The 141,680-nt window shown below is 46.6% G+C and overlaps 9 protein-coding genes across 9 annotated transcripts; 1 reads left to right on the plus strand and 8 right to left on the minus strand.

Annotated features, from left to right (window-relative positions):
* Window positions 1-10,501: 10,501 nt before the first annotated feature.
* LOC109745948 (probable 2-oxoglutarate-dependent dioxygenase SLC1) lies at window positions 10,502-14,770 on the minus strand. Its single transcript, XM_020305060.4, has 3 exons — window positions 14,085-14,770; window positions 12,102-12,426; window positions 10,502-11,020 (listed from the first exon to the last, which is right to left on the minus strand). Exons 1-3 carry the CDS (start codon window positions 14,684-14,686, stop codon window positions 10,772-10,774), a joined length of 1,176 nt encoding a protein of 391 aa, XP_020160649.1. The 5' UTR covers window positions 14,687-14,770; the 3' UTR covers window positions 10,502-10,771.
* Window positions 14,771-29,998: 15,228 nt separating this feature from the next.
* Window positions 29,999-32,112, minus strand: LOC123493522 (uncharacterized). The gene is made up of 4 exons (XM_073497294.1): window positions 31,858-32,112; window positions 30,822-31,790; window positions 30,543-30,644; window positions 29,999-30,058 (listed from the first exon to the last, which is right to left on the minus strand). Exons 1-4 carry the CDS (start codon window positions 32,110-32,112, stop codon window positions 29,999-30,001), a joined length of 1,386 nt encoding a protein of 461 aa, XP_073353395.1.
* LOC123493523 (uncharacterized) lies at window positions 31,681-33,808 on the minus strand. Its single transcript, XM_045227232.2, has one exon. The coding sequence runs from the start codon at window positions 33,230-33,232 to the stop codon at window positions 32,156-32,158; it is 1,077 nt and encodes a 358-aa protein (XP_045083167.2). The 5' UTR covers window positions 33,233-33,808; the 3' UTR covers window positions 31,681-32,155.
* A 6,061-nt stretch (window positions 33,809-39,869) lies between these two features.
* LOC109745949 (protein HESO1) lies at window positions 39,870-43,590 on the minus strand. Its single transcript, XM_020305061.4, has 10 exons — window positions 43,414-43,590; window positions 43,235-43,284; window positions 42,852-43,040; window positions 42,213-42,392; window positions 41,658-41,842; window positions 41,443-41,538; window positions 41,155-41,200; window positions 40,968-41,074; window positions 40,785-40,886; window positions 39,870-40,677 (listed from the first exon to the last, which is right to left on the minus strand). Exons 1-10 carry the CDS (start codon window positions 43,518-43,520, stop codon window positions 40,045-40,047), a joined length of 1,695 nt encoding a protein of 564 aa, XP_020160650.1. The 5' UTR covers window positions 43,521-43,590; the 3' UTR covers window positions 39,870-40,044.
* Window positions 43,591-44,919: 1,329 nt separating this feature from the next.
* LOC109745943 (uncharacterized) lies at window positions 44,920-49,398 on the minus strand. Its single transcript, XM_020305056.4, has 7 exons — window positions 48,765-49,398; window positions 48,563-48,684; window positions 47,120-47,926; window positions 46,657-46,990; window positions 45,820-45,985; window positions 45,530-45,632; window positions 44,920-45,430 (listed from the first exon to the last, which is right to left on the minus strand). The coding sequence occupies exons 1-7, from the start codon at window positions 49,251-49,253 to the stop codon at window positions 45,313-45,315; spliced, it is 2,139 nt and encodes a 712-aa protein (XP_020160645.1). The 5' UTR covers window positions 49,254-49,398; the 3' UTR covers window positions 44,920-45,312.
* A 2,024-nt stretch (window positions 49,399-51,422) lies between these two features.
* LOC109745942 (probable anion transporter 4, chloroplastic) lies at window positions 51,423-55,989 on the minus strand. The gene is made up of 11 exons (XM_020305055.3): window positions 55,668-55,989; window positions 54,482-55,047; window positions 54,283-54,390; window positions 53,947-54,102; window positions 53,518-53,733; window positions 53,086-53,295; window positions 52,848-52,985; window positions 52,627-52,728; window positions 52,488-52,553; window positions 52,269-52,353; window positions 51,423-52,186 (listed from the first exon to the last, which is right to left on the minus strand). Exons 1-11 carry the CDS (start codon window positions 55,750-55,752, stop codon window positions 52,089-52,091), a joined length of 1,830 nt encoding a protein of 609 aa, XP_020160644.1. The 5' UTR covers window positions 55,753-55,989; the 3' UTR covers window positions 51,423-52,088.
* A 1,294-nt stretch (window positions 55,990-57,283) lies between these two features.
* Window positions 57,284-61,610, minus strand: LOC109745952 (short-chain dehydrogenase TIC 32, chloroplastic). The gene is made up of 8 exons (XM_020305066.3): window positions 61,301-61,610; window positions 60,972-61,203; window positions 60,112-60,191; window positions 59,789-59,942; window positions 59,620-59,698; window positions 58,459-58,543; window positions 58,313-58,359; window positions 57,284-57,700 (listed from the first exon to the last, which is right to left on the minus strand). The coding sequence occupies exons 1-8, from the start codon at window positions 61,410-61,412 to the stop codon at window positions 57,539-57,541; spliced, it is 951 nt and encodes a 316-aa protein (XP_020160655.1). The 5' UTR covers window positions 61,413-61,610; the 3' UTR covers window positions 57,284-57,538.
* Window positions 61,611-70,490: 8,880 nt separating this feature from the next.
* LOC109745950 (uncharacterized) lies at window positions 70,491-77,190 on the minus strand. Its single transcript, XM_020305062.4, has 17 exons — window positions 76,922-77,190; window positions 76,660-76,796; window positions 76,395-76,439; window positions 76,161-76,214; window positions 75,947-76,051; window positions 75,636-75,848; window positions 75,449-75,534; window positions 74,408-75,282; window positions 74,176-74,222; window positions 72,434-72,605; window positions 72,124-72,355; window positions 71,936-72,015; window positions 71,681-71,834; window positions 71,469-71,547; window positions 71,246-71,330; window positions 71,129-71,175; window positions 70,491-70,921 (listed from the first exon to the last, which is right to left on the minus strand). The coding sequence occupies exons 1-17, from the start codon at window positions 77,058-77,060 to the stop codon at window positions 70,763-70,765; spliced, it is 2,709 nt and encodes a 902-aa protein (XP_020160651.2). The 5' UTR covers window positions 77,061-77,190; the 3' UTR covers window positions 70,491-70,762.
* Window positions 77,191-78,920: 1,730 nt separating this feature from the next.
* LOC109745945 (psbP-like protein 1, chloroplastic) lies at window positions 78,921-81,447 on the plus strand. The gene is made up of 7 exons (XM_020305058.4): window positions 78,921-79,207; window positions 79,326-79,433; window positions 79,555-79,634; window positions 79,746-79,868; window positions 79,996-80,067; window positions 80,776-80,872; window positions 81,060-81,447. Exons 1-7 carry the CDS (start codon window positions 78,991-78,993, stop codon window positions 81,164-81,166), a joined length of 804 nt encoding a protein of 267 aa, XP_020160647.1. The 5' UTR covers window positions 78,921-78,990; the 3' UTR covers window positions 81,167-81,447.
* Window positions 81,448-141,680: the final 60,233 nt, after the last annotated feature.

Raw genomic sequence — 141,680 nt, forward strand, 5'->3', positions numbered from 1 at the left:
AAACCACAATTGATCCCTACTCTCCCACGACTATCCAGTAGACACAGTTACCCTTGAGTCCCGGAACACCTTTGGCGTCCATCGGCACCGTATTGTTTCCTCCCAATAAACACCAAGTTTGCCCCCCTCCCCCCCTCCCCCCAATTTGGCCATGACGTGCCAGCATGGACGGTGCCGAGGATCGTAGCTCAGAGAAAATAATTCATCATTTGTTGCATGGCGGTGACCGCCTCCTGGCAGCTGCAAAGTAACAGTGCAACTGCCATTCCTCCAAATTTGGTAGAGGTTTCCATTACACAACATCAGGTTGTCGACACTCGTGAAACTCCAGACCGTGTCCGGCATATTTAGGTCTGGTACGGTCCCGTGCATTTGAACGGCGAAGTGCATGTTATACAATGTGTTGATGTTCGATCATCTATGATGATAGGTTCTGGGTGGCAACAGCAGTGTCCGGCCAAGAGAAGCATGTGGACATCTTTGAAACAAGTGAGCGAGTAGATGGTACCATTTCCATGCCAGAGGAGGTCGGCGAGTTGGTCTCTAGGTCACCTCCTGTCCCCATGCGGTGCGGTAGGTGAGCCTATGGGTGTTGCAGATGGCCCAACTTCATATGCGTGAAATGAGGAATAAAAGGTGTGCCTTTTCTATTTCCACTCACCTGAAAAGGGTTTTGTTTCAGTCAATCTTTTTTCTCTCGGAGCAACTAGTTAGATAGTGCCCCGGGATGGTTTTCCAGGCATGAGGGGAGGCGCGTTGATGCTCTGAGCGAAGTGGCGATAGCCAGGGAAGAAGGAACCTATGGTGGTTTTCTTTTCTAGTTTTCTGGAACAGTGAGAGTACTGCTTAGCTTGCAAAAACGTCTTATGTTGTTGGACGAAGGGAGTAGTTTCTTAATTAGGTATAGATTACCAAAACAAACTACATCAAATAGAGAATGTGCTTGGCAAAACCAAATAAAAATCAATGTGGATATATATGTAGTTATATCTCTACCTAATAATAAAGGGAGGAGTGCTTCTGCCCGTCCATTGCTACTTCTGCACCCCCCCCCCCCCCCCCCCGAGCACTTCCCTGAAATCAACTCGTGGCCTCATTTTAAAGTGAGAGCAGAAGAAAAAACGTTTCACATATTGCAGAAAACCCCCTAAGATTTTTGGTAATCAACGTACGGTCCTATTTTAAGCGAGAATAGAAAATGCTTTGCTTTTTGTACAAAAACCCCTGAGGTTTCGGTTAATAAACCCGCCGTCTGTCTAGAAGATAACTTTTTTTCATTTTCAAATGTTGTAAAAAAATATTCATATCATTTAAACAGTAACTTCAATTTTAAACATGTTATATATAAAAACTGATTAGAAAAATATGTAGAATCTGAATATGATGTTATTTTTACCTGTTAATAATTTTTAGACGCTGTTTAGGGAAAAATTCAAATACTTTTAGATAATATTCATATCTTTTAACCCCTAACTTCAATTTTAACATGTTATATATAAAAAAATTAGAAAAATGTGTAGAATATGAATATGAATATGATTTTAACATCCAGATTGAAAATAAACACCTCAGCAAAACCAAATTAGAGACGAAAGAAATCATCTATAACCACGCATGTCCATCGACAAGGGTGGGAAGAAGGGTAAACGATAACACTGATAAGATGCCATGTTGATATAAAGGACGTTGATCTATTGGGGTCTTGAGTCATGGTTACTGTGTTAGAGGCGTGTTGTATTTTTTTTTCTCCCGTTGCAACTTCAACGCACAGGCTCTTTTGCTAGTATATACTCATACAAATTAACACATTTCAGGCCAAGAAAAAGCACTAGCTGACCTGAGTTCCTGTGACGGGACGGTACTCAAGTTCTCTAGAGAGATGGATCGAGCTGGGGAGGAAATATATTCGCTAAAATAATACAGTATACTATAGTTTGTACAGTTGATTTATCGCTTCCTCTTCTTCTTGCAGCTGCCGTCGCTGGTGGTTGACGTTTCGCTTTCAGCACTGCAAGAAGAGGAAGGAGGAGGAGGAGGAGCAGCAGCAGGAGCTACTGCTGCTGTTGGTCCCGTCCTCTCCATGAACACTGCGTCCAGCTCCTCCGTGGAGACGGAGATGGCTTCCGGCGGCATCTCAAGCAGCTGTCTCCTCCTCCTCTTGCGCGGCTTCATCTTCCTCGGCGCCGGCGGGCAGATCATCTTGGCTTGAGACGGCGGCGAGGTGGGCGTGTGGTAGCCGTCGTCGGTCTTGTGCTGCGTGGGCGTGGCCGCGGGATTCTCGAGAAGGGTGGCGAGGAGTGGCAGTGGTAAGGCCGCCATGGCTTTGATAGCTAGCTAGCTCTGTGGAGTCCTACCTACTGTTAGTCCAGCTGAATTTAAGCTGCGTGTACATGCACGCACGCTCGCTCGCAGGTGTCGGTGCACGTACGAATGCATGGGAAAGAAACGTTTCATTGGATACCCATGTAGGCAGGCATGCATGCATGCAGCTAGCCGTTTGCTGAGAGAGAGCTACCTGACCATGCATGCATGCGTTCATGATTGACCTTGGATGCTTCGACCTACGCTTTGTGTACGTTTGCATGTTGATTGGAGTGTTGTGCGCGTGCATGCATGACCGAGTCATTGGGACGGACGGAAGCATCGAACCGGACGGACCTACGTATACGTCCAACGGTAGTCGATCGGTCGAACCATGCACGTGACCCATTTCGATTCTACCGGTCGGTTCCCGTAGCCATAGGATTCCGGCCGGCCGACAACTCCGGAGGCAAAGCTCCCACGCAGATATCCCTTGCAATAAAAAAAAGCAGTAGGTGACCTACGGATATGCATGTTATTTTTTATTTTTTTGTACTGTCATGACTTGATAACCGGAACTTTTTTGGCAGAAAAAAGGGACGGAGCCAGGAAGTTCATAAGAGGGGGCCAATCGGACATGTAGAGCACTGAAGGGGTTATACATACAAATTTAAGCTGAATTAGTATATAGCTAGTTCTTGGTATTGTCATGCCATGATGAATAGACCGGAAGTTTCTCGCAAAAAAGCGATGAAGCAGGAAGTTGATAAAAGAGGCCAATTGAACATGTAGAGCATTGAAGGGGTTAGACATACAAATTTAGAGATTAACTCCACAAGTTCTTTTTAGGGGAAACTCCACAAGTTAACAAATTAGTATATAGGGATGATTTGAAATTAAATTTTTTCCAGGATGGGGGCCATGGCCCTAGCTCACTCCCTGCTGGCTTTAGGCCCTGTTTGTTTGGGCTGCGGCTGGGGCTGGTAGAAGCTGAGAAACAAGCTGGAGCTGGTAGAAGCTGAGAAGCTAAAAAACCTGTTTGGTAACTGCTCATGAGTTATGCTCATAGCTTTGCTCGCTTGGTGTTGAGTTATGCTTGTATATATTTAGAATTGTGAGAAGCTTTTGCTCACTTGGTGTTGAGTTATGCTTGTAGCCTCTTAGGGAAGCCAATGAGGCAGCTTGAGTTGGCAAGCAGGTTCCGCATGGTCATTCTTTGAGCAATGTGTTTGTACTCTTTTTACTAGGTCATTTTGTTTGGTGGCAAGTTTTTACAATTTTTGCCATGTGTCCATCATGATCCGCTACTTTTTTTAGCATGAATAGCACAACAGGTTTTGCATATTTTTTTGGATATGGGTAATTTGAGGGGGTGTATGAGGTTGGCATCTAAAGATGGGTGTCAAGAAAATGGCCACCTTTTGCATATGAACTCGCAGTTTACTTAGTTTCTGTTATGGATTTAAGGGACGAAGGTGGCAACTTCGGTCTTGGTCTGATGGATGGAATAAGATATGGCGGGTCCTTTTGAATTGGTTAATCCTTCTAGCGGAGCTCTAGGCATCATGGGCGGGTCGACCCATTGCACATATTGTCGCGAGCGGGAGAACCGAGCATTGTAACAACCGGAGCTTTTGTTACTACTTTTCATGGTCTTCTATCTCCCGCCATCGTGACACAAGGGAAAGTGATGCGATCTGTAGTGATGATCAAAGAAGATACATGGGAGCTTTTGGTACTTTTGATGGCCTTGTTGATCCTGAGATTCTTGAAGCTCATGCTTTGCTGTGAGGCCTTCTCTTTGGCTTCTGATTTATACCTCCAAAGGATTAAAGTGTCTACATATTGTATGGCAAGAGTCAGCCACCTGAACAAGAATTGTCTTTGTCCCTCGAGCATGATTATCAGGGATATCAAGGAGAGACAGGGGTCTTCTGGGTTACTGATATTGTGCACGAAGGGGGAGAAGATAATTTTAAAGCGCATGATCTTGGGAAGGTGAAATCGCCCCTAGCAGTTGGGAGGCTAGCTAATATACATTATCGACATTTGGATAAAGTGGTGACCTCTCAAAAAAAATGTAACAACCGCAGCTATAGCTAACCCACGTACAATAGCAAACAGGCTGATGTAGCAACCGAGCGATGTACCAACATTTTTTGAAAACGCGATTTTTCTGGCAATTTATGAACCTTTTTTAAAAACACAAACAAAATTTGAATTAGTACAATTTTTGAGACACGGGTATTTTTGACATTCCAAGCATTTTTAAAAAAAAAATCTGAACACTTTTAAAACATATGTGAGCAATTTTTGAACATTTTTCAAAAATTCCAAACAAAAAATGAAACTAAGAAAAGCAATGAAAACCAGTGGAGAAAAAGAACAGAGAACGAAACACCAACATGAAACTTTCCAGAATGTTCCTAAACAAGAGTAACACGGAGCAATTAATGTGCCGGCCCAAATCCTAGTTTCCTGTGCGATTGGGCGATTATTGACGCTGAATGCGTCAAATAGGAACATTGTCCTTTCGCACGAATACTATATCTCGCCTACTGCAAGACAGCACACCGTCTCAAAGTAGACGATCACGAGATGTGTTGGCCCAGTATACGTCTCTGGTAGGCAGTGTAGGAAGGTTCCATGACCGGTTCTTGAAACGTCTACACGATTTTTTGTTCTTTTCCATTCCTATATGTTTCTCCACCGATTATCTTCATATTTTTTCTTTCTTTCCAAGACATGTACTTTCCTAATTGCACACTGTATAATTAGTTTACACATGGAACATTTTATATATACACGTAGAACATTTTTCAAATAGTCAATGTACATTTATTCAAATACATATTTTGAACTTTATAGGAATACTTTTTTTTCTAATACAGATTGAACATAATTTTAGTACCATGAAATTATTATGTTTGAACAACGTGAACAATATTTATATTGTATAAATGGCTTTCAAAAATATGACAAACTCTTTTTTAAAGCGATGAAAAAAATTGAAACACATAAATCATTTTTAAAATGTCATGGACAATGTTTTATTAACGATATTAACATTTTAACAAATTGTTGATTCCATGTTCAAGAAATATTCATGTAGTGTAAAAAAAATTCCTGCAACTTTGTGAACATTCATGTAGTTGCAATATTTTTTTTTACACTACATGAATATTTCTTGAACATGCAATGAACACTTTTTCAAATATTGGAGTAACCTAACGTTTTATATACATATATTGCAAACATCTCAACATACTATAAAGAAAAGAAACAAAAAAAGAAAAATGAACAATACAAATTAACAAATAGAAATCAGCCGAGGACAGTAGTAACAAACACACACTACAGGCATGGCCCACTGGCCTATCGCCTAAGAAGGCGAGGCTACCTAGACGCCCACGAGACTTTTGGTGGAGCTATATCTCGCTTATAGCGCAAAATCACTAGTTAAGGATTACCCCTGTAAATGTCACTTTCCAATTTTTCTGTTGCTTCACTGTATGTGCGTCACTTATTGTAACCTAAAGTTTCCCTTTTATTCAAAGATTTCTTTTTTTAACGGTTTTTCCCTCTTTGGAAAACACAATTGTGCTTTTCATGGAAGCAAGGCTATGTTTCTCACGATTATGCTTTTCCTTTTTGGAAAGCAAAATTGCACTTCTCCCAGAAGCATATGTTGTGATTCTTCCAAAAAAACGAAGCTTCTTAATTTTTTTTTCACCAAATCCAAGGAAAAACCCAAGAAACAAAATAAAACCAAAAAACACGTACATAAATAAAAAAGAAAATCACGAGGATGCGCCAAGACCTCCACACGTGTCGGTTGCTAGGCGTACCAGTTGGTGCGCTCTTAGGCAAAAAAAAAGACCTTTGCGGGAGACCTCCAAAGGATACGCCTTGATTAGGTGCTCTCCTTCTTGCGTAATGGTAGTCCTCCTTCCTTCATTTCCCCGTAGTGCCACATGAATAGGTCGGCATAGTGACGTGTTTTATGAGTCGTGTGTTCTTTTTTTTTCCGAGAAAACTTTCGATCTATTCATTTTCAATCATGGCAGTACAACGAACATCAGAAATAATAAAAATTACATTCAGATCCATAGAGTTGTGTTTTCGTTCTAACGCTGCTAGTTTCGGATTTTTCTTCCTCTTTTTTTCTTTGGTCTTTTCAATTTCTTCATCGCTTAGTTCATTTTTAGTCGTTGTACTTTGATTTTTTGTATCTTGTTGGATTTCTCTGATTTTTTGTTTTATTTTTCTTTTGTTCCTTGCTTAGTCTTCTTCGGCAGTTTTCAACACAAGTTAACATTTTTCGCATACATCATGTACGTTTTTTAATACATGTTTAATATTTTTCAAACATGTGCTTAATATTTTCCCAAATTTATGCTTTGATGATTATTTTAGTTTAGCCACATATTGTACATTCTTTGTTTACACCAGAATCATTTTTATACACATAATTAACATTTTATCAAAATGTTTTTTATGTCTCATTTGGACCTACATCTTCTATATTTTTTATACATCAGGACATTGTTGTATACATGTTTAAAATTTTCTAAATACATGATTAACTTTTTTATATTTATGTTTTGATGTCTACTTTTTCCGTACACATTGTACGTGTTTCGTGGACATTAGAATATTTTTTTAGAGATGTTTAACACTTTATAAATACATCAAATAAAAAATTTAGTTCATGTTTTGATGTCTACTTTTTTTTGTACACATTATAATTTTTTAAATTCACCTTATACATTTTTGTATACATTAGGAACATTTTTTGATACATGTTAAACATTTTATCAAATGACCAATTATCTATTTTTTACATTTATGTTTTCATGTCTGCTTTTTTCATACATGTTGCAGATTATTCGTATATATTAGAAATATTTTGGTACATACTTAGAAAAATTCAAATACATGATTTATATTGTCAAAAATTAATCTCAATAGTATATGTATATATACATATATGTAATTTTCCTAATATAAACAAAAATTTACAAATAAAATGATAGAAAACGAGCGCTTAAGGCCCCACCCTTTGAGCCGGTCCATTGGCGTAGGCGCTTCAGATGAGCGCTCAAAGCTAGGCATAGTCGATGGTCGTCAAACAGCAAAGGCTACACCTGAAATAAATGCAAACGGCAGGCGCACTCTGGCGTGAATGTTTTTTTCCTATTTGTTTCTCTCCACAAAAAAGGTTGTTTTCTTATGCAGTACAATATTTAAAACCTTATTAATCATTAAAAAATGTATTTCAAAAAATTGTTCAGTATGAGTTTTAAAAAACTACAGTGTATATTAAAAACATGTGCACCGTATATTTTAATAAACTATCAGGTATTAGGAAAATATTGAGTGTTCATAAAAATATATTCAATGTATAATAAAGATATGTATATTTAAAAATTTTACCATGTATTATGAAAACGTTAGTGTGTACTAAAAGAATGTCAACATATGTTAGAAAATGTTCGGTGTGTATTCAGAAAGGGTTCATCATATATTAAAGATTTGATTACCATGTACTAAAAATATTGTTCACCATGTATTAAGGAAGAAAAAAGTAACGAGAAAAGGAGAAAAACGAGAAAATCAAACAAATAAAAGACAGAAAATGGCCAGAAAGAACCAGAAAGAAAAAAGTAAAAAGAAAACAAACAACGAACGTGAGAATGAAGGAAATGTAATCAAGGAACAAAACACACCGCTCGCAACAACCTGGGCCAGCCCACCTCACTGCGCATGCAGAGTTTTCTTCCACTTATTGGCTGGTTGTGCCGGGGAAGAGTATCCACCGATTCGTCGGTCCTTTTTTGAGGATCAAGGATGTATAGTGGGCTGGTTTATGTGCTAGTCTTCTCAATTCTTGACCGAACTCGCACGCCGGATGCACTTATTACTTCCCAACCTTAAGCCTGGACTCTCAAGCCTAAGCATATGTGGGTCTTGGATTTCATGACCTGGAGATCTTCAACATGATGCTTCGTGCCAGGCAAGCTTGGCAAGTCATGCATGATCCCTTAGTGCTAAGATCCTCAAGGCTGCTTATTTTCTGGAGAATTCTTTGTTGGAGGACGATCTGTGCCCTCACCCTTCCCAAATATGGCGGACAATATTGGATGGCAGAGATGTCATGGCCCAAGGGATCAACAAGAGAATCTACACTGGAGAATCTACAAATATTTGGATGACCAACACGATCCCCGACAGGGTATGATGAAACCCATTACTTCATGGATCCCACACACGCAACCACCATTGCTAGTCTTGGAGCTCATTGATGCTACTTCTGTTGTGTGGAGTGAAGATCTGGTGTGCTCGATATTTTTACCTATTGATGTTGAGGCGATATAAAAAAATCCTTATGTACTAGAAGATAAGAGGACTTTTGGGCTTGGATTGAGGACCGCAAGGGCTTCTTCACTGTGAGTTCGCCGTACAAAATGGTGGTGAGAACGAACATCAGTACACAAAGTTGGTTGGATGAGATCGAAAGACAATATGATACTACACCTGATTGTAATGGATGGATGTCTTACTGGAAAATTAAGGTGACATTGAAGTTGAAGGTTTTCCTCTAGAGACTCTCGCAACATTCTCTGCCAATGGCCACACTCCTTCATCAGTGCCACATGCCGACAACATGTGTGTGCACGTTGTGTGGATCTGAGGACACATGGCGGCATGCACTCTTAAATTGTTCAATGGCAAGAAGTGTATGGGCTCTCTCTTCAGAGGAGATGGTTGAGCACATGTGTGCTAATTAAGATATGAATGCTAAGATTTGGATTTTTGCAATGCATGACTCGCTATCACACGACGAATTTACCCAGATGATGGGGACACTTTGGGCGAATTGGAGCGCCATGAGGAGAGCAATGCACCAGAGCCCGATGCTACGCATTGCTTTATAGCATCCTTCATAGCGAACCTTCAGATACTATCTAATCCCTCAAGTGCACTAAACAACAGCCAACATGTACAACATGCTTGCTAGCTATCTCCACCTAAAGATCGAGTGAAAATTAATGTGGACATAGCTGTAGCAAGGAATGGTGTGTTTGGTGCAATACGAGTAGTTTTTCGCGATCAAGTTCAAGGGAATGAATGACCCTGGAAATTAGGAAATCACTGGCACTTGCAGATGATCACTATGAATAGAAGATTTATGTTGCTTCTGACTATAAAGTGGTCATAGATGTTATCAAGCAAGACTGGCAACAAGCTATGGGTCCATCATTAAAGAGATCAGAGAACGATCAAAGTATTTTTTTTTCACATCTAGCATAGCGCATGAGTTTAGAAGTTTGAATTTCAAAGCTTACAAGCTCGCAAAGCATGCTTTATCTGTAGCGGTTGGCTGCCATGCATGGTTAGGTTAACCAAGTGATATTTTTTTGTCCCTGTTAACATTGTGACGATTTGAATAAAGCTTTGCGATTTTACCTAGAAAAACTACTTCCAACGTCCTAGAGTTAAAAAAAGATTTCCAAAAAAGGCTAAAAACAAGGGTTTTGCTATTTCTCCAGTTGATGATAAATAAGTAGCCCCCCCCCCATCCGAATTAATTGACGCAGCCTTTATACAATGTTCAATCTAAAATTTTGATTCGTGTAATGGTGTAAGTATAGATGGAGAAGAGGACTGCCACCAAGTCTAACTGTGAAATACCCACTTCGTTCAAAAACAAAAACTACCAAGCCTCTTATCATAAGTTGCCAATCAATAGGAAATGCTCCAATGGTAGAAGTTATCTTTTTTGTATAGGACTATATATTATTGTATTATTAATCCTGAAACACGTGTGAGAAAACAGAAGACACAATGGCTTTCGAGGGCAGAGAACCAATGATATATACACCGATGTCGTTAGAAGAGTTATCTCTATCTAAACATTTCACATGTCGACATTAATTTCTCAATTCCTCAAGGCAAGAAACTGCACAAGATTGAATCTGCCACACATGTCAAGACGTATTAAAGTGATGCTGACATTTTAGACCACTGAATTCATATATTCATGGGTGCTACTTTAAACCTCTTCAGTCCTGGCGCAAGAGCATGGACCTTAGAAAACCAATTGTGTCGTTCAACCATGATAGTTAATTTGCCGCAACAAACTCATGATCAAAGTGGAATGGACTCATTATATTCGCACAAACATAGATACGACCTCTTTCGAACAAAAAAGATACATAGATACCAAAATCAATACATACATCTTGAATGTGTCACAACACTAGCTAACTGCGTAGGGAGTACCATACATACATATATAACAACGTTCATCAATCGATGGACGCTCTTAATAATAATTAAGTAGCTAAAAGTCAAGAATGAACCAACCTAATTCATTAAGGGCACCTCGGCAATCACAATCCTTCATAACCCTCCTCGACGGTCGATTTAAACGATATCAATTAGTTAGCTCAGTCGATGAGGATGATTACGTAGGGATCCTCCTAGACTGGAGGAAGGTCTTATGTTTCCCCTCGGCGGAGGCGAGGTAGTCGAGGAAGGTGGTCAGGTCGGTGTCCATATACCGCCGTTGGGTACCATCAGCGAGAAGCTCTGGCGCAGGACGGATTACCCGCTCTGGTGGAAGGCTGTGCAACGATGCCACCGAGATCCGCAATTGCGTTGAGTTCACTCGCACCCGATGCAACACGCTCTTGTACCGCCCATTGCTGAATATCTGCACACCCATATATTTATGAAAAATACAGTCAGGTAAGGAAGTTCAGGGCTTGTTTACTTCAAAGGTACTTCTATAAACTTTAGAGGATTTTTTTTTTGTTTCTGGGAAAACTTTAGAGGATTTGAATCCTCTTGATTCACTCTCATTGTTTTTCTGTAGTATCACACACTGACTGCTAGTAATTCATGTAGTTTTTTGATTCCATAGGATTTAAGAGCACATGACATACCAATTCTTTCATTCTTTTATTTTTTTTATGAAGAATCATACAAGCTAGTATATGCCTGTCGAGCGACGAGTGGTGTGAGCCGTAAGATGTGAGTGACATGGTGCAAATATAAAAATATGTTGGATTCATTGTTTCGAATAAGAATGCATTCTCTGGTGTATAGGCTAGGCTAGATCGTGTAAAAATATTTCATCTTAATTAATAACTTAATTACGAGGAGATGCACCCTTTGCTTAATGCACAAAAGAAGAAGCATCGTCATGCTGGTTTGCTTACAGAAAGCAAAAGTTGAGCATATATGCATATGTATATTGTGGAGTGCACACATTTATGGAGTGATATGATGGAGCAAAAGTCAAAAGACTTGCTATACATATATTGCTTATCTTAAATTATCTTATCTTTCCATGTGAGTTGAACTACTAGAGTGTGATCAAAGACTATAGTCTATGCATTGCTTCTTGGAACTGAAACTTTTGTCAACTAGACGCGTCGGCCACCTGATTGACTTTTCGAGCTAGTTTCTTCCATACTCCTACCATATATTTGTCTGCCATCATGAATCGTCGGGCTATCTAGCAAGCAATCTAGGCTACACATTTGTTAATTAGCACAAACATAGGCCGGTCTGATTTCCCTTGATTTGATTGCCCAACTAAGTATCTTTATTTATAATCGGCGAAAACAGACGCCATTTCGGCAGTTCTACTCTATTTTGCTAGAGCTACTAGTTATGTGCATTCCAAATATGCAGAAGTCGGGGCTAAACTATTTTTTTTACAGTTGCATCGAGATCTCCATGATGGTGGGAAGATGTGTATGCCTCGAGAGATGTGTATATGTACAAACCTCGAGGTGATCGCCGACGTTGACGATGAGGGCTCCGGGGAGGGGGTCGACGAGGAGCCAGTCGTCGTCGCCCTGACAGACCTCGAGGCCATTGACCTGGTCCTGGAGGAGGAGGGTGAGGAAGCCGTAGTCGGAGTGCGGCGGCATCCCCAGCGTCAGGTCCGGCTCCGGGCACACCGGGAAGCAGTTGACCATCATCATCTGAGTCCCGCCGTCGAGCTCCTCCAGCACGCCCTCGCCGGTGATCCCCATTGCCTCAAGCGCCGCCTCAATCAGCTCCCGGAACAAACCCTGGTTGGCGCGGGCGTACGCCGACATCACCTCCCTGCAACAACAGAGGGGTCCCACACGTCAGCGCTGAGGGTGCCGGTAGAAAGTGAATGAAGAGAAAATAACAGTGCCATCCATCCATGATTGGACTGGCAGGCGACAAAGTGAATATATGTAGTGGTGGATCTTCCTGGGGATTTGATTCGTTTTTATCTATCTATCTATCCCATTCCTATGCCGCCGCCGGCCGTCCAGCCGGAAAGTAGTTTGTTTTGTGTTGTGGCGTGGCTCGTCTCCTGCCGGAAAGTAGTTTGTTTTGTGGCGTGGCTCCTGCTGACTGAGACTGACACCTACGATGTAAAAGGCTGCTCTCTCTCTCTCTCTCTCTCTCTCTCTCTCTCTCTCTCTCTCTCTCTCTCTCTCTTGTTTCTCTCTCAATTATTTGCTGCTAGACTAGATACCCTCTGTGTTTGGATTTGGATTTGGTTGCATCAGCAGACAGCACATGTATATGTGTGTGTGGGAGTCCACTTCACCTCTATCTTTCACTGCCATGGTGAGATTGCTCAAGATTGAGAGTGGCTTGTTTTTTAATTCCTAAAAGAGGAATAAAAGCAGTGTGATGCTTCCACTGCTCTAGTTTACTGCCTTGTTAGCTTTTGTTGTTATCAGGAGAATCCCCTCCTATGTGCATGCACCAACCGGTACTAATGGGCATCGCATCCTTTAGTCCCGGTTCGTGGCACCAACCGGGACTAAAGGGCCCAGGTGAACCGGGACTAATGCCTTAGCCGCATGAACCGGGACCAATGCTCACATTAGTCCCGGTTCGTGACTGAACCGGGACTAATGTGAATATTGCCCTGTGACGAAAGCCCTGTTTTGTACTAGTGGCACCACCTACCCACACTTCAAAAATAATACTCCTACTATACAAGAAGAATACTATTACTACTATACCAAAGCAAGTGACTTCCACAACCACACAATTAATTACTACCACAAAATATAATAACTAAAGCAAGTGAGTTCCACAACCACACAAATTAGCTATACCAGCAGAATAAAAGGAGATTCGAGAATGACAGCAGAATAATATTACCAGCTAGTAATGCTATTCATCACCAGGAGTCAGAACAAGCTACTTTTAACCTGAGATATTTTTACGATCGTTTCATTAATTAATTACTTTTAATATACAAATAGTTATCTTCATATTGATTCACTATATATGAGAAATTTGGCACGAACAAATTAAAATACAAGTAATTCATAAGATCACAAAAAATGCATTTTTATGTATATTGTATACCATTCCCTCCATCCCATAATTTAAGGCGTGTATATTAGATGTAATAATGTCTTATATTATGGGACAGAGGAAGTATTGTCTTCACGTAACATAAAATATTTTTTACAGCTAATGTTTTCTTACGTTCTCGTTTGACTTGTAACGTAAGATAAAAATGTATATAGGATATAAAAATATGATGCAGTGATTGATGTTAAAATAGAGGAGTCCATGAGCGCGACCCTATTACCAGCTACCGTAGATAGTAATATTATCATTATCAGCTAGCTTAGTGAGAGGGAATACCAAATTGCTAAATATAGACTCCAGGACACCATACATACATAGAGCGACAAATCAAATCATATGTTGATACACATCACATCACATCATCATGCATAGTTTTGGACTGTACTACGTACCTGAGGTCGGACGGGTTGTGGGGCCATGAGGGCAGGACGTCGTCGAGCCTGGCCGGGTTGCAGAGCAGCTTGAGGAAGTCGCGCCAGCAGAGCACGCCGTCGTTGAGCTGGTTGAAGCTGGTGCCGTACCGCACCGGCGCCCGGATGTCGGGGGACATGTGCCGCGCCCGCTCCTCGAACGGCAGCGCGAAGAAGCGCGCCGCCACGTCCAGCATGGCCTTTGCCTTGTCGCCGGCGCCGTGGTTCACCGCCTGGAAGAAGCCCAGGTCGCGGCACGCCGCGTCGAGCCGCGCCAGCTCCGCGGCGCGCTCGGAGGGGACCGTGGAGCGGAGGCGGGCCATGTCGATGACCGGGATGCCGCGCGGTGCAGCCGGGGCCGGGCGGTCGGAGGGCGGCAGCACGTAGCGCGGCGGGAGGGACGTCACGCCGCGCTCGCACAGGTGCCGCACGCCCTTGTTCGGCTCCTCCTCTTGCGGTGCCTGCTTGGACTCCGACGAGGAGGAAGACGCCGGTGCGTTGCAGGTGGTTGGCTCGAGTTGCTGCTGCTGTGAATGGCCAGCATGGCTGCTGCTGCTCTCGGCGGCAGCGGGGAGGATCGCCATTGATCGAAGCGAGAGGTAGGTCTCGTGGTCTGTGGGTCGGATCTTTGGGGAAGAGTAGAGCCTGCGGATGAGTTGGAGGGAGAGCAGAGGAGGGTATCTATTTATAGGCCGGAGGAAGAAGAAGCAGCAGCAGCAGAGGAGGAGGAGGAGGTGCTCTGCTTTCCATTGCTGCCTGCGTTGACCCCCCCACATCGGAGGGGCGACACGTGTAGCTGATCTGTCCGTCCACGTCGGAGGACGAGACGCCCCAGGAGCTGCCACGTGCACCTCCTAGCTCCTACCTACACTACACTGCTACTACCTGACCTGACCTGACCTGAAAACACATGGAGGCTCATCCAATCACTTTCTTGCAAATAAAAGGTCTATTTTCCTTCCTGTAGAAAACCACCATCTCTCATCTCTGACCGCTTTGTCTGCCGCTTGTTTTCAAAATCACGCCCACAGTTTTTGAAAAAACTCTTCAAGAGTTCCATATGTCTACTATCTTTTTCCCAAAGGAGAGGCAAAAGATTTGCGTCATCGATTAATTAAGCACAAATACATTACAATAACACAATATAGGAGAAATGCATGTCAGGGTATTGTGGACGAGAAAACAACAACACAATCTACAAGTCACTATTTACGGTTTTAGTCTTTGGAAGTTCTATTTTTAAATTCTGCACACAAGTCAACGGGTGTTTTTGTTTGGTCAAAACGTTTTTATATGGGTACAAAATAAGATCAAGTTTGTTCCCAAAAGGTTTGAACTTTTGTTGACTTTTTTGTATTTACAATCTTTTTTTCCTACATCGTGTGCATATACACCCGAGTGAGCCAAGAGGTGTTATATACAGAGTGATGAATATATCAAAGTGACATGTCAAGCTTACATATACGACGAATAGGAAACGACCACTGAGACTAGTGTAGCTAGCATGATATATAGATAGTGATGGTGCGATATGTACCCACCCATGATCTCACCTCCACCACAAATATATCTTGAGTTGAGTTGAGTTGAGCTGAGCTGAGTTGAGTAGACGTAGAGCCTAGCATGAGTTGTGTCAATCTGTGACTTGTGTTTTCCAAAGGTAGCATATATCAATAGCTCTATACATGCATGCAATGCATCTGCCGCTGCATGCGCGGGAAAAAATGCATCAGATGCGGCAATGATTGATGCCCTAGCAAAGGAAAGGAAAGGAGATTGGTCCCGGTCGACCGTCAGATTATTTTCCAGATTCTGGCTGCTGCGTGTGCCCGCGCAGCGCCACACACGTACGCCCCGATCACTTTGAGTGTTCCATCGACAGGATCCATGCAAGATCTTTCTTGGCATTTTTTTTTCTTTTTTTACAGCTAGCTAGCTGCTTTTGTTTGTTCCATCACTTTGTTATGTATATCTTCCTAGGGAGGTATATTTATATATGTGCCACACTTTTGTGTCGACATTTCCAAGCAATAAGTGATTCTCCGGTTAATATTTGTTTTCCTCTCCAATCGCAAATAGATAAGATAGATGACGTCCTCCAAAATGTGCGGTAATTATCATTGTTTTAAAAAAAAATTACTAATCAATAGTTACAAATGTAGTGGCATGTGCATCGGCAAAGTGAGAATTGCACCATTACATTCGCCCTGGAAATAAGTATTCTCATGATGCGGAATCTCATAATTAATCTTCTTGCTGGCACGCAACTATATATATATGAAAAATCCAAAGATGCATATTGGAGAATGCAGATCATTTCTTAGACTAGCCACAGTGGGAGTAACTTCAGCAGTAACTTCAAGTCCAACTCAGCAAATTTGTCTATGTGGCAATGAGTTAATGAAGAGAAAGGTAGTTCTAGTAACTTAGCTAGTTACTGTAACATCACACATATCAAAGCAAGATGAGTCTATAGCATAATAAATGAAGTATTGCATGTTACCACGCATATGTTACTTCCCACTATAGAGGTAGTAACATAGAGTAGTAACATGCCCATGTTACTACTCTATGTTACTACCCATTGTGGCTAGTCTTAGGACAAGGGTGGTGTCAGCGTTTTGTTTGAAATGGAATTTGTTTATCACTTAATTGTTCACGTCTTCTTTTAAAAAAGTAAATAAAAATGTGTATGAAAGGAAAACTAGTATATGCCACTATAGTACCTAGATTTTCCACACAAAAATTTCTACTTAAATGCTGGTCTTGGCCTTTTTCGGAGTCGTAGGCATGGGCGAGAGACATGGCTCTCATCCATGTCAATGAAATCCTACATGACATGACGAAGAGATCGGCGACCTATAACGTGCTCTGAATGATTGATAGCCGCTAATATGTGATCACATGATATACGCTGCTTATGCTTAGCTATGATCTAGCTCTAGCTAGGGCATTGATCCAATATGCATGCACATATTGAAAAGGAAATAGAGATGCCAACTGAATTCAGCTGGCACGCATGACAAGAAAGAATTAAAGGGCAAAAGGCGCCGGCCGGCAAAACTAATCGCATTCTTCTTCTTGCTTTTCTGTTTTTGTTCATGCATAAGTATATGTGTCCCAACGCATGCATGAAAGGCTCTCTCCATCGAACCTTTCTAGCTGAGATTTGACTAAACTGAAAAGCTAACTTAACTAAAAGACTACTAGTTAGTTAACAAAGCTCCGATCGAGCGTATGCAAATGCATAGAACGGTATCTGAAACCCTATCTAGTGGTAATTAACTCAGTTATACTAATTCGGTTTCCCCCGCAAAAATAATAATACTAATTCGGTTTGACTAAGGTGAACATATTAACTAAGACTAGTTAAAAGGCTCTGCCGTTGATCGTGCCCATGCAATGAACGGTATCCGAAACCCTAGCTGTCTATCTAGCTTAACCAGCAAGCAGGATGCCTAAAGATTTTAGTACTATTTTCAGTGACGCTCGGTCGATTGCTCTGAATGGCCATTGAATTGTTATTTTGTGTGCGCAAGGCATCTGTTACCCATAGTTTTCGAATGTCGGGTAGAGCTAATGACGTAGATTCACACTGTCACGCACTCACTCGCACTACCCTGGGTTTGAGGTTGATGAGGTCATCACATCACAGGCCTCTCGCTGTTGACCCGAAATATAGATCGTCTCTTGCTAAGTTCATCACTCGACTTAATGAGACACACGGTGTGCTTTTTTTTGGATTTTTTTGTCTAACAACCTAAAGAATCATAGCTCAGTTTCAAATATGACGTTGCTTACCGCACATACCACATACCGTGTCGTACACACGGTGTGCTTGACGATCTCTAGTCATCTAGTGGGCAATTTTGTGTGCTAAACAACATGATGTCATCTACTACCAAAACGTCTTATATTTAGGAACGGCGGGAGTATAAATCAAATCATACATAGTATTAAGTCAGTTACTAACTTGTCATGGTATGATATTGCATAGCTCTTGTCTTGCAAACAATGAATCTTCTTTTGAGAGAGGAGAATTTTCAAAGGTGAAATGCGCATGCATATTCTTCTGCTCAAAAATCAAAATTATACGGAATACACCAGCTAGTATGCATACTCTTCTTCATTCGAGAATACAGACAGGAGGTACCACTGGTCGGTCAGGAATGTTCCAGCAACAGTTAGTCAGTGCATACAGATGGGCTCTGGCATCCATATGCATGGTCGATCGAGTTGGTCATTTGCAGTCCATCCATTATATTCTTCGTGCATGCATGTCAAGTCAACATTTCTTGTGGTCAAGTCAACATTCTAGAGGAATATATATGATGACCAATGAACATGCAGTTCCTGTAGAGTCAAAGTCGCGAGTAGCATGAGCACGAGGCAGCTACTTATGACCATGTATACATGCGTTCAGATCCATAGATGTAGACCATACCATGGAACTAAACAACATACATACGCAGGCACGCATGCATGCCTACGTACGTACCGGGTACGGCTGACATGGCATTATCAGTTAGTCACGATGCAATTTATGGAGGAGTAACATTTATGGATGCATTCGGTCAAGTCAACATTTCTTCACGTGGTTAGAAGTCACTATTCTAGAGGAATTGACCAATTGATTAAGTACTACTAGTAGTAGACTAGTAGGAGCATGCATGCATGCAGTTCCAAGTCAAGGCCGCGAGTACGTACGTACGTACGTGGTTGTATGCACGACGTAAGCAGCTACTTACGTCCATACATGCATGCGTTCAGATCGATAGATCTAAACCATGGACCTAAACTACGACTACGCGCGTACATACAGCTGACGTGGCATTACATACGTCAGTTCGCGAGCAAATGAGGAGGATTAGGCCTCCTTTGGTTCATAGGGTAGGGAAATCATAGGAATAGGAAAGTTATAGAAAATGAGATGACATGCATCTCAAATCCTATAAGTAGGAATAGGAAAAGAGATATCCTTTGATTCACATCATAGGATTTTTTCCATTGAGTCTAGGCTAATGTTTATTTTCCTATGAAATGTGGAGGATAGGAAGAATTCCTTCATAGGCATAGGATTTCATTCCTACAAACCAAAGGGCTCTAAATGAATTTTTCCTATAAAAACCCTATCCTATGAAATTCCTACAAAATTTCTCCAAACCAAAGGAGGCCTTATACTGAGGAAACATGGGATGTTGGTTAGCCAAAATGGAGGAAGAGCAGAGGAAAGCTTGAGCGACATGTGAGTCGCAACCCAAGCTTGTCATGGTTCAACACAAGAGGGGTTTCCGTGCGCCGCAGACCAAGATTTGCTCTCGTAGAGAACGCAAAACGGTCATTCCCAGGCAAGCAAATATGTAATCCCTGCAAGGTGGTCTGGTCTTGCGTGCGTATGAGAAATGGTAATAGAAATCGTTGTGTAATTAACAATGTAGACTGAGCACGGTACAATTGCATCAATCAGATTTCAGTGGTTTGTTCTTCCTCAATCGCCTTATCTCTCTTCTACACTAGTATGAAGTTCCCTAAAAGGGTCGTTAAGGTTGTTCAATTCCCAAATGACACACGTGCGTACTGCCCCTAGGATGATTAATTATCATGGCCATAGAAAATACCACCATTTTGCAAACTGGGATTTAATTTGGTGAGTATTATGAAGAAAGGGTTTGCGGGGTTTGCGTATCCCGGCTTTTTTGAGAGACTTGACGTGTCACGTGTTTTTGCACTATGTCGTTGCTTGCTCATGGATGGATTCATAGATGGCCATAAAATTTGTAAGGAATTCATTGATTTGTATGACACACAGAATTCCAGCATTCTTTTCTTTGCTGTACTTGTATCTATGAGGACAACATTTCTCCCTTATAGCAGAATCCCAACACAGCTTTCTTTCATATTTTTGCAGATGTGCTCGACCACGTTTTGAGGGATATTCACAGAATCTTGGCTGCCCACGTCCCTGGTCATCCCTAAACCAAACATCTAGCAACCATCTACAAACTGGCTATCCCTAACCATCTAATCACCTGAGGGATAGCCTATCCAACCAAACAACCCCTTATAGTGCGGCTGTAATACTTCTTTTAGTTAAGTATAGTGTTTTGGCCAAGTGTTGTTATATAACTGTGAGTTATGAACAACTCTAGCAGAGTCGTCATATCCACCAAAACTAAATAATAGCCGTCATATAATGCATGGACCACAAAATGTAGCTAAAGTTTGGCCCCTCTGTCTTATACCTGCAACCAGTGTGTCCTTGTGATTCCGATGAATTTGCTTTCCAGATACTCCATCCGTTTTTAAATATAACCTGTTGAGAGATTTCAATATGGACTACATACACAGGCTTAGGTCTAGAAACGAAGAGAGTACTTAGTATGGTGTGCATGCATCTAGTCTGTGCAGAAGATAGAGATAGCCATGTCTTTGTCTTCCCTCCCAGTAACACTGGTTATATGTTTAACTGGAATTGGCCGCTGGCTGCGCCCCCCGGCTCCAGCGAAGGGGAATGATAGAAATTCGGCAGCCTCATCAATATGGTCTCACACAGCTCTTTGTAGGCCAGGCAAACGTCTGATATGATCGGTATAGTTAGCACCCTCATCAATCTGGTCTCACCATGTGCAAACCAATTGTGTAGCTCGCACTTTAGCTAGAGAGCGTGGTCCTCAAGGAGATGTTTAGGTAGAGGACCCGTCAAGTTTTATTGTATTTTTGTTAAGTGAGGATGTAAATGTTATTTGATTAATAATGCAAGCCATGATAGCATTCTCTCAAGAAAATGGATGTGACTCTTCATTGAGAGTAGGATGATATCACATAGGGTTACTACAATAAAGAACAGTGCATATATCTAAGCATATAACGTATTAATATTTTCCAAGGGGGCAAACCCCCCCCCCCCCCCCCCCCTCCCCCCTCTGTATTTTGTATTGCAATAGCTCTCTCCTTGTATTGTAATTTGTGGCTGGACTGATTCTCAACGCCCCCCCCCCCAAAAAGAACAAATCATCACATATTTTCCAAGTGTGATGTGTTGGATGGACGTTGTGTCGCCCTCCTGACGTACTTGCCGATGTGCATTATTGTGGTGATACGTCTCCATCGTATCTATATTTTTTTTATTGTTCCATGCTATTATATTGTCTGTTTTCGATGTTTTATATGCATTAATATGCAATTTTATATGATTATTGGAACTAACCTATTAACCTAGAGCCTAGCGCCAGTTCCTGTTTTTCCTTGTTTTAGAGTTTCGCAGAAAAGGAATACTAAACGGAGTCCAAACGGAATGAAACTTTCGCGATGATTTTTCTTGGACCAGAAGACATCCAGAGGGCTTGGAGTGCACGTCAGGGAAGCCACGAGGCGGCCACAAGGTTGGAGGGCGTGCCCAGGGGCATAGGGCGCTCCCACCTTTGTGGGCCCCTCGTGACTCCACCGACCTATTTCTTCCGCCTATATATTCTCAAATATCCCAAAACCTACCAAGGGAGCCACGAAACCACTTTTCCGCCGCCGCAACCTTCTGTACCTGTGAGATCCCATCTAGGGGCCTTTTCCGGCGTCCTGCTGAAGGGGGATTCGATCACGAGGGCTTCCACATCAACACCATTGCCCCTCCGATGAAGCGTGAGTAGTTTACCACAGACCTACGGGTCCATAGCTAGTAGCTAGATGGCTTCTTCTCTCTCTTTGATTCTCAATACAAAGTTCTCCTCGATGTTCTTGGAGATCTATTCGATGTAATACTCTTTTACGGTGTGTTTGCCGAGATCCGATGAATTGTAGATTTATGATCAGCTTATCTATGAATATTATTTGAATTTTCTCTGAATTCTTATATGCATGATTTGATATCTTTGCAAGTCTCTTCGAACTATCGATTTGATTTGGCCAACTAGATTGGTTTTTCTTGCAATGGGAGAAGTGATTAGCTTTGGGTTCAATCTTGCGGTGTCCTTTCCCAGTGACAGCAGGGGCAGCAAGGCACGTATTGTATTGTTGCCATCAAGGATAAAAAGATGGGGTTTTCATCATATTGCTTGAGTTAATTCCTCTACATCATGTCATCTTACCTAATGCGTTACTCTGTTCTTCATGGACTTAATACTCTAGATGCAGGCAGGAGTCGGTCCATGTGTGGAGTAATAGTAGTAGATGCAGAATCGTTTCGGTCTACTTCACACGGACATGATGCCTATATTCATGATCATTGCCTTAGATATCGTCATAATTTTGCGTTTTTCTATCAATTGCTCGGCAGTAATTTGTTCACCTGCCGTAATATTTTCTATCTTGAGAGAAGCCTCTAGTGAAACCTATGGCCACCGAGTCTACTTTCCATCATATAAGTTTACGATCTATAATTTTAGTTTCCTATTTACTTTCTTTGCAACCTTTTACTTTCCGTTCCATAATCCAAAAACACCAAAAATATTACTTTACCGTTTATCCATCTCTATCAGACCTCACTTTGCAAATAACCGTGAAGGGATTGACAACCCCTTTATCACGTTGGGTGCAAATTGGTGTTTGTTTGTGCAGGTATTCGATGGCTTGTGCATTGTCTCCTACTGGATTGATACCTTGGTTCTCAAAACTGAGGGAAATACTTACTCTACTTTGCTGCGTCACCCTTTCTCTTCAAGGGAAAAACCAACGTGAGCTCAAGAGGTAGCACGTGGCAACTGAGATGCACAAAGATATCGACCGAAATGGTGCAGATGACCGCGACGGCTGGAACGAACAGTTCGTCGTGGCCCTGATTGGTAGCCATCTTCACTTCACGCTTCCCTGCTGACGGAGTAAATTGCACAGAAGTACCACAATTGGGGCATTGGAAGCAGATTGGTACCAAGATTGGTAATTTTTACGTGTCAGTACCAAGATTGGGGCTAGCCGTTGCAAAAAAAGACTAAAAGCTCGTTTTGTACGTATTGACACTAAAGCTGACCGATTGGGCCCGCCCGTCAGGCGCCACACTGGCCAGTGCGCGCGTTGCCTGCGCTGGCTGCGCGCTGACTCGGACGAGGCCGGCTCGGACCGTTTATGTGCGACCGAGCCAGACCCCGACCCCGACCCCGCTCGCCTTCTTCTTTCTTTCTTCCTGCTCTCTGCCTCGCCGTCGCCTGCGCCCGCCACCGCCGGCCACCACAGCACGCCGCTGCAGCCATGGTTCTGGAGGACGAGAGCAGCGACGACAACTCAAGCCTCCCGTACATGCACTCCGAAACCTCCACCGATGGGCTGAACCAGGTAAGTTACTCCATTGGAGCTAGGGTTAGGGTTAGGTTTAGGAAATTTGGGGATTTTTGTGTGTAGGTGGTCTTTGTTGTTAGGATTTCGTTTGATTTGATTTGTCCTCGTCCTCTACACATGATGGTAACTTGGATTTTGCTTGGGCAGGTGCCTTTCTCTCTTGAGGACCCGGATTACAAGGGTCTTGAGCTAGATCTGATAGTGTTGTGCGAGAAGCATGGGAAGCCATCAGAGAGGCTTGTTGCGTTTGAAGGAACAATGACTGGGAGAAGGTTCTTAGCATGTGCAGGGCCGGTAATTTTCTTGCCTTGGTGATTAAGCACTGGATGTGTTCATTGAAAGTGGCAGAGTCTTGTTTGCCACCTGTGATTCAGTTATGTGCATGCTAAATTTGTTAGGAATGATCATTATTAAGTTCAGTGGAATGCATTTCTGCTAAAATATATGCTCCTGTTGTGTGCACATGCTATTTATTTACACTTCTTTCCAAATGCAGTGTTGCTCAATATTAAGTTCAGTGGAGCCAGTTAGTAACAATTGCTTACTGCTGACAGTAGGTAGTCTCATTAGCTAGTTTGTTGCTACAGGCTAGTGTAGTGTATTTAGGTGGGCAAAGTAGTTCACATTGTGTTGCTTATTACTGTTAGGATTCCATTATATTAATGGTCAATTCTTAGCAACTGCTGTTGCTTAGCAACTTCTAAGTTGAATGGAGTGTTACTCTGGTGCCTAGTAAATATATGAGTTGATCATCCATTGTAGGATTACATTAATTTATTTTACAATGTGGTCCTGTTGCTTAGCAAATGGCTGTGCAAATCCAGTTAATGTCAGTGCCAACATTAGGTACTGCCATGAACTAACTGTTGCTTAGTACTCTTAGTAGTTGTATTGTACTAAATTTTGCCCTTCTAATTTTTCCAGGAAGGTCAGAATTGTGGGTTTGTTCAGTGGGTTGATGAGCAGTGGCCCCCAACAATGGAGAATGCATTGCTGAAGCTTTGGTCAATGGTTGAAGAGAGCAAGTCTGCTAGGGTGAATGATAATCTTCAAAGTGCTCTAACTATTCATGAGTTGACAGAAGAAAAGAACAAGCTGGATGCAGACTATGACAAGTTAGTGAAAGATGTGCATCAACTTGTGGACTTTCAGCAGGATAGGGTTGTGGATTTCAGTTATCTGCAGTCTGCTGTCACATATCAGCACCAATGCAGAGATGAATTGGTGGCTGGTATGAATGTAGAAATGGCAAAGAAAGATGCAGCTACACAGAAGCTTCAACAAAAGTATGAACTCCTGTGCAACCTGACAAGTGCTCAAGCAACTGTCATCCAAAACTTGAAGTTGAAGAATATGAAAGAGAAGGAATTGTTGAGTGAGGCTAGGATGAATTTGGAGTTGAAGAATGCAGAGTTCATAAAGTTTGAGGAGAAGCTCACCCAAGAGAAGCTAGAGTTGAAGCTCCAGGTTGCTGATCTGCTGAAGCTCAAGGAAAACCATAATGAAGAGAAGCAGATGCAAGAGTTTAAGATTACTGAGCTCATCAAGGCAGAGGAGAAGCTGAAGGAGAAGATCAAGGGGATCCAGGCCATCTTGCAGAACTGAACAAGATGACTTGAGATTAGTGGGCATTGCAGACCTTTTGGGAATGATGGTTGTGCAATGACCTAGTAACTTAGAATTATGGTTGTGTAATGTATGGTTCTAGTACTAATTGTGAACTCTGGTTGTTTATGTACCTAGTAGTTATGCTATTCATCCTTTTGTGAGAAAAGGATGGATTGTGCATTTGAACTCCACTATGTAATGTGAACAATGGATGTGTATTCTATAATGTGTTGAACTCCAGTGTTACTTATGTTATAGTGATGCTTAAATGCTTAAATGCATTTGCAAAAGTAATGCTTATGTTAGAGTGATGCTTATGTTAGAGTGATGCTTATGTTATATTGATGGTTTAAATGCATTTGCAAAAGGAATAGTTACATATGTTATGTTACAGTGATGCTTTAGGTGGTTCCGTCGACCCCGAGCCACCCTAGACCCTAATTGAATGCTTTAGGTGGTTCCGTCGACCCCGAGCCACCAAAACCCTAGTTGATGCCTTTAGGTGGTTCCGTCGACCCCGAGCCACCCTAGACCCTAGTTGATGCCTTTAGGTGTTTCCGTCGTCCCCGAGCCACCCTAGACCCTAGTTGATGCCTTTAGGTGTTTTCGTCGACCCCGAGCCACCAAAACCCTAATTGATAGGTTTAGGTGTTTTCGTTGACCCCGAGCCACCCTAGAGCCTAGATGATAGGTTTAGGTGGTTCCGTCGACCCCGAGCCACCCTAGACCCTAGTTGATGCCTTGTGACGCCCCCGATTTGACCGTACACTAATCATGCACGCAAATGTGTACGATCACGATCAGGGACTCACGGGAAGATATCACAACACAACTCTACAACATAAATAAGTCATACAAGCATCATAATACAAGCCAGGGGCCTCGAGGGCTCGAATACAAGTGCTCGATCATAGACGAGTCAGCGGAAGCAACAATATCTGAGTACAGACATAAGTTAAACAAGTTTGCCTTAAGAAGGCTAGCACAAAAGTAGCAACGATCGAAAAGGCAAGGCCTCCTGCCTGGGACCTCCTAACTACTCCTGGTCGTCGTCAGCGGCCTGCACGTAGTAGTAGGCACCTCCAGTGTCGTAGGTGTCGTCGTCGACGGTGGCGTCTGGCTCCTGGACTCCAGCATCTGGTTGTGACAACCAGATAGAAAAGAAAAAGGGGGAAAAGAGGGAGAGAAGCAACCGTGAGTACTCATCCAAAGTACTCGCAAGCAAGGAGCTATACTACATATGCATGGGTATATGTGTAAAGGGGCATATCAGTGGACTGAACTGCAGAATGCCAGAATAAGAGGGGGATAGCTAGTCCTGTCGAAGACTACGCTTCTGGACATCTCCATCTTGCAGCATGTAGAAGAGAGTAGATTGAAGTCCTCCAAGTAGCATCGCATAGCATAATCCTACCCGGCAATCCCCTCCTCGTCGCCCTGTTAGAGAGCGATCACCGGGTTGTATCTGGCACTTGGAAGGGTGTATTTTATTCAGTATCCAGTTCTAGTTGTCATAAGCTCAAGGTACAACTCCGGGTCGTCCTTTTACCGAGGGACACGGCTATTCGAATAGATAAACTTCCCTGCAGGGGTGCACCACATAACCCAACACGCTCGATCACATTTGGCCGGACACACTTTTCTGGGTCATGCCCGGCCTCGTAAGATCAACATGTCGCAGCCCCACCTAGGCTCAACAGAGAGGTCAGCACGCCGGTCTAAACCTATGCGCGCAGGGGTCTGGGCCCATCGCCCTATGCACACCTGCACGTTGCGTACGCGGCCGGAAGCAGACCTAGCCTAGTGGCGTTCCAGTCCAATCCGGCGCGCGCCACTCAGTTGCTGACGTCAAAAGAGCTTCGGCTGATACCACGACGTCGGGATACCCATAACTACTCCCACGTAGATGGTTAGTGCGTATAGACCAAATGGCCAGACTCAGATCAAATACCCAGAACTCGTTAAGCGTGTTGTGTATCCGCGAATGCCGACTAGGGCCAGGCCCACCTCTCACCTAGGCGGTCTCAACCTGCCCTGTCGCTCCGCCATAAAGTAACAGTCGGGGGCCGTCAGGAACCCAGGCCCACCTCTACCGGGGTGGAGCCACCTGTCCTTTCAGCCCCCTCACCAGAATCACTTGCGGGTACTCCTCGAGCCGACCCGACTTTAGTCACCACATGTGTCATGTATATAGCATATACCCGTGATCACCTCCCGAAGTGATCACGGCCCAGTAGTATAGCATGGCAGACGGACAAGAGTGTAGGGCCACTGATGGAACACTAGCATCCTATACTAAGCAGTAGGATAGCAGGTAAGGGAAACAAACAATGACAGGCTATGCAACAGAATAGGATTAATCGAAAGCAGTAACAAGCTACACTACTCTAATGCAAGTAGTAGAGAGTAGAGTAGGCGATATCTGGTGATCAAGGGGGGGGGGCTTGCCTGGTTGCTCTGGCAAGTAGGAGGGGTCGTCAACTCCGTAGTCGAACTGGGCAGCAGCAGTGTCGGTCTCGTAGTCTACCGGAGAGGAGAGGGGGAAGAAACAGTAAATACAATGCAAACATAAGCATGACGATGCGTGACATGACAATGAGCGGTTCTAGGGGTGTCCTAACGCGACAGTAGGTGATACCGGTGAAGGGGGGGAACATCCGGGAGGTATTCCCGATGTTTCACGTTTTCGGACAGACGGACCGGAGGGGGAAAGTTGCTAGCTCGATAGGTTAGGGAGGTGTGGTGGATGAACGGATTGCGTATTCGGATTCGTCTCGTCGTTCTGAGCAACTTTCATATAGAAAACATTTTCATCCGAGTTACGGTTTAAAAGATATGAATTTTCAAAGTTTATTTGAATTTCTGGAATTATTTATATTAAAAAAATGAATTATGACGTCAGCATGAGGCAATGCTGACGTCAGCAGGTCAATAGGTCGGCTGACCAGTCAAACCAGACAGGTGGGTCCAGTGGGACCCACATGTCAGCCTCTGTTAGTCTAACATTTAGTTAAACTAAACTAACAGTATAATTAGAGGGGTGGGCCCCATATGTCAGTGAGAAATTAACTAAATTAATTATTTTTATTTATAAAACATTTTCTTTTTCTTTTCCTTTTTTAATTTTTGCGGCGGGGCCCGCATGTCAGTGACTGGGCCTGCCCAGTCAGCAGTTGACTGGGTCAACCCAGTCAACTGGGGCCCGTGGGGGCCACTGGCAGGGGCACTGGGGTGGGGCCCGGAGGGCCACGTCGGCGGGCGGCGCCGGAGACACGCCGGCGACCATCTCCGCGGCGGAGCATCGCCGGACTTCGTCGGAAAAACGCTACGGGGCACGGGGAGAGGTGCGGCTAGGCGCGTTCGATCGAGCGTCCGACGCCGCATCGATCTACGTCGGTCCCATGGGCTAACTCGACCGGAGTGGCGCGTTACATCGACGGCGGTGTCGACCGTGGCGGACGCCGGTGATCTGGCGTCATCGCGAACAACGACAGAGGCTGCGACATGCCCAAAAGAGGGGTCCGACGGGGTCCTAGAGGTGCCCGGAGCACGTCTACGAGCTCGGTTGAGCACTTTATCGTCGGTAGCGACGGCGACGAGCACCGCGGCGGAGAAAAGCTCGGGTGAAATGGAAGTGGCGGCTACGGGCATCTACGGGCAGCGCTGAGAGAGGGGGAAGGAGAGACTGCTCACCGGGGAGGCACACGGAGGCCACGGTGGTGGCTTAGGAGCAGCAGGGCGTCGGCAATCGGCGGAGGAGCGCCGGCGACCGTAGGCGCGGAAGAACTCGATTCCGGGGCTGTGGTGGCGCCGAGCTCGAACCCTTGGTCAGAGATGGAGTAGAGGAAGCAGGCGGAGCTGTTGGACTCCTCGGCGAGGCGCGGGGAGCATGGTGGCCGCGTTAATGGCGAACGGCGGCGATGATGGTGTTCGGGCGAGATGGAAAAGCAAGGGAGAGGAGCAGGCGGGGGAGAAAGATCTCGAGGGTTGTCGACGAGGCCTAGGGGACTCGTCCTTATCCCCTCGGCGATGTGGCGGCGTGGGGCGGCGAGCAGGTCCGGCGGGGACGGCGAGGGCGTGCGCCCTCGGTCGGGTGAACAGACGAGGAGGGGGAAAGACGACAAGGGGAGGGGGGCTTGCTGGGCCGCTGGACCGATTCGGCCGGCTGGGCCAGTGGGCCAAGGCCCTTGGGGAGCCGGGGGGGGGGGGGGGTTTCTTTCCTTTTGCCCTTTTTTTATTTTTCTTTTCTGTTTTATTTCTAGTTTCTCTTTTATTTTGTTTTAGCAAAATACCAAAATGGCACCTAATTTGTTGTTACCAAATAAGTCACAACCACAAAAAGTTTCATCCCAAAATAATATAGTTTAATATTTTACAAAATACAAAAGGCATTTAATTAATGGTTTTAGCTACTGATTTAATTAGTTTGGTGCATTTAAACATTTTATAAAGACTTGGTTCCTCCACCAATATTACATATGATTTATTTGTCACCTTTAGAACATTTTAGTTTTGACATTTGAAAAGTTTTATTTTCCACTTTTAAATTTAATTGAAGTTTGAACTAGGAGTTTTGAAAAGGAAATGTGATTCAAATGTGATCAAGCCCTGTTTAGCAACATGATTAGCTTAATCACAGGGAGTTACTGTAGCATGATTCTCGGGGTGTTACATGCCTTTAGGTGGTTCCGTCGACCCGAGCCACCCTAGAGCCTAGATGATAGGTTTAGGTGTTTTCGTCGACCCCGAGCCACCAAAACCCTAGTTGATGCCTTTAGGTGGTTCCGTCGACCCCGAGCCATCCTAGAGCCTAGATGATAGGTTTAGGTGTTTTCGTCGACCCCGAGCCACCAAAACCCTAGTTGATGCCTTTAGGTGGTTTCGTCGACCCCGAGCCACCAAAACCCTAGTTGATGCCTTTAGGTGGTTTCGTCGACCCCGAGCCACCCTAGACCCTAAATGATGCCTTTAGGTGGTTCCGTCGACCCCGAGCCACCGAAAACCCAAAGTGCTTCTTTTTTAGCCTAGACCTTAACAACATATCCAACAATATATCCAGCAATATATCCAGCAACAGAGTTACTCTATCCAATAGTATGCACCATTGTCATGAACATATCAATCATAAAAAGATATAAAAAGAACCATCCACATGAACATAGTCCATTCCAGGCATTGATTAACTAATAAATAGCAAGATCACATCCATCCACATGAACAAAAGCCAGCTCCAGAAATGGCATTAACTAATAAATAAATCCATCCATCCACATGAACAAAAGCCATATATGGCATTGATTCTTAAAGTACACCAGCAAAGTACAATAAGAGCACCAGCAAAGTACACTGAGAGCACCAGCAAGATCACATTGTACCATAGGATGCAAGAACACACATGAAGTATCTAGTTTTGAACATTACATTGCACATGTGCCATTTAGTGGTTACCACTTGCATAGAAGTAGGCTCTCCATCCTCTGTTTCTACCACCAGAAGGTGGAGTAGCAGTAGATGTAGAGGGAGCAGTAGATGTGGAGGGACCAGATTGCCTTGGGGCAGAGAATGTACCTCTCCCTCTCCCAGCACCTCTACCAGCACCTCTAGCAGCACCACTCCCAGCAGCTGCAGCTGCAGCCCCTCTCCCAGCTCCTCTCCCAGCTCATGTTCCAGCTGTTGGTGTTGTTGTAGGAGCTGGATGAGAAGTTCTTGATGCTTGTGTAGTAGCAGCAGCACCAGCATTGGAATTCCTTGCAAGAGGCTTGCATAAACAAAGAAGGAAAATGAGTTAGTACTTAAAAAATAGAATGTACAAGAAGGAAAACCTGTTACTACTTATTAGAGGATTACCACATGTTTGTTCTTCCTCAAAGCCAGCTCAGGCTTCAACTGCTTGCTGCAGCTTGTGTACCTATGTCCTTGCAGTCTACAATCGCCACATGTTATAGTCCCCATTCTTGATGTCGCCTTAGGCTTTGGAACTTCAAATTTCCCCTTGATCCTCTTCTCTTTCTTTCTTCCTCTCTTCACTTTAAATGCAGGTGGGTCAATGTCTGGACCAGGGGTCCTTGTCCAGTCATGCTCACCAGGAACTGGATAGATCATTGGTTCATAAGCTGCCAGATAAATTTCTTTCTTGAAGAACTTGCTGACATAATCCTCTGGTTTTCTTTTGGCCTTGTTTATTGCTGAGATGGCATGGTTACATGGGATGCCACTTAGGTCCCATTTTCTGCACCCACATGTGTGCATTTGCAAGTTAACAGCATGGGTTTGCTGCCCACTTGTAACTTGCCACAAGTCCACACCAGCTTGAATTGGTTTGCAATATTTGGCCCTCTCCTTCTCAACCTCTAGCTTCTCACTATAATGGGGTGTTATGTCCCATCTAGCTTTCTTTCCACTCTCCCTATTCCTATGCCACCTCACCATCTGCTTATCCTTTATTCCATCACACATTGTCCTAATTGGTTTCTTCCTAACATCTAGGACATACTTGTTGAACACCTCAGATAAATTGTTAACTACAAGGTCAGTCTTGCAGTTTGTGTCAAATGCATGCCTTGCCCATGTTTTCTTGGGTATTTGACAAAGCCACTCCCAAGCTTGCTCACACTCAGCTCTAAGGTCATTCATTGCAATGTTAAATTTGTGTTCACTATATGCATAGGCAGCATTATCCATACACTTTTTCAGATCTTCCCCCCTAAACCCAGCATTTTGGAAGTTTGCATAGATATGCCTAAGGCAGAACCTTTGGTTGCACTTAGGAAAGACAGCATTCACTGCATTTAGTAGGCCCTGGGACACACAATTAAACTAGCTAAGCTACTATCTAGCACAAAACAACCATATAGGAACAATGACATAAGATGCAAGCACATACCTTTTGTCTATCTGACATTATTGTATATGGACCAAACCTTCCCACTTCTCCTCCTAGGCAGATTTTAAGTTGGTGTAGAAACCAATACCAGTTAGGTGTGTCCTCTTGCCCAACAATACCAAATGCTAGTGGGTATATATTGTTGTTGCCATCTCTACCAGTGGCAGCAAGTAGTTGAGCACCAGTAGTTAACTTAATGAAGCACCCATCAACACCTGAGCAAGCAAATTCAGTATTAAAAACATTCAAATGCATTTCAAGATGAAACAATATGTAACTAATGCACAAGGTGAACAAACTAACCAATGAATGGTCTGCACCCCTTGAGAAACCCCTCCCTTGCTCCATTGATGCAATAGAACATAGCATGGAATCTTGGACCTGGATGGGGGATTTTTTCAGTGGGTGTTGGAGTTACAGTACTGACTACTACTCTACTCCCAGGGTTTGTATCCATCACTGTCTGAGCATAGTCTTTCAACCTAGGGTATTGCTTCTTGTGGTCTCCTAGCACAACATCAATAGCTAGGTTCTTTGCCCTATATGCCATTGACTTGGGCACATCCACACCATACTTCTCCATGCAGGCATCAATCAAAGTCTGAATGCCAGTTGTTAGATCAGATCTGAACAGTGACTCATACTTCTGTGCAAGCCACTTGGCACTTACCCTTGTTGTCTCTGTACTAATAGGGCAAGTGTGCTTAATTCTCATCTTCTTAATTACAAAAGTAGTTTCACCTTTTATAACTGCTCCCACCATAAAGAAGTTGCAATGTTTTTGGTTGCATTCTACAATTATTCTTTGATCTGAGTTCCTATGATATTTGAAGTTTCTGCCTTGAGTGATGTGTAAGTTCAACAAAGCCTCTCTGAATTGATGTTGATCCTTGAAACATATCTGTAGACATAATTGCTCATGTGGTGCCTCCATTTTCTCATTGTACCATTTTCTAGGAGGCCTCTGCTTTGCCCTGCTCTTCCTTTTCTTTGGCAGCACAAATGACAATGGCTCATAACCATCATCATCAGCCTCCTTCAACAATCCTTTCTCTTCTTCATCAGATGAAGGTTGGAAATCAGGTTCCTCCTCTTGAACTACACTTGAATGTGTCCTTGTTGTAGGCCCTTTCCTAACTGGAAGCTTCTGTTTCTTCTTCTTCTTCTCTTCATGTACAATTACAGTTTCTTCATCCTGTGAAACAACCTTGTCATCCTCATCCATTTCAAAAGGTTCCTCAACCTCTGTGTCACCAGAGTAATGCACCATTTCTTCCTCCTCAGATTCTTCATCATCTGTTTCTTCCTCTTCTACTTCATCATACTCTCTCTGTTTCTTTCCCTCATCCATCTCTATGTCATCAGCATCACCCATATAAAAAGGGTTTACATCACTGTCATCTTCACCTTCATAATCAGAACCACCACTGCCATCATATCCCTCTTCTTCTTCTATTTCCAAAACAGCTTTCAGTTTTCCTTTTACATTCTTGCTCTCTTGTGTGCAAACACCAGTACCATGAGCTACTAAACTGCAGCTGCTACTCTGACTTTCAAAGGCAACTCCTTCTTCATCAACAGCATAGATGGGTGGCTCACTGAGATCATATAACACAGGCTCTTCATACACAACAGTGGATAATTCTTGCCTCTCAAACTTGCTGCAAGGAGGTGGACATGCCCTCACTAGCAAATTTAAAACCTTACACTCCTCAACCTACCTCTTTACTAGTTGCAACTCAGCATTACTCTCTACCATCTCCAATCCTTTCTCCCCTAAATCTGGATTCTCAATGTGAAACAGCAGATCATATTCACTAAATCCTTGGGTTTCCATCACTGCAATCATATTCAGGTATGTTACATCTGAACTGCAGAGCTTCAGCTCTAACATTTCTGAAGCATCAAAAAAGAACCTAACATCCAAAATGTCATCATACAAACTGCAAAATGAAATAACAGACAAATGGTTAATAAACAATTTTACTTAACATATTGTCTAACATATAAACAAAGATTTGTTTCAGTTAACAAATAAACAAGTTAACATATAAACAGAGTTTTGTTTAAGTTAACATATACACAAGTTAACATATAAACAGAGCTTTGTTTAAGTTAACATATAAGCAAAGCTTTTATTTACCCTAGCTAGGTAACATATAAGTAATGTTGGTCTGACAATTTGGACTAAGAAATAACAATGTAATCCACTGATGCTGCTCTGCTCTGCTCCAGTTAGGTAACACATAATGCTACTCTGCTCTAGTTAGGACTCATGTAATCCACTATACTACTCTGCTCTAGTTAGGCCTAGCAATTAGAGTGCTAAACATACAGGCAGTAAACTCTAACCCTAATCCCCAATTTCAGTGAGCAAGAATGGAGCAAGAATGGAACAGTGGAGCACTTACAGAACACCACCGAAGCCATGAGTCCAGTGATGGGCGGTGCTAGGGTTGTCCACCCAAATTTGCGCCATCCGCAGCCTCTGCTCCATCGACAACGCCGGCTCCGCAAAATCTTCCTCCGCGCTACTGTACTCCGAGCTGGAGTAGCCGCCACCGCCATCGAAGCGGGGGAGGTCGCCGCCGCTCGCATCGCCCAGGCCATCGCCGCCTGCCGGAGTCACCGAGGCCATCGTCGCCTAGGGCACAACAGCCGCGGGGAAGAGGAGGGCGCGAGGGAGGTGACAGCGCCTAAGCAGTTCGATCCATGGCTACGGCGGCGTGGTGCGGCGGCGGCGGGGCGGGCGGGGAGGCAGCCGCCGGCGAGGGTGCGAGGAAAAGGAACAGGGCAGAGCGGGGTCGGGGTCTGGCTCGGTCGCACCAACGGGCCGGCCTCGTCCGAGTCAGCGCGCAGCCAGCGCAGGCGACGGGCGCACTGGCCAGCGTGGCGCCTGACGGGCGGGCCCAATCGGTCAGCTTTAGTGTCAATACGTACAAAACGAGCTTTTAGTCTTTTTTGCAACGGCTAGCCCCAATCTTGGTACTGACACGTAAAAATTACCAATCTTGGTACCAATCTGCTTCCAATGCCCCAGTTATGGTACTTCTGTGCAATTTACTCCTGCTGACGAGCTTTGTTATTGTGGAGAGAAGAACCTACCAGCTGAGGACTATGTTACTCTTTTTACTTGACACTGCTCTCCAAGCCTCCAACAATGGCTATTTATAGTGTCGGGCTGCCATCTAGCACTCGACATGTAGAGCTCTCGAAGGCTGCCCAAACCGATGCACTGGCTGCCTAACCAGATACTCCATCCGCTTCTAAATATATATTTTTTAGAAATTTTAATATGAACTACATACAGAGCAAAATGAGTGAATCTACACTCTAAAATACGCCTATATACCTATGTATGTAATTTGCATTGAAATCTTTAAAAAAAACTTATATTTAGAAACGGAGAGAATACTCAGCATGATGTGCATGCATCCAGTCCGTGCACAAGATAGAGATAGCCTTGTCTCTATCTTCCCTCCCAGTCAGTGGTGGAGCTTCAAGGAAGCCAAAGGGGGCCATTGCCTCCCCCCACTCTAGGAAAACTGTTAACTGTGGTCCTAATTATTAGACTTGAATGTCCATTCATAATTCATGCATAATTTATCTTCATTTCTCCCTCAACTATGATTAGCCGCCTCAATAATCTTCATCAAGCTCCGCCACTGCTCCCACTCCCAGTAACATTGTTTATATGTTTAACAGGAGCTGGCCATGCCCTCCGGCTCCGGCAAAGGCGAACGATAGAAATTCCGCAGCTTCATGTGCTGATTCTAGAACGTCGTTACTGCCATGTCCCTTTAGTACTTGTATACAGCACACGTGTTTTACATCAACGAGCCCTTCTTATTACTGTCGATCGGTTGTCACATGATCGTCCTACAAGTCGAGAGACGCTTAAATACGATTTTTCCCTATACAAAAGAATACATGACCCAGAGCAGTCCTTCACGTACTATGAAGTTCCCTTCCTGAAAACCTAGAATCTACCCTGATTAATTCCTGTTTACCACCTAGGATGGGGACGGGCACAGGCTTGAATTTTTTGTCACGGGGATGGGGACGCGCAACCAAAACCCGACGTGTTTCATCCTCGTTGCCATCTTGACCTAGGAATGGGATGTGTCCCCTTTGTGCTATTCCGGAGATGGGGACACACATCTTCTCGTGCACAACAACGAGAGTTCTTTGGAGCTTTGCCCGTGAAGCTTTGTGGCCCGATTGGGAGGCCCTGGACCTGGCCGTTTTGTGTCACACGGAAATTTGACGCATTTTGGTTGTTGGTGTCTGAGATTGAAAAAAAAAATCAGTGTGCTATCATAGAAAACGCAGAACGGCCCTTCCCAAGAAAGCAAATATGAAAGCACAAGTATATGTTTTACAAAAAATTCAAACAAATTTGTGCACGTTCACAAGATATATGTCTACATTCCCTAAAAAGTTCAAATCCAAATTCGAAATGCACATATAGGAACAAAAATAAAAATTCAGCATGAATAGTGTCACAAAAAAGACAAAAGCAAAATACACTATTCACATCATATTTGTCTTTTTGTTTATCAATTTGTATTTTGATTTTAGATTTGAATTTTCCAGGAATAACATATACATGTCTTGAGAACATTCACACAAAAAAATCAGAACTATTTGTTGCATTTAAATTCGATTTTTCAAACACTAGCAAAAAGGCTCGTGCGTTGCAACGGGAGGAAAAAAACCATAATCTCCGATGTCCACGACCATAGTTTGCTGCATCACCGAGATACACTATAACTCTTAATTTGGTGAAATCATGAACATTTTTTAAACTAATGTACATATTTGAAATCATGAACATTTTTCAAATTTGTGAGCACTTTTACAAATTTTCAACCATTTTTGGTATTCATGAACATTTTCTACTGTTTTCAAACATTTTTAATTTAACTTGAATATTTTTTAAATAAATTTCTTGAATCGGCGAACATTTCTAGAATCAAAGAACATTTTTTGGAAAATTGGTGGAACAATTTTTGAAATTCACGAATATTTTTTTGATTTAACAATTTTTTTAAATGCATGATTACTTTTTTAAATCGGTGAACATTTTATTGGTGAGTAAACTATTTTGCAAGTCACGAACATTTTTTGAATTTTTAGGATATTTTTCCGTTCATGTACATTTTTTTAATTGGCGAAATTTTGTCCAATTTCATTAACATTTTTTAATAGACCAACTTTTTAAAAATCGTGAACAATTTTAGATTTCCCGAACATTTGTTTTGAAATTTCTGAACATTTTTTGAATAATAAAACATTTTTTTATTTATTAGGTAATTTATTTTTTAAAATTACGGAATTTTTTTAAGTCCCCAATTATTTAAAGGAGAAACAAGGAAAATGGAAAATAAAAATAAAAAAGAAATTAACAAAACAGGCCGCCCAGACATGTGCCGGCCCAAACGGGCGCGCTGCATCACAAAAAGACAAAAGCAAAACAATCCCACACTTTTTTCACAGTTCTGCCCGATAAGTTTGTGTAATGTTCTTTATAAAATTGGTTCCAAGGTGATCTCAAGTAGACTGAAGTTAATCCTGCCAGAGATAATTTCTGAAGAGGAGTCAGCTTTTGTCCCAGGTAGACTTATCACTGATAACATAATAACCGCCTATGAGTGTTTGCATTTCATGAAGCGGAACAGGGCTAAGAAACATCAATCTTGTGCATTGAAGCTTGATATGATGAAAGCATATGATAGGGTGGAGTGGACCTATCTTCGAGCAATCATGCTTAAGCTTGGCTTTACAGATAATTGGGTGGATATTGTAATGAGCCTGGTTACTTCAGTAAAATTTTCAGTCATGTTTAATGGGAAGAAGCTTGAGCAATTTACACCATCACGAGGGATACGACAAGGGGACCCGATATCTTCATACTTGTTCTTGATAGCAGCAGAGGGCCTGTCGTGCCTCCTAAAATCACAAAGACAGTCATCCAATCTGGATGGGATACAAGTGGCCCCTTCGGCGCCGCCAGTCAACCATCTCCTATTCGTTGATGCCAGCCTGCTGTTCTTCAAGGCAAACAGTGTGGGAGCTAACGAGGTGAACAAATTGTTGGAAGTTTATTGTCAGGCCACGGGCCAAAGGATTAACTACGCTAAGTCATCCATCTTCTTCAGTAAAGGAGTTCCGGACAGTATCCGCAATGAGATTAAAGGTTTGTTGAATGTTCCTAATGAGAATCTAAACGAGAAATACTTGGGTATGCCTTCAGATATAGGGAGTTCAAAAAATGGTGCATTTAAATACCTTAAAGATCGTTCGTGGAGCAAGATTCAAGGTTGGATAGAGAGGACACTGTCAACTGCAGGAAAGGAAGTCTTGCTGAAATCAGTAGCACAATCAGTTCCAGTATATTCTATGCCGTGCTTCAAGTTACCCAGAGGCCTGTGTGAGCATTTGAATATGTTGATCAGGAAATTTTGGTGGGGGAGCAAAGACAGCGCAAGCCTCATTGGGTGTCATGGAAGGCTGTGACGCAGCCTAAAGGAATGGGAGGTTTGGGGTTCAAAGACTTTGAGGTCTTCAACTTAGCAATGCTGGCACGACAGGCCTGGCGCCTGTTACAAGACCCTGAGTCATTGAGTGCTCGTATTCTCAAAAGTATTTACTACCCCAACACGACCATTCTTCAAGCCACTTTGGGGAACCACCGTAGCCAGATCTGGAGAGCTATCATTGAAGGGCGTGACACTTTGATACAAGGCTTGATCAGACGCATTGGCAATGGTGCCAACACCAACATTTGGGAAGACAACTGGCTCCCCCGGGAGGAGATGATATGGCCTTATGGATGCATGGCAGCAAACCCACATGAAGTCGTTTCTGACCTAATTGATTTGACCTCGGCCACATGGAATAAGGAGAAGCTAGAAGCCACTTTTATGCACTTTGATGTGAAGGTTATCTTGAGCATCCCGCTATGCACAATGAATATGCAAGATTTTTGGGGCTGGGCACATGAGAAAAGTGGCAAGTTTTCGGTCAGATCGGCGTACCGGATGCTTGTGTCTACAAGGCAAAGACGAGAGGCATGATTGGATGGTACAACCGGGTCCTCGAGTACACACATGGAGGAGGGATCGTGGAAAATGCTCTGGCGGACAGAGGTACCAGCTAAAGTATGTATGTTCTTGTGGAGACTCTCGAAGCATTCGTTACCAACAGAGGATGTCCGAGGTCATCGACACATGTCTACTTCGAGTTCCTGCGGAATATGTGGTGCGCCGGACTCATGGCAGCACTCCCTCCTTGAGTGCACAGTATCTAGATGTACGTGGGCTCTCATCGATGAGGATCTCGGGAGCAAGCTAGTGGTGAACACCGAGCCAAGCGCAAAGAACTGGCTCTTCTCACTACTAGAATCATTATCACATGAGCAGTTCGTTCTTACTGCAGTTACTCCATGGGCAATTTGGTCTTCCAGGAGGAAAGCCATCCATGAAGCTATATTTCAATCCCCACATGCAATACAATCTTTCATAACTCGCTTCATTGCAGACTTAAATGCTGTTGCAGGCGGAGAAGCCAGTACAGCAGAGGGCGGCCAATGTGCATGCAGGAACCATCACTCGGCCAAGGGCTCCTTCGGAGAATTTTGCTAAGATCCACGTGGACGCTGGAGTACGCGCCCAAAGAGGAGGATCGGCAGCAGCGGTATGCAGGGATAGACATGGCAATTTCCTAGGAAGCTCAGGTTTTTACCCTGTTAGGAAACGGGGATAAGCCAATTTCTATCCCCGTGGGGTTGCTGCTTGGTAAAAATTAAAACCCACCGGGTTTCGTGGGTGCAACCCTGTTCCAGTACTACCCGCACCCAAAACCCGCGAATCCTATAGCATCTGGGTCTCCAAATACACATGGGCTGGCCAAAACCTTATCATCCCGCTTCGAAAATGTCACTTATAGTCGCCAACTCGCCACATTCCCTCATCTAAACACTAGGCGCAGCCCAAAAAGACCCCAAAAAATTGATGTTCTTCAGTTTTTCTTCAACCAAAAGGCATTTACAATGAGGCCCAAGGATACATCAATACAGTCTTGGCAGTCAGCACAGCTCTAAAAGCATATGTGCAAACAACAGCAAGCTAAAACTTCCATTCCTAGACCAGCAAGCGAATATGAAGAACTCCGCCGTCCCTCCGCTCATGGTGCTGGATGGAGCTGCTCGTCCCCGCCGCTGCCCGTGCGACGCATGCCGTCAGACCTTTCCCGCAATGGCCTCGGGAGAAGTGAGCCTTGATTAGGTAGCTGAATTCCACTATTCGATGTTATCAGATCACCCGGGGCTCGCCCCAATATTCCCGGGCCAGGGTGGGGGGCTCTCGGAGGCAACCGAACCGATATCCCATAGCCGAATCCTGAAGGGACGATCCTAAAGGGCCACCATGGCTTGCATGCAAACTGAGCACCACTAGACTGGATGCCCGGGAATCGACAATGTCGAACGGTGGCAACACGAGCAGTGCTGGGCGTAGCATTAACTTGGTGCGCCGGTGCCTCATGGCGCGCAGCACGCTTTGTCCTCTCTTGTTGGATCCCGTGTCTGCCCTCCGGGCTAAGGTTCCTCTTGCCGCGTCTCGGACGAGGCCTGCTGACCAGATCGTCGGGGTTCAGGCGCCCAAACAGACGGGTCTTGAGATTCGACGCGTCCATGTGGCCCTTCATGAAATCTGTCAGGTTCGAAGCGCAAACTACAAGGCATGTGCAGATCTTCTGCATCTGCGTCTTCCCCACCGCCCTCGCAAAGTTCTGCGACCGGTCCAAGAAGTCTTCAACCTATATGGTGAGAAGGACCAGAGAAACAATAATAATGGGCACAATGAGTCTGGCTGGCATTCTGTTACCTATTGTTAGTAGTACTAGTCAACGTGCAGAACACCTACACTTAGATTACCAACCCCTTTCTTCCAGGTCTTGGAGATCCACGATGCTTCGAAATTGCTAGCACAGAGCCCATGCTCCCATAAACTCTCCACTGATAGTAGCTGCACGACACAAGGTCAAGGTCAGGCGACATATGATCCAAAATAATAATTGAAGTAAATGTGTTGTTGTAAGGTACTCACCTTACTCATTAGTGTTACAAAAAGTTCAGCTACCGATTCTTTATTTGCGCTCCCAAACCCCTTAAAGAGCGAGATGTTCTTCTCAACACTTGCGAAATCTGAACCATCTGCAAGGGGCCAAAACAAGATAGTTATCTCATCATCCTTTCTGGGTAACAGCAGCAGAAGAAAAGGTGAGAACACAAACCTTTTAACAAGGCAGAGAACGCGGGCAATATTGGAGGATGGCGGGTCTGCGCTGCCCATTGTAAAAGCAGTAAGGATATTCAACTTCTAATCAGATAAACAAATCAAAATAATATTAAATGCCTAGACTGCTGAGCTACTACTCACTAAGATGTTAGGAAAAGGAAATCTAAGTCCAGATATGCGGTGACTTGTCAATAGTCACGAGTCAAAACAAACCAGAGACTGGGGGTTTTATTACCTGTGAAGTAATAATAGAACCTAAATAAAATCAATACATTCTTGGTACCTGCAGATGGAAAGCAACCAAGGAAATGATTGACATCGAGCTCATTGTCTGCGCTGTCGGGCTATTCACATCATGTATCTTAGCCCAGGTCTTAACCTACAGCATAAACAGAAAAAGCAAGACCAAGAGTTACTGTTGTCACATAGCTTCAGAATAACCAACAACCATTGGTATGTTACACCACCTAGGAAAATGATCAAATGAAGATACATTACCAAGTAACTTAGTATCTGAAACCTTTCATCAAGTGAAGAAATCAATTTGATGATCATCGATCTTGTCATGCCATCTTTGTTTTCAACCGTAACATCGCACTCGATGCCAGTTCCCCGATCAATAACATTCACAATAGGCACCTTAGCACTTACAACAGGTAAAACTCCACAGTAAATCCCGTCCCCTGAAATTGAGAATATAAGGTTGTTTCCTTTATCTATACTCGACAGAACTCTGAACAAACTATGGTAACATGGTACGACCAAAAACAAGCTATGTTGTCAAGCCCCAAACTGTAATTACAATTGCCATGTCCTTTTGTTTCCCCCCTTTTATGAGATTTTGAGGCCACTTGAAGATTTGGTACGTACATATAAGCATTCTACAGAGTTTTCAGTATCAAGTTCTTTTCTCAATAAGAGTGGGTGATACTTGCGTTGATGAAGATAAAACCACACAAGACTGCAGAGTGAAGAGCTTGAAAGTTTATAACCGATCAATGGACGCAGTCCAGGAGACTAGTGTGAAAATGTTCAGCTCATGGAAGTAGTTACTTTGAAGGGAGTACAGAACTTTGGCGAATTTCCTGACAACTTTCATCTTTTTCTTGCGAGGACACTGATCCTCGATCTCCGCACTGAAGTTGACAGAGAGATCCAGGTCACTTTTAGGAGTAAACAAATCCATTGTGAATGACCCAAATGCTTGCACGACTGGAAACCCATTGTCGTTACCTGCAATGGTTTGTTAAGAGGGGAGGTCAAATCGGCATGGATGCATTCAAGAGACAAATGGGCAAGCAATAATCAGAACACCACCTGTTAAACTATATGGTGGAACATATCGATATCAATTTATCGGTCTGTGGTGATGTCACCCTAGAATATTTAAAATTCGAGCCTGTGACATTATCTACTCCGTATTTGCTTAACAGCACCATATAAACTGTGCTTATGCACCTTTCTTTCTAACAGTGACAAGCGCTATAGGCAAATTAGAGTAACGAGTAAACGAGAGTATTCGAAAAAAACTCAAATACAAAGAGTATAACCGATGACGAATACTATTATTGGAAGAGAGTAAAATTTATGATGGCATTATCTTTCTCTTTTCTGCGAGCCAAGTTCAACATGCTATTCAGTTCAGTGACTACATTATCCGTAAGAAAGGTAAACCATATCATCTCTCAGTACCAAAGATCCTAGTTGCCATCTTGCTGAAGACATCAACCAAGGCGTTCCGCTGCTCGTAGTCGGTGGGCTTGGGGCGCAGCACGGCATACACCTCGAGGAGCAGATCGTTGAGAGCCGGAAAACGGCCAGGATCGACCGACATCGCGGCCAGCAGCTGCTCCTCGTTATGCTCTGCGCGGCCGCGTAAATCTGCGCAGGAACAGACCAAAAATGCATCATCCAACCATCAACTAGTAAATTTTGCATCATATTATCTTATCTAAAGAAGAATGAGTGATTGATATTATGAAGTTAAACTAAATTTTAGCCCCATACATAAAGGCAGGAATCCCATTAGGTAGAGAAGATTGTGGCGGGGAGGGAGGGAGGGAAAAAGTAGGTACCTTGTGAATCCCACACCATCGAAGATGCCTCCTCCTCGCTGTCGCCGGACCTGCAGCCGTAGACGCATCAGAGATCTATCTATTTCTAATCTAATCTATCTACGGGCGTGGAAGGGGAACGAATCGTCCGAGGACCGTCGGCGTCGGAGTCGAAGGAAGGAAGGTACAGGAATACGAACCCGCCGGAGTCGGTGTCGGAGTAGGAAGTCGCGTCGGATGCGTCGGAGAATGGCGGCGGCGGCGGCGGCGAAGCGGCGGCAGGAGTCGCCATGGCTCGCCACTCCATTCGTGTGCTGCCTGGAAGTGAAGCTGGGGCCTCGCTTTTGTTTTTTTTTTCTTTTACTGCCCGTCGGTCACCGAGGGGTGGGGCCCGCTTGGCAGAGGCAGGAGATGCTGAGGCCGAAGAGAGGAAGTTATTATAGCCGTGAGGTGTCCAACCAACTCTTCAAATTTTACCCTAAAAATAAAAACTCTTCAAATTTGACTTCTCAAATTCTTCTACTACTACCAGTCTACCACCAAATTTGAGTCGTCTCAAAAGATGCAACGGATTCGCCGAATTTTTACGGGGCCATTGAAGCTGCAGTTGCTATATTTTCGAACCGCAGCTATATCTTCAACCATTGTGCTTCCCAACGGCGACGGTCGTATTTTGCAACGGCTATATTTTGTCTAGCTTATATATGCGTGAGAAGGGTAGTTTTGCGCATGCCGCCCTCTAGACTCTGACCACGCGGCCAGGAAAAAAACGAGGGCCGCATATCTTTGCCTAGAACTATAAGAGAGCCAGGGTGAGTTTCGGGCGGCCACGGGAAGGAGGCATCCAGCGGGGGTTGGTTTCTCCAAAGAATCTATTGAGGTCTAGGTGAAAGCCGAGCGGCGGAGGAGATCCCGCGGGTCCGTCTTTTCGCAAAGCGGGATCGGGTTGCAGTTGGAGCTGTGATTTTGGTCATAGCGGTTGGAGCAGATTGGGTTTAAAATTTGAAGTGCGGGAGAGGACGGCACTTGCGGACCTAGACACAAAATGGAGGGTGTGCACACTTTAGAAAGAAAAAAAATGAGGTATATTTCAATTAGTTTGGGTGGGCCTTGAAAATCAGCTAATTTTTACATGGTAAAACAAAATCCCCAAAATTCTGGGTGTGCCATGGAGGACGCCACTGGAGGACGCCGCTTGGACTTGCTCTTGTACCACACAACTGCAAAATCATTTAAAATCGCCTCAAATGGCCTCCTCCTAATTTATAATCCAACGGCATCTTTGGCTCTCACATGATTTGAAAAACACAGAAATAGAAATGGAGCATTTTGAATCATACAGAGAACTAAAATCATGGAAATGTGTACATGACACCAGAACTTTCCTTGAATAATTGGAGCAGTTGCCACAAAACACACAGGAAAATTTCAATTAAGGACCATATATGACACCACATGGAAGATTAGGTCCATATTGTGGTTGTCACAGAAAAAAGAAACTTTTATGCAGCGTTTAGATCACTACTTTGGTGATCTAAACGCTCTTATATTTCTTTACAGAGGAAGTAGAACATATTAAAAAGATTCAAATGGTTTCATATATTTTATAAACAAACAAGTAAACTGATCCTCCTGTGAAAATGTAATGCCACCTCTTATTATCGAGTCATACAACGAAGAATCTTATTCATCAAAACAAAGCGTGGTTATAGGACAAATATGAATTTCATTTCATTTCAGCACGATTATTAGGACGATGTTATGTAAGGCATCATTGTTTCGAGAGGGCTGAGCAATCTCACCAGGTCAACTTTGTTTGTAAGAAGAAGAAAAAACCCATGAATAAATCAGTGAAGACCACCCAAGAAACACATATACTTACACTACATCAGAGGAGGGGGGGGGAACCGACACATTGGCGAGACCAAGGATTATACACACACCCACACCAACCAACCAACCAACCAACCAATGTGTCCAAAAAAATCGAACAATCATCATCATATCATAGTCCAGGTTATATTATCCTTTGCTGCAAGAGAAAGCTTCCATCGCCTTTCTTCCTCCTTTCCTCCTTGTATATTCTACGTACCATCTAGTTACATGATGAAGTAAGCTCGGATCACCTCAATAATGGGTGCGCGGCACAGCGGACACTTCCCTCCGCTTCGAACCAACTCGTTCGCGCATTTCGAGCACGTGCACATGTGCCCACATCTGCACCACCCACGAAAAATCATGCTCAGCACTACTTGGTAATAATAGGCAATCATATGTTTTGACAGCTTTTATTTTAATAATGGATAGAGAACCAACCTGTACAGAAGAGAGTCGATCGGAGTATCACAGCATACACAGCAAGTGCCTTTCCTCACATTCATCCATTTCGATCCATCGTCGATGGTCTCCTTGGGTTCCCCTGAGACACAAAATACATCGACATTCAGGGTACAATCATATAAGCACAAGAAAAAAGAAAAAGGGCAAAGCTCTACACCAAGGCTAAATTTTTTGAAGGTGAGACCAAGCATGCCCAGGCCTGTCTTCCTTTCTAAATTAGCACAGGATCCACCATACGAGTTTATGTGAAAACAAGAGTTACTAACCTTGCTCCCCGATGAAGCGATTCAAGGCCGCGGAAACTTCCTGCCTCACAGAACGTTGTAACTCAAGCTGCATATCCATGCAAGCTTCCAACATCCTTTGCATATGACCCATACCTTGCTGAAGTCTAGCCATATCGGCCCTCAAATCATTAATAGCCTCCCATTCCTGCAGAAGCAAACCAGAAGAAACATATGGCTTTAGCTTTTGATATATAGCCTGCAAAACTTCCCTAAAAAACTTAAAATGTTCTCCCATCAATCTTACAAAGAAGGGAAGTTATTGTAAATCCAATTATCTATAACAAAATAGTCCAAATTAAAGCAAACAAGAACCGAGCGGTGCTCGGCTGACTAGAGCGCATGCCTGTAAGCTCGCCCACCCGCGTCCAAGGCGCAGCCTCTGCAGGTGCCTTGTTTCTACCTAAACAAAATGTACAGTCAAGGGAGGGAACTTCCCCCTTTAACCACGTTTTTAAATGCCAACAAATAAAACAGTCCAAATTAATGCAAACAAGAACCGAGCAGGGCTCGGTTGGCTAGACCGCACGCCTGTGAGCTCGCCCACCCATGTTCGAGGCAGAGCCTCCGCAGGTGCCTCACTTCTACCTAAGTCTCAGTCCCCGCATTTCTCCCAATCATTTATCTCCGCCCAAGTCGGGCATGAGGGGGTGGGGTGGGGTGGGGTGGGGTGGATACATTATATCTCCTCTTCCTAACAAATTGGTCTTTGGGATAGTTGGAACTTCCCCCTTTTACCACATTTTCTAATGCAGCAAAAAAATTAAAAAGTGAATAAAACTGCGTGTAGTAATAAGAATGTCAAAGAGAATAGCTCACGATATCGGAACGGTTTATGTTCTGTCTCATCCAGTTGTTATGATGCAACTCCGAATGCCAAAGCGGTTGACGAGGAGGCATAGGTGGAGGTGGAATCACTAAGCGGGGCCTAACATTTGCAGCATCACGAAGAAGTTGCTGTTCCTCGTCGTCATCTCCATGCCGCTGCTCTTCTTGATCTTGCTCCTGCGGGTCAGGGGTTGCTGCTGCTACCGCAGGTGTTCCTTGCAGATTCAAAGAGAGAGGACCACGACCTTGCCGTTCAACGTACGACCGGATAAGCCGGTCTAGGTTTTCACGGAAAGCGCTATCAAGAAGATTAGAAACGCTCCTTCTGCAGAATTATTGAGCAATGTATATATCAGCGTTAATTTAGATTACATACGTACGTACTGAATAATAAGCCGCTTTTGGTGCTGAGCTTCTCTTAGTGCAAGAAAGAAAGAAAGAAAGAAAGAAAAACCTGCTTAGAAGCTCCCTTAGTTCTGTGCTGTAGACATTATCGTCATCACCAGGGGTAAATGTATTAACTCTTCTGATAAGCGTAGACTCCTGGTCAGCGGGTTGCTCTGAATGATCGTCATGCCAGTTATGCGCACTCCCATTGGACTCATCGTCGTCGTGCCACACTTCATTTACTTCTGGAAAATGACCGTCACTGTGCCACTCGTCACGCACTTCTGCGGGATCGTTACCCTCCCTGTTCCACTCTCCACGCGCTTCTTGGAGATGATTATTGCCTTCAAGCGCTTCGGGGAGATGGTTACTGTCAATCTGCTCTTCATGTGCTTCAGGAAGATTATTATCACTAATTGTAGACTCATCACTTGTTTCCAGAAGATACGAGGCCCCTTGATGATCTCCGGCCTCTGTTGTCCTCTCATCAGACGATGATGAACTGCTGTCCGCACTTTCAATCCAGTTTCTGCCAGATCCCTCTCCGGTAGTAGTAATAGCATGGGAAAACTGATCCCAGTCTCTTCTTCTCTCCACCACCTCCAAATCTTCCTGCCAACCCTCCTCCTGACTATGAGGTTCGGACAATCCTTCGGCAATACTAGGAGCATTGCTTCCATAATCTGACCCTGTTGCTGCATCTCCAATTCGCTGAAGACCAACATTATCGTTTGCCTGTTGACGTGTGTCCTGGGTATCTTCAGAAGAAGCAGTACGGCTTGATTCAGAATGGTCAATGGTGGAGAGCTCAACAGTCTGAGCTGAAGATGAATCCGACCGGGTAGCTGCTTGACCTCGTACGAGATTCTCCAATCTGAAGGGGAACGCTTCTCTAGTTATTATTTAGTTCACAGTAAAACATTCATGCAAGTACATTATAAGTGCAACGGCCAAATCGGTCCCCAACTCGCCCGAAATATTACAACCTTTCACATGAGACAAAGACAAAAATTTACACACTTCATTAAGATTGTATCTTGAGGTAACTACTATATTAATTTCAACATGAACCAGGACAAAAACAAAATTTGTGAGTTTAGCGAGTAAATGCTTGCTTAACATCATCGATTGCTCCGTTATTGGAACCTTGTCATTCATTTGGGCATCATATAAGCATCATTACTCCGACCATCATATGTTGATTGAGACAAATATCAGCAAAATGGGGCGTAAACAAAATGATCGAACTGTAGCGATATCAGCATCAGTACAACTAACCACTAAGAATCATGCATGGCATGGGCACTCCATGCATAAGATGGACCTCCTCCAACCAAAGCAACAGAATCAGGATGTTCCGACAATGACCCATCAATTAGTAGTCCAAAAATCAATAATTTCGCTTGCATAAATCCTTTCCAGGAAAATAAATGGAATGCTGCTATTATTATCCACTAAGCATGGGCAGCAGCAGCAGCAGCAGCAAGGATAAAGATGCGAGCTTGCTGACCTGAGGCCGGAGACGGGATGGCGCTGCCGGAGCTGCCCGAGCTCCCTGGCGGCCACCGACGGCTGCCTCCGCTCCTCCTCCGGCAAGCCGCCGTTCCGCAGAAATCTTCCCCGGAGCAGCGCCTGTGGTTGGAAAAATCTCTAGTAAGAAATGAGCAATCGTGCTACAGCTAATGGAACAGTGTGCTGATGTGGCGACGCACGTGGATTCGGTTGCGGTGGGGGAAGGCGGAGACGGCGCGGCGCAGGGATAGGCGCTGGAGCTCGGCGTGGCGGTCGGCGGCGAGGCGCATGACGAGCTCGAGCCTCGCCTGGCGGCCGCGGATCCGGGGGCCGGCGGCGGGGGACGGGGGCGGGTGCGGCGGGTCGCCACCGTCGGCGCCGCCCTGGTCGCGGTCGCGCGCGGCCTCCATCTGGACCTGGACCCAGTCCCGGACGAGGCGCACGCGGTCGCGCTCGATCTCGCCGAGCCACCAGCCGGCGTCGGCGGGCGTGGCCGAGATCCGCGCGGCCCGGTCGTGGCTCCAGCGGCGCGCGGCGCGGCGCACGGCGTCTCCGTCGGCGCTGTCGGCGCCCGGGGAGCCCTCCCTGCTGCTGGATCCCTCCTCCCAGTCGCTCTCGCTCCGGGGCTCCGACGGCTCTCTGCGGGGGCGTCGGCGCGGCGCGGTCACGGACGGCGGGGCGTCGGCCATCGCCGGCCGCGGCGAGGCATTGGGGTTTGGTCGGAGGGGACGGAGGCAACCAACGGAGGTGGAGTCGAAGCAAGTCAAGGTGGAGACGATTTTGGTTGGCCGGAGAGATTAGCTAAAGACACGATTTTTCTCCCCTCTCCTTTTCATTTCCTTTCCTTGGTATATGCAATAATGATTCATTCAAAAAAGAAATGGCAATGTGGAGGGAAACCTAAAATATTGCTAAATCCATTATTGGTTGCCATTTATGTTTGCGCAAACAAAATTCATTATTGTTTTCTCTCGTTGTCCACATTGACATCTTCTGAGACAAGATTGTAAGGAAGGGACCGATTACTCGATTAGCTACCTGGTAGGTAGCCCCTCGCTACAAAATGCCTCCACCCACTATAACAGAAACTACATCTTAAAAAACTATAAGAAAAGCTACAAAAAAAATTACCCATGGCCGGGTCCCGGCACACCAGAAGATGAAAATATGATGTGTTTGTAGATCTCATGGCCTCATCCCACCGCCTCGCGTAACGGAATAACAGAGTTCAAAGCATCCGTGTGCAATCAAACGGTGATCATTCGATGTATAATGACATAGAATATTTCTACTATATTGTTGTTGTTGTTGTTGTTGTTGTTGTTGTTGCTGCCTCATAAACCTTTTATGTTTCAAATTGCATTTACGTCATCGATGGGCAAGAACTATTCTGACCGGAAAATGAAGAGTATAGTGAAAATACTATATACGGCGGTTGCAATACTATTTTCTCCTTGTGTACACCAAGGATTTGACCTTTACTCGCAACATTGCTTATTCGACTACTTTTATACACAGATGGTGGTGATGTAGGCCACCAGTCATTAGTTTGAGAATGGCAAGAAAAAAGACAATAGTTTTAATATATATGGTCTTCCTTTTCCTTCTTTTTTTTTCTCTGTATATGGAATGATTATTCAAAAAATAGAATTAATGAGGGAAACTTAAATGTTGCGAAATGAATTACTACCTTCGATCCATATTACAAGATATCTTCCTTTATATCTTCTGAAAATGCATTATCATTTCCTCCGATTGTTCACATTGGCATCTTCATAGACAAGATTGCAAGGGAGAAACAATTACTCTTTCTTTGCGAATAGAAACTTTTAAGAGACACCAATTACGCAATTAGTCGATAGTTAACCAAGCGGTTTATTACTCCCTGCGAAATGGCTCCCTAGAATAAAACTACTGAAAAATGTGTACTCACGATTGGGTTCCACTATCCTGGATGGAAAAAAAAAATACGACGTGTTCCATAGACCTCACAACCGGATCCCAGCTGAGTTCAAAGCATCCACGTGCAAAGGAACGTCTGGTCTTCCTACATTACTAATATTATACCAATTCTAAACCGTTTCCGTTGCAAATTGCATCTACGTCGTCGGCGGGCAAGAATTGTTCTCGCATGAAAAGGGAAAGTGTGTATAGTGAAAGGACTATATACAACAGTTGCAATACTATTTCTCCTCGTGTACACCATGGATTTGGCATACTTTAATAGCAACTTTGCTTAATCAACTATTTCCAGCCATAGATGGTGGTGGTGTAGGCAAGCAGTCGCTAGTTTGAGGCCGACCTCTAACGAAAAAGAGACTAGTTTTATCATATGATTGGTTGGAGAGGTTGGGTGCAAGCAGGGTTTATCTTTTCTTCCCCACTCCACCTTTTCTTTTCTTCGTACTAATAATCATATTGAGGGGAACTAAAATACTGCAAAATGAATTATATTGTTTTCCTTTTATCCGCAAAGTTAACAAAAAACATTTTATGTTGCGTCTTGTGTCCACATTGACATCTTCATAAATTAGAAGGTTTCTCCTACGATATCATACCAGTTCTATACCATTTTCATTGCAAAACGCATTCGCGCTGTCGGTGGGCAAGAAGTCTTGTCACAATGAAAAAATAGAAAAAGGAAAGTAAAAGGGCAATATACAACAGTTGTAAATTTGTAATACTATCATTCTTCCTCATGTACACCAAGGGTTTGACCTATTATTTTCAGAACTTTGCATGTTCAACTATTTTCAAAGATGGCGGTTACGTGGACAGGCAGAATTACCAATATTTCCGGAATCGTCACCAGTCACTACTTTGAGACAAACCTCTAAGGAGGAAAAAAAAAACAGTTCTAACCAAAGGATTACCATACGATAATTCACCAAGTCGGCGTTTAGATACGCCAATATGTTTTACACATTGCAAAAATAAAGTCATTGTCATGTGATAATAGTCGTCATACTACATGACAAGCGAAACAGCAATAGTAACAACAAATATCGCAACATGAAAAATAACATTGTTGTCCCAAAAATGCTTGTGTAATACTACCACATGAATTTGGCAGCAGCTGCAAACATGGTTAAAACATCGGTTTCATCAGGAAAATAGAACAACCATGTGGAATTCTTTAGTTGGTGCAGGAACAAGCTGGAATATTGGAAAGTAGCTTGGAGTCTTGGACTTCCTCCAGGAACAAACAGGTGCTAATTCCCTCCGTGCAGCAGCCGCTTTCAGATTCAGAGAATTCTTTGGTCCCAAGCCTAGCATCTTGACTTTCACAGCAGAAATTTAACCCAGCGTAAACATCAAGTGCGGCTCTTCGGTGTGATCTTCACTCTTTCCGCAGCCCGAACATCAAATGCAGCTACTGTATCTCTTGCTAAAAAACGAGAGTTTTTTCATAGGGTATCTCTCGCCCTGGTTTACTTCGTGTGTACACCAAAAAGACAGACATCAGCAAAAATCAGCTATTTTTTTTTTCATATAGCGGCGCATGGGATCGTGCGTCCCACGGCTTATTCGAGGATCCTCTCTCCGGTCGAAAAGACGTTCCACACCACTGTCCCTACTATGTACAGCAGAACAGCCACCTGAAACACACTGTCCCAAGAGCCTGCAAGCGATAAATACAGTAGGAAGTTAGCGATAAATATACACGTTGCATATTCCCCGTAAAAGGAAAAACGGGGTTCTACCTTTCTGAAGAATGTAGCCAGTGGCAGCAGTACCAAAAACTCCTGCAAGCACGCCGGCGGTGTTCGACAGCCCAAGAAGCACCCCCTGCAATTTTGTGGGACAATATCCTGTCAGACGCATTCATCGGATCGCAAACCAAAACAAGCAACCAATAGCCAATTTCTTATCTGAAGAACTAGTGAAGACAAGAACAGTGAGGATTCACACGAGGACATTACCGCGTAGCGCGGTCCTATATCCTGGTGGTTCGAGTACAGCCCAGACTGGGAGAAAGCATCACTCCCCTACCAAAAGATGGACAGAAATATCAGCAGCCAATCATAGCACATGATTTATTTGTGTATCAGAAGTGCAAACCTGACTGCATGCCATACACAGCACGGCCATGGCCGGTGTACGGACTTTGCTCAGCAGTGTCAGGAACAAGGCTGGTCCAAGAAAACCGATGGATTGCATGATCTGCACAGAAACAGGTTGCCAAGTATGTCAAGATTGGCAACTATGCGCAGAACGAACTTTTTGCCCACAAACAAAATTTTTTTACAGAGGAAATAACAAGGTACTGAAAATGAACTTACCTTGCGAACATTTGTTATCGATACCCCTCTCGCAACGAGTGTGTCAGCTATCCAGCCACCAACGTTTGCAAACACGGCCATTGTCAGCCACGGCAAGACGCACAGAAGCCCGGACTCCGTTAGATTAAACTTCAGAACCTGCATAAAACCCGTTCGGCAAGTATAGCAATGACATGGTGTCCATTGTCTGATATACGAGCAATGATGAATGCCGAACATTTTTGCGCTACTAAATTACCTGATTGTAGTACGTGGGCATCCACGTTAGGAGGATGAATGTTCCCCAGTTGTGGCAAAAATGGGATACTATGAGAGCCCATACTGCAGGCTTCGATAGGATTAACTTCCATGGTATGGAGCTAACAGGCTCCTTCATGGTACTACCACCTAGTATGTGCCTCTTTTCATCCTCGGTTACTTCCGGATCTTCATTCGGAGAGCTGCGCGCCTAATTAGAACAGAGACCAGCAATGAGCTGAATAACAAGGATGAGAATCTAAAAGCCAAAAGAACGTCACCAAGTAAAAGTTTAGCATTCTCATTTGCAGAGCTGTTCATGTTAAATTAAATTATGTGCAAAGCAAGTGCTTATGACATATGCAAGTGTACTGAGAAATAGCACCGCATGGCAGAAGGTGAGAAAGGAGCGCAAAAAATTGGTATATCTTACTTTGAGTTGCCACAGTGTAAACCAGATGCTTCCCAGGGACCCAAATCCATAGAAAACAGAAGGCCAGCCGAATTTGCTTATCAGGAAAGGTGAGAAGGCCAGGCCGGTAACTGAACCAAGGTACATTCCACTGTACACTAATGCAAGGGATCTGCTCCTCTCTGAAACCGGGATCCATTTGGATAGAATGTTGTTCATGGCCGGCATGGCAACACCCTGTTGAAAAAATAGATATAAGAAATAATAAGCCAAAAAGGCATTTCTTGCAACAAGAGATTGATTTATTAACAGTGTCTGTGCTACTGATAATTTTAAGAAGCTCATATATATCCAAAATACTTGATGATCCATACCATTTTAAGGCATATGTTGTCTATACATCTGATGAATAGCATAAAGTAATGAAGAGTGGCAGCAGAAGACATCTACCTCGCCTATCCCCATGAAAGCACGCACGACAAGTAGGAACGGAAGGCCGAGCTTGGCAGCGAATGGTGTAAGAATTGTTGCAATAGACCACCATACAACCCCGAATCCAAGGACCACCTTGCCGCCAAACCGGTCAGCCCAAATGCCCCCAAGAATCTGCAGGGCAAGTTTACAAAATCAATTTTCAGTCTTTTTTAGGACATGATGAACAACGATGGTGCCCAGTTACACTTAATTGGAACTGAAACCAAAGTCAAGTATCTGTGACTGCAAAGAAGATGTATGACAAGAAACAAATGCAGAGAAAATTCTCTGGGTACGAATATAGCAATGTACCTGAGTGAGAAGGTAGCCCCAAAAGAAAGAAGACTGGATGAGACCAACGGTTGCCGGGCTCCAGCCGAACTCTGCTGACATGGGAAGGATGGCGATACTCATATTGACCTGGCAGAGTTTAGTCAGTTAAGTCTCAGTACTCAAATAACAGTCACAACAGAAAAAAAGGTTCAGTTACACAAAGCACTAATGAACTCACACGGTCCATGTTGCAGAGCAGGAATGAGAAGAAGCAGAGGACGACGATGGTCATGCGCTTGGGGAACTGCTGCCACCAGGCGGGAGAAGAAACGGCCTCTGGGTTATTCGCGTCTCCGACCAGGACGGCGGCCTCGGCGGGGACGTCGCCCATTGGAGCCCCGGTCATCTCGTACTGCTCAGCCCTGCAGTCTCCGCGCTGCTTTCTGACGGGTGCTCTGTACTCGGGCTGCAGCACTCCGGCGGTGTCGAGGCCGGTGAGGTTCTTGGGTTTCTGCCATCCGCTGGTGACCGGGTCCGAGGATAGGAAGCACTCGACCCTGGACAGGAGCCTCCTCTTCACCAGGCCTGCATTGTTGCAGAGCCTCATGGGAGTAGAGTTGAGCTGAGGCTGCTGAATTTGGGCAGAGAATTGGTGTGGTGTTGGCTTTCCAGTGCTCCTGGCGACATGCCGGCCGTTTGTGTGCCCGGCAACCAGCTGGGAGCACACCGGCCACCTGGTGTGTGGTGACGACGTAGAGGAGTACTTGATCATCATGGTGTCATGCTGCTGCTGCTGCTGCTTTCCTGTGTGTATGTAAAAAAAAAGGGCAGCAGTTGAGCATAAAGGTTAGGCAACAGAAGTGGAGAAGGCATCTGAAGGGAAAACAACACACAACTAACTCAGTGTCACTAGTAGGTGCATTGATTTATCATTCATCTGTGGTTGCGGAGGAGGAATTAGAAGTGGTATAGGAATCAAGGGAAAAAAATAACAGCGCCCCTGTAAATATGCTATTAGCGAGACATTGTACACCGATCAATTTAGCTAGAGAATTCTCTACACGTTATAGCGCACTATTTTTTTTTTCAATGATAGAAATGTGATAAGGTTGGCACTTGCCATCCTTAGGAATTGCATTTCCTCGTGGACGTGCAGTTTCCTCCGAAAACATAGGAAATGAGTAGTACTCTACTCATAAGAAAGAAATTCCTATACTCGTTTCCTACAAACTGAATGCATCTACAGGGAATTTTCCTGTGGAATCCAATTCATATGTTTTTGGTATGAAAATCCTCCGAACTGAGTGTTTACTGAAGAGAGAGTTGGGAAACAAGCAAGATTCACCGACCTTTTATCTGTGAAACTGACTGTCAAAATTCAGTATCTACTCCTAGTAACAAGAGAGTAATGAAGGGGTGCGCACCTGGTGAAGAGGAGGAGGAGGAGGAGGAGAGCGGAGAGGCGAGGAAGGCTGCTCTGCTGGAGGAGAGCACTGCCCCCATAGCCATGGCTTCTACGCCCCCTGCCTGCCTGCGTCCAGTCCAGGTAGCAGCAAGCTCGGGTCAGGGAAAGCTGCAGGGAGGAACCAGAGGAGGAATCTCAGCTCAGCTCAGGGAAGCTGCAGGCAGCATGTGTCTCCGGTGAAGAAGAAGAGAGGAAGCCATGGCCATGGAGGGGGGAGAGAGGAGAAGGAGAGGTGGACGTGCGGATAAGTGGACTCTCTCTCACCGCACCGCTCCAACCTCTCCTCAACACATGGGCATCTGGTAAAATCTCCCTCCGGCACCGGCACCGGCACGGCGACGGACGGCGAGGCTTCCTCCACGTCGGCGTGCTCTCGCGTCCGTCCGATCTGCTCCGCCTCCAAAGCTGGAGCTGGAGCTGGCGTGTCGTGTCCCCTTATGCATCACGGGGCTCCTCCTCCTCTCCTCGTATTCATGAACAACAAGACGCCGACCAGTGGGCCCACTGTGGATCTTCTGGCAACTAGTGCGTGTCTCGGCTCGAGCTTGGCACAACCACCGGACAAAAGCTCCCCTCCCTCCCTTGTCCTATGCTAATCTACGGCATCCACACCCGGAACCCCTCGAACCACCCCCGTAGGCTGGTCACTGACCGATCAAGAAATCACGACCCTTCAAACCACCCTTATACGGGCTGTTCGGCAACCCTTCATATCTGAGGCGGATATGAGGAGGCCTGGGCACTCCAGGACGCGTCCGCCATATCGGATACACCCCAAGCTGGCCCACCCTGACCCCACCAATATCCCCTCCCTTTAGGCATCCAGACGGAAACCCTAGCCACTTGCCAATCCACTCGAGTTTCAGTCCGCAACTCTAGATCCGATACATGCGGGCAGTGGATCCGAGTCCGGCAACTCTGGATCCGCCGACTGGGACCTCATCTCGTGCGGGGACAAGGAGGAGTTTGTCGCCCGCATGTCTCTTCGCTGGTCCCGTGAGGGAATTTGTTCGAGCTCAGTTGTCCCGGCAGGAATCCGTAGCGTCCACGCAAGTGATGCCCGACGGCTCAAGGCGCCCGACCGAGGCGGCTCGTGGTATAGGTGAGCGCATCACAGTCGATTGGGTCGGGTTCGAACTCCCAATCCACTGCCTAAGCCGGCCATGGTGGAGCGGATGGGAAGGAAGAGGACGGGAAGGAAAGGTAGTGGAACAGAGCAGTTGAGAGTGAGGCCTAGGGTTTGATCAGAGGTGGTGTGGGTCTGGCATGGGCCGGTACAGCGTGGCGGATGCGTCCGGGTATGTCTGGACCGCCTCATAACCGCCTCACCTATGGGCTGGGTTTGAGGGGTGCTAGAGAGAGTGAACATTTGAGCTCGGTATGCGGGGTCTGGTTGGCGCGGTTTTTTGGCCCAGGCAGTGTCCGCCCAGACAAATGTGGGAGAGTAAGGGACCTAGTTGAAGATGTTCTAAATAGTACACCCTCGGTCCAAAAATAAGTGTCGTGGCTTCAGTTCATAACACTTATTTTTTTGGGACGGAGGGAGCCATCCTTGTCTAAAAAAAATAGAAGCAAGGAGCCAGTATCTCACAGCCAGATACCGTATCGACGACACTCCCTGTCCCTCTTCTTGGGGAGGGGAGGGAGAGCATATTCATACCGCACCAACAAAAATTCTTGGTTGCATCTTCATTTACCACATGGAACAAATTATCTCCCTATCTATCTGTTTTACCACATAGCCATACTCAACACATTACACCACTGGCTTGAGTTCCTCTCATATCCTTCATCTCCCGATGAACCAAACCAAACAAGGTCCGGTATTCTTCAGGCTGCGACGAGGTCGAGGGTGTAGTCCCACAGCTTCTTCCCCAGCTCCGCGTCCTTGGCCTTGGCGCTCGGCTCGTACAGGTTGCTGTCGCTCCAGTACTTTCCCGACACGCCCTTGGCGCCCGGGTGCAGTGCCACGTAGCACTGCGTCGCAGCCCCCTATTCCAAAATCCAAATCCAAATCCAAATCAAATCGCCGAAGAGCAAGAGACTGAAATTCTGTATGATCTAGACTGGAGGGAGGAGTGCACCGCTTGGGAGTGCGGGTATGACTGAAGTGGTGATGATTGATTTCTAGCCGCGTGTTAACAAATGATGATGACCCAGTGAGATCTGGATCTCTTCTACTTCTCTAGTCAACTTGCAGATGCCCTAAATTCTGAATAAACTAGCACTGTACATCTTCAAGTATATATCATACTGTATATATTAGGGGCGGCAGACCAAGTGCAGTGCAGTGCAGGTGAGGTCCCTAGTAAGTACATTGTCAAACCTAGGACAAAAAGACTAGTAATACTCCGGAACTGCGGATTCTGCCATTTCCCGGATCAAAGTTGATGCACAGCAGCAGCAGAGCAAGCTCATTTCGTCGTCGACGCAATAATAACAACAGCTGACGACAAGGCCGCGTTATTATAACACGGAAGAACACACCTGTTTCCTTTCCTTCCCTAACGTAAACACCAGCCATGGAGTCTCTTTTGTTATACTCTAAAATGGACACAAGACCCTCTCAAGACCGAGCATACAACTAGTACAAAAGAAGCGCACCTGCTGGACGTTCTTCAGCACCAGTCTACCAAGCGTCCGGCTCATGACTGCAGATACGGGAAGGAAAAACACTCGATGAAATCAGCCCTTAGGATTTCAAAAGAAGCACTCCATTTCTGCTGAGTAGAGTATATTTCTTCTTTTACCATCTATGATGCTGTGGTGGCGAAGAAGGTTCGTGATAATAGATCCAGGATGCAGAGAGTTCGCAGTGATGTTAACACCCTCTTCCTGTTATCGACAAAATATTGAATCATGATTTGACGTGCTTGGGCTCAACACAAATCTATATATCATATTGATAAAGAACTGAAAACAGAGAAAACCAGTTAATAAGGGCAAACAGTTCAGCTTACAGACAATGGGTTTGGATGCAGATTCAGTGGCGGAGCCAAGGGGGGGGGGGGGGGGGGGGGGAAGAGCAAGGGTAGAATTAGCTTATGTGCATAGCAATTTGGTTTTATTATAAACAGTGCATGCATAGTCATGAAGAGGAAAACAGTTTATCCATTCTGGGGCAGAATTGGTTCTCGTTGCATGATTGTAAGTTTCTAGCCCTATCAACAAATGAGCACTCTTAATCTAAACGATTCTAAAAGCAAAATGAATAAAGTGATTGGAGATGCAAGGCAGGGCTCCTTTGATTCAAAGGAATTCTATAGGATTTTTGGAGGATTAGGAATTTTTCCTACGTTGGTCCTTTGATTAATAGGATTGGGTTCCATAGGAATTTTTCCTATGGAATCTTTTGTACTGCATTTCATAGGAAATCTAACATCCACTCCAACCTCTTTTTACAATTCCTTTGTTTTTCCCTATGGCATCAAACACTCCTTGCTAATCCTATTGGATTTAAGTGGACATGCCTCTCCAATCCTATTCCTGTATTTTCCGAATCCTGCGAATCAAAGAGGCCCAGGTTTACAACTACAATATTTTTTGGTATGTCCATTTTTTCCTTCTCGGCTCCCCCCCCCCCCCCCCCCAAAAAAAACCTAAATCCTGGCTCTGCCCCTGTGCAGATTGTTCTCTGACAAATTCAGACCCAGATAAAACAGTGAAACAAATGAAATCCTGTGGAACAACCGCTCAGCTTTCTTTTATTTCAAAAAAAAGTGGTGTGATTTTAGAGTCTAACTGCAGACTCTGAGAGAAAAAAATGCAACTGCCGGTGCTTGCTAGCATAAGTACTCATGTTGGAACAAACATGGACATAGAGCCCGCTGGACCTAACAAGCCCGAAATAATACAAACCCAAGACGTGGCGCAGTGCCACAACCACACAATCTGAACGGAACGAGACATACCTTAAATCTCCTGGCAAGTTCATTAGCATGTAGGATGTTGGCAAGCTTTGACTGCCCATATGCTGCAATGGTGCTATACCTGCAAAGGTTAAAACAGCAGGTGACTCGTTTGTCTTGAAATTAAGTAAATGGCAGGGGAAAACATAATGTCTGCACGGAAATTACATACTCTTCCTCGTCATTTAGCTTGGCGAAACGGATGCCTTCCTTGTATGCAAACCTGTGCCCCTCTGACGAAACATTAACAATTCTTCCTTCCACGTTTGATTCATGAGAGGTCTTCTTCATGGTCTCCAGCAGAAGATGTGTCAAAAGGAAATGCCCTGGATATTATGATATGAAGAGTTAGGTGAGACAGAAATGAACTAGAAGGGTCAGGTGAAATACAAATTGCAAGCTTGCAAGTGTCTGCAAACTTGTTTAAATGAAGTGTTTCTGTATCAGGGTACATAAATTGGTTCATCAGCTAATGAAGTGTTTCTGTAATCATACCGACATGGTTAGTTGCAAACTGCATCTCGATGCCATCCTTTGAGAGGGAGAAAGGGGTTGCCATTACTCCTGCGTTGTTGCTGCCAGAGAAAGCATCATGCAATCAGGGAACGCCGCGAGCTATCAATTACATAAGTAAATGTGAACAAATGTGCAATGATGAAAAGTACTACTAGACTTAAATACACGAGTCGTGTGCTTATTGGGGATTAAGCGTTGCGGTGCAGGAAGTGGCATAGCAATATATGCAAGTACGTCGCCAGCATGACTAACTCATGTCAGGACCCCTACTGCTAGTTCCATTCATGTTATAGGACCGCCATAATTCCTACAGAGCTAGCCCTTGCAGATCAAATTACCCATTTATGAAATGAAACGGACCGTTCCTAAAACATGGTTCAAAGTAGCAGCTGTCCTGGAACCTGAGTTAAATCAGTACGGAAGTACGATGCCATGGAAATGTCCTGAAGCTATCTGCATATACAAGCAGCGAGTTTCTTTCACCCAAACTGAAAAGTCACACCATTTTTGCAGTAGTTTGTAGTTGAATAGGTGAAATCACATTAAATCTACCAGGACAACTTCTAGTAACTGATAGTATGACCGAGCTCGTCTGTATGATTGAAGGTAGTACAAAAGAAACCCAGAAATTAAATCGGCTCGATGTTGAGTGAAGCCCGCTGAAAGTATCAAGTTGCAGCCAAAGTGATACGGCCATGTCGCTGCTGTGCTACCTAGTACTCATGATGCAGAGGTTGAGAATTTAATGGCCGACAGACAGCCCCTAAGTGAACCTGAACCTCGTCTTGACAACCCCTGACTGAACCTCAACTATCAAGCGAGAAGTGGGGCTGCCTTACATGAGGATGTTGAGCGGGAGGCCCCTGGCGGCGAAGTCGGCGGCGAACTTGCGGACGGAGGCCAACGAGGAGAGGTCCAGCTCCATCACCTCCACGCTCGCGCCGGGGGTCTCGGCGAGGACGGCCTGGCGCACGGTCTCGGCGGCGGCGAGGTTGCGGACGGCCATGACGACGTGGGCGCCGCGAGCCGCCAGCACCCGCGCCGTCTCCGCGCCGATCCCGCTCGACGCCCCTGCCAACCGATTCACCGAAATCGAATCAGATGGAACGAGGGAGGGAGGGAGCAGAGAGGAGCAAGGAAAAGGTGAGGAGGACGGTAGAGTGGGTACCGGTGACTATTGCGGTGAGCCCTGCGGCGGAGATGCCGGCGGTGACCTGGTCGGCGGTGGATGCCCAGGAGAAGCCCGACGCGCCCTTCCGGCTGAAGATCCAAGGCAGCATCTTTTCTTCTCTTCCCTTCTCCTCTCCCAGGAACTGAATGGATCAAATCAATGGACCTCACGCGCACGCAGAGGCGGAGGCGGAGGCGGCGGCCGGCCGGCGGCGGAGAAGAATAAGAAGAGGAGGAAGGAAGGAGTCCACCGCTGCAGTCAGTGTTGTGTGCAACAAGAACACAATGCAGTGTGCCAGTACGCAGGTGGGGCCCACTCGCCAGCCCTGGTCAGGCAATTTCCACGCAAATTCCATCCTACTATTTCTTTTCTTTTTCTTTGATGAGGGAAAATTCCATCCTATTTTCCACTATATATGAAAAAAGAGCTGCTCCTTTTACCCACATGAAATAAAAACCAGACATGCCTGATTTTGCTGCTGTCAGATAGTTGTATTGCCGCCGTCGTTCGGTGGGGTGTATCATGGTACATATTCACACGTTGTATTATCCGCGGGCCTTGCATGTGTGCCGCCACTGATGTCATAATAGCAGTGGCAGGAGGTCAGTGACCGGTGGCCCTGAGAGTCTGCCCGTCACTACTAGGCTTTTTGCGCTCGTCATTGCTAGGCATTCCTGCAGTAATGGTTGTATTTTCCCTAGTTGCAAGTCAACCCTCGTCTAACAAACTTGAACTTTTTTTTGTAGGCGTAGGTGCCGCAGTTGCAAGACAACCCTCGACTCGTAAGTGCAGATTTTTTTTGTAGGCTTAGCTGCCCCAATTGTAAGTTAACACTAGACTCGCAATTGAGCTTCCTTTGTAGGTTTTAATTGCGCCAGTTACAAGTCAACCCTTGACCCTCAACTGGGCTTTTTTCACAGGGATGTAGGTGCCCCAGTAGCAAGTCAATCCTCCACTGGCAACTAGGGCTTCTTTCATAGTTGTCCCGATTGCAAGTAAACCTTTGACTCACAACTTGGGCCCGAAGTTTGTTTTGCCTGCTCAACCTAAATGTCTATGTTTCTACTCGATCAAATAACTTGCATGTCTTTTTTGATCCTTTCCGACTCTAAATGTAATTACACATATTTATGGTTTTTTGGTTCTCTCTGTGAAAAAAAAAACAAACCTTAAAATGTATATTTGATTGAAAAACAAAAAAAGTCAGCAATTTTTGTTTCTCCTTTGCTGGCACTTTTTTTATTCTCTTTTTTGCAATCCTAAGCATTTGTATTTGTTGTGACCTCAAAATGTATTTTTTTCTATATTTGTTTTGAGTTTGTTGTGAACATATTTCAAGTTCCCAAACATTTGTTGAATTTGTGAACATTTTTTGAATACATGAATTTATTTTGAATTCACCATTTTTTTTGGAATTTATAATTTTTTTTTGAATTCATGATTTTTAAATACGTGAAAATTTTATCAAATTCGTGATTTTTTTGCATTCACATGTAACATGTTTTGAATTCGAGAATTTTTGAGAAGTCATGAATTTTTAAATAGACAGACATGTTTAAATACGCGAACAGTTTTTTTTTGGTTTTTTGACCTTTTTCACTTCTATCTTTTTGTTTTATTTTAAAAATGTTTAGCACGCATTTTAAAATTGTTCAGTGTGTGTTTATTGGTAAAAGGTTCACCGTATATAGAAAAAAGCTTAATGTATATTATAAAAATTCCATCAGACATTAAATACTTATTCAATTTTATTTGAGAAAATGGTCACCATATTTTAAGAAAGTTGTTAGCATGTATTTGAAAAAAAAATATTCATCATATACGAAAAATGTTGTGTGTGTATATGAAAAATATTGAATAAATATTAGAACAATGTTTATAATACAGAAAAGTATAAAAAAATTTGAAAGAAAAAAAAGTAAACCTCACAGAAAAAGAGAAAAAACACAAATCATACTACGTAGCATGATTTGCTGCCGTACATCGCTCCCATGGATGGGCCGTTGTCCCTGTAGCAATGGTCCATTTGCGCCAAGACTGTGTCCTCGCTGGTGGTCCGGTGAGAGTGAGCCCGTCTGTCTCGGGATCCCGCTTCCTCGTGCCAAGGTCAACATGGTCGTGCCTGTCAGATTTCAGAGACTCTCTTAGCAGCAGGGGACGAAGGTGTCCGTGAACTGACTGAGCCCCTCCCTTCCCCTGTATTGCCCGACCCCGCGTCGCCTTTCTCGGGCGACACGGGGGAACCCCACCGGCGCTGGCTACTTCCTACCCCCCTCTGCCCCAGCACCTCGCCGCCGCCTGAGGAGCCCGCCGGCAAAGCCCGTTCAGGCTCCACGGAGGGTGGCGGCGGGGCTTCTCTCAAGGTGGCCCTCCGGCAATGACCGGCGCGGATCCAGTGGTCCGGGAGTAGGGGCGGCGCGACGGTGGCCTCGCGGCGACCATATGCGACGCGGACGGCGGGGGGTTCCAGCGCGGGCGGCCGCGTTCTGGCGGATCGAGGCCTCGATGAGGCTGGGCCCGGTGGCGGCGGCTCGGGTTGGTGGTGGTCCAGGCTGTGGGAGTGACGCCCCCGATTCAATCGTACACTAATCATGCACGCAAACGTGTACGATCAAGATCAGGGACTCACGGGAAGATATCACAACACAACTCTAAAACATAAATAAGTCATACAAGCATCATAATACAAGTCAGGGGCCTCGAGGGCTCGAATACAAGTGCTCGATCATAGACGAGTCAGCGGAAGCAACAATATCTGAGTACAGATATTAGTAAACAAGTTTGCCTTAAGAAGGCTATGCACAAACTGGGATACAGATCGAAAAAGACGCAGGCCTCCTGCCTGGGGTCCTCCTAAAGTACTCCTGGTCGTCGTCAGCGGGCTGCACGTAGTAGTAGGCACCTCCGGTGTAGTAGGAGTCGTCGTCGGCGGTGGTGTCTGGCTCCTGGGCTCCAGCATCTGGTTGCGACAACCAGGTTGAAAGGAAAGAAGGAAAAGAGGGAGAAAAGCAACCGTGAGTACTCATCCAAAGTACTCGCAAGTAAGGAGCTACACTACATATGCATGGGTATATGTGTAAAGGGCCATATCGGTGGACTGAACTGCAGAATGCCAGAATAAGAGGGGGATAGCTAATCCTGTCGAAGACTACGCTTCTGGCCACCTCCATCTTGCAGCATGTAGAAGAGAGTAGATGATAAGTTCACCAAGTAGCATCGCATAGCATAACCCTACCCGGCGATCCCCTCCTCGTCGCCCTGTTAGAGAGCGATCACCGGGTTGTATCTGGCACTTGGAAGGGTGTGTTTTATTAAGTATCCGATTCTAGTTGTCATAAGGTCAAGGTACAACTCCGGGTCGTCCTTTTACCAAGGGACACGGCTATTCGAATAGATAAACTTCCCTGCAGGGGTGCACCACATAACCCAACACGCTCGATCCCATTTGGCCGGACACACTTTCCTGGGTCATGCCCGGCCTCGGGAGATCAACACGTCGCAGCCCCACCTAGGCTCAACAGAGAGGTCAGCACGCCGGTCTAAATCCTATGCGCGCAGGGGTCTGGGCCCATCGCCCATTGCACACCTGCACGTTGCGTACGCGGCCGGAAGCAGACCTAGCCCCCTTAATACAAGCGCAAGCTTACGGTCCAATGTGGCGCGCGCCACTCAGTCGCTGACGTCAAAAAGAGCTTCGGCTGATACCACGACGCCGAGTGCCCATAACTGTTCCCGCGTAGTTGGTTAGTGCGTATAGACCAAATGGCCAGACTCAGATCAAATACCAAGATCTCGTTAAACGTGTTAAGTATCCGTGAACGCCGACCAGGGCCATGCCCACCTCTCTCCTAGGTGGTCTCAACCTGCCTTGTCGCTCCGCCACAAAGTAACAGTCGGGGGCCGTCAGGAACCCAGGCCCACCTCTACCGGGATGGAGCCACCTGTCCTTTCAGCCCCCTCATCAGAATCACTTGTGGGTACTCAACGAGCTGACCCGACTTTAGTCACCACATGTGTCATGTATATAAAGTATATAGTATATACCCGTGATCACCTCCCGAAGTGATCACGACCCAGTAGTATAGCATGGAAGACGGACAAGAGTGTAGGGCCACTGATGGAACACTAGCATCCTATACTAAGCAATAGGATAGCAGGTAAGGGTAACAACTGTAGCAACAATGACGGGCTATGCATCAGTATAGGATTAACCGAAAGCAGTAACATGCTACACTACTCTAATGCAAGCAGTATAGAGAATGAATAGGCGATATCTGGTGATCAATGGGGGGGCTTGCCTGGTTGCTCTGGAAGTAGGGGTCATCAACAGCGTAGTCGGTCGGGGCACCAGCAGCGACGTCGATCTCGTAGTCTACCGGAGAGAAGAGGGGGAAAAACAATGAATATAATGCAAACATAAGCATGACGATGGAAGACAAGACAATGCGCGGTGCTAGGTGTGCCCTAACGCGGTAGGAGGTGGTACCGGCGAAGGGGAAAAACATCCGGGAAAGTATTCCCCGTGTTTCGCGTTTTCGGACAGATGAATCGGAGGGGAAAAGTTACGAGTTTGCTATGCTAGGGATGTGTGGCGGACGAACGGGCTACGTATCCGGATTCGTCTCGTCGTTCTGAGCAACTTTCATGTACAAAACATTTTCATCCGAGTTACGGTTTATTTATATCATTTTTAAAGATTTAAATCATTTTTAGGATTAGCAGAATTAATTAAATCAAAAGGCATTTATGACGTCATCATGACATCAGCGTGATGCAAGCGGTCAAAGTTGACCGTTGACCAGTCAACTAAATGGGTGGGTCCCGCATGTCATAGGTTGTTATCTAATTGACAATAGTTAGATTTATTAGCAGGTTAATTAGGTTTAATTAACTAGATTAATTAAGTTAATTAATTATTTAACTAATTAATCATTTATTTGCTTATTTAACTTTTTTTTAAACGTTCCAGGGCGCGGGCCCTGTTTCGCAGTGGCCCAGAGGCCATAGCGGGTCGGGCCAACAGGCGCCGGGCGATTCGGGCGTAGGGGCGCTGCGGTTTCGGGCGATGGGTGCCCGTGCCGAGGCCACCACAGCGAGAGCACGAGGCCCAGCTGCGCCGGCGGCCTCGCTCGACAGCGGCAGGAGGCGGGGGGGGGGGGGGGGGGCAGGGGCGGCCCCGGACGGCGGCGCCTACTACACACCTCAGCCGGCCCTGCTCCCGACGCCCCCACCACAGCCGGCCAATGCCTACTACACTCCCCAGCCGGCCCTACTGCCTTCACCATCGTATCCGCTGGCACTGCTTCCGACGCCACCCTCACCTGCGACGCCGAGCTAGGATCAAGCTGCCTTTCTCCAGGCCATGAATAACTTTGCTGCACAAGGAAACTCAGGTACGGATTGGATCTTTGATTCTGGGGCCTCTAGTCATATGTCTGCATCTAGTAATTGGTTATCTTCTTGCACTAAATCTCCTTTTCCTTCCATTATCCTTGGAGATGGACCATCTATTCCTATATATTGTGTTGGTCAGGCTCAACTTCCCTCTTCCACCAAACCTCTTTTACTTCGCGATGTTCTAGTTGCACCCGCCCTCATTAAAAAATCTTATCTCTGTTCGCCAATTTACTTGCGACAATCTAGTTTCGGCTGAATTTGACCCTTTTGGTTTATCTGTGAAGGATTACCTGACCAAGGCCGAGATCGCTCGCTTCAATAGCTCCGGTGATCTTTATTCTCTTAATGGAGTTCCTGCCGCCACCCCTCCAACATCCATGCTGGCCTCCGTCGATCTCTGGCATCGTCGCCTGGGCCATCCCAACCCCGCCGTCTTAGCTTCTATGCTTAGTGAATTTACCATACCATGTAATAGGGACTCTCATAATTCTGTGTTTTGCGAGTCTTGTCAATTAGGCAAATATGTGCGTCTTTCCTTTAGTTCCTCTAGTTCTTGTAGCACTTATCCCTTTGAATTAATACATTGTGATTTATGGACCTCTCCCATTGCAAGTGTTTCGGGTTTTAAATACTACCTTGTTATCCTAGATGATTTCACCCACTTTGTCTGGACTTTTCCTCTACGCAACAAATCCGAGGTCCATTCTCTTTTCCTTAATTTTCAACGCTATGTGTCTGTTCACTTCTTCCTCCCAATTCGCTTTATCCAATGTGACAATGGTCGCGAGTTTGATAACATTAAAAATCGTACTTTCTTCTTACAACATGGCATCCTGCTTAGGTTCTCATGTCCCTACACCTCCCTTCAAAATGGTAAAGCAGAACGCTCTCTTCGCACCCTCAATGATATAGTTCGCACTCTCCTCATTCAATCATCTATGCCTCCCAAGTTTTGGGCTGAAGCCCTACACATGGCCACCTTCCTTCTAAATATTCGACCTTCTAAAACTAAACCCAACACTACTCCCTATTATTCCCTCTTTCTTTCCCACCCCAACTACTCCGCGGTTCGTGTTTTCGGCTGTCTCTGTTTTCCCAATGCCTACGCCACTTCTGCAAATAAATTGTCACCACGCTCTATCCCATGTGCTTTTCTCGGCTTCTCTGACGAGCACAAAGGCTATCGCTGTCTCGACCTTCACACCGGGCACGTTCATGTCTCTCGTCATGTCACGTTTGCTGAGCACATTTTTCCTTTCTCACAACGCACTACTACACCATCCAACACCCCTAGCTCCGCAAACACCCCCTCTCCCCGTCCTTTCCAACTATATACTCCCATACCTGCCGAACACAACTTATCACCACCACCATTAACACCCACCATAGCCAATCCCAACCATACACTCACCCCACCCGAGACGTCCCCAACACCCCTGACCCCTGCTCCCTCCCCAACACCCCCGGCCCCTACTCCCACTCCACCACCCAGCCCTGCTCCCACTCCACCACCCGGCCCTACTCCTTCGTCCGACTCTTCCGCTGCGCCGGACTCACCAGTACCCACCTTACCCCCTCGTGCTATTCCTACAGCAGACCCGATTAATGATCATCGCATGCGTACTAGGGCCAAATCAGGATTTCATCAACCCCAAGACCGCCTAAACCTTCATACCTCCGTATCTCTCACTTCTCTTCCAAAGAATTACAAAACTGCTCTACTTGATCCCAATTGGGCCGCTGCCATGCAAGAAGAATATAATGCTTTACTTCAAAACAACACCTGGCAACTTGTTCCTCGTCCTCCCAATACCAATATTGTTTCTGGCAAATGGATTTTTCGCCAAAAGTTCCACTCCGATGGGAGCCTCTCACGATATAAAGCCAGGTGGGTTTGTCGTGGCTTTTCTCAGCAACAAGGAATTGATTACGAAGAAACCTTCTCTCCTGTTGTTAAACCTAGCACCATTCGCACCGTTCTTAGTGTTGCTGTCTCCTCTTCATGGCCCATTCACCAACTTGATGTTAAAAATGCTTTCCTCCATGGTTCCCTTCAAGAAACTGTCTACTGCCAGCAACCTCTGGGTTTTGAAAATCCATCCTTTCCAACTCATGTATGTCTTCTTCAGAAATCTCTCTACGGTCTTAAACAGGCCCCACGAGCTTGGTTTCAACGCTTCTCCTCCTTCATTCAAACAATAGGCTTCACTCCATCTCTCTCCGACACCTCTCTTTTCGTGTATCATCAAACTTCTGACACTGCCTATTTACTTCTCTATGTAGATGATATCATTCTTACCGCCTCCTCTCAAAAGTTCTTAGATCATATTGTCTCTCTTCTTATATCTGAATTTTCTATGACTGACCTAGGACTCCTTCATCATTTCTTAGGCATTGCTGTTGTTCGAGATTCCACCAGCCTTTTTCTTTCCCAACGCCAGTATATTCTTGATCTTCTTAATCATGCTGGTATGCTTGACTGTCAATCATCTCGCACTCCTGTCGATACTAGTTTTAAACTTTCGGCTACCGGTGAACCCTTTTCCGATCCTACTCTCTATCGTAGCCTAACAGGTGCTCTCCAATATCTCACCATTACTCGTCCTGAAATCTCTTTTGCTGTTCAACGAGCATGTCTCTATATGCATGATCCCCGGGTTCCTCACTATAATCATGTTAAACGCATTCTTCGGTATTTAAAAGGAACTCTCAATCATGGTCTCCACCTCAATAATTCTTCTCCAAACTCGCTTACCGCATACTCTGATGCAGACTGGGCTGGTTGTCCTGACACTCGAAGGTCCACTTCCGATTTTTGTGTTTTTCTTGGTAACAATTTGATTTCTTGGTCTTCGAATAGACAGGTTACAGTCTCACGTTCGTCGGCCGAGGCTGAGTATCGCGCTGTGGCACATGCCGTTGCAGATACAATCTGGATTCGGCAGTTACTCTCCGAGCTACACAGGCCTATTGAGCAGGCCACTATTGTCTACTGTGACAAGATATGAGCAGTCTACATGACCAGCAATCCAGTTCAACACCGACGCACAAAGCATATTGAGATTGATATTCATTTTGTTCGTGAAAAGGTTGCTCTTGGTCAGGTTCGGGTGCTTCATGTTCCCTCTACAGCTCAGTTTGCTGACATTTTCACCAAGGCACTGCCTACTAAGCCGTTTCAAGATATCTGTTTCAGTCTCAACATCGTCGAGCCTGCCGTTGATACTGCGGGGGGATGTTAGAGTAGTCATTATGGTATACGACTTCTAGTCCAAGTCAGTTTTGTACCCCTACCCCAAGTCGGTTTGTACCCTCTTATATACTCTTGTATGCCGCACCAAATCATCAATAAGCAACAGTTTTATTCAGCTTTCATTGACAACCCAACTATCAAGTGAGAAGCCTTACATGAGGATGTCGAGGGGGAGGCCAAGTTGCGGACAGAGGCGAGGGAGGAGAGGTCCAGCTCCATCACCTCCACGCTGGCGGCCAGGACGGTCTGGCGCAGGCGGCGAGGTTCTGGAATGGATTCGAATTCTAATTCTAATATAAGAAGACTCGATCTGGAGTGGACCTTTTCTCTTGAGTGATATCTCTTGATTTCGTGCTTGATTTGTACTGTACTGTACTGAAAATGTAGCTTCCTTGCAGCTGTCAGGGGTCTGTCTAGGTTTATTAATTTGCAGGTGTGTGCTCTTGATTGAACATGAACTTTGTGCATCTGGGCCATAAATCTGTAACAGGTCCTCAACAGCATTTTCTAGCATAAAAGAAGAAATAAACACTACACTTTGAGGAAATGGACATATACATCACATACATAATTAAAATATATTGTGTATTTCATTCTGATTTCATCCCCGTATGTATACAATACACAGGAACCGCAGAAAAGAGTATGAGTATCTCACAGCCCAGATAGATACCGCATCGACGTCCTGGGGAGGGATTCATTTCGTCGTCCCCTCATCCTTCATCTCATCTCTCCATATCGGGAGTACATGCACATGACGCACGCATCCATCCATCAACCAAACCAAACCAGATAAGGTATTCTTCACGTCAGGCGACGAGGTCGAGGGTGTAGTCCCATAGCTTCTTCCCCAGCTCCGCGTCCTTGGCCTTGTCGCTCGGCTCGTACAGGTTGCTGTCGCACCAGTACTTGCCCGACACCCCCTTGGCGTCCGGGTGCAGCGCCAAGTAGCACTGCGTCGCAGCCCCCTGTCCCAAATCCAAATCCAAATTCAAATTCCAAATCCAAATCCAAATCAAATCACCCAACAGTGAGAGACTGGTGTTTTGCATCAGGGCTAGCTAGACTAGACTGGATGCGGAAATGACAGAGATGATGATGATGATGATGATTGATTCCTTATCGTTTCTCGACACCAACCATAGAGTTCATGTTGTTAGCAAAAAGACGCGTACCTGCTGGATGTTCTTGAGCAGCAGTTTACCAAGCGTCCGCTCGATGGCTGCAAACACAGAGGCAAAGGCTTTTTCAAAGAGACACTCCATTGCGGCCAAGTACTTTTTTTTCCTCACCATATATGATGCCGCGGTTGCGAAGAAGGTTTGTGAGGATGGATCCAGGATGCAGGGAGTTGGCAGTGATGTTAACACCCTCTTCCTGTTTGTCATATATTTATAGACAACAGACAAAAACGCTTTTATACTAGTGTCAAAAACGCTCTTATATTATGAGACGGAGGGAGTACAAAGCAAGACAGGGTCTAACAAATAGACAGAATGAGGCATATGGGCATACCTTAAATCTCCTGGCAAGTTCACCGGCGTGTAAAATGTTGGCAAGCTTGGACTGCCCATATGCTGCAAGGGTGCCATACCTGCACAGCACAAACGCAAGGTTGAAACAACAAGCAAGCTTGGACTCTCGTTTGTCTTGAAATAAAGTAGTAAATGGCAGGGGAATTAGAACATATATAATGGCTGCGCCTGCGCGGGATTTATTACACATACCCTTGCTCATCATTTATCTTGGCGAAACGGATGCCTTCCTTGTACGTAACCCTGTGCCCCTCCGAGGCAACAATGACGATTCTTCCTTCCACGTTTGATTCGCGAGAGGTCTTCTTCATGGTGTCCAGCACAAGATGTGTCAAAAGAAAATGCCCTGGATGTTCAAAAAGAAGAAGAAGTCAACCTCGCTGCTGCCTGGGGAACAAAATTGACTGGACTAGTTTTGAAATGAAGTTGGTAGTCATGCATGCCTACCGACGTGGTTAGTCGCAAACTGCATCTCGATGCCATCCTTTGAGAGGGTGAAAGGGGTCGCCATTATTCCCGCGTTGTTGCTGCCCCCGAAAGAAAAGAAAAAACCACACAATCAGGGTGTGGGATGATCTATTGTCCCCTCAAGTATCAAGTGCGCTGCGCAAGATTGGGAGTAGTAGTGTACGTACACGAGGATGTTGAGCGGGAGGCCCCTGGCGGCGAAGTCGGCGGCGAAGTTGCGGACGGAGGCGAGGGAGGAGACGTCGAGCTCCATGAGGTCGACGCTGGCGGCGGGGGTCTCGGCGAGGACGGCCTGGCGCACGGTGTCGCCGGCGGCGAGGTTGCGGACGGCCATGACGACGTGGGCGCCGCGCGCGGCCAGCACGCGCGCCGTCTCCGCGCCGATCCCGCTCGACGCACCTGACAAGCGAATGGAATGGAATGAAATGGATGGATCGGGGGAAGGGTAAGTAAGTAGGACAAAGGAGGGGTAGGTACCGGTGACTATTGCGGTGAGGCCAGAGGCGGTGACGCCGGCGGTGACCTCGTCGGCGGTGGAGGCCCAGGAGAAGCCCGTGGCGCCCTTCCGGCTGAACTTCCACGACAGCATCTTCTCCTCTCTCTCCGACGAATGGAATGGAATTGGAAGAGAAGAAGAAGAAGAGGAAGAGCCAAGTCAACCGCGCGTGGCCGGACCAAGAGAAACACGTTGGCTCCAAAGTCCAATTAACGCCGCCGCCGGCTGCGACCAAGACGTGCGCTGCTAATCAACGCACCTTATTGCTATCCTTTTATAATATCAAATAAATATAACCATCTGTATTACTGATGTAACTCATGCGTAATTGATATCCTGCCTAATATCAACGTGCATGCAAAGCGATGGGCTTACCACCGTCACCGAACGCCTGCCCTGCCGGTGAGGGGGCGAAGCCGGTGGTTGCGCTCCGCTGCTTGCCGTCCAGATCTTGCACTCGTCGCCGCCCATGTGAGAGTGGAGAGAGGGGGATGAGAGAAGGTGAGGCTAATAACGCAACATCTCAAGCCTGGCTCCCCGCGTGCAGCCTCCATCGCCCTCGTGCCTCAAGTTGCATTGCTCGGGCCTGGCTATGGAAAAACGTTCGATTCGAGCGTTCCCCCTCAGCCAGGCCAAGAATGCTTTGAACTTCATGCGGGCCGAGATTTTGGTGCGAGGCAGGCAAACCAAACAGGCCAAAGTTGCGCCGCGCGGGCCGGCTGGGATGTATGCAGGTAACTGAACATGCCATTAATGAATAGAAGGATTATCTCTCAATCAATCGGCCCCCTTGCCATAGTAGCGGTAGATCTGCTCCCGCGAGCCATTCCCCTCCTCCTTCTCCGGCTCATCCGAAACCTAGCCGCCATTCCCCTCCTCCTCCGGCTCATCCGAAACCTAGCCGCCACGCCCTCCCCATCTGCGGCGACCCATACCCCCACGGCGCTCGCCATCCGCCACCCTCGGTCCAAGCCAACTAATCCGACCACCCCCTTTGCCTCCCCGACCACCTTCTCGATTTGTAATTATAGATTACTACAAGATTGTTACAAAAATATCTTAGCATTGAACATCTTCTCACAAAAATATTAGAAGCAACACTATGTGATTAAATATGGAACTCGAAATATTAGAATCAAAACCATGTGATTGAATATGGAGCTGGTGTGTGTGTAGGGATGTTGTCGCAAAACATGATTCTATGAAGAGGGTGAAAAAAGCTGAAACCATGTAGTACATCCCATCAGGTGAAAAAAGCTGTAGTAGTAGTAGTAGTAGTAGTGCATGATGTATATCTTGATTGGGCTAAAGAGTAGAAGGAAGAAATTCTACTGACCAATCTTCTCATCACCTGATTACTTTCCCTCTCAGTTTATCATGCATGATAACTCTGCCCACACAACACACAACACTTCTGCTAGTTGCCTATCAAGTACTAGTATAGCACTCAAATTTAACTGCGCCGTGCAGGCATAGGCATTTTACTGGCCAGCCAGCAGAGAGCGTGCTCCGTTACCATCTAAAAATCAACCAACCAAGTCTAGTACTCAAATTAACCGCCCAGAGTCGAGGAATGGATGCTTCGCAACTCCATAATGCTCTGCTACATGGGTCGGCTCGGCTCAGCTCATATAGTAAGCAGGACCCAATGATCGAATGCCTTCCGTGTATTCATCAAATCAGTCCTCCGATGGAACCTCTGCAACTCCAGTCAATTTCCTCAGCACAGAACAAGCTTCACATGATCCCCAGCCATGACTTCCTTCCATCCTGCATGCCAAAATACAATTGCAATTACGAAAGGCCGAGAAACACTCCACGCAACCACTAGGCCAGGTTAGTCTACTAATCACCAACAGGCAGTTGGGTAAAATGAGCTGGGAAGATGGTACAAGACCACACTTTTAAGCACAGGCATGCAAATGGAACGAACGACCAATAAGGTCGATACTTACTTTGAGAAAGGAAGGCCGCCGCTTCCTGACCGGAAGAAACGGAGCCGCGTCGTAGGCTTCCGCCCTCTGCCGCCTCTGCGTCGCAGCCGCTTTCATCTGTCACGACACTAGAGGGAGAGTGATCCTCTGCTGCGTTAGCGTCTTCGCATCCGTTCTCATCATGGCTGATTGGCTGCATCGCCTCGGCCACTGGATCGTTCAGAGTGTTCAAATCAGATTCAGGAGGAGCTGGGTGGTAATCCTTGGAATCCTCCGAGCAGCTGCCACCGCCTTCGATCGCAACGCTTATGGATCCTATCAGCACTTGCAAGTTCTTGTCCGTGTTGAGAGGAGCCGTCTCTTGGTTAGCATCTACATCTGGCTCGCCTTTTGGGCACCGTTCTTCAACACCAGTTCGCACCTTCCATGCCCAGGTCTTGCTTTTGTTTGTCGCTGCACCGGCATTTGGCTCCCTGTGACGTGAGTGCCTTACTGAAGATGAAGATGGATGCTTCGACGCAGTCGCAGAAGAACCCGAGACAGTACTATTTGGGGGAAGGTTTTCTATCCTGTCGAGATTGCTTGTTGCCATGGCTTGTTCCCTGAAAACGGCACCAGTATCCATTTCTTGTCCCGAACCACAATTGGCATCTTCTCCATTGTAATCATTGTCCTCTGAAGGCACTGGTGCTGACAATTGAAGATACTGTGAATCTTCTTGCTCGTGGAGGCCAGGGCCTGAAGTAGCCTCGAGACTCTGAATCCCAGGAGAGCTCGTCGCACCATCCACCGCTTCAGGTAACTGGACCGTGGTACCCTCGTCCTTGAGGTCTTTCAGTCTCTGTTCTTTCTGTCTCAGTTTCTTCATCCGCTTCCTTTCTATGATTTCAGCTTGCCTTCAAGTTATACAACAGGGATAGTTCAGATATAGATCTCATCACAAAGTAGAATCAAATGACGCTGCATTTATTTACAGCAATAAGCAGACAAACAATATTGGCCGCGCAGCTTTGCGTACTAAACTAATAATTATATAACAAGTCAATGACATTAAACATTAACCTTTTCTGAGCAGCGTCCTCTTCCTCAACAAGCAACTTCTGGCATCTTAACGCTTCAGCAGCCTTATCAGCGGACCATGCTTCGACCTGTTGTTTCATTTGCAGTCATACATTCAAATCGTAGTAGAAACTTGTACCTAAAGGATAAATGCACTAACTCTGTTTTCCATAACTGAAGCACATCGTACCAGCTTCTGTTCAAGGATGTAACTAGTGCACGCAACAACGTTTTTCAACTCCGTTGCGACTTTGTCAACCTCCCCGTCAAACAAAAACTTCTGAACACAGGCAGCATCGGCTGCGTTGGTACAAAGAAATGTGTTCTCGCTTGCTTCGTCGAGCATGATAAACAGTTCATTTGATGAGATGGGTAGTCTTGAGGCTGCGGTCTGAATAAGGTCCTGCAGTTATGGGGAGAAAAGAAGCTTATTACATAAGATACTACACGACACCAAATGCATGCATAGACCAGTGAACAGTTGGGTCAACAAAGCCTTACCAGGAGTTCATTGCCGGCTCTGGCATATGGCAGCGGCAACGAAGCGTACCCTGGCTTACACATCCACGACGACAACGATGTCAAAATGAACAAAGCGCTGGTCTCCTGAAGATGTATTTGTTGCGTATAACTAACATTAGATGTTCCCCAAACACAAACCGATACACAAAGGGAAAAGTCGTATATTCTGAAGATACGGGTCTATGGTCGTTACCTCTATAGCCACGCCCTCCAAGGACAGTATCGCTTGGGCCTGGTCCACCGTGAGCTGAAGGAAGAGCAGGACAAGTTAATCCCATGAACACACTACTAGCAAGGAGAGGGAAACAACATTTTGCTTCGTTTAAATAGGTTATATATAAGGTCAGCAAATCACTCTAGTTGCTAAATTATTTATATTACAGCAGAGAATAAAGAAGTGGCGGTGGAGCATAGCATATCTTCTTACCTTGTCCCAGAATGCAGCAAGGTGGTCTCTGTTCTTGGGGAAATCCTACAAAACCATCAGCAAACAATCATGTGATGCCAATCCTACACGATTATCGGACGCCCATATTCCGTCGGCGAAAATGCAGGTGCAAGGCGGTATCTATCAGTCTAGTGGCACATCATAGCACCAACCAATGTTATCCAGGTAAAGTGATTTTGACACCCAACTGATGAACTGACTGAAGGGAGAAAAATGAGGAGAGAATGGTGGCATGGTATTATACCTTGTCGATCTTGAGGGCGCGGCGGTGGACGCGGGTGTGGCGGCGGAGGGCGACGGAGGAGCAGAACTCCCGGGGGCACTTGGCGCACTTGGTCAGCTGCATCTTGGGCGGCGAGAAGAGCGGCCACCCGGGGAGATCTGCGGCCAACAAACAAACGAACAAACGAATCAGGAACCGAGAACCAGATCTCGCCGACGGCGAAGGCCACCGACGGAAACGACAGCCGGAGCGGTTCCGGCAGGCTGCCGTCGGAGGTACGCACATTTGTCGGTGGCGTCGGCGGCGGCGCTGTTGCTGCTGTTGTTGGCCTTGGAGGCGGCCTGCGCGAGCGCGACGACGGCGTCCGGGATCTTGAGCGGCTGGATCTGCCCGGAGACGGACCCGGACCCGGACGCGGCCATCTTCCCGGCGAGGCGGACGCGCGTGAGGGATTGGGGATGGGGAAGACGGAGATCGACGGGACAGGAGAGAGCAAAAGGAGAAGTCTTTTTCACTGGTCTCAAAAGACAAAGGAGGAGTTTTTAATTTTTTTATTACCACTACTGACTGGTGAATGAATGAATGTCTGGTTCATATTACTTACTAGATCAAATAAGAACATGGGATGCACCTAGACATAGGGTGACAGATTGTAAGAAAATCGATAAAATGAGTACAAATGTGTGCTTAATTTTTTTTGCTAAAGCCGCAACTGCATTTTTATTATCAACAAACACACATAGATTAACAAATCTCGTTGAATTGCCATCGTGATAGCAGACCGCCGAGTAAGACGGACATTGTCAATCGCGCCAAGCATGTCGGCAGAGGGTAGTCTAGGCAGAGGCAAAGCAACCGTGCTAGTATCGTCGCCAGATCAAACCGATCAGGATGCAGGTGGGACCGTAGAAGGGAGTCTCAGCACATTCCCACCTGGTCCCAGTACAATTTGGTGTTAAAAAAAACCAGACATCCCAGCAAAACTGACATAGATTATGTGGGAATAAGTGGGGTCCCTCTTGACAAATGCATTCGCATTTGAAAGCATCACATTTCAAAGGAGCACGGCAGCAAGTCAAATAATATAGTAAGCAACAGGACAACAAATATACAAATTCCACTTAACCTTTAGTCACATATACAGATGAATTGATTTACTAGAGGATAACACATATACAAAGCAACAGAGCAATTAAAAGTGTGTTACATCTGTTGCAGGTTGACAACATATATGTAAAGTTCAAGCCTGTCGACGGCGGCGAGAGCACTCAGCTACTCTCACTGGGCCATGTGGAGACATCTTCATGGTGCTTTGCTCTACGGCAAACAATAGATGAGTCTCTGTTGGCCGCCAAGTCCGGGTACTCATCTTCTCTGGTCGTTCTTGATTGGGACAATGATGTAGGCCGAGTAGAGGGAATCGACGATTCTTGACTGGGGCAGTGATGTAGGGCGGAGGGAGAAGCTGCAAGGCAGGGGATGCCGGGAAGGGTTGAGTGTGAGGCGGAAGAGGAGGGGGTGCGACGGCGTCGGGTATCAAGCGACAGAGGTGTGCGTCCATCGACGGCGGTGGGAGTGTTGACACCTCCTCTGTTCCTCTATCCATGAGAGAGAAAGGGCTGGTGGGTTAAGTGGGTTCCCAATGGGCTAATAGAGCTAACCCACATAGTTTTTTTTGTCCAATTGAAGCCCACTAAAGCAGTTTTAGTGGGATGGGCTGGCTAGTCTCACTTAATCCACTTGGACCTAAAAAAACTTAACCCCATTTTCACATGCAGCGTGACAACCCGCTGATCTTGCTCGTGGAGGCTTGAAAGAAGAGGTCGTTGAAGAAGACGATATTGCTGCCAACATTGTAAATGGAGTCACACCGACGGACAACACATATAACCGACCGTCATTCCTGGTCTCGTGGATCCCATCGGGGGCCAAAACACACGTGCTCTTCGACAACACCGCAACAAGCGTCCTCGACTTGGGATTGAAGCTGAAGATCTTCTTATCCGAGATGGCACCGTCGGAGCGTCATCGCCGCCACGAGAACAAAACCTACCGCACAAAGAACGAGAGGCGGGGATCCCCTTCTATCCGCCCATGCGCTAAAGTGACGGCGGGAGGGGCAGTGGAGAGAGGAGATTGATCATGTGACGGCTAGTTATTTTTTTTCTTTTTCTTTCATCATGGGGGCTAGGTACAGTTACAAACTCAGTTGATGGGAACATTTTGCATAGTTAAAGGAGGAGTTAATGATAGCATAAATAAGAGCAGTGAAGGAATGTGTATGAGTTTGGTGCCCGTCCGTTGGATTGAGTTTGGGGCGATCCAACGGAGGGAGCGCACGCGAGCCGGCGAATGGATGGGTGGCCATTGAGGGATTGGAAGAAGAAGAAGATAGGGAAGAGCCGAGCAGAGCAGAGGAGTCCCAGCGCGCGCACAGCCATGGCCACCGCAACCTCCTTATCCCTCCACGGCCATGGCCTCGGCCTCCCTTCCCCGACCGCCAAGACGCCGGCGCGGAGGCTGCTCTCCGTCACCGTCAGGGCCATGGCGCCGGCCAGCCCCAGCAAAGGTCCGTGCTTCCTCTACCTGTATTCGCGCCACCCGGCCATGGTTTTGGCTTTGTGTACGTGCTCTGGCCGCTGGAGCTTCGTTTCATTTCCTCTCCGTGCCGTGTTGTGTCCTGCCAGGTGACGCGGCTGCGGGGGAGAGCTCCCCTTCCCCGCGGCGGCAGGTGCTCGTGGCCGGGGCTGCCGTGGCCGCCGCGGCGCTCGTCTCCCGGCCCGCCCCGGCGGCATGTGAGTCCCTCCTTCTTCTCCGAATCCATCCGTCGCCGTAGAAATAGGATGATGCTCCAGCTCGTATGATTGATGGTCTAACCGCGATTCTCATCCAATAATCCTGCACTGCACTGCACAGTGGCGGCGGCGGACGGCAAGTTCATGCCGGTCATCGACCGGAAGGCCGGCTACTCCTTCGTCTACCCATTCGGATGGCAGGTACGTACTCTCCATCCTGTAAAAAACCATGCAACACTCACTCCATTAATCCTCTGCTCTGCTCCATGCGCATGCTGCATACACTTGGTGATGCTGAACGTGATCGAGCAGGAGGTGTCTGTGCAAGGGCAGGACAAGGTGTACAAGGACGTGATCGAGCCGCTGGAGAGCGTCAGCATCAACATGATCCCCACCACCAAGGAAGACATCCGCGACCTCGGCCCACCCGACCAGGTCCTTCGTCCTCCGTGCCGCTCCACTCCACTCGGTCATATGCTTTTCAGATAGATGGAACCCTGCAGAGTGTGGTTTGTTCAAATATAAATCCGATCTGCTATGTGTAATCTGTTGTTTTCTCTAGGTCGCCGAGGCTTTGGTACGGAAAGTCCTATCTCCGCCCACGCAGAAGACCAAGTTGATCGAGGCGAAAGAGGTGCGTGTGTGCCTTTTTCATTAATTTAATCCTCACAAAAGAGGTGTATTTATTTTGATTAATTTGAAGATGTATGTTTATGTCATTATTGGTTGATCCAAACATCTAAAACTGTAACTTATGTGAAGAAGGGACGACATATAATGGCCGCTTTAGAAATAGACATCCAACAGATATATCCATTCACAGTTTAGTAGACACGCGGGCGCATAGATCTACACAACTCTGGGTAATGTAATCGTCGCTGTGAGAAATGCGAGAGATGAAAGCAGAATTTTGTCCTAGTCAGATAGCAATAGTATTTCCAGCTGCATACATACAACACAGGAATCTGCATTGGTCCACTTTGGTGAGCAGTCCTTGTATGATGATTGTAATGTAAATGTCACCAGCAGTTGTCTAGGGATAAGGTGTTCTTTCTCTTACTTGTTTGCATTATGCATTTCTTGTTCTTATTGTTTCCGAGGAACCTTGTGTATCATCCTAGCATTTTACCTAAAGAAATATGAGCTTCATCAATCATTGTAACATCAATATATCAATCATTCGTACAAATTGTCTAATACTTTTTGATTAGGGTAGTAGTATCAAATAGTTTTTTTTGGGTCAAATGTCCTTTTGTTGTCAACTTTATATGATATGCTTTTGTGCATCAATTTTATGGTATTCGCTTGTTGTTAAACTCACAAGGTGCATTTCGTTGTCCAGACCGATATCGATGGAAGAGCTTACTACACTTTCGAGTTCACGGCTCAGGCTCCAAATTTCACAAGACATGCACTTGGCACAATTACCATAGCAAATGGTATTAACTCCTATCTGGCATCACCGTTTCCTCTCTCGATAAGATGCCATGTTTGTTGTAAACTTCAATCAGCTTCTCTTGCACGGTTCCTGCTCTCTGACTTGTATTTGAAATGCTTGATTGATGATGTCACTGGTCGGTGGTCACTACTATCTGCCATCTCCTCACTGTGCATGGGATGTTGCAGGCAAGTTTTACACGTTGGCGACTGGTGCAAACGAGAGGAGATGGGACAAGATGAAGGATAGGCTACATACAATCGTCGACTCCTTCAAAATTGAAACAAAAGTGTGAGGGGTGTTTGAGGCATTGCGCTGATTTTCTTTATTTTTGGTTTGTTCGTTTTCGAAGCTACAACTAGCGCGAGGTTCAATGGTAAATGTCGGGAATACATATTCTACTGATCTTTTTCTTTTCTTTTCTTATGAAATGTGTGATTTCAAATATTGTTGTCTATATGTATATCATTTTACCCTCTGTAATGCAATCCTTGGAGTAAGGAGATCGAGCCTTGTGTAAATGTGTTGACATAAGTTATGTTAAATTGAAGCATCATCTGTGTATTATTCTTCAAATCCGGTGTCGAATTTGTCATGAATAGAACAAATTTCTCGGGTCGTGTGTAAGTTTATCTCCAACTTGGCAATTACAAAGAAGCAATAAGATTTTTCTTCTTCATGGATATAACATGCTTACAACTCACTGCATCAAAACGTGACTTCAAGAATAGCTTGAATCCATCAATCAGTTTGCAAAAACTGCTACCAAAAGATCTGTCTCCAAAAGAGGAAGACAATTTTCATGGATAATGTTATCCTCCAAACGAAGATGAGTACACTTGTAAAAGGTTGTTGTTGGGAAATGTAGTAGAAAAAAAAATTGCCCTACGATCACCCAGGAACAATATGAAGATGCATAACGGGTTTGGATCAACGATTGTTACTGATACGTCTCCGTCGTATCTACTTTTTCAAACACTTTTGCCTTTGTTTTGGACTCTAACTTGCATGATTTGAATGGAACTAACCCGGACTGAAGCTGTTTTCAGCAGACTTTCCATGGTGTTATTTATGTGCAGAAACAAAAGTTTTCGGAATGACCTGAAACTCCACGGAACGTCTATTTGGAAATAATAAAAAATCCTTGCAAAAGATGAAGACCAGGGGGCCCACACCCTAGCCACGAGGGTGGGGGGCGCGCCCCCTACCTCGTGGGCCCCCTGGAGCTCCTCCGACCTCAACTCCAACTCTATATATTTGCTTTCGGGGAGAAAAAAATCAGAGAGAAGGATTCATCGCGTTTTACGATACGGAGCCGCCGCCAAACCCTAAAACCTCTCGGGAGGGCTGATCTGGAGTCCGTTCGGGGCTCCGGAGAGGGGGATTCGTCGCCGTCGTCATCATCAACCATCCTCCATCACCAATTTCATGATGCTCACCGCCGTGCGTGAGTAATTCCACCGTAGGCTTGCTGGACGGTGATGGGTTGGATGAGATCTATCATGTAATCGAGTTAGTTTTGTTAGGGTTTGATCCCTAGTATCCATTATGTTTTGAGATTGATGTTGCTATGACTTTGCTATGCTTAATGCTTGTCACTAGGGCCCGAGTGCCATGATTTCAGATCTGAACCTATTATGTTTTCATGTATATATGTGAGTTCTTGATCCTATCTTGCAATTCTATAGTCACCTACTATGTGTTATGATCCGGCAACCCCGAAGTGACAATAATCGGGACCACTCCCGGTGACGACCATAGTTTGAGGAGTTCATGTATTCACTATGTGCTAATGCTTTGTTCCGGTACTCTATTAAAAGGAGGCCTTAATATCCCTTAGTTTCCATTAGGACCCCGCTGCCATGGGAGGGTAGGACAAAAGATGTCATGCAAGTTCTTTTCCATAAGCACGTATGACTATATTCGGAATACGTGCCTACATTACATTGATAAATTGGAGCTAGTTCTGCGTCACCCTATGTTATGATTGTTACATGATGAACCGCATCCGGCATAATTCTCCATCACCGATCCAATGCCTACGAGCTTTTCACATATTGTTCTTCGCTTATTTACTTTTCTGTTGCTATTGTTACAATTACTACAAAACCCAAAAATATTACTTTTGCTACAGTTACCGTTACTTCCATACTACTTTGCTACTAAATACTTTGCTGCAGATATTAAGTTATCCAGGTGTGGCTGAATTGACAACTCAGTTGCTAATACTTGAGAATATTCTTTGGCTCCCCTTGTGTCGAATCAATAAATTTGGGTTGAATACTCTACCCTCGAAAACTGTTGCCATCCCCTATACTTGTGGGTTATCAAGACTATTTTCTGGCGCCGTTGCCGGGGAGCATAGCTCTATTCTTTGAGTCACTTGGGATTTATATCTGCTGGTCACTATGAAGAACTTAAAAGACGAGAAAACAAAAATTTATCCCTCAACTACGAGGGGAGGTAAGGAACTGCCATCTAGCTCTGCACTTGATTCACCTTCTGTTTTGAGTAAGCTTGCGACACCTAAACCTGCTTCTGCTATTCGTTCTGATATGTCGCATGTTATTGACGATGCCACTTCTACTATGCATGATGCTTATGATGAGACTACTTCTATGCTTGATACTACTGTGCCACTTAGTGAATTTCTTGATGAACAAATTGCTAGGGCTAGAGAGAAAGAAATTATTGAAACTGATTATATAGATGAAAGTGATGATGAAGACTTGCCTATTATTCCTGAGGGTTATGTTTTTGATAAAGAAGCTACTTTAGCTATTTTAGCTTGCAAAGATAGATATGAACTCAAGAGGTTATTAGCTAAATGGAAGCAGCAATCTCTTAATGATAGAATGAAATCTGACCCTGCTTTTGCTACTTCACCTATCTGTGTTACTGATAAGGATTATGAATTCTCTGTTGATCCTGATATAATTACTTTGGTTGAATCTGATCCTTTTCATGGCTATGAATCTGAAACTGTTGTGGCACATCTTACTAAATTAAATGATATAGCCACCCTGTTCACTAATGATGAGAAATCTTGCTACCTATATATCCTTAAAATATTTCCGTTCTCATTAAAGGGTGATGCTAAGATATGGTTTAATTCTCTTGATCCTGGTTGTGTGCATAGTCCCGAGGATATGATTTATTACTTCTCTGCTAAATATTTCCATGCTCATAAGAAACAAGCTGCTTTGAGGGAAATATACAATTTTGTGCAAATTGAAGAAGAGAGTCTCCCACAAGCTTGGGGGAGGCTTTTCAAGTTACTTAATGCTTTGCCTGATCATCCTCTTAAGAAAAATGAAATACTTGATATCTTTTATAATGGACTAACCGATGCTTCCAGAGATTACCTGGATAGTTGTGCTGGTTCTGTTTTCAGGGAAAGAACACCGGATGAAGCTGAAATTCTATTGAATAATATGTTGACAAATGAAAATAATTGGACACTTCCTGAGCCAATTCCTGAGCCTATTCCTAAACCAACTCCGAAGAAGAGAGGTGTTCTATTTCTCAGTCCTGAAGATATGCAAGAGGCAAAGAAATCTATGAAAGAAAAGGGTATTAAAGCTGAAGATGTTAAGAATTACCTCCTATTGAAGAAATACATGGTCTTAAATTACCGCTTGTTGAAGAAATTTGTGATCTTAATCCTCCACCTATTGAAGAAACTCATGGTCTTGATAACCCTACACAGGTAGTAAAGGTAAATTCTCTCTATAGATATGATAAAGCTGAAATCCCTCCTACTAAGTTTGCTAGCCAATGTTTGGATGAGTTTGATAACTTTATGGTTAGGCAAGAAGATTTCAATGATTATATTGGTAGACAATTAAAACAAAATGCTTATATGATTGAACACTTGGGTGATTATATGTCTAGAGTTAAAGGTGAACTTAAACTCATTACTAAACATGCTTATATGGTTACCACTCAAGTAGGACAAGTACTTAAAGCTCAGAATGATTTGCTCAATGAATTGAATAGTAAGAATAATGATTATGCTGTTAGAGTGGCTACTAGAACTGGTAGAATGACTCAGGAACCTTTGTATCCTGAAGGCCACCCTAATAGAATTGAGCAAGATTCTCAGAGAAATAATATTGAGGCACCTAGTCCTTCTAAAAAGAAGAAAAAGAAAAATGATAGGACTTTGCATGCTTCTAGTGAACCTATTGCTGAAACACCTGAGAATCCAAATGATATATCTATTTCTGATGCTGAAACACAATCTGGTAATGAACATGAACCCAATGAAAACGCTAATGATGATGCTCAACCTAGTAATGACAATGATGTAGAACTTGAACCTGCTGTTGATCTTGATAACCCACAATCAAAGAATCAACGTTATGATAAGAGAGACTTTGTTGCTAGGAAACATGGTAAAGAAAGAGAACCTTGGGTTCAGAAACCCATGCCTTTTCCTCCCAAACCATCCAAGAAAAAGGATGATGAGGATTTTGAGCGCTTTGCTGAAATGATTTGACCTATCTTTTTGCGTATGCGTTTAACTGATATGCTCAAAATGAATCCTTATGCTAAGTATATGAAAGATATTGTTACAAATAAAAGAAAGATACCAAAAGCTGGAATTTCCACCATGCTTGCTAATTATACTTTTAAGGGTGGAATACCTAAGAAACTAGGAGATCCAGGAGTACCCACTATACCATGCTCCATTAAAAGAAATTATGTTAAAACTGCTTTATGTGATCTTGGAGCCGGTGTTAGTGTTATGCCTCTCTCTTTATATCGTAGACTTGATTTGAATAAGTTGACACCTACTGAAATATCTTTGCAAATGGCTGATAAATCAACTGCTATACCTGTCGGTATTTGTGAGGATGTGCCTGTTGTGGTTGCAAACGTTACTATTTTAACGGACTTTGTTATTCTTGATATTCCCGAGGACGATAGCATGTCTATTATTCTTGGAAGACCCTTTTTGAATATTGCAGGGGCTGTTATTGATTGCAACAAAGGCAATGTCACTTTTCATGTTAATGGTAATGAGCATACGGTACACTTTCCGAGGAAACAACCTCAAGTTCATAGTATCAATTCTATTGGAAAAATTCCATCGATTATTTTTGGAGGTTTTGAATTTCCTCTTCCTACTGTCAAGAAGAAATATGATATTCTTATTATAGGGGATGTGCATATCCCCGTTGAGGTAACATAGTGTTATTCGAAATTTCTCCGGTTCCATGTTATTCGGAATGAGTTCGTTAACAAGACTTGATCAACCTTGTTAGTGGATTCCTTTTGATAAGCATGAGATGGATGAAACTAGAAGGCACAACCTTCTGTACCCTCTTTTTACTTTCTGTTATTTAGTTGAAATAAAGTAAAATAGTATTTTTCTGTCTGTTTTCTGATTTATCCATGCAATATAAAAATACCCTGAAAATAAAAGTTCTCCAAATGCCCTGAAAATGGAATATGATTTTTTCTAGAATTTTTGAGAATATCTGGCACTGAGAACACAGCAGGAGGGGCAAGCACCTGGCCACGAGGGTGGAGGGCGCGCCCCCTGCCTCGTGGGCCCATGGTGGCTCTGTAACGCCCGGATAATCAAGCTACAGTAATCCCACGCTAATGGTGCCACGTCACCACAGTTACTGTTGCTAATCTACCGTTAGGTCAAACCGTTTCAAAATTCAAATTTAAATTAATGTCGACAATAAAAGTTTTTCAAAATTTAAAACAAAAATGTTCAGGAGATGCCATATTTTGCATAAGTGAATATGGTGTAATAAACACATTTTTATAAAATGCCTAGACAATTTAAAATGATTTAAAACAGAAAAGAAAATAAATAAAAGAAAGAAAATACAAAAGAGAAAGCAAACAAAAAAAAAGAAGAAAGGAGAAAACCCCCCTGGACCGTGGCCCAACTGGGCCAACCCACCAGGCCCAGCCGGCCACCCACCCCTCCTTATCCCCTCACCCCCGTAACCCACTCCACCGACACCCCACTTTCTCCCCCCGCGCGAAATATCTGCCCCCCTCTCCCCGATTGGATCGGGATTGGGGGAGGAGGTCGCTGCCCCCCACGCCAGGATGCCGCCGCCGCCCGGAGAGCTCCCCCGCCGGCCTGCTTCTTCTCTCCGCCGTCGACCCCGTGATCCACCTCACGCCCCGCTGCCCCGTTCCCTACCGGCCCCGTGAGCACGCGCCGATCCTCCTCCCTTCCTCCCCGCGCCTCATGCCCCCCTGCTGTCGTCCTACCGCGCGCCCGCCCAAGCTGGGCCGCGCCTGCTGCTACTCGCGGCTCCGGCCGGCCCGTGCTGGCCTCCCCCACATCGCCTGCGAGCGCGCCCGCTGTGGCCGCAGCCGGCCATCGCCGACCCCGCGCTGCACCGCCATGGCCTCGCGCGCCCCGGCCTTCCTCCCTCGTCGCGTCTCGCGCCTTGCTCCGTCCCGCCTCTGCCGCTTTGCCGCGCGCGCTGCTGCTCCGCTGTGCCGCGCCACCCACCTGACGCCGCCGCCGCCTCCGCCACTGCTTGCGCCGGCGGCCGCGCCCCCAACTGCCCCGCCCTCTCCGCCCGCCGTGGCCCTCGTGCCCCGCTGCGGCAAACCCCCCCGCCATGGCCACGGCCCCGCCCTGCCCCGGGCAGGCTACGGGCGCCCGACGCCCACGCCCGCGCCCGCGCCGCATACGCGCGCCGCGCCCGCGCCCGCCTGTGGCCCCTGGGCCACTGCCAGGTGGGGCCCCGCGCCCCTGAGCCACTGCCCCTGGGCCCGAACCCCCTGGCCCTATGACATGTGGGGCCCCACCCCCTAGAATGTTTGTTAAAAAATATATTAAAAAAATAAATAAAAATAAAACAAATAATAAAAATAAATTTAATTAATTAACTAAATTAATTAAGTTAATTAATCCTGTTTAAATTAATCTAATTAATTAGTTAATTTAATTAAACAGTAGTTAATTAGCTAACAGCCCATGACAGGTGGGACCCACCTGTCAGGTTGACCAGGTCAACGGTCAACGTTGACTGCTGGCGTCATGCTGATGCATTAATTAAATTTCAAATTAAATTAATTTATTAAATTCTAAAAATAATTTAAATCTTTAAAATTTAATATAAAATAAACCGTAGCTCGGATGGAAAAACTTTGTACATGAAAGTTGCTCAGAACGACGAGACGAATCCGGATGCGTAGCCCGTTCGTCCGCCACACATCCCTAACCTATCGAACTCGCAACTTTCCCCCTCCGGTCCGTCTGTCCGAAAATGCGAAACCCCCCTTCGCCGGTACCACCTACTGCCGCGTTAGGACACACCTAGCACCGCTCATTGTCATGTCACGCATCGTCATGCTTGTGTTTGCATTGTATTTACTGTTTCTTCCCCCTCTTCTCTCCGGTAGACTACGAGACCGACGCTGCTGCTGCCCAGTTCGACTACGGAGTTGACGACCCCTCCTACTTGCCAGAGCAACCAGGCAAGCCCCCCCCCCTTGATCACCAGATATCGCCTATTCTTCTCTATACTGCTTGCATTAGAGTAGTGAAGCATGTTACTGCTTTCCGTTTATCCTATCCTGATGCATAGCCTGTCCTTGCTACTACTGTTGTGTGACGCCCCCGATTTGACCGTACACTAATCATGCACGCAAATGTGTACGATCAAGATCAGGGACTCACGGGAAGATATCACAACACAACTCTAAAACATAAATAAGTCATACAAGCATTATAATACAAGCCAGGGGCCTCGAGGGCTCGAATACAAGTGCTCGATCATAGACGAGTCAGCGGAAGCAACAATATCTGAGTACAGACATAAGTTAAACAAGTTTGCCTTAAGAAGGCTAGCACAAACTGGGATACAGATCGAACGAGGCGCAGGCCTCCTGCCTGTTGGAAATATGCCCTAGAGGCAATAATAAATAGGTTATTATTATATTTCCTTGTTCATGATAATCGTTTATTATCCATGCTAGAATTGTATTGATAGGAAACTCAGATACATGTGTGGATACATAGACAACACCATGTCCCTAGTAAGCCTCTAGTTGACTAGCTCGTTGATCAATAGATGGTTACGGTTTCCTGACCATGGACATTGGATGTCGTTGATAACGGGATCACATCATTAGGAGAATGATGTGATGGACAAGACCCAATCCTAAGCCTAGCACAAGATCGTGTAGTTCGTTTGCTCAGAGCTTTTCTAATGTCAAGTATAATTTCCTTAGACCATGAGATTGTGCAACTCCCGGATACCGTAGGAATGCTTTGGGTGTGCCAAACATCACAACGTAACTGGGTGGCTATAAAGGTGCACTACGGGTATCTCCGAAAGTGTCTGTTGGGTTGGCACGAATCGAGACTGGGATTTGTCACTCCGTGTAAACGGAGAGGTATCTCTGGGCCCACTCGGTAGGACATCATCATAATGTGCACAATGTGACCAAGGAGTTGATCACGGGATGATGTGAGTTACGGAACGAGTAAAGAGACTTGCCGGTAACGAGATTGAACAAGGTATAGGGATACCGACGATCGAATCTCGGGCAAGTAACATACCGATGGACAAAGGGAATTGCATACGGGATTGATTGAATCCCCGACATCGTGGTTCATCCGATGAGATCATCGTGGAACATGTGGGAGCCAACATGGGTATCCAGATCCCGCTGTTGGTTATTGACCGGAGAACGTCTCGGTCATGTCTGCATGGTTCCCGAACCCGTAGGGTCTACACACTTAAGGTTCGATGACGCTAGGGTTATAGGGAAAGTATGTACGTGGTTACCGAATGTTGTTCGGAGTCCCGGACGTCACAAGGAGTTCCGGAATGGTCCGGAGGTAAAGATTTATATATGGGAAGTCCTGTTTTGGTCACCGGAAAAGTTTCGGGTGATATCGGTAATGTACCGGGACCACCGGGAGGGTCCCGGGGGTCCACCAAGTGGGGCCACCAGCCCCAGAAGGCTGCGTGGGCCAAGTGTGGGAGGGGACCAGCCCCAGGTGGGCTGGTGCGCCCCCGACCAAGGCCCAAGGCGCATGGGAGAGTGGGATGGGGCAAACCCTAGGTCCAGATGGGCCTTAGGGCCCATCTAGTGGGGCGCCCCCCTCTCCTCCCCTTGGCCGCCCCCCTTGGATGGGATCTAGGGCTGGCCGCCTCCTCTTGGGGTGGGAACCCTAGAGGGGGGCGCAGCCCCCTTCCCCCTATATATAGTTGAGGTTTGGGCTGCCCAAGACACACGAGAACGTCTCTCTTTCGGTGCAGCCCTACCCCTCTCCCTCCTCCTCCTCTCCCGCGGTGCTTGGCGAAGCCCTGCGGGATTGCCATGCTCCTCCATCACCACCACGCCGTCGTGCTGCTGCTGGATGGAGTCTTCCCCAACCTCTCCCTCTCTCCTTGCTGGATCAAGGCGTGGGAGACGTCACCGGGCTGCACGTGTGTTGAACGCGGAGGCACCGTTCTTCAGTGCTTAGATCGGAATCAACCGCGATCTGAATCGCTACGAGTACGACTCCTTCATCCGCGTTCTTGCAATGCTTCTGCATCGCGATCTACAATGGTATGTAGATGCACTCCCCTTCCCCTCGTTGCTAGATTACTCCATAGATTGATCTTGGTGATGCGTAGAAAATTTTGAATTTCTGCTACGTTCTCCAACAGTGGTATCAGAGCCAGGTTTATGCGTAGTTTCTATGCACGAGTAGAACACAAAGTAGTTGTGGGCGTCGATGTTGTCAATTCTTCTTGCCACTACTAGTCTTATCTTGTTTCGGCGGCATTGTGGGATGAAGCGGCCCGGACCGACCTTACACGTACGCTTACGTGAGACAGGTTCCACCGACTGACATGCACCAGTTGCATAAGGTGGCTAGCGGGTGTCTGTCTCTCCCACTTTAGTCGGAACGGATTCGATGAAAAGGGTCCTTATGAAGGGTAAATAGAAATTGGCATATCACGTTGTGGTTTTACGTAGGTAAGAAACGTTCTTGCTAGAAACCTATACAAGCCACGTAAAAAAAAAACTTGCAACAACAATTAGAGGACGTCTAACTTGTTTTTGCAGCACGTGCTATGTGATGTGATATGGCCAGAAGATGTGATGAATGATATATGTGATGTATGAGATTGATCATATTCTTGTAATAGGAATCACGACTTGCATGTCGATGAGTATGACAACCGGCAGGAGCCATAGGAGTTGTCTTTATTTTTTGTATGACCTGCGTGTCATTGAATAACGCCATGTAAATTACTTTACTTTATTGCTAAGCGCGTTAGCCATAGAAGTAGAAGTAATCGTTGGCGTGACAACTTCATGAAGACACAATGATGGAGATCATGATGATGGAGATCATGGTGTCATGCCGGTGACAAAGATGATCATGGTGCCCCGAAGATGGAGATCAAAGGAGCAAAATGATATTGGCCATATCATGTCACTATTTGATTGCATGTGATGTTTATCATGTTATGCATCTTATTTGCTTAGAACGACGGTAGTAAGTAAGATGATCCCTCACTAAAATTTCAAGAGACATGTTCCCCCTAACTGTGCACCGTTGCGAAGGTTCGTTGTTTTGAAGCACCACGTGATGATCGGGTGTGATAGATTCTAACGTTCGAATACAATGGGTGTTGATGAGCCTAGCATGTACAGACATGGCCTCGGAACACATGCGAAACACTTAGGTTGACTTGACGAGCCTAGCATGTACAGACATGGCCTCGGAACACAAGAGATCGAAAGATCGAACATGAGTCGTATAGTAGATACGATCAACATGGAGATGTTCACCGATGATGACTAGTCCGTCTCACGTGATGATCGGACACGGCCTAGTTTGACTCGGATCATGTATCACTTAGATGACTAGAGGGATGTCTATCTGAGTGGGAGTTCATTAATCAGATGAACTTAATTATCATGAACATAGTCAAAAAGTCTTTGCAAATTATGTCATGTCTTGCGCTTTAGTTCTACTGTTTAAGATATGTTCCTAGAGAAAATTTAGTTGAAAGTTGGTAGTAGCAATTATGCGGCCTGGGTCCGTAAACTGAGGATTGTCCTCATTGTTGCACAGAAGGCTTATGTCCTTAATGCACCGCTCGGTGTGCTGAACCTCAGCGTCGTCTGTAGATGTTGCGAAACATCTGACATACACGTTTTGATAACTACATGATAGTTTAGTGCGTAATGCTAACGGTTTAGAATTGTGGCACCAAAGACGTTTTTTGAAACGTCGCAGAACATGTGAGATGTTCCGAAGACTGAAATTGGGATTTCGGACTAGTGCCCACGTCAAGAGGTATGAGACCTCTGACAAGTTTCTTGAGCCTGCAAACTAAGGGAGAAAAGCTCAATCGTTGAGCATGTGCTCAGATTGTCTGAGTACTACAATCGCTTGAATCGAGTGGGAGTTAATCTTCCAGATGAGATAGTGATGGTTCTCCATAATCACTGCCACCAAGCTAGTAGAGCTTCGTGATGAACTATAACATATCAGGGATAGTTATGATGATCCTTGAGCTATTCGCGATGTTTGACACCGCGAGAGTAGAAATCAAGAAGGAGCATCAATTGTTGATGGTTAGTAAAACCACTAAGAAGGGCAAGGGCAAAAGGAATACTTCATGAAACAGCAAGTCGTTTGCTGCTCTAGTGAAGAATCCCAAGGTTGAACCCAAACCCGAGACTAAGTGCTCCTGTAATGAGGGGAACGGTCACTGAAGCAGAACTACCCTAGATACTTGGTAGATGAGAAGGCAGGCAAGGTCGACAGAAGTATATTGGATATACATTATATGAATGTGTACTTTACTAGTACTCCTAGCAGCACCAGGGTATTAGATACCAGTTCGGTTGCTAAGTGTTAGTAACTCGAAATAAAAGCTGCGGAATAAACGGAGACTAGCTAAAGGTGAGATGACGATGTGTATTGGAAGTGTTTCCAAGGTTGATGTGATCAAGCATCGCATGCTCCCTCTACCATCGAGATTGGTGTTTGCGTTGAGCATAAACATGATTGGATTATGTTTATCGCAATACGGTTATTCATTTAAGGAGAATAATGGTTACTCTGTTTATTTGAATAAATACCTTCAATGGTCTTGCACCTAAAATGAATCTCGATCGTAGTGATACACATGTTCGTGCCAAAAGATATAAAATAGTAATGATAGTACCACATACTTGTGGCACTGCAATTTGAGTCATATTGGTATAGAACGCATGAAGAAGCTCCATGTAGATGGATCTTTGGACTCAGTCGTTTTTGAAAAGATTGAGACATGCGAACCATGTCTATTGGTATATATGCATGAAGAAACTCCATGCAGATGGATCATTTGGACTCACTTGATTTTGAATCACTTGAGACATGCAGATCATACCACATGGGCAAGATGACTGAAAGGCCTCGTTTTCAGTAAGATGGAACAAGAGAGCAACTTATTGGAAGTAATACATTTTGATGTATGCAGTCCAATGAGTGCTGAGGCATGCAGTGAATATCGTTATGTTCTTACTTCACAGATGATTTGAGTAGATGCTAAGAATATTTACTTGATGAAACACAAGTCTGAATTATTGAAAGGTTCAAGTAATTTCAGAGTGAAGTTGAAGATCGTCGTGACAAGAGGATAAAATGTCTATGATATGATCATAGAGATATCTGAGTTACGAGTTTGGCACACAATTAAGACATTGTGGAAAGTGTTTCACAATTAATACCGCCTGGAACACCATAGTGTGATGGTGTGTCCGAACATCATAACTGCACCCTATTGGATATAGTGCATAACATGATGTCTCTTATCGAATTACCACTATCGTTTATGGGTTAGTCATTAGAGACAACCGCATTCACTTTAAAAGGGGCAACACGCAATTCCGTTGAGACGACACCGTTTAGAGAAACCTAAGTTGTCGTTTCTTAAAAGTTTGGGGCTGCGCAGCTTATGTGAAAAAGTTTCAAGCTGATAAGCTCGAACCCAAAGCGGATAAATACATCTTCATAGAAAACCCAAAACAGTTGGGTATACCTCCTATTTCAGATCTGGAAGCAAAAGTAATTGTTTCTAGAAACGAGTCCTTTCTCGAGGAAAAGTTTCTCTCGAAAGAATTGAGTGGGAGGATGGTGGAGACTTGATAAGGTTATTGAACCGTCACTTCAACTAGTGTGTAGCAGGGCACAGGAAGTTGTTCCTGTGGCACCTACACCAATTGAAGTGGAAGCTTATGATAGTGATCATGAAACTTCGGATCAAGTCACTACCAAACCTCGTAGGACGACGAGGATGCGTGCTACTTCAGAGTGGTACGTGATCCTGTCTGAGATATCATGTTGTTGGACAATACTGAACCTACGAGCTATGGAGAAGCGATGGTGGGCCCATATTCCGACAAATGGTTAGAAGCCATAAAATCCGAGAGGATCCATGTATGAAAACAAAGTATAGACTTTGAGAGTACTACTTGATGGTCGTAAGGCTGTTGAGGTAAATGGATCTTTAAGAAGAAGACGGACATGGACGGTAATGTTACCGTCTATGAAGCTCGACTTGTGGCAAAGAGTATTTCCACAAGTTCAAGGAGTTGACTACGATGAGATTTTCTCATCCGTAGTGGTGCTTAAGTCCGTCGGAATCATGTTAGCATTAGCTGCATTTGTGAAATCTGGCAGATGGATGTCAAATAAGTTTCCTTACCAGTTTTCGTAAGGAAAGGTTGTATGTGATACAATCAGAAAGTTTTTGTCGATCCTAAGGATGCTAAAAGGTATGCTAGCTCCAGCGATCCTTCCATGGATTAGAGCAAGCATCTCGGAGTCAGAATATACACTTTGATGGAGTGATCAAAGTTTTTGGGTTTATACAAAGTTTGTTAGAAACTTGTATTTACAATAAAGTGAGTGGGAGCGCTACAACATTTCTGATAAGTATATGTGAATGACATATTGTTGATCCGAAATGATGTAAAATTTCTGGAAAGCATAAAGGGTTGTTTGAAAGGAGTTTTTCAAAGGAAGACCTAGATAAAAGCTACTTACATATTGGGCATCAAGATCTATAGAGATAGATCAAGACGCCCGATGATACTTTCAAAGAACGCACACCTTGACATGATTTTGAAAGAGTTCAAAATAGATCAGCAAAGAAGGAGTTCTTGGCTGTGTTACAAGATGTGAGTATTGAGTAAGACTCAAGACCTGACCACAGCAGAAGAGAGAGAAAGGACGAAGGTCGTCCCCTATGCTTTAGACGTAGGCTCTACAGTATGCTATGCTGTGTACCGCACATGAAGTGTGCCTTGCCATGAGTTGGTCAAGGGGTACAATAGTGATCCGGGAATGGATCACATGACAGCGGTCGAACTTATCCTTAGTATCTAGTGGACTGAGGAATTTTCTCGATTATGGAGGTGAAAAGGAGTTCGTCGTAAAGGGTTACGTCGATGCAAACTTTGACACTAATCCGGATGACTCTGAGTAGTAAACCGGATTCGTATAGTAGAACAGTTATTTGAAATGGCTCCAAATAGCGCGTGGTAGCATCCACAAGATGACATAGATATTCGTAAAGCACACACAGATCTGAGAGGTTCAGACCCGTTGACTAATAACCTCTCTCACAAGCATAACATGATCAAACCAGAACACATTGAGTGTTAATCACATAGTGATGTGAACTAGATTGTTGACTCTAGTGAACTCTTTGATGTTGGTCACATGGTGATGTGACCTATGAGTGTTAATCACATGGCGATGTGAACTAGAGTACTGACTCTAGTGCAAGTGGGAGACTGTTGGAAATATGCCCTAGAGGCAATAATAAATAGGTTATTATTATATTTCCTTGTTCATGATAATCGTTTATTATCCATGCTAGAATTGTATTGATAGGAAACTCAGATACATGTGTGGATACATAGACAACACCATGTCCCTAGTAAGCCTCTAGTTGACTAGCTCGTTGATCAATAGATGGTTACGGTTTCCTGACCATGGACATTGGATGTCGTTGATAACGGGATCACATCATTAGGAGAATGATGTGATGGACAAGACCCAATCCTAAGCCTAGCACAAGATCGTGTAGTTCGTTTGCTCAGAGCTTTTCTAATGTCAAGTATCATTTCCTTAGACCATGAGATTGTGCAACTCCCGGATACCGTAGGAATGCTTTGGGTGTGCCAAACGTCACAACGTAACTGGGTGGCTATAAAGGTGCACTACGGGTATCTCCGAAATGTCTGTTGGGTTGGCACGAATCGAGACTGGGATTTGTCACTCCGTGTAAACGGAGAGGTATCTCTGGGCCCACTCGGTAGGACATCATCATAATGTGCACAATGTGACCAAGGAGTTGATCACGGGATGATGTGAGTTACGGAACGAGTAAAGAGACTTGCCGGTAACGAGATTGAACAAGGTATAGGGATACCGACGATCGAATCTCGGGCAAGTAACATACCGATGGACAAAGGGAATTGCATACGGGATTGATTGAATCCCCGACATCGTGGTTCATCCGATGAGATCATCGTGGAACATGTGGGAGCCAACATGGGTATCCAGATCCCGCTGTTGGTTATTGACCGGAGAACGTCTCGGTCATGTCTGCATGGTTCCCGAACCCGTAGGGTCTACACACTTAAGGTTTGATGACGCTAGGGTTATAGGGAAAGTATGTACGTGGTTACCGAATGTTGTTCGGAGTCCCGGATGAGATCCCGGACATCACGAGGAGTTCCGGAATGGTCCGGAGGTAAAGATTTATATATGGGAAGTCCTGTTTTGGTCACCGGAAAAGTTTCGGGTGATATCGGTAATGTACCGGGACCACCGGGAGGGTCCCGGGGGTCCACCAAGTGGGGCCACCAGCCCCAGAAGGCTGCGTGGGCCAAGTGTGGGAGGGGACCAGCCCCAGGTGGGCTGGTGCGCCCCCCCACCAAGGCCCAAGGCGCATGGGAGAGTGGGATGGGGCAAACCTTAGGTCCAGATGGGCCTTAGGGCCCGTCTAGTGGGGCGCCCCCCTCTCCTCCCCTTGGCCGCCCCCCTTGGATGGGATCTAGGGCTGGCCGCCTCCTCTTGGGGTGGGAACCCTAGAGGGGGGCGCAGCCCCCTTCCCCCCTATATATAGTTGAGGTTTGGGCTGCCCAAGACACACGAGAACGTCTCTCTTTTGGTGCAGCCCTACCCCTCTCCCTCCTCCTCCTCTCCCGCGGTGCTTGGCGAAGCCCTGCGGGATTGCCACGCTCCTCCATCACCACCACGCCGTCGTGCTGCTGCTGGATGGAGTCTTCCCCAACCTCTCCCTCTCTCCTTGCTGGATCAAGGCGTGGGAGACGTCACCGGGCTGCACGTGTGTTGAACGCGGAGGCACCGTTCTTCGGTGCTTAGATCGGAATCAACCGCGATCTGAATCGCTACGAGTACGACTCCTTCATCCGCGTTCTTGCAACGCTTCCGCATCGCGATCTACAATGGTATGTAGATGCACTCCCCTTCCCCTCGTTGCTAGATTACTCCATAGATTGATCTTGGTGATGCATAGAAAATTTTGAATTTCTGCTACGTTCTCCAACACTGCCTGGGATCCTCCTAACTACTCCTGGTCGTCGTCAGCGGCCTGCACGTAGTAGTAGGCACCTCCAGCGTCGTAGGTGTCGTTGTCGACGGTGGCGTCTGGCTCCTGGACTCCAACATCTGGTTGCGACAACCAGATAGAAAGGAAAGGGGGAAAAGAGGGAGAGAAGCAACCGTGAGTACTCATCCAAAGTACTCGCAAGCAAGGAGCTATACTACATATGCATGGGTATATGTGTAAAGGGGCATATCAGTGGACCGAACAGCAGAATGCCAGAATAAAAGGGGGATAGCTAGTCCTGTCGAAGACTACGCTTCTGGACACCTCCATCTTGCAGCATGTAGAAGAGAGTAGATTGAAGTCCTCCAAGTAGCATCGCATAGCATAATCCTACCCGGCGATCCCCTCCTCGTCGCCCTGTTAGGGAGCGATCACCGGGTTGTATCTGGCACTTGGAAGGGTGTATTTTATTCAGTATCCAGTTCTAGTTGTCATAAGCTCAAGGTACAACTCCGGGTCGTCCTTTTACCGAGGGACACGGCTATTCGAATAGATAAACTTCCCTGCAGGGGTGCACCACATAACCCAACACGCTCGATCCCATTTGGCCAGACACACTTTTCTGGGTCATGCCCGGCCTCGTAAGATCAACGCGTCGCAGCCCCACCTAAGCACAACAGAGCGGTCAACACGCCGGTCTAATCCTAAGCGCGCAGGGGTCTGGGCCCATCGCCCTATGCACACCTGCACGTTGCGAACGCGGCCGCGAGCAGACCTAGCAACCCACACGATCACGGTGGTTACGTCAAAGCGGTCCAACACGGCGCGCGCCACTCAGTCGCTGACGTCACGAAGGCTTCGGCTGATACCACGACGCCGGGATACCCATAACTACTCCCGCGTAGATGGCTAGTGCGTATAGACCAAATGGCCAGACTCAGATCAAATACCAAGATCTCGTTCAGCGTGTTAAGTATCTGCGAACGCCGACCAGGGCCAGGCCCACCTCTCACCTAGGCGGTCTCAACCTGCCCTGTCGCTCCGCCACAAAGATCCACTTGCGGGTACTCCTACGAGCAGACCCGACTTTAGTCATCACATGTGTCATGTATATAGTATATAAGTATATACCCGTGATCACCGCCCAGGTGATCACGGCCCGATAGTATAGCACAGCAGACGGACAAGAATGTAGGGCCACTGATGGAAAACTAGCATCCTATACTAAGCATGTAGGATTGCAGGTAAAGGTAACAACAGTAGTAGCAAGGATAGGCTATGCATCAGGATAGGATATCGGAAAGCAGTAACATGCTACACTACTCTAATGCAAGCAGTATAGAGAAGAATAGGCGATATCTGGTGATCAAGGGGGGGGGGCTTGCCTGGTTGCTCTGGCAAGTAGGAGGGGTCATCGACTCCGTAGTCGAACTGGGCAGCAGCAGTGTCGGTCTCGTAGTCTACCGGAGAGAAGAGGGGGAAGAAACAGTAAATACAATGCAAACATAAGCATGACGATGCGTGACATGACAATGAGCGGTGCTAGGTGTGTCCTAACGCGACAGTAGGTGGTACCGGCGAAGGGGGGAACATCCGGGAAGTATTCCCGATGTTTCGCGTTTTCGGACAGACGGACCAGAGGGGGAAAGTTGCTAGTTCGATAGGTTAGGGAGGTGTGGTGGACGAACGGACTGCGTATTCGGATTCGCCTTGTCGTTCTGAGCAACTTTCATGTAGAAAACATTTTCATCCGAGTTACGGTTTACAAGATATGAATTTTCAAAGATTATTTGAATTTAGCAAAAATGAATTATGACATCAGCATGAGGTAACGCTGACGTCAGCAGGTCAACAGGTCGGCTGGCCAGTCAAACCAGACAGGGGGGGTCCAGTGGGACCCACATGTCAGCCAGTGCTAATTAACATAGTTTAAATTAAACTAATCCGAGGTTAAATAGTTACTGGGTCCCACATGTCAGTCTCTGATTAGTAACTAATTAGGTTTTAATTATTAAAACATTTTAATTAATTAATATAGGCGGCGGGGCCCACGTGTCAGTGGCACTGGGCTGCCTGGTCAGCAGTTGACTGGGTCAACCAAGTCAACTGGGACCCACGGGGCCCACTGGCAGTGGCTCTGGGGTGGCCCCAGGCCAGCCACGTCGGCGGCCGGCGCCGGAGTGGCTCCGGCGACCAAATCAACGGCGAAGGCGCTCGGGACCTCGCCGGAATCGTGCTAGGGGCGGCCGTTTCGCGTGCGGTTGGCACCGTTCGAACACGCGCACGACGTCGTGTCGGATGGTGGTGGTGGCTCGCCCGGGGACGGCCGGAATACCCATCGGCGGCGAGCATGGGCGGCGACGGCGTTCGGGGCCACGTCGGGAATGGGCTAGGGGGCAGAAGAGGGCGAGAGGAAGGGCTCGCCGGGCTCCTGGGAACACCAGGAGCACGGCGGAGGGCTCGGACGGGGGCCATGGCAGCCGTGGCCACGGCGGTGACGCAGCAGGGCGGCGGGAGGGTGAGCGTGACGGGGGAGCAGGCTATGGGATGCGGTGAGCTAGTGAGGGGGGGAGGAGGAGGTGGAGCTCACTCTGAGAGCGTAGGGTCTCGGCAGCGGGCGCGGGGAGAACCGGTGGAGCAGGTCGACGGCGAGGTCGCGCGGTGGCCGTAGATGGGGAAGAGGAAAAATGCGACGGCGGTGGCGCTCCCGGTCCCGATCCAGTGTCGAGGAAGAAGAGGCGAACCACGACGGAGCTCCTGGACTTGTCGGAGTGGCGAACGATGGTCGGTGGCTGCGGGAACGACGGTGGCATGTCGGCGATGGCGCTCGGGTGAGGCGGGTGAGCGAGACAGGGGGGGGGGAGCGTGTGGATCTGGGAGGCGCAGAGGCGGGCGAGAGGGGGGCAAGTGGGAGAGATGGGTGGGGGCCAAGGCGACGACGCGGCCTTATCCCCTCCCGGCGTCGGCGCCGGCGAGGTGGTCGGGCGGGGACGGGCCCCTGTTGCTTCCCCGGTCGGGGGAACAGGGGGGAGGCGACCCAGGGAGGGGCTGTGGGCTGGTAGTTGGCCAGCTGGGCCAGGTGGGCCTGTGAGCTGGGCCGCCTGGTCCAGTGAGGGGGGGGGTTCCTTTTCTTTTCTTTTCCTTTCTTTATTATTATTTTTTTGTTTGCAAAAATGTTTAGCACCTAAATGGTATTTATAAAATATGGGAGCTAACTTATAAGTTGCAGTGCATCAGATCCTTGCACCAAAAACTAGTTTGGGTGAAATACTAATTCATATTGAATTTAGATTAATTAAAAGGTTATTAAATGTTGTTGCTCGCCAAAGTTTGAGGTTGTTAGGGTCACTTAACTAATCCATTTAAGTTTAGTTACAATTTTATAATTGCTTCAGAATTATTTGTCATTTAATGAACATTTTAGTTTTCAATTTTGACAACTTTTATTTTCCACTTTAAATTTAATTGAAGTTTGAGTTAGGAGTTTGAAAGGAAATGTGATTCCAATGTGATCAAGCCCTGCTTAGCAACATGATTAGCTTAATCACAGAGAGCTACTGTAGCATGATTCTCGGGGTGTTACAAATCTCCTCCACTACAAGAAATCTCGTCCCGAGATTTAGGAGCGGGAGCAAGGGGGAAGGGATTTGGTTACGAAATTCTAATGGGTCTTCTCGGTGTTGGTTGCTCTTCTCAAAGAGGTCTATCCACTACGTTGATGTCTTCATTTCTCTGCTTCAGGTCGTTATGATAAAATTGTCGTCCTTTCTTCGGGAACTACATCGTACTTACGACAGAGTAAGGGGGTATTCTGGAAGAACGGACTTCTGCAGGGTTTACTATCTGGTCAATATCATCGGGGAAGGTGGCGGAAAGTATCTCTCGAACTAAACCTTAAGAAAAGCCGAGAGCAAGTAAGAAAGTACCATGAGAAGTTTCAAACGGGTAGGCAATCGTTCGAAGCCTGAAACAAAGTGTGAAAGGGGTTCAAAGCAATCGGAATAAGTATTATGTCTGATGCCAGTATAGATCAGTAGGACGGTGGTCCGTGAATTACATACAAGGCCACGCGCGATGAATAAATTTGGGAACAGGGGGTGCACAGGAGAGTCAGGTTTCGATCCTGTGGAACTGTGGGTTATGGGCCCACCATGTGGTTAAAGTAGGAAGGGCAGTGACATCTTGCACGATCATGATAGCAAGTCATGTCAGAGGGTAGCCTGTCAGTTATATGTCAGCAACATCGTCGGTACCAAGGGCGAGGGACGAAGAGAACCATTTTCCTGCTCGTTGAACGAGGCGGACCAATAGGCAAAGTTCTCATCCATCGGTGGTTACCGGAATGCTATCAACAAATGCAACAGGGTCTTACTGATACGGTCGTACATCAAGGTGTTTAGATAAGCAGAAAAATATTACTGCTTAGATCATATAGATCACAAGAAACGTTAAACCAACCAATGGAAAAGAAAATATGATTATCAGATTAAACAGAAGAATGGAAAGGAAAATGTGTTAAAACACATATTTCAAGGGTATATTCTTCCCAAGGGTAAGCAGAGCATGATATCCATGACGGGATATAACGTAGAAAACTCTTTAGGTAAGGGGAAGGAAATTTCATGACATTACCCATACAACGGTGTTTGGATAATTGTGCAGGAAGCAGTTAGCTTTGGGCTTCAAATGTTCCTGTTGAAAATCAGAGTACCATAGACATGTTTCGAGATAGCATTGTCATGATCAATAGGTAAGATCAGGCCATGGATTCACAAAGGATCCATCAGGAACAACTTATGGAATAAGTCTTACAATTTCCTCATGGAATAATGGATAACCTTGCTGAAAGGAAGAACTATAACAATAGGTCCTGCGGCCAGGTGTGTTAGGCATGACGTCACTTTACCGGGTCATAAATAGGCCAATGTTACAACTCTTGGAAATATGTTCCAACCATCATATCTGACCGAGATTCAGATCTGATTGGTGTCAGGATACCTCAGACTTAGGATGTCTGAGAAGAAAAGTGCAACACAAATTGATGGGATGACATAGTAAGATTCTCGGGAAATGAACTATGAAAGCAAGTTCCGAAACAAGAGTGCATCATTAAACCAAGGAAAAGGGTTAGGAGGTGGCTGATGGACTCAGCGACATCCCATCGAGATTTCCAAAAGATGGATTTCCACAACTATGTGAACAAGGAGATAACATTAGTTAGATCGAATGACTTAATGATGTATGCTCGAGGAAAACATACACAATTAAACATGGTTTGAAAGGTGCATACGAAATAAGGGTTGGGTTGCTCGCCCAACGTCGGAATGGCGATTGAGCAACCAACACACTAAATTGGAATAATCGTCCATTAACTCTGAAGCTATAGGTTTGCCAGAGATAATAAATTCGCACAACAGAGTTCACTCAACACGGGGACCAAGAAGGGAATGGTGATGGCGAGAACTATTACTATATCAAGAATTATCAAGAGGTGGAGAAATTCTCCCAATATCCTTGACATAAAAGATGGTAATACTCCAAGGTAGAACAGAACACAAGCTGGTTAGCAAGGAGTTCCATAACAAGATCAAGTTTGCGATGAAAGGAATGTAAGGATGTTGTCGATGGTAACTCAAATTACCAAGGAACGAGGATGGCACTTATCATCAAGAATTCCATTGATATCCTGGAAGGAGTCAAATGGTTGATGATGATCACGACATTTTGTTGTCGAGGGGATCCACGAAGAAGCAATTGATCGGCGACTGTATCAAGCAACAGGACTGATGCAACAAAAGATTATTGGAGCCACAGATACTACACAAACTCGAGGTCAAGTTTGTTGTTCGAGGTGAAACGATGTGACGAGGAAAATCGACGTAAGCTTAGCTCATCGTCGAAAGTGGTGCTCCGGGAATAAGGACCAGGTAGCACAGTTAAAATCATCAAGATAATGATATAGCCGAGCAGGCTAGGGATGACGTGATCGAGTACGAACTCGTAAGCAAAGGAGATTACTAAGAGTTGTTTAATCGTGATGCGGACTCGATTCAGTTATCGATGTCCTAGAATGTTTAATAACTCGGAGCCCATGAAAAATTGGAATCAATAAGAATGTAATACTTGATGGAGAACTCATAATAAGTTATGCAGTTCCGTGATAATCTCGAGATACCAGGGGGTAATACTCGACGACAAACCAAAGTAGAGGTTGGACTGGGGTATTGCTCTTACAGAAGACAAGTGCTTAAACTTGTACGAGAAATGGTATTTAAAGGAGAACATGGTCGGAACGACGTCCACGGATACCAGATGAACTTATTACAAGGGGACAATTATTTTAAGAGAAGCTTCCATGATAAGGTATACACCGTGTCCATGGGCATGGACACAAAGTTCAAGGTCGACTCCCACTTCTTCAATGCATAACCTTTCATTCACTTCTCGCGTTTGATGAAGTTGCAGTGTGGAAAATTTTTATCTGGCAAAATACCAGAAGAGTATGACTCATGAAAACTTTCGAGTTCACACGTATTATGAAAGGCATAGGTTCAACCCATCAAGGCATCCTAGGAACATATACCGCAAACTTCGGAGTAAATATTACAAGCTCGAAAGAAGGGCATTGTTCAAAATCAGAAGATACAATTTACCAAAGGCATTACATACCCATGGAAAGGCTCACAAGGTTATTCAATAGGAAGGACACTGTCGGATAAAATCCAACAAGGGAACCGATGGTCCACAAGGGATCTGATGTGAGCATCGGCACTCAACCAGAGGAAGAAGAATACCAGGAGATCTGATTATAGAAACAACTGACTAACTCAAAGTTCAAATGCAAAAGAATTATGATTTCCAACTCAGGGGGGTCAGAAGCAACGATCTGATCAAGGATGGGTAAGTTGAATAGGCTTAGGGGTACAATCGATGGCAATTTGATAGGTCGAGATCCAGCTCACGTTTAAAATGACGTCTGAGCCGGAAGAATGAATTCTAGGATATGATTGAGGATTGCGAGCATTCGCAACAAATTGAATCAACGGACTCAAAATGATAATGACAAGAGATGACATTAAGATTACGAGAATTTTGGGATTAACCATAATGCAAGCAAACAAGAATTTCAAGAGCAATAGGCTCCTGAGGATTTTCGGAAGATCGAATAGTATTTTGAAGACTATTGTGGAATACTTGAAACAACTGGGGATGACCGGATACTCGGTAAGTGCGAGAATTAACCGTAGGGCTATTCAGGTGACAAAGAACAGCAAGGCAGTAAGCTCAAAGGATTCTCCGAACAACAGAGAGAATTTTGGGGTATCTTGTAATAACAAGATCAGCTGGGAAACATTGTATGAATGGCGAGTATACGTGGTTATCCATAGGAGTTTATCGATGAAAGAGAATTGCAAAAGCAATGAACACAAGTTCTTGAGAGAATATCGGAGAGTATCTTCGAAATCTTCTGATGTAGTCGGCGATCATCCGGACTGAAGGGGCTCTCCGGGAGATAGTATTTTCGAGAACCTAAATTTAGTTTTGTTTTTAGCAAAATCAATTTACCCGAATAGAAGAGAGCTCAGAGTCCCAGAGTATAGACGAGGAATAAAAGATCCTAATACCACCCAATGGCGACGTGGGCCCGTAAGCCACACAGCCATGTTAGTAAAAGTTTTTCAATGACTAGACTCGACTTCGGCCAAGGAGTTGGAAAGGGGGATTCCTACAGGCAGTCGGCTCTGATACCAACTTGTGACGCCCCCGATTTGACCGTACACTAATCATGCACGCAAATGTGTACGATCAAGATCAGGGACTCACGGGAAGATATCACAACACAACTCTAAAACATAAATAAGTCATACAAGCATTATAATACAAGCCAGGGGCCTCGAGGGCTCGAATACAAGTGCTCGATCATAGATGAGTCAGCGGAAGCAACAATATCTGAGTACAGACATAAGTTAAACAAGTTTGCCTTAAGAAGGCTAGCACAAACTGGGATACAGATCGAACGAGGCGCAGGCCTCCTGCCTGGGATCCTCCTAACTACTCCTGGTCGTCGTCAGCGGCCTGCACGTAGTAGTAGGCACCTCCAGCGTCGTAGGTGTCGTCATCGACGGTGGCGTCTGGCTCCTGGACTCCAACATCTGGTTGCGACAACCAGATAGAAAGGGAAGGGGGAAAAGAGGGAGAGAAGCAACCGTGAGTACTCATCCAAAGTACTCGCAAGCAAGGAGCTATACTACATATGCATGGGTATATGTGTAAAGGGGCATATCAGTGGACCGAACTGCAGAATGCCAGAATAAAAGGGGGATAGCTAGTCCTGTCGAAGACTACGCTTCTGGACACCTCCATCTTGCAGCATGTAGAAGAGAGTAGATTGAAGTCCTCCAAGTAGCATCGCATAGCATAATCCTACCCGGCGATCCCCTCCTCGTCGCCCTGTTAGGGAGCGATCACCGGGTTGTATCTGGCACTTGGAAGGGTGTATTTTATTCAGTATCCAGTTCTAGTTGTCATAAGGTCAAGGTACAACTCCGGGTCGTCCTTTTACCGAGGGACACGGCTATTCGAATAGATAAACTTCCCTGCAGGGGTGCACCACATAACCCAACACGCTCGATCCCATTTGGACGGACACACTTTTCTGGGTCATGCCCGGCCTCGTAAGATCAACGCGTTGCAGCCCCATCTAAGCACAACAGAGCGGTCAGCACGCCGGTCTAATCCTAAGCGCGCAGGGGTCTGGGCCCATCGCCCTATGCACACCTGCACGTTGCGAACGAGGCCGCGAGCAGACCTAGCAACCCACACGATCACGGCGGTTACGTCAAAGCGGCCCAACACGGCGCGCGCCACTCAGTCGCTGACGTCACGAAGGCTTCGGCTGATACCACGACGCCGGGATACCCATAACTACTCCCGCGTAGATGGCTAGTGCGTATAGACCAAATGGCCAGACTCAGATCAAATACCAAGATCTCGTTAAGCGTGTTAAGTATCCGCGAACGCCGACCAGGGCCAGGCCCACCTCTCACCTAGGCGGTCTCAACCTGCCCTGTTGCTCCGCCACAAAGATCCACTTGCGGGTACTCCTACGAGCCGACCCGACTTTAGTCATCACATGTGTCATGTATATAGTATATAAGTATATACCCGTGATCACCGCCCAGGTGATCACGGCCCGATAGTATAGCACAGCAGACGGACAAGAATGTAGGGCCACTAATGGAAAACTAGCATCCTATACTAAGCATGTAGGATTGCAGGTAAAGGTAACAACAGTAGTAGCAAGGATAGGCTATGCATCAGGATAGGATATCGGAAAGCAGTAACATGCTACACTACTCTAATGCAAGCAGTATAGAGAAGAATAGGCAATATCTGGTGATCAAGGGGGGGGGGCTTGCCTGGTTGCTCTGGCAAGTAGGAGGGGTCGTCGACTCCGTAGTCGAACTGGGCAGCAGCAGTGTCGGTCTCGTAGTCTACCGGAGAGAAGAGGGGGAAGAAACAGTAAATACAATGCAAACATAAGCATGATGATGCGTGACATGACAATGAGCGGTGCTAGGTGTGTCCTAACGCGACAGTAGGTGGTACCGGCGAAGGGGGGGAACATCCGGGAAGTATTCCTGATGTTTCGCGTTTTCGGACAGACGGACCGGAGGGGGAAAGTTGCTAGTTCGATAGGTTAGGGAGGTGTGGTAGACGAACGGACTGCGTGTTCGGATTAGCCTCGTCGTTCTGAGCAACTTTCATGTAGAAAACATTTTCATCCGAGTTACGGTTTACAAGATATGAATTTTCAAAGATTATTTGAATTTCTGGAATTATTTGAATTTAGCAAAAATGAATTATGACGTCAGCATGAGGTAACGCTGACGTCAGCAGGTCAACAGGTCGGCTGGGCAGTCAAACCAGACAGGGGGGGTCTAGTGGGACCCACATGTCAGCCAGTGCTAATTAACAGAGTTTAAATTAAACTAATCTGAGGTTAAATAGTTACTGGGTCCCACATGTCAGTCTCTGATTAGTAACTAATTAGGTTTTAATTATTAAAACATTTTAATTAATTAATATAGGCGGCGGGGCCCACGTGTCAGTGGCACTGGGCTGCCTGGTCAGCAGTTGACTGGGTCAACCAAGTCAGCTGGGACCCACGGGGCCTACTGGCAGTGGCTCTGGGGTGGCCCCAGGCCAGCCACGTCGGCGGCCGGCGCCGGAGTGGCTCTGGCGACCAAATCAACGGCGAAGGCGCTCGGGACCTCGCCGGAATCGTGCTAGGGTCGGCCGTTTCGCTTGCGGTTGGCACTGTTCGAACACGCGCACGGCGCCGTGTCGGATGGTGGTGGTGGCTCGCCCGGGGATGGCCGGAATACCCATCGGCAGCGAGCATGGGCGGCGACGGTGTTCGGGGCCACGTCGGGAATGGGCTAGGGGGCACAAGAGGGCGAGAGGAAGGGCTCGCCGGGCTCCTGGGAACACCAGGAGCACGGCGGAGGGCTCGGACGGGGGCCATGGCAGCCGTGGCCACGGCGGTGATGCAGCAGGGCGGCGGGAGGGTGAGCTTGACGGGGGAGCGGGCTATGGGATGCGGTGAGCTAGTGAGGGGGGGAGGAGGTGGAGCTCACTCTGAGAGCGTAGGGTCTCGGCAGCGGGCGCGGGGAGAACCGGTGGAGCAGGTCGACGGCGAGGTCGCGCGGTGGCCGTAGATGGGGAAGAGGAAAAATGCGATGGCGGTGGCGCTCCCGGTCCCGATCCAGTGTCGAGGAAGAAGAGGCGAACCACGACGGAGCTCCCGGACTTGTCGGAGTGGCGAACGATGGTCGGTGGCTGCGGGAACGATGGCGGCACGTCGGCGATGGCGCTCGGGTGAGGCGGGTGAGCGAGACAGGGGGGGGGGAGCGTGTGGATCTGGGAGGCGCAGAGGCGAGCGAGAGTGGGGCAAGTGGGAGAGATGGGTGGGGGCCAAGGCGACGGGGCGGCCTTATCCCCTCCCAGCGTCGGCGCCGGCGAGGTGGTCGGGCGGGGACGGGCCCCTGTTGCTTCCCCGGTCGGGGGAACAGGGGGGAGGCGACCCAGGGAGGGGCTGTGGGCTGGTAGTTGGCCAGCTGGGCCAGGTGGGCCTGTGAGCTGGGCTGCCTGGTCCAGTGAGGGGGGGTTCCTTTTCTTTTCTTTTCCTTTCTTTATTTTTTTGTTTGCAAAAATGTTTAGCACCTAAATGGTATTTATAAAATATGGGAGCTAGCTTATAAGTTGTAGTGCATCAGATCCTTGCACCAAAAACTAGTTTGGGTGAAATACTAATTCATATTGAATTTAGATTAATTAAAAGGTTATTAAATGTTGTTGCTCGCCAAAGTTTGAGGTTGTTAGGGTCACTTAACTAATCCATTTAAGTTTAGTTACAATTTTATAATTACTTCAGAATTATTTGTCATTTAATGAACATTTTAGTTTTCAATTTTGACAACTTTTATTTTCCACTTTAAATTTAATTGAAGTTTGAGTTAGGAGTTTGAAAGGAAATGTGATTCCAATGTGATCAAGCCCTGCTTAGCAACATGATTAGCTTAATCACAGAGAGCTACTGTAGCATGATTCTCGGGGTGTTACATGTTGTTACCTTTACCTGCAATCCTACATGCTTAGTATAGGATGCTAGTTTTCCATCAGTGGCCCTACATTCTTGTCCGTCTGCTGTGCTATACTATCGGTCCGTGATCACTTGGGCGGTGATCACGGGTATATACTTATATACTATATACATGACACCTGTGTGGTGACTAAAGTCGGGTCGGCTCGTAGGAGTACCCGCAAGTGGATCTTTGTGGCGGAGCGACAGGGCAGGTTGAGACCACCTAGGCGAGAGGTGGGCCTGGCCCTGGACGGCGTCCACAGTTACTTCAACATAACACGCTTAACGAGTTCTTGGTATTTGATCTGAGTCTGGCCATTTGGTCTATACGCACTAACCAGCTACGCGGGAACAGTTATGGGCACTCGATGTCGTGGTATCAGCCGAAGCTCTTTTTGACGTCAGCGACTGAGTGGCGCGCACCGCATTGGACCGTAAGCTCGCGCTTGTATTAAGGGGGCTAGGTCTGCTTCCGGCCGCATACGCAACATGCAGGTCTGCAATGGGCGATGGGCCCAGAACCCTGCGCGCATAGGGTTTAGACCGGCGTGCTGACCTCTCTATTGAGCCTAGGTGGGGCTACGACGTGTTGATCTTCCGAGGCCGGGCATGACCCAGAAAAGTGTGTCCGGCCAAATGGGATCGAGCGTGTTGGGTTATGTGGTGCACCCCTGCAGGGAAGTTTATCTATTCGAATAGTCGTGTCCCTCGGTAAAAGGACGACCCGGAGTTGTACCTTGACCTTATGACAACTAGAACCGGATACTGAATAAAATACACCCTTCCAAGTGCCAGATACAACCCGGTGGTCGCTCTCTAACAGGGCGACGAGGAGGGGATCGCCGGGTAGGATTACGCTATGCGATGCTACTTGGAGGACTTCAATCTACTCTCTTCTACATGCTGCAAGATGGAGGCTGCCAGAAGCGTAGTCTTCGACAGGATTAGCTATCCCCCTCTTATTCTAGCATTGTGCAGTTCAGCCCACTGATATGCCCCTTTACACATATACCCATGCATATGTAGTGTAGCTCCATGCTTGCGAGTACTTTGGATGAGTACTCACGGTTGCTTCTCTCCCTCTTTCGCCCCTTTTCTTTCTACCTGGTTGTCGCAACCAGATGCTGGAGTCCAGGAGCCAGACGCCACCATCGACGACGACACCTACGACACTGGAGGTGCCTACTACTACGTGCAGCCCGCTGACGACGACCAGGAGTAGTTAGGAGGATCCCAGGCAGGAGGCCTGCGCCTCGTTCGATCTGTATCCCAGTTTGTGCTAGCCTTCTTAAGGCAAACTTGTTTAACTTATGTCTGTACTCAGATATTGTTGCTTCCGCTGACTCGTCTATGATCGAGCACTTGTATTCGAGCCCTCGAGGCCCCTGGCTTGTATTATGATGCTTGTATGACTTATTTATGTTTTAGAGTTGTGTTGTGATATCTTCCCGTGAGTCCCTGATCTTGATCGTACACATTTGCGTGCATGATTAGTGTACGGTCAAATCGGGGGCGTCACAAGTTGGTATCAGAGCCGACTGCCTCTAGGTATCCCCCTTCCCACACTCCTTGGCCGAAGTCGAGTCTAGACATTACAAAACTTTTACTAACATGGCTGTGTGTCTTAAGGGCCCACGTCGCCATTGGGTGGTACTAGGATCTTTTACTCCTCGACCTTTACTCTGGGACTCTGAACTCTCTTCTACTCGGGTTAAACGAATTTACTAACTCTAACACTAGGATTGTAACACCCTGAGAATCATGCTACAGTAACCCCCTGTGATTAAGCTAATCATGTTGCTAAACAGGGCTTGATCACATTTGAACCACACCCTTGTCAAACTCCTAGTTCAAACTTCAAATATAGTTAAAGTGGAAAATAAAAGTTTTCAAAAATTCAAACAAAAATGTTCAGTGGGTTCTAAATAATACACTGGTAATTATGGTGGAGAAAACACATTTTTATAAAATGTCTAAATACTTTTAAATGAAATAAAACAGAAAAGGAAATAAACAAATAAGAGAAAACAGAAAACAAAACAGAAAAGGAAAGCAAAGGGAAAAGGGCCCGCTCCCCCCCCACTGGACCCGCGGCCCAAAACCCCCCCGGCCCAAGCTGGGCCGCCACCCGCACCCCGCGCCCCGGCCCAGCCCACCTCCCCCCGCGTCCCCTTCCTGTTCCCCCGACCGGGTCGGAACAGGGGAGCGTCGCCGCCGAACCCCCTCGCTGGCGGTGAACCCCGCGAGAGGATAAGGGCGCCAGCGGCCCCCGCTCCCTCGGGCCTCTCTCCCACTCACCCCGCTCTCCCTCTCGGCCCCCGCGCCTTCCTCTTCCCTCCCCCGGATCCGCGCCGCTCCCCTCTTCCCCACGCCCGACGCGCTCGCCGCCGGTCCCGTCGTTCACGCGGCCACCGTGCCCCACTCGCCACCCCGCCGTGTCGTACGACGTCGCCGCCCTCCACTACACCCCCTCCGCCTCTCCGTCGAGGCTCGGAGCCACTGCAACGGCCTCCCCGAGCTCGCCTTCAACCTCGGACGCCGGCGACCCCCTTTCTTCCCCGGCGACGACCTGCTGCTCCTAAGCACCCACGGGCCTTTCTTGCGCCGCGCGGTGAGCTCCTCTACCTCCTCCCCCTCTCCGCTAGCTCGCTCGCGCTCCGTAGCTGCTTCCCCGCGCGCGCCCGAACGCCACGCCGCGGAGCTCGCCGCCGGCGTGTCTCCGGTGACCAAATGGTCACGGGCGTTGGCCCGCTAGCCCGACCACACCGTGCCGCACCCACCTAGCTAGCTAGTTCGGCCGTTCGCGCGCTCTAGCGTAGCTTCCGTCGGGCACCCGTAGCACCTCGCCGCCGGCGAGCTTGTAGCGGTCGTCCCCGGCCGTTCCAGCCCCTCCGACCACCGCCGTTGGACGCGCGACGTCGAGCCGCGTCGAACGCGCCCAGCCACGCCCCCGGAGACCCCCTGTACGTGAAACCCGCGCCCCTCCCGAGCCGCGCCGCCGTGCGTTTGGTCGCCGGCGATACTCCGGCGTCGGCCGCCGATGTGGCACACCTGGGGCCACCCCTGGGTCACTGCCAGTGGCCCCCACGGGCCCAGTTGACTGGGTTGACCCAGTCAACTGCTGACTGGGCAGGCCCAGTCACTGACATGCGGGCCCCGCCGCAAAAATTAAAAAAGAAAAGAAAAAGAAAATGTTTTATAAATAAAATTAATTAGTTTAATTAATCTCTCACTGACAGGTGGGCCCAGTAGCTAATTAACTAAAGATTAATTAGTTTAATCCTCTGTTAACCCACTGTCTATGACAGGTGGGTCCCCCTTGTCAGTTTGACCAGTCAACCCGGACTGTTGACCGCTGACGTCACTCCTACGTCATGCTGACGTCATATCCCTTTTTCTGTTAATTAAATAATTCCAGAAATTCAAATAAACTTTGAAAATTCATATCTTTTAAACCGTAACTCGGATGAAAATGTTTTCTATATGAAAGTTGCTCAGAACGACGAGACGAATCCGACTACGCAGTCGGTTTATCCACCGCACCTCCCTAACCTATCGAACTAGCAACTTTCCCCCTCCGATCCGTCTGTCCGAAAACGCGAAACATCGGGCATACCTCCCGGATGTTCCCCCCCTTCACCGGTACCACCTACTGTCGCGTTAGGGCACCCCTAGCACCGCTCATTGTCATGTCACGCATCGTCATGCTTATGTTTGCATTGTATTTACTGTTTCTTCCCCCTCTTCTCTCCGGTAGACTACGAGACCGACACTGCTGCTGCCCAGTTCGACTACGGAGTCGACGACCCCTCCTACTTGCCAGAGCAACCAGGCAAGCCCCCCCTTTGATCACCAGATATCGCCTACTCTAATCTCTACTGCTTGCATTAGAGTAGTGTAGCATGTTACAGCTTTTCGATATCCTATTCTGATGCATAGCCTATCCTTGCTACTACTGTTGATACCTTTACCTGCAATCCTACATGCTTAGTCTAGGATGCTAGATTTCCATCAGTGGCCCTACATTCTTGTCCGTCTGCTGTGCTATACTATCGGGCCGTGATCACCTGGGCGGTGATCACGGGCATATACTTATATACTATATACATGACACATGTGATGACTAAAGTCGGGTCGGCTCGTAGGAGTACCCGCAAGTGGATCTTTGTGGCGGAGCGACAGGGCAGGTTGAGACCGCCTAGGTGAGAGGTGGGCCTGGCCCTGGTCGGCGTTCGCGGATACTTAACACGCTTAACGAGATCTTGGTATTTGATCTGAGTCTGGCCATTTGGTCTATACGCACTAACCATCTACGTGGGAGTAGTTATGGGTATCCCGACGTCGTGGTATCAGCCGAAGCTCTTTTGACGTCAGCGACTGAGTGGCGCGCGCCGTGTTGGACCGCTTTGACGTAACCGCCGTGATCGTGTGGGTTGCTAGGTCTGCTCGCGGCCGCGTTCGCAACGTGCAGGTGTGCATAGGGCGATGGGCCCAGACCCCTGCGCGCATAGGTTTAGACCGGCGTGCTGGCCTCTCTGTTGAGCCTAGGTGGGGCTGCGACGTGTTGATCTTACGAGGCCGGGCATGACCCAGAAAAGTGTGTCCGGCCAAATGGGATCGAGCGTGTTGGGTTATGTGGTGCACCCCTGCAGGGAAGTTTATCTATTCGAATAGCCGTGTCCCTCGGTAAAAGGACGACCCGGAGTTGTACCTTGAGCTTATGACAACTAGAACTGGATACTGGATAAAATACACCCTTCCAAGTGCCAGATACATCCCGGTGATCGCTCTCTAACAGGGCGACGAGGAGGGGATTGCCGGGTAGGATTATGCTATGCGATGCTACTTGGAGGACTTCAATCTACTCTCTTCTACATGCTGCAAGATGGAGATGTCCAGAAGCGTAGTCTTCGACAGGACTAGCTATTCCCCTCTTATTCTGGCATTCTGCAGTTCAGTCCACTGATATGCGCCTTTACACATATACCCATGCATATGTAGTGTAGTTCCTTGCTTGCGAGTACTTTGGATGAGTACTCACGGTTGCTTTTCTCCCTCTTTCCCCTTTCTATACCGGATTGTCGCAACCAGATGCTGGAGTTCAGGAGCCAGACGCCACCGTCGACGACGACACCTACGACACTGGAGGTGCCTACTACTACGTGCAGGCCGCTGACGACGACCAGGAGTAGTTAGGAGGTCCCAGGCAGGAGGCCTTGCCTTTTCGATCGTTGCTACTTTGTGCTAGCCTTCTTAAGGCAACTTGTTTAACTAATGTCTGTACTCAGATATTGTTGCTTCCGCTGACTCGTCTATGATCGAGCACTTGTATTCGAGCCCTCGAGGCCCCTGGCTTGTATTATAATGCTTGTATGACTTATTTATGTTGTAGAGTTGTGTTGTGATATCTTCCCGTGAGTCCCTGATCGTGATCGTACACATTTGCGTGCATGATTAGTGTACGGTCAAATCGGGGGCGTCACAAGTTGGTATCAGAGCCGACTGCCTGTAGGAACCCCCCTTCCACACTCCTTGGCCGAAGTCGAGTCTAGTCATTGCAAAACTTTTACTAACATGGCTGTGCGGCTTACGGGCCCACGTCGCCATTGGGTGGTACTAGGATCTTTTACTCCTCGACCTTTACTCTGGGACTCTGAACTCTCTTCTACTCGGGTTAAACGAATTTACTAACTCTAACACTAGGATCCCGTGACCGCGTTCACCCCAAAGATGGATAAGCCATAGTTGTTTCTTAGAATAGTATTTTGAACAATTCACACACTGTCATTTGACTCCTTTGAAACGTCTTTGTTTTCAGATGGAACCCACGAGGCAGGTCGTTCGCCACACGATGGCCATTGGTGCCTCGGGATCACCTGCGGTGCTAGCTGAGATGATGACCTATCTGGGTTATCGCTGGCACCCTGAGTACACCGTCTACGAGGAGTACCAGGACTTTAATCAGGAGCAGTACCGTGCCATCGTCCACCTCTACTCTCGGGAGTACGACTCCACTACTGTGCTGCACACCGCACATGGTGTTGGTGTGACCATCGATATGGCTGTCCACGATGCAGCCTATGCTGCTCTGACACGTCTTCGTGGAGAGTATCGGGAGTTGGACACCTCCCCTTTCAGGCACATTGCTATCGCCTCTGATGTTGGTGCGGAGGGATACTATACTGCTGCCTACTCCACTGTCACCCGGGAGCCCTTCTACCATCAGCACCTGGTTCTGCATGCTGATGGGCTGGATCGAGCTAACCGAGCTCTTCGCCACGAGATGTACACCACCCGTCAGCACCTTTACCGTGCTCTGACGCTGCTGCACCCCTTTGTCCGGTCTGGACAGGTACCGCGTGCTGCGATCTACCCAGTCAGGACCGTGATGCCCCACGGTGTCGGTTGGCCAGAGGTGGGAGGCTACTCTCCCGCACTTGGTCCTCTTCTGCCACCTGAGCGTCGGGCTCTACACCTGAGTATCCGCGGCCCCCAGTCTGCTGACGTGGAGGACTATCCGTTGCCTCACTACCAGCTGTCGGGCTACGATTACCTCCACAGCACCTCTTGGGACTGATGTAGGCTTGATTGTAGTATTAGTTTCAGTCGCCGCGAGCCTATGTGCCGCCTATGATGCTTTAGTCTATGTACTGAACTCTGTGTACTGAACTCTATGCATGACCCCTTTTGTAAGTTATGCCGACTACTATGTAGTAGCTATCGTGCTCCTTTCAATTATGCATGTTTCATCATGAATGATTCTTGTCATTGCAAATTTTCTCAATGCTGAACTACCCCTGTTATATATTAGCAGGATGGTTAGACCAGGTGGTCGTGGTCGTGGTGGCGATGCCCCACCACCACCTGAGTACATGGCTGGTATGATCCAATAGTTTGAACTGAACCGCCAATTCATGGAAAATATGATGGCTCAGTTTCCTCGCCCTAATATGAACCAACAGCCAGCTCAAGTGACTCTTCAAGATTTCATACGCCTCAACCCAACCATCTACCGCAGCTCAACTCAGCCTCTGGATGCTGATGACTGGCTCCGTGACATCACCTATGAGATGGAGTCTGCTGATGTAGCCCCTGCCAGCTATGTCAATTTTGCTTCCTTCTTCTTGAAGGGACCCGCAGCTCAATGGTGGGACAGCCACAGGCGTACTCTGCCAGCTGGAACAATCATCACCTGGCCAGACTTCCAAGCTGCTTTCCGTGCCCGCTTCATTCCTCAGGGAGTCATGGACCGGAAGAAGCGTGAGTTTCGCAACCTCACCCAAGGCAACAAATCTGTCGAAGCTTATCAGCGGGAGTTTCTGGACTTGTCCCGCTATGCTGAAGAAGACATTGCAACTGATGCACGCAGACAGGAGAAGTTCCGTGATGGACTACAAGCTGACATCAAGCTCGCACTTCTAGTGCATGACTTCGCCGATTTCGCCACCTTGGTGAATAAGGCCATCAATGTCGAGACTGGTCTGCAGGAATACCAGAGCTCTCAGAGGCGCAACCGTGACACGGGCTCATCTTCGGGCTCGCCCTCACAGAAGCGTAAGATATGGATCCCGAACAGCATGTATCGTCCAAATGCACCTGCTCCCAGGAAATCTTATGCTGCACCGCGTCTGCCTCCTCCACCATCTAAGCAGTCAAAGCTACCAGCTCCCCCACCTGGGGCTCCTGTTCCCACTCCCGATAATGGTCTGTGCTTCAAGTGTGGTCAACCGGGTCACTTTGCCAGGAACTGCTATCAGAATCAGAATCAACTGGCCCTTCCAGCAGCTGGCCGTGGTAACAACCAGCCCCGCAACAACAATGCTAAGTCTCAAGGTCGTGCTCATGCCAACCACGTTGATCTCAGCGAAGCTCAAGACCAGCCTGCTACTGTGATGGGTACACTCCTCGTAAATTCAGTACCAGCATCCGTTTTATTTGATACAGGAGCATCCCACTCATTCATTTCAGCAGAATTTGCATTCCTGCATGGCATTAATCACGAAGAGATAAACACTCCGCTAGTGGTACACACCCCAGCGGGCCAATGTCAAACCTCTATGGTTAGTCGCGATGTTACTGTTGAAATTGAAGGACTGGAATTTCTTGTCTCTCCCATCGTACTGAAGTCCTGTAGCATTGATCTCATTCTGGGAATGAATTGGTTAACAACGCATACTGCTTCAATTGTTTGCGCCACTAAGACCGTCCATCTGCTACACCCTTCGGATGAGATAGTTACTTACCAAGCCCATCTGGTGCAAAATGCCGAGGCAAGGCTCTATGCATTGAATGCATTGAACGCTGCACCACTCGAGGGCATTGAAAACATTCCCGTCGTGCGTGAATTCCTCGACGTCTTTCCTGAAGAACTTCCGGGGATTCCCCCTGCTAGAGCTGTCGAATTCATCATCGACTTGAAACCAGGCACCACTCCTATAGCCAAGCGACCCTACAAAATGCCGCCGCATGAACTCCTTGAGCTTAAGGAGGAAATCGACAAGTCTCTTCGCAAAGGATTCATTCGCCCAAGTTGCTCTCCTTGGGGAGCACCTTCTCTCTTTGTCAAGAAGAAGGATGGGACAAACCGGTTAGTTCAAGACTACCGTCCTATAAACCAAGCTACCATTCAGAATAAATACCCTCTTCCTCGGATCAATGATCTGTATGATCAACTGGCGGGTTCGTCAGTGTTCTCTAAGCTCGACTTGAGGTTGGGCTACCACCAGATCCGTGTTCGCGAAGAGGATATCCCAAAGACCGCCTTCGTGACTCGCTATGGTTCATACGAGTACACCGTCATGTCTTTCGGTTTAACCAATGCTCCAGCCACCTTCTCTTGTCTGATGAACTACATATTCATGGATTACCTCGACAAGTTCGTCGTGGTTTATCTGGATGATATCCTGATATTTTCCAAGAACGAAGAAGAACATGCTGAACATCTTCGTCTTGTGCTGGAAAAGCTACGAGAACATCAACTATATGCCAAGTTCTCTAAATGTGAATTCTGGCTACCCGAAGTAACCTATCTTGGGCATGTCATCTCTAAGGATGGTATTGCCGTCAACCCCGAGCGAGTTCAGGCTATTCTTGATTGGACTCCTCCCAAGAACGTTAAGCAAGTCAGAAGTTTTCTCGGTCTCGCCAGCTATTGCCGTCGATTTGTCGAGAACTTCTCCAAGATCGCCAGGCCTCTGACTAACCTGTTACATAAGGGCGTCAAGTTCCAATGGACAGACAAATGTCAGGAAAGTTTCCAGGCACTCAAAGACAAGTTGACTTCTGCCCCAGTTCTAGCTCCACCTGATACTAAGAAGGACTTCGTCATATACTGCGACGCTTCCCGTCAAGGATTAGGCTGTGTCCTAATGCAAGACCGCAGAGTGATTGCTTATGCCTCTCGACAATTGCGCCCTCACGAAGAGAACTACCCAGTTCACGACCTCGAACTTGCTGCCGTCATTCATGCGCTGAAGCAGTGGCGACATTACCTTCTCGGTAATCGTTGCGAGATCTTCACTGACCACCAAAGCCTGAAGTATCTGTTTACTCAGCCAGATCTGAACCTCCGTCAGCAGAGATGGATGGAGCTTGTTGCAGACTTTGACTTGGGTATTTCCTATACGCCAGGCAAGGCTAATGTAATGGCTGATGCCTTGAGCCGCAAGTCTTACTGCAACCACCTCCAGGTTCATAAAGTTCAGCCCTCGCTTGTTGAAGAATTTAGGAAGCTGAACCTCCATATTGTTCCTCCGGGTGCACTCGCTCCCCCTCCTAAACAATTTGGCAAGGTGAACCTCCACGTCGTTACCCAGGGTTCTCTCAATACCCTAGTTGCTAAACCAGATCTCGAGGACAACATCAAAAGGCTACAGGGGTATGACTCTGAAGCCCACAAGATTAAGCGCTACCTCGCAGAAGGAAAGCCCTCATTCTTCACCATTTCTGAAGATGGCGCCCTATACTTCAAGGGCCGCCTAGTGGTGCCATGTGAAGAGAAAAACCTGGATATGACACAGGAAGTTATGAAAGAAGCTCATGATACGCCTCTGTGTATCCATCCTGGTAGTACAAAGATGTATCAAGACATCCGACAGCGATTCTGGTGGTCTAATATGAAGCAAGACATTGCTTGTTATGTTGCTGAGTGTGACGTTTGCCGTCGTATCAAAGCAGAACATCAAAGGCCTGCTGGAACTCTGCAACCTATCTCTATTCCTGAATGGAAATGGGACCATGTTGAGATGGACTTCGTCACTGGATTTCCCAAATCGCAGAAAGGTAATGATGCTATTCTTGTCGTCATTGATCGGCTTTCCAAAGTTGCACATTTCCTGGCAGTCAAAGAAACGATCACTGCTAGCCAGTTGGCAACGCTCTATATGTCCAGGATTGTTTCACTCCACGGTATTCCATTGGTTATCAGTTCAGACCGTGGTAGCTTATTCACTTCAAGATTCTGGGCAAGTTTCCAAGAAGCAATGGGAACTCATCTGTCATTCAGTACTGCGTTTCATCCTCAATCGCAAGGACAAGTTGAACGCGTCAATCAAGTTCTCGAAGACATGCTTCGAGCTTGCGCTATTTCCTTCGGCAAGAAATGGGAGGAATCTCTCCCGTATGCTGAGTTCTCCTATAATAATAGCTATCAAGCTAGTCTGAAGATGGCCCCCTTCGAAGTGTTATATGGACGAAAGTGCCGAACCCCTCTGAACTGGTCAGAAACTGGGGAACGTCCACTCTTCGGTCCGGATATTATCCAAGATGCCGAAGAACAAGTCCGCATTATTCGCGAGAATCTCAAGACTGCTCAGTCACGTCAGAAGAGTCAGTATGACCGTCATCATAAAGACATGGTCTATCAACCTGGCGAAAAGGCTTATCTTCGAGTCACACCTATGAAGGGTGCTCACCGCTTCGGGATCAAGGGCAAACTAGCTCCTCGCTATATTGGCCCATTCACTATTCTCGAAAGGCGTGGAAAAGTGGCATACCAACTGGAACTACCGCCGAACCTTTCTCAGGTTCACGATGTGTTCCATGTGTCACAGCTCCGCCGATGCTTCAAGGATCCAATCCGAGCTGTGGATCATGAAGTGCTCGAATTGCAGCAAGACCTCTCCTATAAAGAGCATCCGGTCCGCATTCTCGACCAAGCTGAACGCCGCACACGTCAGAAGGCGATCAAGTTTCTCAAAGTCCAGTGGTCGCACCATTCTGAAGATGAGGCCACTTGGGAACGAGAGGATCGTCTGCGCGAAGAATACCCCGCACTGTTTTCTTCTACCTCCTAAATCTCGGGACGAGATTTCTTGTAGTGGAGGAGATTTGTAACACCCTGAGAATCATGCTACAGTAACCCCCTGTGATTAAGCTAATCATGTTGCTAAACAGGGCTTGATCACATTTGAACCACACCCTTGTCAAACTCCTAGTTCAAACTTCAAATATAGTTAAAGTGGAAAATAAAAGTTTTCAAAAATTCAAACAAAAATGTTCAGTGGGTTCTAAATAATACACTGGTAATTATGGTGGAGAAAACACATTTTTATAAAATGTCTAAATACTTTTAAATGAAATAAAACAGAAAAGGAAATAAACAAATAAGAGAAAACAGAAAACAAAACAGAAAAGGAAAGCAAAGGGAAAAGGGCCCGCTCCCCCCCACTGGACCCGCGGCCAAAACCCCCCCGGCCCAAGCTGGGCCGCCACCCGCACCCCGCGCCCCGGCCCAGCGCACCTCCCCCCGCGTCCCCTTCCTGTTCCCCCGACCGGGTCGGAACAGGGGAGCGTCGCCGCCGAACCCCCTCGCCGGCGGTGAACCCCGCGAGAGGATAAGGGCGCCAGCGGCCCCCGCTCCCTCGGGCCTCTCTCCCACTCACCCCGCTCTCCCTCTCAGCCCCCGCGCCTTCCTCTTCCCTCCCCCGGATCCGTGCCGCTCCCCTCTTCCCCACGCCCGATGCGCTCGCCGCCGTTCCCGTCGTTCACGCGGCCACCGTGCCCCACTCGCCACCCCGCCGTGTCGTACGACGTCGCCGCCCTCGACTACACCCCCTCCGCCTCTCCGTCGAGGCTCGGAGCCACTGCAACGGCCTCCCCGAGCTCGCCTTCAACCTCGGACGCCGGTGACCCCCTTTCTTCCCCGGCGACGACCTGCTGCTCCTAAGCACCCACGGGCCTTTCTTGCGCCGCGCGGTGAGCTCCTCTACCTCCTCCCCCTCTCCGCTAGCTCGCTCGCGCTCCGTAGCTGCTTCTCCGCGCGCGCCCGAACGCCACGCCGCGGAGCTCGCCGCCGGCGTGTCTCCGGTGACCAAATGGTCACGGGCGTTGGCCCGCTAGCCCGACCACACCGTGCCGCACCCACCTAGCTAGCTAGTTCGGCCGTTCGCGCGCTCTAGCGTAGCTTCCGTCGGGCACCCGTAGCACCTCGCCGCCGGCGAGCTTGTAGCGGTCGTCCCCGGCCGTTCCAGCCCCTCCGACCACCGCCGTTGGACGCGCGACGTCGAGCCGCGTCGAACGCGCCCAGCCACGCCCCCGGAGACTCCCTGTACGTGAAACCCGCGTCCCTCCCGAGCCGCGCCGCCGTGCGTTTGGTCGCCGGCGATACTCCGGCGCCGGCCGCCGACGTGGCACACCTGGGGCCACCCCTGGGTCACTGCCAGTGGCCCCCACGGGCCCAGTTGACTGGGTTGACCCAGTCAACTGCTGACTGGGCAGGCCCAGTCACTGACATGCGGGCCCCGCCGCAAAAATTAAAAAAGAAAAGAAAAAGAAAATGTTTTATAAATAAAAATAATTAGTTTAATTAATCTCTCACTGACAAGTGGGCCCAGTAGCTAATTAACTAAAGATTAATTAGTTTAATCCTCTGTTAACCCACTGTCTATGACAGGTGGGTCCCCCTTGTCAGTTTGACCAGTCAACCCGGACTGTTGACCGCTGACGTCACTCCTACGTCATGCTGACGTCATATCCCTTTTTCTGTTAATTAAATAATTCCAGAAATTCAAATAAACTTTGAAAATTCATATCTTTTAAACCGTAACTCGGATGAAAATATTTTCTATATGAAAGTTGCTCAGAACGACGAGACGAATCCGACTACGCAGTCCGTTCATCCACCGCACCTACCTAACCTATCGAACTAGCAACTTTCCCCCTCCGATCCGTCTGTCCGAAAACGCGAAACATCGGGCATACCTCCCGGATGTTCCCCCCCTTCACCGGTACCACCTACTGTCGCGTTAGGGCACCCCTAGCACCGCTCATTGTCATGTCACGCATCGTCATGCTTATGTTTGCATTGTATTTACTGTTTCTTCCCCCTCTTCTCTCCGGTAGACTACGAGACCGACACTGCTGCTGCCCAGTTCGACTACGGAGTCGACGACCCCTCCTACTTGCCAGAGCAACCAGGCAAGCCCCCCCTTTGATCACCAGATATCGCCTACTCTAATCTCTACTGCTTGCATTAGAGTAGTGTAGCATGTTACTGCTTTTCGATATCCTATTCTGATGCATAGCCTATCCTTGCTACTACTGTTGATACCTTTACCTGCAATCCTACATGCTTAGTCTAGGATGCTAGATTTCCATCAGTGGCCCTACATTCTTGTCCGTCTGCTGTGCTATACTATCGGGCCGTGATCACCTGGGCGGTGATCACGGGCATATACTTATATACTATATACATGACACATGTGATGACTAAAGTCGGGTCGGCTCGTAGGAGTACCCGCAAGTGGATCTTTGTGGCGGAGCGACAGGGCAGGTTGAGACCGCCTAGGTGAGAGGTGGGCCTGGCCCTGGTCGGCGTTCGCGGATACTTAACACGCTTAACGAGATCTTGGTATTTGATCTGAGTCTGGCCATTTGGTCTATACGCACTAACCATCTACGTGGGAGTAGTTATGGGTATCCCGACGTCGTGGTATCAGCCGAAGCTCTTTTGACGTCAGCGACTGAGTGGCGCGCGCCGTGTTGGACCGCTTTGACGTAACCGCCGTGATCGTGTGGGGTGCTAGGTCTGCTTGCGGCCGCGTTCGCAACGTGCAGGTGTGCATAGGGCGATGGGCCCAGACCCCTGCGCGCATAGGTTTAGACCGGCGTGCTGGCCTCTCTGTTGAGCCTAGGTGGGGCTGCGACGTGTTGATCTTACGAGGCCGGGCATGACCCAGAAAAGTGTGTCCGGCCAAATGGGATCGAGTGTGTTGGGTTATGTGGTGCACCCCTGCAGGGAAGTTTATCTATTCGAATAGCCGTGTCCCTCGGTAAAAGGACGACCCGGAGTTGTACCTTGAGCTTATGACAACTAGAACTGGATACTGGATAAAATACACCCTTCCAAGTGCCAGATACATCCCGGTGATCGCTCTCTAACAGGGCGACGAGGTGGGGATTGCCGGGTAGGATTATGCTATGCGATGCTACTTGGAGGACTTCAATCTACTCTCTTCTACATGCTGCAAGATGGAGATGTCCAGAAGCGTAGTCTTCGACAGGACTAGCTATTCCCCTCTTATTCTGGCATTCTGCAGTTCAGTCCACTGATATGCCCCTTTACACATATACCCATGCATATGTAGTGTAGTTCCTTGCTTGCGAGTACTTTGGATGAGTACTCACGGTTGCTTTTCTCCCTCTTTCCCCTTTCTATACCGGATTGTCGCAACCAGATGCTGGAGTTCAGGAGCCAGACGCCACCGTCGACGACGACACCTACGACACTGGAGGTGCCTACTACTACGTGCAGGCCGCTGACGACGACCAGGAGTAGTTAGGAGGTCCCAGGCAGGAGGTCTTGCCTTTTCGATCGTTGCTACTTTGTGCTAGCCTTCTTAAGGCAACTTGTTTAACTAATGTCTGTACTCAGATATTGTTGCTTCTGCTGACTCGTCTATGATCGAGCACTTGTATTCGAGCCCTCGAGGCCCCTGGCTTGTATTATAATGCTTGTATGACTTATTTATGTTGTAGAGTTGTGTTGTGATATCTTCCCGTGAGTCCCTGATCGTGATCGTACACATTTGCGTGCATGATTAGTGTACGGTCAAATCGGGGGCGTCACAAGGATCCCGTGACCGCGTTCACCCCGAAGTTGGATAAGCCATAGTTATTTCTTAGAATAGTATTTTGGACAATTCACACACTGTCATTTGACTCCTTTGAAACATCTTTGCTTTCAGATGGAACCCACGAGGCAGGTCATGCGCCACACGATGGCCATTGGTGCCTCGGGATCACCTGCTGTGCTAGCTGAGATGATGACCTATATGGGTTATCGCTGGCACCCTGAGTACACCCTCTACGAGGAGTAGCAGGACTTTAACCAGGAGCAGTACCATGCCATCGTCCACCTTTACTCGCGGGAGTATGACTCCACTACTGTGCTGCACACCGCTCATGGTGTTGGTGTGACCATCGATATGGCTGTCCACGATGCTGCTTATGCTGCTCTGACAGGCCTTCGTGGAGAGTATCGGGAGTTGGACACCTCCCCTTTCAGGCACATTGCTATCGCATCTGATGTTGGTGCGGAGGGATACTATACTGCTGCCTACTCCACTGTCACCCGAGAGGCCTTCTACCATCAGAACCTGGTTCTGCATGCTGATGGGCTGGATCGAGCTAACCGAGCTCTTCGCCACAATTTGTACACCACCCGTCAGCACCTTTACCGTGCTCTGACGCTGTTGCACCCCTTTGTCCGATCTAGGGAGCTGCCCCGTTCTGCGATCTACCCAGCCAGGACTGTGATGCCCCAGGGTGTCGGCTAGCCAGATGTGGGAGGCCACTCTCCCGCACTTGGACCTCTTCTGCCACCTGAGCGTCAGGTTCTGCACCAGAGTATTCGCGGACCCCAGGTTGCTGACGTGGAGTTCCCGATGCGACACTACCAGCTTTCAGGCTACACCTACCTCCACAGTACCTCTTGGGACTGATGTAGGCTTGCTTGTTAGTGTTAGAGGCATTCGCCGCGAGCCTGTGTGCCGCCTATGTTGTTTTAGTCTATGTACTGAACTATATGTACTGAACTCTATGCATGACCCCTTTTGTAAGTTATGCCGACTACTATGTAGTAGCTATCGTGCTCCTTTCATTATGCATGTTTCATCATGAATGATTCTTGTCTTTGCAAATTTCTCAATGCTGAACCCCTGTTACATATTAGCAGGATGGTTAGACCAGGTGGTCGTGGTAGTGGTGGCAATGCCCCACCACCACCTGAGTACATGGCTGGTATGATCCAACAGTTCGAACTGAACCGCCAATTCATGGAAAATATGATGGCTCAGTTTCCTCGCCCCAATATGGACCAGCAACCAACCCCAGTAACTCTGCAGGATTTCATGCGCCTCAATCCAACTGTGTACCGCAGCTCAACTCAGCCTCTGGATGCTAATGACTGGCTCCGTGACATCACCTATGAGATGGAGTCTGCCAATGTAGTCCCTGCCAGCTATGTCAACTTTGCTTCCTTCTTTCTGAAGGGACCCGCAGCTCAATGGTGGGACAGCCACATGCGTACTCTGCCAGCTGGAACAATCATCACCTGGCCAGACTTCCAAGCAGCTTTCCATGCCCGCTTCATTCCTCAGGGAGTCATGGACCGGAAGAAGCGTGAGTTCCGCAACCTCACCCAAGGCAACAAAATTGTTGAAGCTTATCAGTGGGAGTTTCTTGACTTGTCTCGCTATGCTGAAGAGGACATTGCAACTGATGCACGCAGACAGGAGAAGTTCCGTGATGGCCTTCAAGCTGACATCAAGCTCGCACTTCTAGTGCATGACTTCGCCGATTTCGCCACCCTGGTGAACAAGGCCATCAATGTCGAAACTGGTCTGCAGGAATACCAGAGCTCTCACAGGCGCAACCGTAACACGGGCTCATCTTCGGGCCCGCCCTCACAAAAGCGTAAGATATGGATCCCGAATAGCATGTACCGTCCAAATGCATCTGCCCCAAGGCAGACCTATGCTGCACCTCGTCTGCCACCACCACCATCTAGGCATTCAAGACTTCCAGCTCCACTATCCCAAGCTCCTGTTCCCACTCCCAATAATGGTCTGTGCTACAAGTGTGGGCAACCAGGTCACCGTGCCAGGGACTGCAATCAGAATCAGAATCAACTTGCCCTTCCTGCAGCTGGCCGTGGTAACAACCAGCCCCGCAACAACAATGCTAAGTCTTATGGTCGTGCTCATGCCAACCACGTTGATCTGAACGAAGCTCAAGATCAGCCTGCTACTGTGATGGGTACACTCCTCGTAAATTCAGTACCAGCATCCGTTTTATTTGATACAGGTGCATCGCATTCATTCATGTCAGAAGATTGTGCATACAAGCACGACGTTAAATGTGAGGAGATGAACACCTCAGTATTGGTCAAAACCCTAGTGGGACAGTGTCAAACCTCCCTGGTTGGCATCGACGTCCCCGTGGAAATTGAAGGGCTGGAATTCTATGCCTCTCCCATTATCCTGAAGTCGTCTAACATCGACCTCATTTTGGGGATGGATTGGTTGAAAGCGCATACTGCTTCAATCGTTTGCGCCACTAAGACCGTCCATCTGCTACACCCTTCAGATGAAATAGTTGCTTACCAAGCTCATCTGGTGCAAAATGCCGAGGCCAGGCTCTATGCATTGAATGCATTGAACGCCGCACCACTCGAGGGCATTGAAAACATTCCTGTCGTGCGTGAATTCCTCGACGTCTTCCCTGAAGAACTTCCAGGGATTCCCCCTGCTAGAGCTGTCGAATTCATCATCGACTTGAAACCAGGCACCACTCCTATAGCCAAGCGACCCTACAAAATGCCGCCGCATGAACTCCTTGAGCTTAAGGAGGAAATCGACAAATCTCTTCGCAAAGGATTCATTCGCCCAAGTTGCTCTCCTTAGGGAGCACCTTCTCTCTTTGTCAAGAAGAAGGATGGGACAAACCGATTAGTTCAAGACTACCGTCCTATAAACCAAGCTACAATTCAGAATAAATACCCTCTTCCTCGGATCAATGATCTGTATGATCAACTGGCGGGTTCGTCAGTGTTCTCTAAGCTCGACTTGAGGTTGGGTTACCACCAGATCCGTGTTCGCAAAGAGGATATCCCAAAGACCGCCTTCGTGACTCGGTATGGTTCATACGAGTGCACCGTCATGTATTTCGGTTTAACCAATGCTCCAGCACCTTCTCTCGTCTGATGAACTATATATTCATGGATTACCTCGACAAGTTCGTCGTGGTTTATCTGGATGATATCCTGGTATTTTCCAAGAACGAAGAGGAACATGCTGAACATCTTCGGCTTGTGCTGGAAAAGCTACGAGAGCATCAACTATATGCCAAGTTCTCTAAATGTGAATTCTGGCTACCCGAAGTAACCTATCTTGGTCATGTCATCTCTAAGGATGGTATTGCCGTCAACCCTGAATGAGTCCAGGCTATCCTTGATTGGACTCCTCCCAAGAACGTTAAGCAAGTCAGAAGTTTTCTCGGTCTCGCCAGCTATTGCCGTCGATTCGTCGAGAACTTCTCCAAGATCGCCAGGCCTCTGACTAATCTGTTGCATAAGGGCGTCAAGTTCCAATGGTCAGACAAATGTCAGGAGAGTTTCCAGGCACTCAAAGACAAGTTGACTTCTGCCCCAGTTCTAGCTCCACCTGATACTAAGAAGGACTTCGTCATTTACTGCGACGCTTCCCGTCAAGGATTAGGCTGTGTCCTAATGCAAGACCGCAAAGTGATTGCTTATGCCTCTCGGTAATTGCGCCATCACGAAGAGAACTACCCAGTTCACGACCTCGAACTTGCTGCTGTCATTCATGCGCTGAAGCAGTGGCGACATTACCTTCTTGGTAATCGTTGCGAGATCTTCACTGACCACCAAAGTCTGAAGTATCTGTTTACTCAACCAGACCTGAACCTCCGTCAGCAGAGATGGATGGAGCTTGTTGCAGACTTTGACTTGGGTATTTCCTATACGCCAGGCAAGGCTAATGTAATGGCTGATGCCTTGAGCCGCAAGTCTTACTGCAACCACCTCCAGGTTCACAAAGTTCAGCCCTCCCTTGTTGAAGAATTCAGGAAGATGAACCTCCATATTGTTCCTCCGGGTGCACTCGCTCCCCCTCCTAAGGAGTTTCGCAAGATGAACCTCCGTGTTGTTCCCTAGGGTTCCCTCAATACCCTGGCTGTCGAGCCAGATCTCTTGGACTCCATCAAGAGAATACAGGGATATGACTCTGAAGCCCACAAGATTAAGCGCTACCTCGCAGAAGGAAAGCCCTCATTCTTCACTATCGCTGAAGATGGCACTTTATACTTCAAGGGCCGCCTAGTGGTGCCATGTGCAGAGAAAAACCTGGATATGACACAGGAAGTTATGAAAGAAGCTCATGATACGCCCCTGTGTATCCATCCTGGTAGTACAAAGATGTACCAAGACATCCGTCAGAGATTCTGGTGGTCTAATATGAAGCAAGACATTGCTCGTTATGTTGCTGAGTGTGACGTTTGCCGTCGTATCAAAGCAGAACATCAAAGGACTGCTGGAACTCTGCAACCTATCTCTATTCCTGTATGGAAATGGGACCATGTTGAGATGGACTTCATCACTGGATTTCCCAAATCACAGAAAGGTAATGATGCTATTCTTGTCGTCATTGACCGGCTTTCCAAAGTTGCACATTTTCTGGCGGTCAAAGAAACGATCACTGCTAGTCAGTTGGCAACGCTCTATATGTCCAGGATTGTTTCACTCCACGGTATTCCATTGGCTATCAGCTCAGACCGTGGCAGCTTATTCACTTCAAGATTCTGGGCAAGTTTCCAAGAAGCTATGAGAACTCATCTGTCATTCAGTACTGCGTTTCATCCTCAGTCGCAAGGGCAAGTTGAACGCGTCAACCAAGGTCTCGAAGACATGCTTCGAGCTTGTGTTATTTCCTTCGGCAAGAAATGGGAGGAATCTCTCCCGTATGCTGAGTTCTCTTATAATAATAGCTATCAAGCTAGTCTGAAGATGGCCCCCTTCGAAGTGTTATATGGAAAAAAGTGCCGAACCCCTCTGAACTGGTCAGAAACTGGGGAACGTCCACTCTTCGGTCCGGATATTATCCAACATGCCGAAGAACAAGTCCGCATTATTGGTGAGAATCTCAAGACTGCTCAGTCACGTCAGAAGAGTCAGTATGACCGTCATCATAAAGACATGGTCTATCAACCTGGCGAAAAGGCTTATCTTCGAGTCACACCAATGAAGGGTGCTCACCACTTCGGAATCAAGGGCAAACTAGCTCCTCGATATATTGGCCCATTCACTATTCTCGAAAGGCGTGGAAAAGTGGCATACCAACTGGAGCTTCCGCCGAACCTTTCTCAGGTTCACGATGTGTTCCATGTGTCACAGCTCCGCCGTTGCTTCAAGGACCCAATCCGAGCAGTGGATCATGAAGTGCTCGAATTGCAGCTGGACCTCTCCTATAAGGAGCATCCGGTCCGCATTCTCGACCAAGCTGAACGCCGCCATTATTGGGAGTGGGAACAGGAGCTTGGGATGGTGGAGCCGGAAGTCTTGACTGCCTAGATGGTGGTGGAGGCAGACGAGGTGCAGCATAGGTCTGCCTTGGGGCAGATGCATTTGGACGGTACATGCTGTTCGGGATCCATATCTTACGCTTCTATGAGGGCGGGCCCAAAGATGAGCCCGTGTCACGGTTGCGCCTGTGAGAGCTCTGGTATTCCTGCAGACCAGTTTCGACATTGATGGCCTTGTTCACCAAGGTGGCGAAATCAGCAAAGTCATGCACTAGAAGTGCGAGCTTGATGTCAGCTTGAAGGCCATCACGGAACTTCTCCTGTCTGCGTGCATTAATTGCAATGTCCTCTTCAGCATAGGGAGACAAGTCCAGAAACTCCCACTGATAAGCTTCAACAGTTTTGTTGCCTTGGGTGAGGTTGCGGAACTCACGCTTCTTCCGGTCCATGACTCCCTGAGGAATGAAGCGGGCACGGAATGCTGCTTGGAAGTCTGGCCAGTTGATGATTGTTCCAGCTGGCAGAGTACGCCTGTGGCTGTCCCACCATTGAGCTACGGGTCCCTTCAGAAAGAAGGAAGCAAAGTTGACATAGCTGGCAGGGACTACATTGGCAGACTCCATCTCATAGGTGATGTCACGGAGCCAGTCATCAGCATCCAGAGGCTGAGTTGAGCTGCGGTACACAGTTTGATTGAGGCGCATGAAATCCTGCAGAGTTACTGGGGTTGGTTGCTGGTCCATATTGGGGCTAGGAAACTGAGCCATCATATTTTCCATGAATTGGCGGTTCAGTTCGAACTGTTGGATCATACCAGCCATGTACTCAGGTGGTGGTGGGGCATTGCCACCACTACCATGACCACCTGGTCTAACCATCCTGCTAATATATAACAGGGGTAGTTCAGCATTGAGAAATTTGCAAAGACAAGAATCATTCATGACGAAACATGCATAATGAAAAGAGCACGGTAGCTACTACATAGTAGTCGGCATAACTTACAAAAGGGGTCATGCATAGAGTTCAGTACACAGAGTTCAGTACATAGACTAAAACAACATAGGCGGCACACAGGCTCGCGGCGAATTCATCTAACACTAAAAAGCAAGCCTACATCAGTCCCAAGAGGTACCGTGGAGGTAGGTGTAGCCTGAAAGCTGGTAGTGTCGCATCGGGAACTCCACGTCAGCAACCTGGGGTCCGCGAATACTCTGGTGCAGAACCTGACGCTCAGGTGGCAGAAGAGGTCCAAGTGCGGGAGAGTGGCCTCCCACATCTAGCCAGCCGACACCCTGGGGCATCACAGTCCTGGCTGGGTAGATCGCAGAACGGGGCAGCTCCCTAGATCGGACAAGGGGGTGCAACAGTGTTAGAGCACGGTAAAGGTGCTGACGGGTGGTGTACAACTCGTGGCGAAGAGCTCGGTTTGCTCGATCCAGCCCATCAGCATGCAGAACCAGGTTCTGATGGTAGAAGGGCTCTCGGGTGACAGTGGAGTAGGCAGCAGTATAGTATCCCTCCGCACCAACATCAGATGCGATAGCAATGTGCCTGAAAGGGGATGCGACAGCTCAGGCTCACCGCACCTTATAAACAGGTGCGGCTCTCTTTTAGCTAGCGAGGTGGGACTAAACTCACCACCACGCCGCTGTGCAAGGCCATTGGTCCCGGTTGGTGGCACGAACCGGGACCAATTCCACCCTTTGGTCCCTGTTGGTGCCACGAACCAGTACTAATGAGGCTGTGGCCCCACGAGCACCTTTAGTACCTGTTCGTGGCATGAACCAGTACTAGAGTTTCTTACTAGCTAAGTAGTTTTTTAGTCCCACCTCGCTAGCTGAGAGGCACTAGGAGCGGTTTATAAGCCCTGAGTGCAGAGACGATGAAGAAGAGGCGCAATGCTCACGTTGCTTAGCTTCAAGCCTTGAGGAATAAGGTAGACTGCATCGAGCTATGTGCAGTGCAGTCTACACTATTCTGAAAGGCTTGAAGCAAATCAATGCGCATTGCGCCTTTTTTTTATTTTTAATCATTAAAAGAAAAAAGAATTTTCATAAAGAACTATTTTTGATAGAAATTTTAATAGTAGAAAGAATTATCATAAAGTAAAATAAATAAGTAATTAGAAACAAAATAAAATAAAATAAAATAAGTTTTTGTTGTAAGTAGAAACAAAACAAAATAAATATAGCAAAAAAGAAAACAAGAAAACTAAATACAGCAAAAAGAATTTTCATAAAGAACTAATGGCACTAATAGAAAGTTTATATTTTTTCTAAAACTAATGGCACTAACAGACAGTTTATAATTTTGCTGACCTAAAAGCAAAAAGAATTAAAAAATAAAGCAAAAAACAAAAGAAAATAAATAATGCAAAAAACAGAACCAAAAAACTGGATTTTTTTTAAAAAAAACTGCCACCTATTGGGCCACCACGGCCTGAATACGACTAGAAACCCAACCTGGGCCAGGATTCAGGCCCGCAGAAGGCCCAATAGGCCCACAGACAGCACAGTGTGACATTAGGCCCGTAAGCCTGCATTTGCGAGGAGCTCGAGAGGGCAGCCGCAGTGGGGCTTATAAACCACTCCGAGCCCCTCTCAACTAGCGAGGTGGGACTAAACTTTTGGCCGCGGGCAGCGCAAGGCCTTTGGTCCCGGTTGGTGGCACCAACCGGGACCAATGCCCCCCCTTTAGTCCCGGTTGGTGCCACCAACCGGGACCAAAGGCCGCCGCTTCCCGCCCTTTGGGCTGCTGAAAAGGGACCTTTGGTCCCGGTTGGTGGCACCAACCGGGACTAAAGGGGGGACATTGGTCCAGGTTGGTGCAACCAACCGGGACCAAAGGTGTTCCTATATAAGCCAACACTTGGGAAATTTTCAGATACCTCGCCAGTTGCCCCCGACGCCGCCAGGCTGCCCGTGCTCGCCGTCGCCCCCCGCTCCTCGTCGCCGTCGCCCCGCGCCCTTGCCTTGACGGGTCGCCGCCCGGTGCTCGTCGCCGTCGCCCTGCCCCCACGCGCCGCCCCGCCTGGTGCTCCCCTGCTTGCGCGCGCCGCCTCGGCGCCCCGAGCCCCCCTGCCCGGCCCGCGCGTGCTCGCCGGTGACCTCGCCGCCCCCGCGCGCCGGCGCCCTCGCCGCCCCCGCCGTCGCCATCGTCCTAGCCGCCCCCGCTGTGAGAGCCGCCGCCCCGGCTCTGTTTTTTTATTAGTTAATTGTCTTTTGATCATATATATATATAATGTATATGTGTATGTATGTGGCTATATGTTTTTGTTCATATGTGGCTATATGTTTTTTTTTTTTATTAGTTTAATTTTTTTGTTCATATGTGATGTATATGTGTATGTCGCTATAATGTATATGTGAAAAAAAAATTTGTATGTATGTAGATGTTCAAAATGTATGAATATATATGTCAAAAATATTTTTTTGTTCATAGAAAGTTTTTTGTTCATATATAGAAAGTTTTTATATATGACAATGGATATATATTCGATATATATGAGAAATGATGATCCACATGGAAAAGTTTTATATATGCAAAAGTTACAATTTTAGAAAAGTTTTATATATCTAGCTAGGAAGGGAAGAAGAAGGAAAAGAAGGATAGGAAAGAAGAAAATAAGAAGAGGAAAGAAAGAAGAAGAGGATAGGAAGAAGAGGAGAAATAAATAAGAAGAGGAAAAAAGAAGAAAAAGAAGAGGAGAAGAAGAAAGGAATAGAGGAGAAGAAGAAAAAAATAGAAAATATTCTATTTTTTTCTTCTTCTCCTCTATTCCTTTCTTCTTCTCCTCTTTTTTCTTCTTCTTTTTTTTCTTCAATCCTCTCCTCTATTCCTTTCTTCTTCTCCTCTTTTTATTTCTTCTTCGTTTTCTTATGTTTTATCGGGTATGTCGTCGTCGATATATACCCCTCCCGATAACTTCAACACGAGGGGGATAACTTCAACACGAGGGGGGGTCGATATACCCCCTCCCCGATAACATTATTTTCCCGTGTATATATGTCGTCGTTGTCGATATAGCCCCCTCCTGATAACTTCAACACATGGGGGGGGGGGGGGTCGATATACCCCCTCCCCGATAACATTATTTTCCCGTGTATGTATGTTGTCGTTGTCGATATTACCCCCTCCCGATAACTTGAACACGAGGGGGGATAACTTCAACACGAGGGGGGGTCGATATACCCCCTCCTCGTTAACATTATTTTCCCGTGTATGTATGTCGTCGTTGTCGATATAAAACCCCCTCCCGATAACTTCAACACGTGGGGGGGGGTCGATATACCGCCTCCCCGATAACATTATTTTCCCGTGTATGTATGATGTCGTTGTCGATATATATAACTCCCTCCTAGATAACTTCGACATGATGGACGGTCGATATGTATACCCCCTCCTCGACCGTGATAACTTATACCACGGGAGCACCCCCCGGCCCTCTCACTCGACCAAAACTCTCGAGGACACCCAAACCCTAGAAAAAAACGATGTCGGTCTCCTACCCCCTCCCGCCGCGCCCCTACCCTTGAAGCGTTGCCTAGGCCACCCCAAACCCGGAATAAGCTAGGTCTACGTTTGCACTAATATATCCACCTGCTGTCATGTTTGTGTAATAATTGCCATGTTGTAATATTTGCAGAAACAATGGAGCACGGACGAGATGAGCAAGCAGAAGAGGTGTTGGGGGACATAATCTTAGCCGGAGGTGATATCTTGTCGTATCTTAACGACAATGATGGTCTGGAAGAACAGGGTGAAGAAGCAGGCTACGGTGATCGAAGAGTGGAGGAGGAAAGACATGACGGTGACCCAATGCTGGTGCAAGAAGGAGCCCGTGGTGACGGCTCCCGTGACCGAATAGAGTCCGGCCAGGTAAATATATTAGTTAAGCCTGTGCTGACTAGCTAATTGATGCATTCATTGTTTTGGTATGTACACATATTAATTAACACTCGTCTTTCTTCTTTTTTCTAGCCCTCCGGATCGAGCACAACTGTGGTAAAGAGACGAGGCCCGAAGAGAAAGTTGCGCTCGGATGAAAGGTTTGAGATCACAGCAATCGCGCGTGACGGCCAACCGATTGAACCCCTCCGGACAAAGGATGCTTTTGCTGCTCAGTGCGGGGTTCTAGTTAGGGACAAGATCCCGATCAGCATCCACCAATGGTATAAGCCTAAGAAGGAAGACCCTGAGGTGTCTTATGTCAATGATATGCAGAAAGATGATCTTTGGACTGAGCTGAAGGCAAATTTCACCCTACCGTCAGAGGAGGATCCGGAGAAGCCAGTTATAGAGCAATTAATCAAGTCTCATGCTCTTAAGAAGATGGCAGACCTATTCAGGAGGTGGAAGAATGAGCTGAAAACGTTTGTCGACAAAGAAGAGACACCAGAATTCATCGGCCGGTATGAGAAGATCAGAGATCACTGGCCCGCATTTGTGGCCCACAAGACATCGGAAAAGAGTAAGAAGATGTCAGCGACAAACAAGAAGAATGCTGCGAAGAAGAAGCTTCACCATCGCACGGGGTCAGGTGGCTACCTCAAAGCCCGGCCTAAGTGGGCCAAGTCTGAGAGGGATCTGCTTGATAAAGGGATCGAACCAGAGACAATGAACTGGCCAGACCGTTGCCGGAGTTGGTTCTTCGGGGTTGGCGGAACCTTGGACCCTGTATCAGGGAGGTGTCGTTGGACGGACGAGCAACTTGCAATACCCGTCAAGAAGCTTAAGCACTATATCGATGCAGCGCAGCAAGGGACGTTCGTCCCAGACAGAGAGAACGACGAGCTCACAATGGCCCTCGGGAATCCTGAGCACCCTGGACGGACACGAGGCACGCCAGGCTCCGTCCCGTGGAAGGCTGGTTTTCCGGACGCGGGCGGTTACAAAACCCAGGAGAGGAGGAAAAAAGTGGAGCAGATCCAAATTCAGAAGCTGCACGAAAGGGTTCAAGCGCTAGAGGAACGAGACGGCAATCGAGATGCCGAAACTGCCCCCCAAGCTACACCGCCATCTCAGCGGAGAAGCAGCGTGGCTTCCACCGAGCTGCCTCAGCTGGAGCATGCGGCTCCTGCTAGCTACCCTATGGATGCTATCACGGAGTCTCAACATTGCCACCTTATGGCAGAATGGCAGAGCTTGAAAGTCAAGGCGGCTGTTGGCTCTGTTTTACCTACTGAACCCGGCGCAACCTACCACTGCCGGCCGATTCCAGAACGATATGCTAGGGTGATGGTGGATGAAATAACGAAGGGATTTGAGGACCTCCAGCTTGACCACCCTACCGGTGAAGGGGAGACTCGGCTGGGTTTAGCTCTGAAGACTCCATGCCTATGGCGGAAGGAGCTCATCAAGCTTCCGAACTGGACGGCTCCGGCGAGTAAGGGCACTCCGCCTCCTCCTCTGCCTCCTCCTCCGGCAAGTGATCAGGGCACTCAGCCTCCTTCTCCTGTGCATGGCGGCACTCCGCCTCCTTCTCCGCCAGCGCCGGCGCGCCAGAGCAGCCAGCCTCCTCCTTCTCCGCCTCGTCAGCAAGGGCGGAAGAGACCCGCCGCCGCTGCGGCTGCTCCGGCGCGTCGTAGTCCTTCTCCTCCGCCTCGTAAGCAAGGAAAGAAGACAGCCGCAGCCGCTCCGTCTGCTCTGCCGGCGTCTAGCAGTACAGCTGCCAGAGGCGGGAGGCAATACAGATTCAGTCCTTCTCTGAAGACTCCAGAGAAGTTACCATATGAGAGGACCGAGGAGGAGAACGCGAAGATCGTGCGAGCCGAAGTGAAGAACTTCTTTGAAGGGGTGAAAGCAAAGAAACATCCACCTCCGGAGGAGAAGGTAGATCCGGTGAAAGCAAAGCGCACTCTGGCTGCCCTGACAAAACCATCAAAGTCTCTGCCGAGAGGCAACTATGAGCGCGTTCTTGCAAAGGCATATGCCGAAGCGGAGCGGTCGGGAAGTACTGTCAGTGATAAAAGGATGAAAGAACGACGAGCTGGGAAAAAAATTGCCCAGCTCGGCGAAAAAGAGAACCAATCGTGCCCCCCGCTCAAGGTGTCAAAAGACATCGTCGCTAATGATCCGAGTATGGTGCCCGGTTATAGCAATCTTGGAGATTACATGCCCGACGATGTACATTATGAAATCATGGAGGTGGACGAACACAAATACCATTACGGGAAGCCTCTCGTCAAAGATGTCAGATCTCTAAGCACGATGATGCGAAGACTACATGATTGGTACATGAAAACCTACAGAGAGTCTGATGGGATGAGTACTTTGACGCTGAGAGTTAAACCCGAGCATGACCTCGTTGGAATTGAACTGCTGAATGTTCCATTTGAGGATTTCTTCCAGTTTTACAATCAAAAGGCCCTCGATAAAACAACGATCACTTGCTACTGTCTGTAAGTAGTACTACTTCTGTCATTAAGTCTCTCTATATAGGTCAGCTCTTTCATTGCATGTATTTATAGTTATCCTCACTATATTATGCAGATTGAAGATCGCCGAATTGAAGAAAAGACAAATCGGTGATATTGGGTTCATTAACACAAATCTCATAGATGCATATACGGTTGAAAAACATCCCAAAGAAGCCGAGGCCAACTTGCTACAATCATTGGTATTAAATCAAAACAAAGATATAATACTCTTTTCTTACAACTTCAAGTGAGTGTTACTGTCTTGTGCATATTCGGTTTCCCTTATTAGTCCAGGTTATGGTAATGTAATTGATGACTTATGCATGCATGCGCAGCTTCCACTATATTCTCCTAGAGATTAAGCTTGAGCCGGGAGTAGTAACCGTCTTAGACTCGAGACGAAAAGATCCCCAGGACTATGCGAACATGACTCAAATGCTCCAGAAGTAAGTTAAATCGATCATTATCCACCATATCAGCAACTTTGTTCATTTCCTGATATCAAGTAATTGTTTTCTTTGTCTGGCAGGGTTTGGAGAAAATTCACCTCAAAAGCTCCGGGACTGCCGAAGAAGCTGCAATTTAATCACCCGAAAGTAAGTACTATAGTAGCATGTTCCGCGCATCTCCTAGTGATTCAAGCGGTAGTTTCATCAATACCATTTAGCATGCTTGCTTATCAGTTTGATTGACCTCTATTTCTTGTAAAGTGGTTGTGGCAGCAACCCGGGAATAATTACTGTGGATACTACGTTTGCGAGTCCATCCGCTACCATACCTGTGAGCGGGGCTACACTGTAGAACAATATGAAGTGCGTAAGCAATAATATTCACAATTTTATTTTATCACCATCATTTGTGTTGAGTTTCATTTATTCATATATATATGTATTGACCCCCTTCTTCAAATTAGATGTTTCGGAAGCGGGATGAACTCCTAGCACCAGATCGTATGCGAGGAATTCAAGAGGAATTGGAGGCATTCTTCCTTGACCACGTGATCGCTGAAAACGGAGAATACTATGTGGACCCTGTGTTCCTACAATATAATTAGGAGATTGTATTGTAAGAGATAATTATTGTATATATGTAGCCGGTAGTGTCGGATAGATATACGAGAACTTGTTGTTCGACCAATATCTCGGAGAAGGAGAGGTGGTCGATATCACTTCTCTCTGTATGCATATATTCATGACGATCTTCTGTTTCCTTCATTTGATTACTAGCTAGCGTGTCTACTCCTCTCCATACGTATATAGTACGTAGCGTCGACCAAGCACGGAGATAAGAGAGGACACTTCTCTCTATTAATTAGCTAGCTAACACAATATATGAAACACCTAAATTAACCCCCCAAAACCCCTAAACCACCCCCTTTCAAAAAAAAACAAAAACCTCAGCTCCTGCCAGGTGCTGACGCGTGGATGCCTATTGGTCCCGGTTGGTGGCACCAACCGGGACCAAAGGCCCTCCTGCCTGGGCTCCCCGCACCGGCCACGTGGACGGCCTTTAGTCCCAGTTCGTGTAAGAACCAGGACTAAAGGGCTAGGGCATTAGTAACGACCCATTAGTCCCGGTTCCAGAACCGGGACTAAAGGCCCTTATGAACCGGGGTAAAAGCCCCTTTTCCTACTAGTGCATGATAGACCAAAACGGTTAAAAATTATCAAATTATTAGATTTCTATAGGTAATTTGCTATCTGAGGTGCATATAGATGCATGGACTACCCTCGAAGCATGAAATGGTGGAAACGATTTCGGAATATGTCGATGACTCTTAATTAATAAGTTTTCAGTTTTGAACAAAGTGAAAATCTATAGTGATGGATTGAAAGGTAGCAAAATTGGTGATGAAATTATATGATTACTAGTTATAAGTTGTTATAAGAGATCCATATGGTCGAACATACTACTTTCGAAGCTTGAAGGAAGAAATGTTGTTGGAATGTCTGAATGATGCTATTTAAGTAAGCTTTTTGTTTAGCGAATAAAAAATCATCGGTAATGGATCAGAAGTTTATGTAAATATGCTAGACATGAATAATTTATGTGGATAAGCCGTTCTATGACTTCCACATGGCCGTTGAGACCACTCTTGAAGAATAAAATGATGGAAAGGCAATTATAATGTGTCTAATGTCCTATTTAAATGATTTCTCAGTTTCAAAGGAGGAGAAAATTCAAAGTAATAAATCAAAAGGTTATGAAAAACTGCTAAAAATTATGTGACTCCCACATATATAAGTTGTTGTAGGATTTTCAGATGGTGGCAAAGACAACTTCAAAACAAGAAACGAACAAAGGCTTCTATCACTTGTTGACAATACAATTTAAACACGTTTTCAGTTTCGCAAAAATAGAAAATCGACCATGATGGAGCAAAACGGTTAAAAATGTATCAAATTATCAGATTTCTATAGGTAATTTGCTATCTGAGGTGCATATAGATGCATGGACTACCCTCGAAGCATGAAATGGTGGAAACGATTTCGGAATATGTCGATGACGCTTAATTAATAAGTTTTCAGTTTTGAACAAAGTGAAAATCTATAGTGATGAATCAAAAGGTAACAAAATTGGTGATGAAATTATATGATTACTAGTTATAAGTTGTTATAAGAGATCCCTATGGTCGAACATACTACTTTCGAAGCTTGAAAGGAAGAAATACTAGTGGAATGTCTGAATGATGCTATTTAAGTAAGCTTTTTGTTTAGCGAATAAAAAATCAACGGTAACGGATCAGAAGTTTATGTAAATGTCCTAAACATGAATAATTTATGTGGATAAGCTGTTCTATGACTTCCACATGGCCGTCGAGACCACTCTCGAAGAATGAAATGATGGAAAGACAATTATAATGTGTCTAATGTCCTATTTAAATGATTTCTGAGTTTCAAAGGAGGAGAAAATTCAAAGCAATAAATCAAAAGGTTATGAAAAACTGCTAAAAATTATGTGACTCCCATATATATAAGTTGTTGTAGGATTTTCAAATGGCGGCAAAGACAACTTCGAAACAAGAAACGAACAAAGGCTTCTATCACTTGTTGATACTGCAATTTAAACAAGTTTTCAGTTTCGCAAAAATAGAAAATCTAGCATGATGGATCAAAACGGTTAAAAATGTATCATATTATCAGATTTCTATAGGTAATTTGCTATCCGAGGTGCATATAGATGCATGGACTACCCTCGAAGCATGAAATGGTGGAAACGATTTCGGAATATGTCGATGACTCTTAATTAATAAGTTTTTAGTTTTGAACAAAGTGAAAATCTATAGTGATGGATTAAAAGGTAACAAAATTGGTGATGAAATTATATGATTACTAGTTATAAGTTGTTATAAGAGATCCATATGGTCGAACATACTACTTCCGAAGCATGAAAGGAAGAAATGCAGTTGGAATGTCTGAATGATGCTATTTAAGTAAGCTTTCTGTTTAGCGAATAAAAAACCATCGGTAACGGATCAGAAGTTTTTGTAAATGTGCTAGACATGAATGATTTATGTGGATAAGCTGTTCTATGACTTCCACATGGCCGTTGAGACCAGTCTTGAAGAATAAAATGATGGAAATGCAATTATAATGTGTCTAATGTCCTATTTAGATGATTTCTGAGTTTCAAAGGAGGAGAAAATTCAAAGTAATAAATCAAAAGGTTATGAAAAACTGCTAAAAATTATGTGACTCCCACATATATAAGTTGTTGTAGGATTTTTCAAATGGCGGCAAAGACAACTTCGAAACAAGAAACGAACAAAGGCTTCTATCACTTGTTGATAATGCAATTTAAACAAGTTTTCAGTTTCGCAAAAATAGAAAATGGACCATGATGGATCAAAACGGTTAAAAATGTATCAAATTATCAGATTTCTATAGGTAATTTGCTATCTGAGGTGCATATAGATGCATGGACTACCCCCGAAGCATGAGATGGTGGAAACGATTTCGGAATATGCCGATGACACTTAATTAATAAGTTTTCAGTTTTGAACAAAGTGAAAATCTATAGTGATGAATCAAAAGGTAACAAAATTGGTGATGAAATTATATGATTACTAGTTATAAGTTGTTATAAGAGATCCATATGGTCGAATATACTACTTCCAAGGCTTGAAAGGAAGAAATGCTAATGGAATGTCTGAATGATGCTATTTAAGTAAGCTTTTTGTTTAGAGAATAAAAAATCATCGGTAACGGATCAGAAGTTTATGTAAATGTGCTAAACATGAATAATTTATGTGGATAAGCTGTTCTATGACTTCCACATGGCTGTCGAGACCACTCTCGAAGAACGAAATGATGGAAAGACAATTATAATGTGTCTAATGTCCTATTTAAATGATTTCTGAGTTTCAAAGGAGGAGAAAATTCAAAGCAATAAATCAAAAGGTTATGAAAATTTGCTAAAAATTATGTGACTCCCACATATATAAGTTGTTGTAGGATTTTCATATGGCGGCAAAGACAACTTCGAAAGAAGAAACGAACAAAGGCTTCTATCACTTGTTGATACTGCAATTTAAACAAGTTTTCAGTTTCGCAAAAATAGAAAATTTACCATGATGGATCAAAACGGTTAAAAATGTATCATATTATCAGATTTCTATAGGTA

This window comes from Aegilops tauschii, chromosome 4, assembly GCF_002575655.3.
Source record: "Aegilops tauschii subsp. strangulata cultivar AL8/78 chromosome 4, Aet v6.0, whole genome shotgun sequence".
Lineage (NCBI taxonomy): Eukaryota > Viridiplantae > Streptophyta > Magnoliopsida > Poales > Poaceae > Aegilops > Aegilops tauschii.

What these genes read in the sequence shown, in the direction of transcription:
- LOC109745943 (XM_020305056.4), bottom strand. Translation starts at nt 49,253, where the DNA reads ATGGCCGACGCCCCGCCGTCCGTGACCGCGCCGCGCCGACGCCCCCGC. An exon ending in CATCCCGTCTCCGGCCTCAG is followed by an intron (nt 47,927 to 48,562) that starts GTCAGCAAGCTC and finishes GTTCCCCTTCAG; the next exon opens with ATTGGAGAATCTCGTACGAG. An exon ending in CTAAGGGAGCTTCTAAGCAG is followed by an intron (nt 46,991 to 47,119) that starts GTTTTTCTTTCT and finishes ATAATTCTGCAG; the next exon opens with AAGGAGCGTTTCTAATCTTC.
- LOC109745952 (XM_020305066.3), bottom strand. Translation starts at nt 61,412, where the DNA reads ATGCTGCCTTGGATCTTCAGCCGGAAGGGCGCGTCGGGCTTCTCCTGG. An exon ending in GCTCACCGCAATAGTCACCG is followed by an intron (nt 61,204 to 61,300) that starts GTACCCACTCTA and finishes ATCGGTTGGCAG; the next exon opens with GGGCGTCGAGCGGGATCGGC. An exon ending in TGCTGAAGAACGTCCAGCAG is followed by an intron (nt 57,701 to 58,312) that starts GTGCGCTTCTTT and finishes ATTTTGGAATAG; the next exon opens with GGGGCTGCGACGCAGTGCTA.
- LOC109745948 (XM_020305060.4), bottom strand. Translation starts at nt 14,686, where the DNA reads ATGGCGATCCTCCCCGCTGCCGCCGAGAGCAGCAGCAGCCATGCTGGC. An exon ending in CACAACCCGTCCGACCTCAG is followed by an intron (nt 12,427 to 14,084) that starts GTACGTAGTACA and finishes CTGTTGTTGCAG; the next exon opens with GGAGGTGATGTCGGCGTACG. An exon ending in ACGTCGGCGATCACCTCGAG is followed by an intron (nt 11,021 to 12,101) that starts GTTTGTACATAT and finishes ATGGGTGTGCAG; the next exon opens with ATATTCAGCAATGGGCGGTA.
- LOC123493523 (XM_045227232.2), bottom strand. Translation starts at nt 33,232, where the DNA reads ATGGGTGATGCTGATGACATAGAGATGGATGAGGGAAAGAAACAGAGA.
- LOC109745942 (XM_020305055.3), bottom strand. Translation starts at nt 55,752, where the DNA reads ATGGCTATGGGGGCAGTGCTCTCCTCCAGCAGAGCAGCCTTCCTCGCC. An exon ending in TGCTCTGCAACATGGACCGT is followed by an intron (nt 54,391 to 54,481) that starts GTGAGTTCATTA and finishes AAACTCTGCCAG; the next exon opens with GTCAATATGAGTATCGCCAT. An exon ending in TGGCTACATTCTTCAGAAAG is followed by an intron (nt 52,187 to 52,268) that starts GTAGAACCCCGT and finishes TATCGCTTGCAG; the next exon opens with GCTCTTGGGACAGTGTGTTT.
- LOC123493522 (XM_073497294.1), bottom strand. Translation starts at nt 32,112, where the DNA reads ATGCATTTGAATGTTTTTAATACTGAATTTGCTTGCTCAGGTGTTGAT. An exon ending in TAATGTCAGATAGACAAAAG is followed by an intron (nt 31,791 to 31,857) that starts GTATGTGCTTGC and finishes TAGCTTAGCTAG; the next exon opens with TTTAATTGTGTGTCCCAGGG. An exon ending in AGGTGCTGGGAGAGGGAGAG is followed by an intron (nt 30,059 to 30,542) that starts GTACATTCTCTG and finishes ACTATTGGATAG; the next exon opens with AGTAACTCTGTTGCTGGATA.
- LOC109745949 (XM_020305061.4), bottom strand. Translation starts at nt 43,520, where the DNA reads ATGGAGTGGCGAGCCATGGCGACTCCTGCCGCCGCTTCGCCGCCGCCG. An exon ending in GATGGTGTGGGATTCACAAG is followed by an intron (nt 43,041 to 43,234) that starts GTACCTACTTTT and finishes GTTCCTGCGCAG; the next exon opens with ATTTACGCGGCCGCGCAGAG. An exon ending in TTGTAACACTAATGAGTAAG is followed by an intron (nt 40,887 to 40,967) that starts GTGAGTACCTTA and finishes TGTGTCGTGCAG; the next exon opens with CTACTATCAGTGGAGAGTTT.
- LOC109745950 (XM_020305062.4), bottom strand. Translation starts at nt 77,060, where the DNA reads ATGGCCGCGTCCGGGTCCGGGTCCGTCTCCGGGCAGATCCAGCCGCTC. An exon ending in TTGCTGCATTCTGGGACAAG is followed by an intron (nt 76,215 to 76,394) that starts GTAAGAAGATAT and finishes CTCTTCCTTCAG; the next exon opens with CTCACGGTGGACCAGGCCCA. An exon ending in GAGCCGGCAATGAACTCCTG is followed by an intron (nt 75,849 to 75,946) that starts GTAAGGCTTTGT and finishes CCATAACTGCAG; the next exon opens with GACCTTATTCAGACCGCAGC.
- LOC109745945 (XM_020305058.4), top strand. Translation starts at nt 78,991, where the DNA reads ATGGATGGGTGGCCATTGAGGGATTGGAAGAAGAAGAAGATAGGGAAG. An exon ending in TCTACCCATTCGGATGGCAG is followed by an intron (nt 79,635 to 79,745) that starts GTACGTACTCTC and finishes GTGATCGAGCAG; the next exon opens with GAGGTGTCTGTGCAAGGGCA. An exon ending in AGTTGATCGAGGCGAAAGAG is followed by an intron (nt 80,068 to 80,775) that starts GTGCGTGTGTGC and finishes TTCGTTGTCCAG; the next exon opens with ACCGATATCGATGGAAGAGC.